At 47.1% G+C, this 119493-nt stretch overlaps 3 protein-coding genes across 3 annotated transcripts; 2 read left to right on the top strand and 1 right to left on the bottom strand.

Moving 5' to 3' along the window:
- Positions 1 to 729: 729 nt before the first annotated feature.
- Positions 730 to 29219, top strand: RAVER2 (ribonucleoprotein, PTB binding 2; the record flags this gene model as incomplete). Its single annotated transcript, XM_079535569.1, is given in 14 exon segments — positions 730 to 835; positions 838 to 960; positions 963 to 1195; positions 7690 to 7756; positions 10647 to 11116; positions 14254 to 14445; positions 15819 to 15945; positions 16817 to 16902; positions 20392 to 20496; positions 20685 to 20796; positions 21926 to 22164; positions 24293 to 24404; positions 24768 to 24913; positions 29073 to 29219. Coding segments are annotated over 14 exon segments (2265 nt in total).
- A 3764-nt stretch (positions 29220 to 32983) lies between these two features.
- Positions 32984 to 99835, bottom strand: JAK1 (Janus kinase 1; the record flags this gene model as incomplete). Its single annotated transcript, XM_079535460.1, has 27 exons — positions 32984 to 33085; positions 33330 to 33440; positions 34792 to 34909; positions 35368 to 35540; positions 36219 to 36343; positions 36953 to 37145; positions 37845 to 37939; positions 38799 to 38949; positions 40025 to 40176; positions 40627 to 40762; positions 41247 to 41374; positions 41919 to 42006; positions 42678 to 42824; positions 43857 to 43963; positions 45850 to 46036; positions 46846 to 46969; positions 47683 to 47840; positions 48571 to 48744; positions 48859 to 49201; positions 49439 to 49602; positions 51113 to 51266; positions 55942 to 56065; positions 58264 to 58462; positions 94222 to 94310; positions 98240 to 98278; positions 98955 to 99063; positions 99509 to 99835. The coding sequence occupies 27 exons, from the start codon at positions 99833 to 99835 to the stop codon at positions 32984 to 32986; spliced, it is 4017 nt and encodes a 1338-aa protein (XP_079391586.1).
- A 625-nt stretch (positions 99836 to 100460) lies between these two features.
- On the top strand, positions 100461 to 109207 carry AK4 (adenylate kinase 4; the record flags this gene model as incomplete). Its single annotated transcript, XM_079535570.1, has 5 exons — positions 100461 to 100605; positions 105666 to 105785; positions 107364 to 107536; positions 108363 to 108481; positions 109093 to 109207. The coding sequence occupies 5 exons, from the start codon at positions 100461 to 100463 to the stop codon at positions 109205 to 109207; spliced, it is 672 nt and encodes a 223-aa protein (XP_079391696.1).
- Positions 109208 to 119493: the final 10286 nt, after the last annotated feature.

Raw genomic sequence — 119493 nt, 5'->3', positions numbered from 1 at the left:
TACTTTGTAACTACTCACTGCCTCTTCAGTCATTAGTTTCTATGTATTTTCCAGGGGTAATGTCATAGGTTGTGTTATTAATGGTTTATACATCCTTAGGCACGAGTTATCTGTACCTCAGCCAACACTCATCAGCCTCACCGGGTTCTTTAGACCAGCTCTCACCCAAATCATTTGTCAGGATGGATTTCCCTGCTTCTGCTTCGAGTAGGAAGGCGATGCTCACAGCACTTAGAGGGCTGACCCTGGCTCTAAATACGTGAATGCTTTGCCACAAACAGTATGTGCACAATTAGGCCCTCTTGATAAGGACATGCTCACATACACCCGTTCTGACTCAAACTGTGTTTCCAGTTTCCTTTTGAAGACTGTTTTTCAGGCTTGGCTTTTCTTTCGCCCTCTCGTTGCGGTCAGACCCATTTCTAAAATCGGACACATCAATCTGTTCTTCATTCCTTTATCAAACTGATGACAACGTTAAAAAAAAAAAAAAGCCTAAATTGACTCGCAAGTGTAACTCGTCTAAGAAGAGATGAATTTAAGAGAACTACGTCTGTATTTTAGCAAGCGTGGCCTCAACAGCGTGCACCGTTCGTACAGATGCACGCTTTATGGAAGCGGAGCTCACCTCGCGGAGAGCAGACCGCTGCTGGCACCCGGCTGCCACGTGCCCCGAGGGAGGGATTACTGCCGCCAGGGCAGCTCCCGGGCGTTGCTTTCCTCCTGGGGATGCTCCGCCGTTTGCTCGGGGCGCTTCTGCTGCGAGGAACGCGAACCCTCCGCCTTCCGTCCGCAGAAGCGAACCGCTGGCGGGGCGCGCTGCTCCACTCTGCATCAGCGCCATTTCTGCAGCAGCGGGGCTCGGGGGGCGGCTCGGCTTCTTCCCTCCCCCCGCCTTGGGGCAGGCCGAGGGCGGCGGGGCGGGGCCGGGCCCGGCCGTTCGTCGCGCCCCGCGGTTCCCCTCCGCCCACCGCCGCGCTCCCCCCGCTCGGCCGGGCGGCTCTGCAAGATGGCGGCGGCAGCCGAGCGCGGAGCGGGGCTGCCCGCCGAGCCGCCGCCTCCACCACCGCGCGGGGTTCGGCCGCCGCCGCCGGGCCCCGAGGAGGCGGCGAGGCGGCTGGCGGTCACCCGGCGGGAGCTGAGCAACCGGCGCAAGATCCTGCTAAGGAACCTGCCGGCCGAGAGCAGCAGCCAGGTACGGCCGCCTCCAGCAGCCGGGCGGGAAGCCGAAGGGCTGCTGCCGCGCTCCGCCGCCGCAACAAAGAGCAGCCCCGAGGCTCCGCTCGGGTTCTCCCGCCGCTTTGTCGCCGTCCGGGGCGGCGGCTCGGGGCGGCTCCGGGAGCCGCATCGCTGCGAGCGGGCGGGATGGGCGCGGGGCTGCGCCGGGCGGCAGCGTCGGAGCGCATCGCGCGTGTGGCGGTGCGGGGGGGGCGGCCGGCGGGGGCGGCTTCCCGGAGCCGGAAAGTTCCGCTCCGATTATTTGCGCTTTGTGGAACGACGGCGAGCTCTTAAACCGCTGCTGCGAGCGGGGCTGCGCCTCAGCACCTGCAGCGGCCGGGCGGCACCGCTCGGAACCGCGCTGCGGCACGGGCTGCCCTCCTCCCGGCATGGGCTGCCCTCCCTTCGGCTGAGGGCGGCAGTGGCTCGCGGGTTTCTCGGTCCCTTCGTTTTGGTGACCATCTGCCGAAGATGGGCGCACCGCAGCCCGGAGCGCTCCCTGGGGCTCCGCTTCTGGTGCCTTTGGGTTGGAGGCAATGGCAGGTGTGGAAATAAGAATTTCGCATGGTGCTGTGTGATGATTTACACGTAGAGCATCGCCTCTATTTATAGCAGCCCGAGGGGCTCGCCTGTAGAAAAGGCTCGGGAGCTCGCAGCTCGAGAAACCCTGCTAATCCCTATCGTCTCCTCGAGAAGCTGTCGGAGCCGGCAGGGAGCTTACTGCTGTGACCGGGCTGGGCACACTGCTGTGTTGCACATCCCCACATAGCATCACCAGGTTGGGTTGGGATGGAGCCCCCAGTCCATCTAACCCCACTGCTGCCACAGGTGTGTGCCCGACTGGGTGAGGCTGCTCAGGGCATCACACATCTCCAGGGATGGGGCACCCACAGCTCACCTGTGCTCCGGTGAAGAAATGCAGCTCGTGTGCATGGAAGCCATCATGGTGCACATTGCTGGTCACACTCTCCCAAGGGAACGATGGTGTGAAGGTCCAGTTTGGCAACCAGGCAACATTTGGGAAGCTTGGAGTTTTGTTTTGGTTACTTGAAATTAGTGCTGAGAAAGGAAGCTTCTGTCCTAGGGCATCTTAAGTACATCCCTGTCCTTGGCTGTTTGTGTTTCCAAAGCCTAATATTGCTTGAGCCAAACTTGAATCATGGCATTAGGTGCCATGTGGAGGGCTCTACTGGGCTCTTTGCTTTTTGCATAGCCAAGAAGAATGAGATAAAATACTGCTGCCCTGGCTGGTTGGTTCTGCAACGTGGATGGGGTGAATGTCATGAAAATGCAGTCCGGTGTTCCAGAATGGGATTTCATAACTGTAATTATTCATCTCCAGTCAGTAGGATGTGGGGTTTGCTGTCACCGTGTGAATGGTAAGGCTGAGATTTACCAAAATAATTTCCAAGTGTGAAAAAACTCTTTTGCTGATGTGGATACGATTGGTGGAGATGCTGAGTTTTGTTGAAAGGCTCGTTATCTTCAGAACTACAACAGTGCTCTGATTTTTTTTTTCAGGGCAAGTTAGATGAGCGCGATCTTGTGCCAACTGTAGCTACATATTAACTTCCTTATTCGTTTATTATTGTACTTTCAATTTTATGTTACCTCTGGAGTTCCGTGGGAGTGAAACAGTTAAAAGTAACAAAATTACTCTTTAAGCTGCTGAACAACGTGCCTTCGCTGTCGGGTTTCTGACTGGGAAGCAGATTTCCATGGATGTGATGGCTGGGAGATCAGACAGATAGATCTGGAGGCTCAGGGTGGCTGTCCTGAGGGATAAAGGCTGTGTGCCAGTCAGTGGGATTTTCCCCAGCAGCACAGCTTGGGATGTGCAGGACCTGCGCTCAGGAGGAGGGCAGCCTGATGAAGGCATTGCAGCCTGCTGTGCTGGAGAAGTCAGTGCTCCTAAGGAGCTGCCTTCATGAATTAGATCTGGGGGGGATCAGATAAGGAGAAATTACGCTGAGGAGCTTCTTTCTGCTTTGGGTTTTATGGTCCAGTCTGCAAATACGTACTTGGCCGGATTAATGTTGTTACAGGCAATTCTCTTGCAGAAGAAGGTATTTCTGCAACAGAGCTGTGGCAAGAAAAGCTGCGCTACAACTCTGTGTAGTTTTTGTTGTGTTTACCAGTTATTCTGTCTTCTCTCAGTCTGGTTTTCCTGCTTGGGAGAGGTGCAAGCCGTGCCATGGGGTCCCCAGGGATTGTTCTGAATGCAGTTCAAATCTCAAGGTGTTGGGGCAACAGAGGCTGCCAGTCCAGAGCACAGCTCTCCCTCCTCCCACAGCCTTCTAGACCATGCTCCACTGGCTCCTATTTCTTCCTGCAGTAGTGGGGAAGCACTCTCGCCCCTTCACCTCCCTTTTAGGATGGCAGGCAGTAGGGAGGACCCAAGGAGTCATGGCAGGGTGCTGGTGTGTGATGCTCTGTGTCAGGATGGGCAAGGTTATCCCACTGGTGTCAGGCTTTTTGAAATGCCAATGGAGGGTCTGCCCTGGTGAGCATTGGTGTTAGTATTAGATGCAGCGTTGTGGTAGGACAGATGTTCCTATCAAGAATCTTTGTGAAGAAACTCCAAGGTAGGCTTTGCTATAGGTGCTTGTTCCCTGCTGCTCAGTGTTCGGTGCTCAGCTGGCGCCTCGGGTCGGGTGTTTCTCAGAACTGTGGTGTGTGCTTCTCCCTGAGCCATCAGCTGTGATGAATGGGCTAACACACTTCAATAGCAAAAGCTGCAGTTGCAAAGGGAAGGTCCTTGGAGCTGAGTTCTGCTGCTCTGAGTGTCCTGGGTCACAGGAGGACCTCTGGGGCAGCAGGAGGGAGGGAAGTGATCAGTGCTTCACTGTGGAAGAGATCCTGGTAGCTTCAGGGCATGCAAGTGAAGGTGGGACATTACTAAATATGGGCAGTTTTGTTCTGTTGCAGTATCATAAGGTAAATCAGCTTTTGTGTATTTGGTTGTTTGTGATTATTCTGGTGGATTAGAAGAACTGTTTTGGATTTCCCCAAGCCATTCATTTTTCAGAGTCGCTGGTTTGCCATCTATGTCTGATTAATTTCCACAGAAGTAGTAGCTTATAAATGAGATAGAAGCCTGTTAGGATCCCTTGAAACTGCTTCTAGAAGTAGCAGAATGGTTCTCTGTCTTCTCTGCTGGGGGTTGATGGCCGAAAGGACCCTTTGCTCTTTGATTCCCTTTTTGCAGCTCAGGAACAATTGGTGTGGAATGAGGTTTCACCTGTTTTGAATCAGCTCTTAGCTGCACCTGGTTGTCTTTGAATGCAGCTGTGTTTTAGTGGTGTTTCTGCTTTTCTCCTTTAGTATCTGAGGACACAAAATGAAAGAGACGTTCTGCTTTAGTGCAGGATGTGATGTAAAGTGGGGCTGGTTAATTACTTTCATTCAAATACTTTCAGTCCTGTAGTTCTACTATGGTATGATAGAATCTAAGGAGAGATGAAACATGTAGGTATCGATAGGAAACTGACCTAGTCCACCCCAGACAGAGATTTGTGTTTTGGAGTGTGATGTTTTTCATTTAGCATCCATACACGGTGCTGTGCCCAGGATGATGGCATTCATTTCCAGTCCCATAGCATTCCTCTTATCAACACACCAGCACAAGTCCAGAAGATCAGAAAAATATTTTTTTCATTCCCTGCCCATCTCAAGTCTATGAAGAAGTTGCTCTTCTCTTGTCTGAATGACAATATTTATGCATATTAGAGCGTTAATGACCTTTGCATGGTCTGGTCTTACAGATGTGGAAGTCAGTCCTCAAACAAAAAGGCCGTTACTCCTTGTCCTATCACTACACCCCACTGAGAAGAGCCTGGCTGTATCCATGTGCATCCCACCTTCCTTTAGATATTTATAAGCGTTAATCAGATTCCCCCTCAGTCTTTTCCCCAGGTGAGCAGATCCAGGTTACTCAGCCTTTCCTCCTTTGTGGCCTTGCACTGGATCCCTTCCAAGAGATCCCTGTCTGATTTGACACAGGGAGCCCAGAACTGGGCACAGTATTCTAAAGGTGGCCTTTCCAGGGCAGAGTAGATGGGAGGATCACCTTCCTCACCCTGCTGGCCACACTCTTTTTGGTGCACCTCAGGGTAATACTGGCCTTCCAACATAACATGCTTTAACATAGTTTGTATGAGTTTAAATAACATACTTCAAAGTGTGTCCGGCCCATATTTACAAATACTTTCTCTTAAACCCCCTTGGATATACTTGGTTTTGCTTTTCCTGCCAATTCTGATTATTTTCTTATTAAGATTGTAGTTTTTCCCAATGCTTAGATTAACTAGCTTTAGAAAGTCCACCTGTAGGGAAATTGAAGGCTTAATGACAGCTGGGTGCCATGGGGCTGCCTCGCAGCTGGTGGTGCAGAGCTCCTGTGCCTGGGGACTGGCTGCCCCCTGCCCTGCTCACTGCTGGGATGTGGGACTGGGGCAAGATGCTTCCTTTGGGAACCCTGGGGCCTTTGGTGTGTATCATTAAGGGAAATTAAGGTGGAAATAGCCTCCATTCCGTTCTAGTTGAAAGACAGGGTAAGATTTAGCGAAGTGCCTGAGACTCTGTTACGTTGGCCACAAGCTCTAAAGCTGGCTTAGTGCTTCTGAAAATATTATGAAGAATCTTAGGCTGTGTACACTGATATCTAAATATCTGTTGAATTGGAAGGAGCACTTATTGGCATAAGAGTCAGCGTGGTGTGTTTTGTTTGTGGCTTGTCTCACGTGGTCCTGATGTGCAAAATGCCTTTGCTGGAGTACTGCACAGAGCTCCGTCCTGGGAGGGAGAGCTGCTGTACCACCGCGTGTGCACATCACCCCAAAATGCTGGCAGTGCTCTTTTAACATTCTTCAGCTTACTTTGGGTTTTCATTTTAAGACTGCATAATGTTCTTGTTGTTTTTAACATGAGAGCTCACAGTTATCCTGTGAAGATAAGTTTGCTGCAGGCTATTCTCCCTCGCAATTGTAATTTCAGACAGTTTTTGGGAAATCATCTAGCTCATGAAAGACTCACAGCGGTGTTGAGAGCTGTTTGAAATACTATTTCCTGGTGTTCATCCTCCATATAAAACTTTCCATGTTACTCCCTGTAATAGAACTAAGAAGAGAGAAATACATCACCCTTTGTCTGAGCAGAACAGAAATACTTGCCGTGCTGCCTTCAGTGCCCTGGTGGAGCTCAGATGCACAAAACTTTGCACGTAATGCCATCTCTGCTCATGGCTGAGTTGGGCTGCCCTCCAGTTGTCAGTGGGACAGCCAAGCCTCCCACCCACCATCATCAGTGCCTGCAGTCTGCCCAGCTCGTTTTGCTGATCAGAAACCATATCCTCACCACGTCTGATCAGGACGGCTGGTGGCACGAGAAGCGCTCTCCTGTTTTATTAATGCAGAGCTTGACAGCTGTTAGCTGGTGAAACTGGAGACTGGCGTTCCCTGGACTAAAAGGTGTGCACCTGATAGCAGTCAGGAGAACCCAATTAACCTCCAGGGTGTGGGTATTGAATTAGCGTGCTGGAAGGCAAGGTGCTGTCCTGCCAGTGGGCTGCAGTGAAGCTTTCAGACAATGTTTCTTGATTGTTTTGGTACTCAGCTGGCCTCCCTGCAATGTAGGAGACCCAATTGAAACAATAAACATGTCAAGATGCTGCTCGTTTGGGATGATTCATGTCCATCTCTGCATTCTTGCTGCTGAGCATGGTGTTTGTGGGGCATGTGAACTTCTTGCTCATGCTGGGGAGCAGTGAGATCAACCTAACGCAGCTCTTAGGTCACTCTTACTCCCTTCTCCCTCTCCCCTGATCTATCCCTGTTAATTTATGGGGGCAAACAGAACCCTGGGGATTGGTTCCCCATTGGATGCTTGTGCAGTAATTGCCAGAGGATCCTTTACACACAGTGCTCTGGTCAGGATTCACTGCTGCTTGAAAGAATATTCATTATTAAGTGAGCAAAAAAACCTCCTGAAGTGAACTTGAGCAGTCAGAGGAAACTAAAGCAGCTGCTGCATTTTGTGACAGTGTTGTCTGCCCTTGGTAAACTGCACGATGTGATGTTGCTGATATCTCATGTCTGCCTGGAATTTCAACTGTAATAGCTGTACTTTTGAGAAAGTTGTTTGGGTTGTTGGTTTTTTTTTTGCTATTTAATGAACTGTGATTTTATCTGTCTTTATCAGAAGGCAGCCAGCAGCGTGTCATCTTCTGCTTATGTGACTGTGCGAGGAAAAGAAAGTAAATCACATTCAGTAAGACAGTTCTTTGCAGGAGATGAAAACATTGCTGCATAGCGTGACCAGCTCTTTAGAAAACAAATATTTGATAGTGTTTCTATGGTGAGATTTTCTGTTTATTGGGAAAGTTTTGTTTAAAAAGAGAAGCTGAATTCGTACAGTTACGCATTTAATCTGGTGAATTATTGAACTGATGTTACTTGTGCTTTTCTCTTTCAGGAAATCCATGACTTATTTAAAGATTATGAAATAAAGTATTGTTATGTGGACAGAAATAAAAGAACAGGTAAGAACTTGAAATCTTCCAGTATAACGCATTGGAGGGTGCACTCAGTTCCACTGTCTGTGTCACCAGCAGAGACATTAAGTGGTGCCAGTCCCAGTACTGACCCCTGAGGGACACCGCTTGTCACCAGTCTCAATCTGGACATCAAACTGTTGACCACAGCCCTTAGAGCATGGCAGTCCAGCCTTAGCCACGAGTGGTCCATCCACCCAATCCATCTCTCCCTGGTATGGAGACAAAGATGCTGTGTGGGACAGTGTCAGATGCTGTGCACTGGTCCATATAGATGATACCAGTTGCTCTTCCCTTATCCACCAACGCTGTAATCCTGTTGTAGAAAGCTGCTATGCACAGTTTGCCTGTATGCCCATCACTCTCTGTGGTGATGGACGTACTTGTTTAGTGTGAACTGCTTGCGTGAGGAGCTCCATTTGTATGTATGTGTTTATTTTTGTTAGATGCGTGTTATGTCCTGTGGGCCCAACTGGAACCTTGTAGAGCTCTGTAGACTTTCCCCACGAAATCTTCTGAGATCTCGCTGAGTGAAAACAGGACTTTCACAAGATTCCAAAAGCTCATTTAAAATAACAGTAAACTCAGGGAAGCAGCCTTTAATGATCTCAGAACATTTGGAGGAAAAAAAACCTAACGTTTTTAGCTCAAAAAGGCTAAGAGCAATTTAAAATTTGTTGTCTTTTATCCATATCTTCTATGTAACTATTCCTAGAATACCAGATACTGTGCTGTTACAGAAATATGTGATGCTGTGTCAGAACACTGGCTTGCAGAGCAATGTAGATTGCCCAGGAATGTTTTAATCTCTTGGAGAGCCAAACTGCTGATTTCTACACCATCTCCTCTTTATCTGATTACCAGTAGTGCAAATCGTAAAACCCACTGCAAATGCACTGTTTGTCTGTTTGTTCAAGCTAACAGCTTCAGGAGGTGTAACCACGTTCCCTTTGACTGACATCTCAAGTGTTGCATTTGGCACCAACGCTTCACTTGTGTCTTTAATCCGGAGCTACAGTCCAGATTAGAGCTTGCTTTAGAACACCCTATGAATGTTTACATTCTACTTAGAAATCTTCCTTCAAACCGTTGTAACTCCTGATTATTTAGACAGGGAAGCAAATATTAGCATTTCTGCCTCTGAACAGTGCCATCTTACAATTCATTTGGGGTTTTTTTTTATTCACAAGTGCGGCGATGATGGTAGGTGAAACAGATGATTAATAGGCGATCTGGAATGAAAGATGTTTTCTGTTTAAAGAATAATCTTGCAACCAGAGCTTCCTGGAGTTGAATTTCAGGAAGCGGTTGTGTTTCAGTGCGGTGTGTTTTGCTGTGACTGGCAGAAATCTGCCTGTAGTCACAGTGTGGTCACGGATAGGAAAGGAGGCAGAAAATTTTACTTCAAATGCCGTCTTAAAGAGGAGGAAAAAAATAATTGTCTAAATAACTGTGCTGGGAGATCTGATTTATGGCGGTGAATTCTGTGCTGCCCTGAGGCTTGGGATAGCTTTGTGTTTTTTTGGCTTGTGTTATTCTTACAAAAGTGATAATTGTGTAGTGAGGAGGAAAACGTTGTTTATACTTGTTTCTGGACAACAGACTCCAAATTTGGATATAGAATAAGAAAACATGGTTAGCACAGTTTTTTGGGCTGTGGTTCCAGACAAGTTTCTTGGATTGAGTATTGTTGCTGCAATTTCATCTCTTTCCTTTGGACCTTTCTGACTGGGCTCCTTGTTTTTTCCATGCTCATTGTGAGTACCCGCAGCAAACTGCAAATGGAAAAAGCTTCCTGCTCTGTCTCCAGGAGATGCAGGGAGGGTTGTGTTTGCTGAATGCGTTCCAGTGGCCCATGTCCCACCAGTGCAACATGGGTGCTAAGCAGGCTGCAGGGCTCCCCAGGCCACAGAACAGCCTGCAGCAAGCAGAGCTGTCCCGTGGTGTTTCTGCCCCCAGTGAAGCTACATCCAGGACTGTGGTGTTTCTTCGGTGTGGCACAGACACTTAAGGGTGGCATTTGAAGGGTTGAGAATGAAACCTGAGAGGAAAATGTGAATGGATAACCATTAATGCTGTCTGTGGGTTAACTTTCCCATTTCAATTCGTTTGCAGGCTAGAATGTTTTAAAACTGTGGAGCTCTTCACAAAGAAATTCATTCTAGACACATGTGCAGGATCAGCTTTTCATTTTATGCATCCAAAGGATGGGAAGTTTAAAATGTCCTCAGTCTCCAGCTGAGTGGTGAGGAGTGGGGGGATGGGAGCGTTCTGCTGTGTGGACCAGTCCACATCTGAGGCTGTGGCTATCAAAGGAAGGAGAAACGGCAGCCTGATTTTGGGGGCAGCCCCTGCTACCCTCCCAAGGGCTGTCCCAGCCTCATGCCCCAGCTCCCCATCCTCTGTTTCCTTCGCAGCCAGTAGTTGGTTAACATGGACCATGTCATCATCCATCTTGGAACATCCATGCCGGTTGTCAAGCAGGCAGAGCAGCCACCCTCCATTGCCACAGGCAGCCCTGCTTCTCTGCCCAGTGCTCCCCAGCCCCATGGTGAGGGGGCAGCCATCTTGGGCCAGCACCCAGCCCACTGCAATGTGGCCACAACATCACCAGGCCTTATGCCCAGGGCCTGTATGTGGCTCATCCCATGGCTGCCCAGCAGAGAAGGGTGCTGACCCACAGGACAGGAGACAGGCAGGGACATCTCATCAGATCTGTCCTGTAGAGTGCTGGCACCTCTCCAGTAGAGTGATGAAGGAGAGGACAGAGTTATGGCTTGCACTGGTTGCGTTTTGTGTGGGCTTTCCTTAGAGGAGGTGGGCTGCAGTGGTTACTTTCAAAGTAAGAAATAATGTAACGTTCCTTGGTCTCTTTCAGCATTTGTTACTCTGTTAAATGGAGAGCAGGCTCAAAATGCAATTCAGAAGTTTCACCAGTACTCTCTTCGAGGAAAAGAAATATCCGTGCAACTCCAGCCAACAGATGCTTTGCTGTGCATTACCAATTTGCCTATTTCATTTACATTGGAAGAGTTTGAAGAACTGGTGCGTGCTTATGGCAATGTGGAGAGGTGTTTTTTGGTCTATAATGAAGTTACTGGTCATTCCAAGGGCTATGGCTTTGTGGAATATATGAAGAAGGACTCTGCTGCAAAGGCGAGACTGGAACTTCTGGGGAAGCAGTTAGACGAGAGCACTCTCTTTGCACAGTGGATGGATGTGAACCAGCTGACTACAAATCTAATTCACTCCAAGTGCCTTTGTGTAGATAAATTGCAAAAGGACTTTGCTGATTCGAAAGAACTGTTGCAGGCTTTCTCGCTACAGTATAAACCTGTATTCTGCCAGGTATGTTGCATTTATACTTTTTGGAAGATGAAGGTTGTGATTTAAATAGCTCTGTGTTTGCATCCTGCACTGCTTGCTTGTCTTACATTTTTTTTCATTTAAGCTGTGAATGAGTATGCATTGCAATATGTTGTGTGGTACAGATGTGTTACTGGTGTGAGCTTGCATTGACTGGATGTGCCATCTGGGAGTTCTGCAGGAGACCACTCCTGCTAAGCACCGCTAAAACGTTTATAGCCCATCCCTTTCCCGTATATTTTATTGAATATCGTTCTAGAAATTTTTTAGAGGGCTTTTAAAGTGAATATTGCTGATGGTTTTACTGCTCAGTAAAGCAAGCCTTGAGTATGAACACCATAAGTGCAACATTTCATGTAGGATATGCGTGTGTGTGTGTATGTATGTATGTATACATAATGTGTTTTTCCCTAGCTGGGAAACTTGTAGGCGTGGGATCTTGGAGCCACTGGACTTGCCAGTGATGGAAGTGCTACTTGCAGGCACAGAAGAGAGAGATCCTTTCTAGCCTTTGCAAATGCAAAGGTTTTCTTCCGAGATACTAGACCACAACATGTTGCTTGTAGAAGTGTTGCAGGCCAGAGTAGCATAGACAGGCCAGTAGAAAGAAAGCTTTGTTTGTAGTCATGCAGTTGGGTATGATTTCACTTGTTTTTTGTTTCCTTGAGTGTCTTGGAAGGTTGCTCAGGGATTAGCTTCAAGGATCAGTAACCAGAGGCTTTCAGTGTCTAAGAGCAGAAGGCCCATTAGGCTGTCTAGCCTGACCACCTGTTGGCCATTGCATTTCCCTAGAGCCCCAGTCATATGCAATTGCTTAAAGCATATCCTTATATTTGCTTGATCCAGATATAGCAGGAGATGAATACATAGCAAGTAACTGCCCATCCCTCGTTCTTTTGTACTTCTGCATGTTTCCATGGTTGAACGTCTCTCTCCTCTGCTCAATTCAGCGATTACAAGGTTGAGGAGCCTTTGCTCCCCACTATTTTCTTCCTGAGAGAATGCATTACGTGCTGTAATCCAGTCACTTGCTCAGTCTTCTTTTAATTAGCTGAACATATTGATGCTGTGAAGTCTTTTAGCTTGGGGCATTTTTCTAGCCCTCAGATAATCCTGAGGCTGTGATGAGGTCCCCCAGCAGTTTCTCAGTGTTCTTTTTAAATTAGGAAGTTCACAGACAAATATTGTTTCTTTGATAAAGATTGTTTTCAGCAACACCATTCTACCTTGCAGTTAAAGGCAATTGAAAATTTTACCTTCCCTCTTTAATTATAACAATACATGAGCTTCACTTCATGTAGATGAGGAGCATGTGCTTGCATTTATACTATGTCAGTAAATGGCACTAAATGTGTGTTTCCATAAATGATAGGAATTAAGAGGTGTCTATTTCTTAAAACAGGCATCCAGACAAAAATATAGCCAAGAAGATATGTTGTCATACTACCTAGAACTTGTATAAATTCACTGTGTAATAGATCTGTCAATAGTAGAAGCATGTTAGCAGCAGAAAAGCAGATTTACTTATGATGGTTTAAGATTTATTGCCAGTAACTCTCTCAGAACAGATGTGTGGTGTGTTCCAAGCTGTCCCTCGTGTCTCCTGGCAGTACTGATAGGTAAGGGAGGCTCTGCCCTGAGCAGTGGCAAGGACTGGCAGGGAAACCAGCCCTGTGGAGCGGACAGAGAGGAGGGTGAAGGTAGAGCAAATAGAACTGATGAATTGAGGTGAAAAACTATGCACTAGGACAGAAAAGGAACATAATAATAGTGATGATAGTAGTATGTATTTACAAAACAAGAGACCTACAGCATGTAAGCTCACTGCCCACTGACTGATGCCCAGCCAGTCCCCAAGCAGCAGCTGCCCTTGGCCAACTCCCCACAGCCACGTATGCCATGTGGGGTGGAATATCCCTTTGGCCAGTGTGGGTCAGCTGCCCTGGTTGGGATCTCCCAGCTCCTTGTGTCTCAGCATCCTCACTGGTAGGGCAGCACGAGGAGCTGAAAAATGGAAATGTCCTTGGCTCTGTGCTGCCCTGCTCAGCGACAGCTAAAACGTCACTGTGTTATCAGCGTTGTTTTTCTCCTAAAGCCAAAGCTGAGCATCCTACCAGATGCTATGAAGAAAATGAGCTCTGCCCCAGCTGAAACCAGGACAGCAATTTTTCTGATTTATTTCATTTTTCGTAAGCTGTCATTTTTGAAACCAATTTGATTACTTCTCTGTTGCAAAAAGAAATGTTCTATGAGGAGCAGCTGAATCCAGGTCTTGATATGTGGTTCTCAGACAACATTTCTTAGGACTTAGGGGAACGTGTGTTATTTTCTACTGCTGTGCTTCAAGAGAGTGCACAAGGAAAACTCATTCCTTTCTCTACAACTGCAGTAAGTTCCATAGTGGCAAACCAGTGTTTTTTCGTAGGTACTTTGTGTCTTCCCCAGTGAAGCTAAGCTGGGACTGGATATTTTTGCCAAAGCTTTATAGCCTCCCTTTTCACACTCTTGTTTTGTTCTGCTGGATTTAAATCTGCTCATTCTGCTATAAAAACTCTGCAAACAAAGAGCAAAGCATTGTTTGACAAGTAAGCCTCTTTGCAGTCTGCTTGACTGCTCAGTCTGGCATCTTCTGTGTTGGCACTGCGTTCAACCACAGACTTCAGCCCTTCTACAAGGCAGAATACAGCAGTGGAGTGCGCAGTTACGTGGTTCAGCAGCTGTCTTGTAGTCTGATGAATGACGTTTCTGTTAGTGTAGTAAAGACTCTTCATTCTTCTCCTGCAAACTGATAATAATAAAAACAAACGCTGTAGCACGTGGCTGTATTGAAATTCTCCTTCTCCTCTTTTTCATTATGTAAATTAACCGCTTCATAATTCAGGTTCACCATGAAATGAAAGTTGTGGTGGTTGTTCAAGGAGACACAACAAACATACCAAGTCTAATGAGAAGCTATGATGCTTATCTTATGCTTAGAATGCTTCCAAAAGAAACAGGCTAATTTGGGTAGATGTTATCATCCCTCAGCTGTTAGCAGAGTAGTTTACAGGTGAAAACATTTCAAGACAGCTCCTGAAATCCTCCGTTTTGTTGAATCGTGTTGTGAAATGTTGTTGCAGTTTGCTCAGGATGAAGATAGTTGCATTGGTGACTTTGCAGTGATCGAGTATGAAACTGCAGAGCAGGCTGAGAAAGTGCAGGAGGCGATGGACGGCACGGTGATCAAAGGGAGGAGAGTGCAGGTGTCGTACTGTGCTCCAGGAGCGCCCGGCAGAAGCACGCTGGCAGCGCTTATCGCAGCGCAGAGGATGGTAAGGTTTTGCACATCTGTTTTCAGAATGAGTTTGTTACACCCCGAGCGAGCTGAGTCTCTAAGGCATTCAGCTGCTTTGTTTAGGAAAGGTAGCCAGGCCTTTGGATGTGTTAGCTGCTTGGGTTTTGTTGTGTGTTGGCTTTTTTTTTTTTTTGACCGGTCGGCCCGGTTCGGTCTCCTTCCTAAGCAAAACGTGGCCATCTGTTGCAAGGAGGTAAAGCAGAGAGCTGGAAGATATATAAGGTAAGGCTGGTAGAGCTCTGGGATGTCATCAAGTTTAATCTCTGCTAGAGAAATTGTTCCTATTTGGAACAGAAGTAAATGGAGGTGGAGGCATTTGATGAGCTAAAACGGAGTTTCGGTTTTGGTTTAAAGCAGAAATTTGTCAGTTTTAAGGTAAATTTCAAGGTAGGAGAAATAGTTTAATTTCCTGCTCAGTACAGGAGAAAGCTTTCTATACCTACCCATCACATCAAATTATTTCCTAGAAAACTGGATGCGGTAAGTATTACAAGGAGCTGTCATAAGAGTAGAAGCAAAAGTAGAAGCATTACTTTGGGTAGCTCTAGCTCTTTATAAAAGAGACGAGCAGGGCTATCATAATCATAGAATGGCTTGGGCTGGAAGGGACCTCCAGGATCATGAGGCTCCAACCCCCTGCTGCATGCAGAGCCACCAACCTCCATATCTGATATTAGACCAGGCTGCCCAGGGCCCCATCCAACCTGGCCTTGAACACCTCCAGGGGTGGACGGGGCATCACAGCCTCTCTGGGCAGCTGTTCCAGCACCTCACCACTCTCTGTGAAGAACTTCCCCCTGACATCCAACCTAAAGGCTATGACATAAACCTAAGACTGACATAAAACCTAGAGGCTATGACAAGACCACCTTTTGTGTTCTCCTTTTTTGATAACGCTGTTGTAGTTTGAAGGAGAAAACAAACGCTTCTAAAGAAAAGATTAATGTCAGCTCTTTGTGGTCTGGGAAATTGTCATTACTGAGGTTGAACTGCCATGCAGAGCAGTGGTTTAGACCTCCAGCTACTCCAAAAGTCTTGAGATAGAGTGAAAGCATCCAGGTGCTGTTAGGTCTGTTAGAGAGTGATGGAGGAAGTGTGTGAATAGAAACCCAGAGAAGTGAAGGGCAGGTTGGGAGAACAGCACTCAGTGCCTGAGTGAAGGCAGTGCTGATGCAGCATCAGTTAGCTGTGTGGGACAAAAGGGAAAAGTGAATTGTTCAGGTGTGGGATGTGCATGTCCAAACTTCCCTCTTTAGGATACCTTGTTCAAGGAAACAGCATTTATCCAGAGATGTCAATGGATGCGTTGCTATCTCCTGTTTTTAACATCTTTCTCTCTCTCCATTTGAGATGAGGAACAATAGGAAAGGATTGCTTCCAGAACCGAATCCGGTGCAGATCATGAAGAGTTTTAACAATCCAGCAATGCTGCAAATCCTCCTGCAGCCCCAGCTGCGTGGACACGCTGTCAAACCTGGTAAGCCATTTTACAACTGGTTTAAAACAAAACCCTGTTCTTAATGAGGAATTCCAGCAAAGGAGCGAAACACCAGCACTCTTAAGATCTGTGCAGACAGCTTCAAGATGTCTGTGTAGATTCCTTTTTCACAAGCCAGAGGTGGTTTGGTACACTATGCTGATGGGTAGAGCTAGTGTTACCTAGAAGGGTCCTCACTGTCACTCTGAGGTCTCCCAGCATCAGTTAAAGTAAAGGTTAAAACAAGCATCCTTCACAGACATCGTTACAGTTGTAAGTTTAAATCTGATTGGAGTTGAATGTTGCAGCCTGAGTGTGTCTCCTCTTGATTCAGGTCTAGAAGTCATTTCTCACCGGTGTGCTGCCATAGTTGTGCCCAGCAGTAAGAGCAGCAACAGCCAGAATCATTTCCCTGCCTTCCATTAAGGTGGCTGTGAGCAAATGTAGTAAAAGCAGTCACCATATTCCAGACAGTGAAAGTAGTAGGACAGCATTAGGAACAGGAGCAGATAATTTGAAGTCTCAGGTGGCAGATGGCTGAATTTGCTCCAAAAATGCTGTACTGCTTCTTGCTTTTTGGTTTCAGCAATAACATCAGAAGATATAAAATGTGTATAGTGTGGGAAGCCCCTGTCTGGCAACCAACTGCAGCATTTCTGCCTCCCTGAGCAAAACATCAGCTCCAGAGGAGCTTCATGCCAAGTATGTTTGATCTCTGATTGCAGATCAAAGATGACTGTATGGAAAGGCTCCCCTTACTGTGCCAGAAAGTTTTGTAGGAACCAAATGTAAAAATTACAGAATAACTGTTATGAAAGTGATCACTTGCCTGACTTATAAAGATGCTGCAACTCTTGTCTTGTTTCTGAAGGAGTTCTGGGAGCAGCAGCAGGTTTGCCTCACCTTATGAACACAGCAGTCAGCCCTCCTTTCCTGCAGCTGAATAAAGTCCACCAGGTAGGTGTCAAAACTCCACATCGCCAGAGATCTCAGCATGGAAAAGAATATTTGAGAATCTGATTTCAAAACCTTCCAGCTAAAATCAAGTGGTGTTACTAAAGCAATCTTTCAAAACAAATAAGAATGAATGAAGCAACCACTTGCTGTGTGGTGGGTGATGTAAGAGCAGGCTGTGCTTGCTGTTCACAAGTAACTTGGTTTATCTTACCTGATGCTTTTATCTGCTAACACCTGCTGGCATAGAGACCAATGACAAAAAAACCTCTTTATTTAGAGGTCTGGGGTCTCACATCCATTTTTCTCTCAGCTGTCTATATGTGCTTCATACAGAGACTGTTTTGTCTTCGAGCCAAGAAGCTTTGCATCACTGGATGTGTTTTTATTTTAAAGCTTGAAAGAACTGAAGTGTGCTATGTAGGCCATAAAAATAGGAATTGCAGATGTTACTCCTCAGTCTAAAAAAAAGAAAACAAGGCTGCAGGCTGCTTCAGGTTTTTTCAGACTATCTGGAAATAATGTAAATTGGATCCAACTTCCATACAGACTCCAGAATCTCTGTAGATCCTTTAAGGGACATTGGGGATGAACTTGTGATTGGAGCAGTGCCCACAGGCACAGCCCAGCCCTGCAGCAGTTCTCCTGGCCAGCAGCTTGCTTCGGGTTCTATCATTTCTCCAGCTCTGCCAGGAGCCAGCATTTACCTTCAGTACCAAGAGGGGATTGTTCTTAAGTACCTTTGAGTACTGCTTTCACTTGCTGTTTCTGATGTTTCAGATATTCCCATTTGGAAGTAGAGTCCAGTGCTTTACTAGTTCTTTTGGCAAACAGCACAGATCTTAAAGAAAGACTTTTGTCCCATTGGATGAATTGTGCAATCAAAAAAACAACCATGATTTGCTTGTACTTTTTGTATGTAAACAGCATTTTCCATTGGTATATTTAGTTACTAGAGCCCTTCTTGGAGAATCTCTGCTTCCTTGGAAGGCAGTGTGAATGTTTTCTAATCACAGCTGGAGAGAGGCATGTTTTACACAGCTCACAGAATGATTGATGACAATCCAATGGTTTTGGCTTAGAGTTCTGCAGCCAAACGACTTAGTGCTTTCTTTTTGGATAGACTTCCATGTCTAATTCTCTTCCAGGAGGCTTCCTGTCAATTAATTATCTCCAAACCTGATCTAGTAATTGGAATTTTATTGGCAGTGATTTGATTATCCCAGTCCTTTCTATTAGACACATTTTTCTGTTATTCAGTGACTTATTTCAGAGTATTCTCAGAAGGCAAAGAACCGGGTCACTGCTGTTACTGTGTTGAAATGGAGTGTGCAGCATGCAGGAGCAGACGCTGTCCTGACTTGACTCTCCCTCCACCCCCCAAGTCACATGCTGATTGAGTTTCCTCTGTATCTTGTTCTTGTTTTATTTTCAGAGTTCTGTAAAGTAATTTAATGGGTAGGAACAAATATTCTTAGCATAACTCCAGGACAGCATTTTAGAATAACTGATAAAAAAGAGATTGAACGGAGAGAAACGTGAACAAGTGGGTTATTCATGCAGTACTCTTTCAAGCCTGGAGGTAGCGTGACTTCTAACTTTTTTGTTGCAAATTCTCTTAGTTATGGTTATCATGTGCCAAAACAACACATTTTGAAGTTTCGCAGTGACGTGTTCTCCTAATTCATCCAGCTGTTCACTAATTCCTTGTTAGCTGAGAGGAATCTGAGGGATCTAACCGATCCGATCTTTATTTCTGAATGTTTTCCAGTTGAACTAATACATCTTCATTGGACGAAGGAACATGCATTGGCACTGGGAACAGTGATCTGCCATGGGTGATTCCTGCTGGAAATCACTGGCACCCTTTAAATAGCAGATGCAGAACTAATGTATACATGGGCCTTTGTTTTAACCTTCATGTTTCTTACTCCAGTATCCAGCACTGTAGCTCATAAGATACACTATTTGGTGTACTGTTACAGTTTTTAAAGAGCTGGAAAAATTGAAGGATTTTTGTTTTTCTTTAAGAGAAGACCATATTGGAAAGATTTTTACCTCGTGGTTTGACCTCATTACACAGAGGTACAACCAGAGCTTGACAATACCTGCAAGGAGTGTTGCAGGAGACCATAAGATATGCAAAGCCACACAACCTGAGAGCTTCTTTTCGAGCTTCATTACCTGGTGTTGCTGAGCATGCTGTTTAGGAAATTTTGGGCACAAGGAAGGCTGTGCTGGTTGTGATTTGACACAGTTAGTCTGGTGTGTATCTATTGTTGCACTGTGATACAGAAAGGTCTGTGTGGCAACTCGTGTTTTGCCTGGCAGATCACTCTCAGGAGTGGCTGTCAGGAAGTTTCAAGGCTGCATTCACAACGTGCTTTTGGGATCCAGAATGAGTGTAAGTTTTCCTTGGAGCCTAAGCACAAAGCACGGGGTGTAGCAGTGGCAGAGTCTGACAGTGGTGCCCCCAAGGCTCTTGGTGAGGTGCCTCAGCTGTGGTAACAACCAGCAATTCCAGGGATTTTGACTGGAAAATATTAGTATTTTGTTAACTGGGTAAAGCACTGCTAACAAGTTGTCATCTTCTGAACGAATGTTTGTTGGAAAGCATTCTTTTTAATGTTTGGTGGAGGAAAGGTTCACATAGGTAGCTCCCAACAGAAGGGGAATAGAAGCTTGTGGCTGTTGCTCTTTGAAAGTAATGATACTGTTTGGCAGCAGCAAAGCGAGGACTGAGAGTCCCTGCCAATTGTAATGGAGTCCTGGAAGCTGTGCAGATGTTTGGTGGAGATTATGTATTAGAAACGCAATGCACGGCACGATGCAAACATTAACAAACAATGAAGTCCTTATTCACACAGCTCGTAATCTGCTGAAGTCCTTGTGTCTCATCTTTCATGTTGGCATGCTGTAGGTAGCTCTCCATCTCTGCTTCGTCTCTCTGCAGAGGCTTCAGGCCACGAGTAGGTTTCCTTGCTGGCTTAGACCAAAGGGTGCCAGTGGAGTCTGGATTCTATTTGGAGTATACTTTTGCTTTGTTAGAAGCCATCAGAAAATGTGTTTGTGGTTATGAGGTGAAAAAAGAGCTAGGAGGAAGAGGCTGAAAGAACTTGAAGTGTGAACGAACCAGGAGGGGCAGGTTGGGTGTCAGGAAAAATTTCTTCTCCGAAAGAGTGGTCGGATGCTGCGATGGGCTGCCCAGGGATCAGGGAATCACCATCCTGGGGATGCTGAAGGAAGGTGTGGATGTGGCACTGAGGTTCAGTGGGATAGACTGGTGATAGCTGGGCAGTTGGACTGGGTGATGCTGGGGGCCTTTTCCATCCTTGGTGGTTCTAATTTAGTTCTCTGGAGGAAATAGCTGCTCTCCTTTGTCGTATTAATTCAGGAACTAATTTGAATTTCTGTAAGCAGGATCATCTGAGAATGTTTTGGAAGCGTGCTGTTTTCCATGACTGCTAACTGACAACTGTACTGATTTCACAGAACTCAATTCTGGGCAACACAAGTAACTTGCTGCTGCAGAGCCCTGCTCACCTCCCACTGCCGCAACAGCAGCTGATGAAGATGGAGAACATCCAGGCCAATAGTGTAAGGTCATCACTTTAATTCCAGCTGTCTTTGGACATTCTTAGAAATGATAAATCATTGTATTTTGGTATTTTTCTCATCTAGCATAATTTGACTGTCTAGAGTATGTGAAAAGATTAACTGAATATGAAAGAAATAGCTGCAGACAGGTTTTGATCATTTACATGGCTTTCTGTTCTTCCTTATAGAAACCAGGTTTGCTGGGAGAGCCTCCAACAATGCTGCTGCAGACTGTGCTGGGAATAGGGGTAATGCCATCAGTGAGCTCAGGCATGGGAACCCGTGGAGAAGCTCTCAAGTGTAAATGACCTTTTATTTCATACCAAGTCAGTACAAATGCTCAGCTTGAAATGGAGCACCTTCCTTTCTCCCGCACTGCCAAAAGCAAACTATGTTTGAACCTTGTTACTTGACAGGAAGGTAGACATAGAGCTGGACAATAATGCAAGTCATCTAGCCAAAGAATTACACAGGTTAACAAGGTATATTGCTATATAGCTGTCTTCAGCCTGTTGATTCAGCAGGTTGTGGCCATTTGAACTTGAAATGCCTCGCTTTGTTGCCTGGATTTTCTCATCTGTTTATTCAGGGAAGAAGGAGTACTCTGTTGCATTTGTTGAATATTTGCAGAGACGGTTGAAAATTCTGCTTGTTCAGTTACTAGAGGTTTAGCACAGCTGGAATGTGCTTTTATTCAAAATCCTGGGGTTTGTTGTTTCAAAGAAGATAAACCTGAGTAGCTGAAGGAGCACTGCAGATAGTTGGTCTGCATTCAGTTCATTAAGCAGGGCAGCTTTAATGTCCCATCTGTGGCAGATAGCAGCTCTGAATGCCAATTCCTGCACTAGTGATGCCCTCAGTTTCTATGAGGAGAGATGAGTTGTGATTAGAACATCTTCCTTTTTCCTCACTGAGGGCCGTGTACTCTGCAGTTTTACAGGCAGCTTGAATGATGGCAGTAGCCAGGAGCAGGGAAGAGCTGCCTTCTTTGGGAAACAGAAAGAAACCCATTCTGAATGCCTAGATTTTAATTTTGGAGAATGTGTTCTAGCTGTTCCACTTGTGAAGGATTTTACTAATGCAAGTCAAAGTTGGAGGCTTTTCCCTGCATAGGATCCTCTATGATGTTGTTGCTAAGTGTTTTAGGGTGAGTAACTAATTCTGATAGGCGTTAATGAGAGAACTCAGGGTTTTCTTTTATAGAATTAGCTTTCAATAGAGTTTGCTTCCGATATGGCAGAAAAATAAAGTCTATAACCAGAAGTCAGTGTTCTGTGATAGCTGTGAAGTAGATCTCTACGTGTGTTTTTTTGGATCGTTTAATAAGAGCCACCAGCAGAAAGTACTGATGAATCCTGTCTAACAGAAAAGTTTCTCCATTTATGGTTGACTGCAGCATCTAATCTGCCTCCAATTCAAACAGCAGCAGCAGCAGCAGCAGCGGGGATGGGCTTGTTGCCATTCTTTCCAAATCAGCACATTGTCGGGCAAGCCATACCAGGGCAAAATAATGCTCCGGATAAAGCACTGACTGCTGAAGGAGTCGTCTCGGGATCACAGCCGTATCATCAGGGTGTAACCAACATCGCTGCAGGAGCCTTGCGGGCCGGCCACGCCAAGCAGCAGAATCAACTGAACCAGCTGAAAAGCGCTGACACGAGTTTGGGGGTAAGGAGGGCTGCGCAGACGGTGCTGGTGCTCTTCTCCTGCTGCTTCTCATCGCTTAACCTCAAGCGTTCTCCTTAAGCTCCAGTGTGAACTGCAGCTCCTCTTTGCGTTTCCTCGCTGTAGAATCTGTCAGATCACAGGATCGTTCATGAGACGTTTTGAGGTCATTTCAGTTATGAATTATAGAGAGAGAACAATAATGCTCTTTGGTGGTCCAAATGAATTAACAAAGGAATCTTTTTACAGCGCTGAAGGGTTTTTTTTCCCCGTGTGTGTGCTTCATAGTATTTGATGATGAAATTATCTCAAGGGCAGCGTCCCTTTTAAACGCTGAAAATTGGACTTGTGGTTGAATTTCATGACTAATCAGGAGCAATTGTGCTGGCACATTGTAGGACCTTTCAATTTCCAGACGGTGTATGTATACAAATGAATGTGTGTGTGTTAATTTTCCATGTGAGCTCTGTATCCCCTTAGCCACAGCTGACATCTCCTTAATCTAAAATTAGTTTTAATATTCATTCCCATGAAGGCAGGGGGGGGATGACATAGATTTAACCTGAGCTAAAATGGTCTACTGACATTTTTTCAGCATATCCTGTCATTAACAGAATCTGGTCTGTGCAGTGACATTTTTTTTTAATAATATACGTATGTATTTTGATGTTTTCTTGCTTAATTCGCATCCCATCTCACTTTTGCTTTGGTGTTTTTGAAGCACTTGACATGATCAGATTGTAGGCAGTACTGGTGCCTACTTTGATCCTACTTCAGAAAGCAGCCTGTAAAATCCCATTTTGCTGTGACAAAGTGGAGTTTTACCTATGGGTGGATACACAGAGATAGAATATGCAGCACATATAAAATCAGTACTTTAGTTCAGTGCTTCCTTTAGTGAAAAGGGAATGTGATGAAATGATGAGCAGTCTAGATATCCCTGCCTATAGCAGGGGGTTTGGAACTAGATGATCTTAAAGGTCCCTTCCAGTCCAAACCATTCTGTGATTCTATGGCTCTATATTCCATTTGTTTCAATGAGTAAATACAGTGTTTATCAGGAAAATCCCTGTAGATGTAGTAGTTCATTTTCTGCATCATAGACAGCCCAATAAGCGAGCATCTCTTCCGTGGCAAGTCACCCCAGTCCTGATCCTTGATACTGAGCTGCCATCCCACCCCAAGCGCCTCTCTTGTGTTTGGTTTTTGAGCAGTTTGGTGATTTAATACCAGTTTACTGCGAAGTGATGGATTTTTTTTTCTTTAAAGAGCTTTGAAAAAAAAGAGCAAGCTTAAGTGTAGGTTAGGATGCTGTGTAAACATCTCGGAGCCGTGTTATTCCAGGCAGGCTATGCAGCTTGCCATCACTGCTTGTCTCATCCTTAGTTCTGTTTTTCTGAACGCTGTGCAACTAATGTCATGTTTTGTCCCACCCAGCCATTCAGTTATTGAAAACAGCAGCTGCTGGCAGTGGTTTTTCCCTCGGAATGAGCTTTGCTTTTCTCCCGTATCGCACTGTTTGTCTGTAGCTGCAGATGATCTCTCTTCAGAGAGCCCTTCCCTGGCAGGGAGATGCAGTGCTGGTGGGTTCCCTTCGCGGCTCCTCGGAGGGAAGAAAGCACTGCTGGCGGCATGGAGAAGTGACTCAGTTCTGATGCTTCATTTCCACTCATTAACATTTCCCTCTTTGAAAGTAAGGGTTTATAAATAGGTGATGGGTAAGATGTGTTATAATGGCAGATCGAGGACGGTGTCATCTCTCCAGTCCAGGGTTCGTTTGTCCTTCACTTGCTTTTGACTCCCGGTGACCAGAGCTGACTTTGTCTTGGCCAACAAACAGAATGTTGCCTCCCTAATCTGGAGTGATTAGTGTTCATTTACTTGAATGCAAAAGCTGGTGATGGCCGTTTAATATCCTTTAGTAACTTAGAGTCTGAAGGGAAGCATTCCTACACGATCATTTGTCAAGAAAAACATGTGGGCAGTGCATCCAGATTGTTGTCCCCGGTATTTATTTTAAAAGTTTGTCCAAAACAAGCTAAGCTTTGTTCAAAATCATGCTGGGATGCTTATCCTGTTTCTGACAGATGTGTGACTACAATGTGTACTGATCTATTCCATTATTTCACAGCCTCCTTCGAAAAAACAGACTTCTCTGCTAGGAGAACCGCCAAAAGAAATCCGCCTTAGTACCAACCCCTACTTGAATTTGGCAAGCGTGTTGCCTGGTATCTGTCTTCCAGGTAAGCAGACATTCAGCAGTTGTATTGGAAAGTTTCCTCAACCAGAATGTGGCAAATCACTGTTGTGTTTAGCAGGTCATTCCAGTGGCCACAACACAATAAAATCTTGAATTCTGTTTTAAAATTACAACGTAATCTGTCCTGACCCTACATGAGGAGGGTGCACTTTCAGAGTTGATAGGTGAGCTGATGCAGATAACCTTCTAGAAATCCTGTCAATTATTCATAGCACTGATTAGTTTTAAGCACAGTCTGATAGGAAGTAGCAGATTCCTGTTGTAATCCCAGAGCATTGCTGAACAAGACTGCAATCCTATTTGTGCAGTTTGCATGAGCTGTGCCTGTTCATTGTGTTACAAACAGCAATTGCCAGCAAAGCCTCGAGTCCACCACAGCAGAGCGGACTGCCCAACAACATCGTGGATGCTGCTGTGTCTCAGGGAACCGCATCACAACATGCAATGGAAAATTACTTTAATTACGCTCAGCAGCACGGGGAGTACACACAGGTACGTTGTGTTGCAGCGCTTTCTGCTGATGAGGGGTTTGTCACCTGGAGCTGTGGCAGCAGGATTTGTGGCAGGCTGCTCAGAGATCCCTGCCTGAGCTGCTCTCAGTGCACTCCTTGGTCTCACGGCCCTGCACGCAGTTGAACAGATTGCCCAACACCATGAGCCCTACTCGAGCTGTCCCTAGGCTCCCCTGCAGCCACAGCCCACCCTTTTCTTCTGGGTGAATGCTCTAAGTCCTCACTGCTGATAGTTTCTCCCTTTCAATGGTGCAGTCAGAAAAAGCTTCAGTGCGTTCTGCTGCAGGGTCTTAACTGTGGGAAGTTTGCTTCTTGAGAACCTGAGTTCAGTACAGTCAACTAAACAGCTGTTCTCATACAACTCCTGGCTTGTCTTTGGTCTCTCTTCAAAAGTTTTTCCCTTCCTGAGACAGTTTTAAAGTTTTCTTGAACTTTGGTTAGACCCCAGAGATGAGCATGTTCTGTGTCCCAGAGAAGAGTATGTTCTGTGTGGCAGAAGTCGTTGCATAGCTTTGGGAATGTCTGTAGCCTTTGCCTGCTGGATTCACAGCTTGAGTGTTGCTTCACCATTTTTACCATTTAGTGATCAGAGCCGTTGTGCTGGAGGGCTGCCTCTGCTCTGGAGATCAGTTTGTCCTATTTCTGAGAACAATGCAGAATCACAGCATGGTTGAGGTGGGGGCACCTCTGGGTTCAGCTGCCCAGCACCACATCCAGGTTTGGAAATGTCCAAGGAGGAGACCACAGCACCCTTCTGGTCCCAGCACTGCCCAGCTCAGCAGTGCTGCTTGGTGAGCAGGGGTTGCTCTGGGGTCCAGATTTTGCCAGGTGCCTCTGGGCTTGCACTGGGCACCGCTGGCAAAAGCCTGGCTCCAATCCTCATTGTACCCTCCCTTCAAGTACTTACAGATATGGGTGTGATCTCTGAGCATCCCCAAGATCCTCCAGTAGGATTTTGCAGACATTGATACACTGTGAAACAACACTTCCACATTTTCACTGGCTGTCACTAATTAGTGTAGAAACACGCTTTTATGCTGAACAAGTATAGATGCTCTGTGTAGAAGTCCTGGGTGTGCTGTGAGACCCCCGTCCTGGCTGTGCTTCACACTCCTCCTGCCCTGTCTCAGCACCTCCTCCTTTGAGCTTCCTGACCCCTCGTTAGGCAGGCAGAAATGAGCTCTGCTCCTAGGCTGGCAGCAAGACAGTCTCTCACCCCAAACATTTTTGGGCTAGTGAGCAAGTGGGCTTGAGTGTTCTGTGTAGTAGGGAGTCCCCTGAGCAGGGAGGTTGGTGGGGATGGGGTCAGTGCTCAGTGCTTGCTGCAGCAGGGAGTTTGCAGGGGCTGGGCCTGGCTCCCAGTTACACTGACCTGGTGACAGTGAGGGTTAGAGGGGCAGGAGGGATGTCCATGGGCAGTTATGTATCGTGCGAGCTCTGGCATCATCTTGAATGGTTTTGTTTGAATCCAATCGTTGGCTTTATTTTGGTACTTCATGTAGGTAGTTTCTATCTAAAAATCCTTGTATTCCTGTCAAAAAAATTAGTAATGTAGTATTAGTATTAGTATTACTGTTGGTATCAGATGTACAAAGGACTCCAGTGATGTGACTTAGGTCCAGAGATGCCACTTGTCATCGTTCATCTCTCTGCATACTGCCTGTCCCTTCCCTATTACAGCAGTGATGTTGCACTTACACGCCTGTCTAGGCAGCAGTGCCTTGTGTATCTCCAAAGCACTTAACTTAGCTTTAAATGTTTGACTTGAGGTTTATCACTGGTGTTAAACATGTTTTGATGCTTCTTGGAGAGCTTTGCCTCTGATTTATCCTCGCGTCCCATGAGGCCACAGGAATTGTTTTCATTTGAAGTGATCTCAGTAGACAGCTAATGGGAAGAGGTTTTCTCCTCCTTCATAGGAGGCTGTTCAGCAGTGGTATCAGCATTATGCTCAGGCATGTAACTCTACCCAGGCAAGAGTCGATGAATTTGAAAATGAAGCCTCTGAGGTGAGAATTGCTTTTCTTCTCTCAGCGTCTGTGTTGGCTGTTCCTCTCTCGGCTGTGCGGTGCTTCAGGACCCTGCGCTGGTAGGGCATGAAATGCTGCTGCCAAGAAACAGCCAGCCTGCGCTGCTGGAAGCTCTCCCTGTTTGTCTTATGCTGCCACCGAGCGGCTGCATGGGAATCTGAGAGGCTCTGGAGGCCCAAGTGCTGCCAGGGAAGGGCAATAGGGTGAGAAGTGATGGCCCCACGCTCTGCCAGGGCAGATTCCTTCCCCAAAGAGCGCTCAGCACCGCACAGCTGCACAAGGGTGGGGGTCAGCATCCCTGGGGCTGTTCAGAGCCGTGGGGATGTGGCTCTGAGGGACGTGGGCAGTGGGGATGGGGAGGTGTGAGATTGTTGTGCTTGGAGGAGATACAGAGCAGCTGTGGTAATCTGTGGCTTGTGGGCAGCCAGCAAGGTCTGGTGGGCTGCCTGGGGCATATCTCAGCGTAGAGGGGGGCAGGGCTTGAGTGTGTAAAACTCCCCATAGGCAGGTTGTGCTTTCTGGTTCCCAGCAGCTCTGATGTGATGGAAACTGGGGAAATTGTAACGGCATCACAGAGAAAGCCTGGGGTGAGAGCAAGCTGCTGCCTTCCTATTTGCTTCCAGCCAGTGAGGAAGGCTTGCACTGAGGTGATGCTAAGCAGCTTGTTGTGCAGTGCTGGCTGCCATACAAGGCAGAGCGAGAGCAGCCCTTGGCACAGGCGGAGCAGAAGTATAACTTACAGCAAGTGCTTCTCTCATTCCTAGAACTAAAACATAATTCTCAGTGAGGAGGGCATGCAGGCTGCTCCCAGAGAGGCTCGGTGCTGTTAGGACGGTGTGCTTTTGTGTGTGCACTCACTTTCTCCTGCTTCTTTGAGCTGTGTGCCCAGGGCTCTAGAATTCATGTTCTGGAAGCTGCAAAGCACACAGTGATGTCCTCAGTGCTGCAGGAAGTGTTGGGGAAAAGCAAAATCCTTCTGAAAGTAAATTCTTGTTTGTGATAATGACAGGTGCCATCTAAAGTGGCATTGGACTCTTGCAAGGAGTAACTTGAGCTGTGAATGTGAACTAGCAAGGGAAGCTCCAGAGGTTTGCTAGGGAACGTTTAGCTCAGAGATGCTTGGTCAGCAGAGCTGTGCTTTTGATAAAGGAATTAGTTTCCTGGGTTGTGAGATGTGTTAGGGTTTCTAAAACACCCATTCCAGCATGAAGCAGAACCCCACTTGGCCTGATCCAGGAGCCAGGCGTTACCCAGATTGCCTGCTGTGCTCACGTTGGGTTGAGGTGATGGTTGCAGAGCACACATCAGTCTGTCAGAGTGAGGCAAATGGTGCAGCCCTTGGTAGTGAAACCAGTGTCACACTGGGGGCGGAGAGATGTATGAAGACTTGGTGATGAGGGTGGTGTGCTCTTTGTGTAGCTCCTGTGGCTCTAAGTGCCATGGATGTCGTACTGCCCGCTGTGAGGCATCCCAAAGAGCTGAGTGTGAGCCTGGTGTAACCTGGTGCCCTTGTGGGGCACTGGACCCTGACCCCCCCCAGAACCCTGCTGTGGGACATGGGTGTGAGGCACCTCAGTCCAAGTTGATTAAAAGCAGTATTACTGCTCTTTCCCTCGCTTGACTACCGTATGTAAATTCCTGCCTGCAACTGGCCAGCAACACAAACACACTTTGGCATGGCTGGACAGCAAGTCCTTAAACACCTTGCTTGCAGTACTGGGGCACTTAAACCTGTTCAGCTCTTCAAGAAAAGCAAGAGAGCTCCAGCTGTCCCACTGGCTCTGTGCTTTAAAGGGTGAAGATGGCCAGAGCATGGCCAGGAAGCCGCTACCTCTCAGTATGCATCCCGCAGCCTGGGCTCCAGCCCTGCCAGCCCTTTGCCCTCCCAGACATGCATGTGCAGCCGGGCACCTGTGCATTTACGATCGGTTTGTAGGGAAAGGGCACAACCACTGACTCATGAGCTGTGTATAGCGAGCCTAAAGCAGCAGGAGCGGGCGTTTGGAGCCGGTTGCTGGCTCCTGGTCTTTGCTCGTTCCCAGACCGGAGCTTTATTTATTGATGCTGTTGCTCTGGATCATGTGTCGCTTGTTTTCTTCTTGCCCTCAGGTGGCTCCGGCGAGAAGCGAGAAGCGAGGCTCCTCGTACCTCATTGCCTCCCCAGAACCTGGCCCAGTGGAGTACCTCGGCCAGCACGCTCAGGGCTCCGCAGTGCGTTACGCAGAATCCTCGCTGAAAAAGAAGCGCGTTTACTGAGACCCGACGAGTCAGCCCTGCCTTGACAGGCGAAGGCAAGCCTTGCGTACCTCTGCTATTTATTGCTGCCTTAACTTCAGACAAATAACTTTTCTTTCTCCGTGGGTTACGAATATCCCAAGAGGAGCAACCCTGTGTAACAGGCAGGTTTGCCAAGTGAGCTGTAGGCGCCGATACGCCGTTAGCCATTTCTCAGTAGTCTGACTTGCCTTCTGGAAGGGTGGATGGGTGTCCTTCATCTGCCACCAAAGCGAACGGGGAGCTGGAGCCGACCCAGAGAGGTAACCAGCTCACTCTGTAGTTCCTGGCAGCGTACAGCCGAAAGCAATAAAAACACTGAGGGGGGAACACGGATTCTTTCTCTAGTCCTCAGGCTGAGGAAGTTAAAGACAAAGTCTTAATAGCAATTCTCTTTCTTATTTTTTTAACTCAAGAATGTGGGTGGTTGTTTTTTTTTTCGATCTTGCTTATCCCAGGATTAAGATTTCTGCATTTACAACCCTTATATTTTTAAAATTCCCTCTTAATCCTGGAGTGCAGATATACCAAATGTATTCCTAGAGTCGCTGTGATGTTTTCAATAAATGTTTGTTAAAAGCGCGATCCTACGCAGCGTGCTGCCTTGCAGTATGAGATTTTATTTGGACAGCTGCCATTTGGCCAATGAAGTAACCTTTATCTGCGTTGGGCAAAGAATCCACAGCTTTTCCTTGGAGTAGTTCAGTTTGTGAATGGAGCTGTGTTACACAGCAAAGCACCAGCTCAAAAGAGCAAAAAGCAGCAGGCTCCTGAATGCTCTGGAAGTGCACTTGGTGGTGTTCTGGCAGCCTGGTGTCCTCCTTCCTGCAGGAACGTGGTAGGTGATGGGTGGAGGTGACAGAAGGGGGAATATACACCACCTCTTAGGCTTTGCCTGAATGCGGATGAGCCACACGTAGAGCAGAAGTGCCCCTACAGCTCTCCTCAGCTGCCTTCTTCAGTTCTGCCTGCCTGCTCTCCTCTCTATTTATTTATTTTTTCCAGCCATCCTTTAGACGTTTGCTGCAATCCAAGCCCTGCTGGAGTGGAGCATCCTGGCTCCAGTTCACTTTGCTTCTTCCATCTCGCCTGTCTTGTGAAGTTCTTATCCAAAGGAGAAGCCATTCACGTTCAGGCAGCATGGTGGTAGGTGCTCAGCCCTGCACTGCTTTGCAGCCAGGTGGCTCTCACTGTCTTTCTGTATTTAAGAAGGACTCGGTATTTTTGGCTCACGAACGAAGCACCTTCGGCTAGCCTTTCTTTTCTGCTGTTTCTCCTCTTGGCTGAAGAGCTAGCAAGCATTATTTGAAATCCATGTTTGTGATGGCTAGACGTGGTGGGCAGGGGACCCTTGGAATCCCATTGCAGATTGATTTGGACCCGATTCACTCACTTCTGCCATTAAGACTGTAAAAGCAGGCCTGAATCTCTAGTTTGGTAGACAGTACTGAAGACATATTTTTTAATACTGATTTGTGTTTATTTTTTATGAACAATTTAAACTGTATTTCAAGCTTTAGTGTGTGACCAGAAGAGAGATTTTTCCTGGTTTTCTTTTTTTTTAAACATCAAAATCTCTCCTCCCTCACTGGTGTTGTATGGATAGACAGCATGCACTGCATACAGGTAGCAATGCCTAAGACAGCCAAATAGCAGCACAGTTAATGGGAGACACGACGTTTTGGGGGGGGTGGGATTCTGTATGTATTGATAAGTTCACTTGTAATATTTTGTTCAAACTGTTTGTATACGCAACTTTCTTAATTTGTTACCCTTTTCAGTGAAAATAAAGTGTTTGGTACACGTTTACAGTGGAGTTCTGTGGAGGAGAACCACCTCTGCCCTACCTTTCAGTAAGTGACCATTTAATGTAGGGGAAGGTTGTTCTGAAGGCAGTGTGGGCACGTGGGAGACATGCAGAGGTTGCACTTGGGCACAGGGTGAGTGGGCACAGCAGTGAGGGGCTGGGGTTGGACTGGAGGGGCTCAGAGGTCTTTCCCAACTTCGAGGATCCTCTGTTCTGCTCTCCCTTCCTATGCAGGTCACGTTATAGAGCCTCATTGAACGTAGAGTGCAAAAATGTATTCACATGGAGAAAAAAAATCTTTATTAGATTTGTTTGTATAAAGAGTAACAAAGTGCTTACAGATTTAAATCGGGTTCATGCACGACGTTACGTACAGGAAAAAAACAACAAGTAATACTGTAAAAATAAATCTGACCTGGTTGCCGCTCTTACTTACAACTTCTTTTTAATATATATATAGCTATAGATATTTAAAGATGTCTTTCTATTATTGCCAGAACTATTTCCACTTTCAGAATCCAGGTTTGGTGGAAAAACAATGTTGCCCAAAGGGTAGGATATGGGTCAGCCAAAGGTTTCCAGTTAAACCAGTGCTCCTGGAAGAGCCCAGCCTTACAGAACGGGGCCGCAGTGCGGCTCAGTGGCATTTGCAATGCCAGCTCTGGTCCTGACAACACAACGTGCGTGGTCCCAGGGAGCCTCACAGGGCTGTGCTCTCCTGCTGATCAGCGGAATACGTCACAAGCACGGGGCTGGAGACTGTAAGTCAGATTAGACGACGGCCAATGCTATTATTTAAAGCAGTCACCTTACGCCAAGGGAGCAGCTTCACAGGAACAAACTGCTAAAATGCACGAGCATGCTGGCCAAGGAAGTTCACTGACAAAAAATAAGTGTTGTGTGCACCCCTCTGCTGGCACTACTGATAACAAGATGACGTTTGTAGGGTCAAAGTGTTCTTTCCTTCTCCTAGGTAAGCTTTCCTGGTGCTCAAAACTCTACTGAGTTACTCTTTGCTGGGGGAGTATTCCCCCTAAATCTGTGCATGGTTTAATTGTCTTTTCTCTCCCCCTAGGTTAATTACTGTCCCGTGCACATCTCATGGCACTGTAGCTCACTTAGTTGCAGTACAAGCTGGAGATCAATGTGTTTGCACACTTAATAGCTACATCACGGGGGGAGAGCTCTGGGGGGAAGAAGAGAGGGGTAAGGAGGGCATGGAAGGCTGGCTGGGAAAAGCAAATACATTTATCCAGAAACTGGGCTTCTCGATGAAATGCATAAATATACATGCTCATTCATGCCTTTTTTTAAAAACTTTTTGAAATAGGATGATCAAATAACACTTTAAAAGTATCTTTAAGAGCTTGGAGCTGCAGCTGGCTTCTTATTATTTTCTTTTTCTCAAGATTTTTTTTTATGCCAAATTGTTTTGGGTTTTTTTTTGTTTCTGAAATGTAAGTGCGCAGGGAGGGGATTCGTCAGCCAGAATTTTCTCCAAACTTCCTCAGAACTTCATAAGAAATGAGGATGACTACTGTTACATCCACTGGTTCACAGAATAAGCGTGAACAGCAAACGTGTTTTAAATGCTACAGGTTGCACTGAGACGTGCTGAGAACTGTAGCAATTTTTGACACTGCTTTCAGCTCACATTCATCAGGATAGTTCAGAGTGGAGCGAGACCATAACAAAGAGAAAACTGTCTTGCAGTAACTGGTGCAAGAGGAGTTGAAGCTATTGTTTCTGCCATACCTCATAATTAATTTGATCCAACTGTTGACTGAATTTAAAAAAAGAAAAAGGAAAACTGTTGGAAAAACGATCCTTTGAACACACTAGCACAGTCAGAATACAAATTACAGTAGTTAAAAAGTGAAAGGCCTTGGGCATTTATATTTTGACACACCATTAAAGCACTGACAGTATAAAAACCGAATTACATCTTGCTCATAATTGTTTCAAACCCTTGAATCAGGTTGTGAAAGGTTGTCCGCTTATCGTGCTTGAATATCCAGCATTTCCTCATCAGCTGGTCGATCTGGAAGAGGAAAAAGAGAAATTTCTAAAGGTTGAATGAAACAGCTTGTTTCACTGCTAAGTGCAGAGGGAAATTCAGTGCTGAAAAACGTTTACAGATAATGCTTAAAAAAGGTGGAAATGCCTTTCTGCCAGCAGCCATGGACGATTTTCTACAGGGAGTGTATTCACTTGTGTGTGCCTGGTGCTTTTGCTGCTTATTTGCTGTAAAAGAAAGAGGACTGATAGCAGTGGAGCTGTGTTACCTCCTCGGGGCAGTTGGGTGGACGTGGCAGACGCTTCTCCTCTTGCAGGACACGCACGAGCCGTGCTACCGTCATCTGGCCCTGTGTGGGGCCAATCATCTTCAGGAACTCCTGGGGAAAGAGCAGGAGTCAGTTGTGCTACCTCAGCACTGAGCCACATTGCTGCAGTTTGAGATGCCACTGCAATCTCAGTGTGAAAGTGAACAGCAGATGTTTGTCACCATATATGCACACTACAAAGGGAGAGAAACATCCTTCTGTTTAGTTTCCTCCCTGGGATGTGTAGTCACCACAGCCTGCCTCTGTGCAGGGTCTGCAGTGAAAGGCAACCACGAAGGTTGTTTTGAGAAGACAATATTCTGTGCATTTCTTGTTTCATTCATAGAATCATAGAATCACCAAGGTTGGAAAAGACCTAAAAGATCATCCAGTCCAACCGTTCACCTATTCCCAATAGCTCCCACTAAACCATGTCCCTCAACACAACATCCAGCCTTTCTTTGAACACCCCCAGGCTCAGTGACTCCACCACCTCCCTGGGCATCCATTCCAGTGCCTGACCACCCTTTCTGAAAAGTAATACTTCCTCATGTCCAGCCTGAACCTCCCCTGCCGTAGCTTGAAGCCATTCCCTCTGCTCCTATCACTGATGACACGAGAGAAGAGGCCAACCCCCAGCTCACTACAACCTCCCTTCAGAAGTTATAGAGAGCAATGAGGTCTCCCCTGAGCCTCCTCTTCTCCAGGCTGAACATTCCCAGCTCCTTCAGCCTCTCCTCATATGGCCTGTGTTCCAGACCCCTCACCAGCTTTGTTGCCTTCCTTTGAACACGTTCCAGGGCCTCAATATCTTTCTTGCAGTGAGGGGCCCAAAACTGGACAAAGTACTCGAGGTGCGGCCTCACGAGTGCTGAATATAGGGGAACAATCACCTCTCTGCTCCTGCTTGCAACACTGATGCAGGCCAGGATGCCATTGGCCTTCTTGGCCACCTGGGCACACTGTCAGCTCATGTTCAGCCGAGCATCCATCAATACCCCCAGGTCCATTTCCTCTACGCCGTCCTCCAGCCACACCGCCCCAAGCCTGTAGCGTCGCCTGGGGTTGTTGTAGCCGAAGTGCAGGACCCGGCATTTGGCCTTGTTGAAACTCATCCCATTGGCTTCAGCCCAGCTCTCCAGCCTGTCCAGATCCCTCTGTAGGGCCTCGCTACCCCCAGGCAGATCCACACTTCCAGCCAATTTGGTGTCATCTGCGAGTTTACTGAGGGTGCACTCGATGCCCTCATCAAGGTCATCAATAAAGATATTGAAGAGGACAGGCCCCAGCACCGACCCCTGCGGAACACCACTCACGACCGGTCGCCAGCTGGATTTGACTCCATTCACCACCACAAACAAAACCACACAAACAAAATCTGATGCAAGCATCTTTAACAGCGCTTTCCTCCACGACCACTTACTGTCATCGGGCTGGACTCCGAATCGCAGTAGGTGAGCAGTTCGTACAGCGTCACCCCGAACGACCACACATCTGAGGCGATGTAAAACTTACTCTGAATCAAGCATTCTGGAGCATACCTGTGGCCACAACACGACACTGTTAAGCTGCATTCAGAGCTGCAAAGATTTACCCATAGGTGCACAACCAGTGTGAATCGAACCTAAGTGAGCTGAGGAGGCACGCGCTGCATTCATCCTCCTTACACATAATTGTGCCCCATAAATGTGCCCATAAGGCTTGGGATGGCACAGCAATAGTAAACAAGGAACATCTTACACAGCAAAACACTCCGAGACTAAGGGAGACCAAAAGCAAAATCATGGGGAAGTGGATTATTGACTGCAGGAGGACACTAATGCAAAAGCAGATTAGTCAGCTATGTTCTCTTTCTTGCTAGGATACTGTACCAGTACTGAGGCCTCTCAGTTAAATGGGAGAAATCCTCAGGACACCTAAAAGAGGCTTCTAAGCCTCTGAGGTGAGCTATTCTGTCGCACAGTCTGGTTAATGAAAATGGGTTATAACTTCTTATTACCAAAATACAGGGCTGTCGAGGTCATCTTTGACAGTGTAATACTCCTTATCAGTCTCGATGGCTTTGGTGAGACCAAAATCCCCAATTTTCACTCTGTTCTCACTTTCAACAAGGACATTTCTTGCTGCTAAGTCACGGTGCACATACTGACAGGAGCCCAAGTAGTCCATCCCCTGTAAGAGAAGAAAGCCTTGTAGGTTAGTTTCTCTAATACTTAACATCACTGTTTTTCTCCCAACCTCCCTTCCAAGCATTCTCTTTTTCCTGCAGTAGTTTTCCATCCAGATTTTCCATGGCAAGTTCTGCTGGTACTTTCCAGGGTCCTTTTCTGGTCCACATCCTTCTTCTAGACTCTGCCTTTGGGTTCCCCATCTGCTAAGGCAGGTTGTTGTTCCTACTCTATGCCTTTTAACTTTCAGCTAAGCAACCAGTCTCTCAGAGCCTTCTCTCCATGGCAACTGTTCCTCTCTGCATGCTGCTAGGACTGACTGATGTCTGTGCCTGTGCTGCTTTTAGCTGCCTTGTCCACCGCAATCACAAAGTCACAGCCTCTGAAAAAAGGCACACAGCTTCACGTGGTCATGCAGTGTGCACTTGCATCTCATGCTGTCCTCCCTCTGTAATGCATCCAATTCTGTAATTCTTTCTTCTCATGGTCATTGTTTATGCGAGGGAATCTAATAATTGCTCCTTTTGTAGCATCTGCAGCACCTGAGAGACTGCTTTTTGAGAACAAAGCCATGGTTTTGACCATAAAGCAAGCCTCCTTTCTTCTCATCCCTTACCCTGTTAAGTGAATACTAAACTAATCAAACAGGAGAGTTACAAGAAAGCTCTGGTGCCAGGCTCACCTTGCAGATCTGAACTGCGTATCTGAGAAGTTGTTTGAGATTGATTTTGTTCTTGTTTCGTGGCAGATATTCCTTTAAGCTCCCAGAAGGAAGAAATTCCATGATGAGTTTAATCCCATTTCCTCCTAAAAATGAGTGCATGGTTAATTTACAAACGTGACCCTTCTCACATCATTAGCATCAGAACCTTTTGTACAACACCCACAGCAGTGGCAGTATTTGTTCTTTAACAATACTGTATGACCACAGCCAGGCAAACCCATTATCAGTCACTGTAGCAATCCAGTAGAGAACCTGTTCCAGGCAGCACAGTTACTGAACATAAAGGTCTTTACATTTTCTTCAGTTTTTAAATGCTAAGTGTAAGGCAATGGAGCTCTATTCTGTGACTCCTGACATCTGCTTCTACCAATGACCTCTAGGCTTTACGGCCTGTGAACTGGCTCATACTGTCAGCTCACTCCTGGCTCACACCAACCACCACCCAGCCCAGGTGATTAAAATCCTTTCCATGGATTTGGTGAACTCCAACAACTTCGGTCACATCAAAGTTAGCTAGGTGTGAAAATGGGCAGGAGGACTTCAGGCAGAAGTTGCTGCTTATTCCATGAAGAAAGACACCTCAACCCACAAAATAGAACTAAGACTGTTAAGCTTTTTAAAATGCTTAATTTTTAAAGGAACATTTTTTATGCTGTTAGTGCGTATTTTTAGTATTCTTCATGAAGACTTACCATCTTCTGTGCAAATTCCCTTATACTTGACAATGTTCTCATGATACAGATTCCTCAAGATTTCTATTTCCTTCTTGAGGTCGGCAATGTGATTCCCTCCAGTCTCTGGTTTCAGAGATTTAACTGCCACTTGTTCTCCTGTATTGTCACCTTCTGGATCGTATCTGCAGAGTTCAACCTTCCCAAAGTGACCCTAATTGTCAAAGAAAAGAGCATAACTTAACACTCCCTAACCAGAGTGTCCCTGATGCTCCACTTGAGGCATTTACAACTCCCATCTTCCTGCTGTGATTCGGAAAGCACACACAGATCTGTGCACACACACACACATACACACACCCCTCTATAAAAATGCCAAGAGACCTGAAATTCTGCTAACAATTTACAAACCAGATCACTGTTTACTCGATATCCACAAAAGCTTTCCTTATCTTCCATACAGAACACACAGAGTGTGCCTTTTAGAGAGTGGTGAGGTGCTGGAACAGCTGCCCAGAGAGGCTGTGGATGCCCCCTCCATCCCTGGAGGTGTTCAAGGCCAGGTTGGATGGGGCCCTGGGCAGCCTGGGCTGGTATAAGATATGGAGGTTGGTAGCCCTGCATGTGATCCCTTCCAAGCCCTTCTACAATTCTATATACATCTTTTTTTTTTCAGCAGGATTAACCAAGAATTCCCTGGCACCTTTGTCCAACCCTGAGTGCAAACACACCTCCTCCTCCTTCTCCTCCTCATGACACCTCCACTCCTCCCTTTACTGTGTTAAACGTTCAAAAGTTACCACAGTTCTCTTCACGCTCAGTCCTGACAGCACTTAAGGGCTGTCTGATCTGGGAAAAGTCACAGTTCCCACTTCCAATGCAGGGACCTAAATCTGATATTACTCTTACTTACCTCTCCCAAATCACGGATTCTCTTCAAGAATCGTTTTTCAAAGAGTGTGGGATCGACCTCTGTAACAGGCTTCTTCTCCGAGACAATATCAGGGTCTGAGAGTGGAAAAGCACCAAATTAGACAGATCCCTGGAAGGCCACCTTGGTCTTGAAGGACACTTAGGGCATCCTGGTTCATCTGCTGCTATTAGTGCCTCTGTCCCTACTCTCTCAGCTTCTTTTATTTAAACCTCGCCCATTTCTTGATAGGGAATTTCTTCCACTGCTCTGTGCCAGTCTACCACTTCCCCAGACTGATTCAGTCTCATCTCAGCACACTTCCCCCCCTGCAGTAGTTATTCAGCTTCTGTGGCTACGTATTGCTAGATGGTATGGTTTTGCCCTTATTATGTGCTGATTTTCTGTTAGCTTCTCTTTGTAACTACAACATCAGATGAACCAGGAACACTGTTAATGCCCTGATTCTGTCAAGAATCCCATGGAAATTTCATGGAGCTCAAAGACTGGCTTGAAGCTGACTTGAGCTATTAGACAGCCTTGTTTCTTAGAAAACAGGCAATGCATGTTCCTTCTAGCTTCTTTGTTTGCAGACATTAAGGGCAAGAATCTTATTCCGCAGAGGAGCAACAAGTACCTGAAAAAATATCTGCAAGATCACTGTGGAAATGAGGCTATTTTGTACTTGACACTACATATTACAGTAAATGTTTCTAAGAGCAGTGGGCACAGCCCTGAGCTGCTGGAGTTCAGAGAGCACACAGAGCATTTGAAGTTGGGTGGTGCTGTGTGGAGTCAGGGCTTGGGCTCAATGGTCCCTGTAGGTCCCTTCCAATTCAAGATACTCTTTTGACACTGTCACCATGCTAAAATGCTCCTGCAAGCCGTCCAGTTTTAGCCAAACAACCCACACTTCCCTATCCAACTCTCCAGCCAATCAGCAAAATCAAGCCTTACTTTGCTCCTCCAGTTTGTTGATGTCTCTCATGATGGCTCTGAAGAAGGGTCTCTGGTGGGGGTCGTAGTTCATGCACTGTTTCATCAGGTCAGCTAGTTCCTTGCACGATGGTGTCATCAACATGAAATGCCCTTCGTAGAACCTTTCCTTCTGTAAAGCACGAATGAAAACTCCAGCATGAATTTTAGCTTGTCATTTAATCGACCTGTGTTCTACGTTAGAAGATAAGACTACTTTCTCTTAATTTCATCAAGTAAATTTCAGCATTAACTCTAAATCGTCACCTGCCAGTAGAGAACTATTATTAATGATGAGCCTGGTGCAGTTTGGAGCAATCACAACACACAGTTTCTAGCAGCTGCTGAACATTTTATCTTTCAGAGGTTATTTTTCTGCCAGGTGCCAGGCTCACCATTTACTTATGCACTGGGACACATGGCCACATGGGAATGCTTAGCACAGAAAACGACCATAAGACAGGCAAACAATGAGAAGTTAAGAGCGATGGGGCATAGGTGGGATGAGGGTGGCTTTGTACATTTTCTAAGCTCAGCAAAACCACCCCGGTTGCCTGCCTTGTGCATGAAGCAACCTGCAGCTGGGGCAGCAGGTTCCCTTCAGTTACCTCCTGTTAAAACTACTCAGGCAGTGACTCAAGTACTCAGTCATTTCCTTCAGACAAGCAGCAGCTGCCTTGCTCCATCGCCTTCCCAACACAGCAAAACTTCAAGAGAGAAAAAGCACATGTGGAACATAGGCTGAAGGGCTCTGGCAGTGTTGAACAAAAACTGCCAGAGCAAAGCAGAACAACTTTTTTTTTTTCCTTTCAAGCTTTCAGAGCAAGCAATATGTTGCCCCACTGGAGACTAGTTTGGAACCAACGTCCAAAAGAACTGAAAAACCTTCAGTTTTTAAGCTGAACCTCAGACAGTTTATAATTGGAGATGTGGATTAGGAAAAGAGAGGTGTGACAGCCTCAGAATTGTAATTGTTTCTATGCTGCATTTTGAAAAGCACTACCAAGGTGAAGTAATAATTAGCATCTTTGTAGCGAGGACAAGAATTCCTGCTGCAATCTGTGGCAATTCAGATGGAATCTGCCCCTTACCAAGCACAGCTGACCTGGGTTTGGTATAAGACAAAAGCAGCTTAAATTATGGAAACCAAAGTGCTGAAGAAGATAAATCTGAGCTGTCAAGGTCAAGTTTAAGCAATGGAGTTTTACCTCTGCCAACGTCTTGTCTTTCAGTGGCGTTTCTCCATTATAGCAGATTTCCCACAGTGTTGTACCAAAACTCCACTTATCTGCTGCAATGCTTAAATTTTTTGAGTCTTCAACACATTCGGGTGCAATCCAAGGGATTCGCTCCACACATTCTTAGATAAAACACAGAATCAAAACAGTTTGGAATTAATATGAAGGTACTTTAAGGAAAAAAAAAAGTTTTCCAATTTATTCTTGTCTAACTGCTGCTTAACTACAACAAACTGAAGCTGAAGTATTTGTCCAGTTTCAGGAAATCTTGATTGTGAAATCCCTGTTCTCATAAAGACATTTCCATGGCTTTTATAAGCTCATGGTTTGGGTCATTCAAAAGCTGAGATTCTTTCTATACTCTCTTGCTGGGTCTTGAGATGAAATTAAGTAAAACAAATACAAAAAGCTCCAACCATCAGTGACACTCCTTCGCTTCAGTGTTGTGGTTTTCAGCTTCATAAAAACAGACTGCTTTTATTGTACAGCCAGTTCTAGTTGGTATAGATGGTACTTTTCCCTTTCTCCTTCTCAATCACAGTGAAGAGAGAAATCCAATTCTTGTACCATACCTTGCCTGGACAGCACAGTTATTGGTATTCCTGGGTCACTCAGCTTTATGAAAGGTCCATATTCGGTGTCAATTCCCTCTCTTGCCAGTAGGATGTTTTTAGTACACACATTTCCATGTACCAAATCCTTATCCTCCTGTAGTAGGGTAAGAAAAGAGTACAGTGAGCGAGCAGAGCTCTGCAAGTGCCCTTGATGTACCTGTAGCATCAGGGAGCAGAAGACTCCAAACTGAAACCCAAAAATACAGCTTGGAAGAAATTATCCTAGAGAAAAGCAGGGCAAGGTTTTGTATTTGTAAATTCGATTAGTTTTGGAAAAAATTCCTTTTTCATGACAAGCAAAACTGCAGAAGTAGAACACTGCAGTTTCCAAGTACCTACAAGTAACCAATGGCAAACATAAGCACAAAGAGTATTTGGCTTGCTGATAAAAAAAGGTGCTCATTTCCCTCTCTAAGAGTCTTTCCTTATTTAAAGCAACACAGTAAATGTTAAAAAAATATCCTGATATCACATTGCACAGTCCCACTACCCAAGGAAAGAACTTCAGTAGTAATAATGCACATGAAATCTAGGTAACATTAGCTTGCAGCAAGCTACAGGCAATGCTTGTATCTTACCAGGTAGCTTAGCGCACTTGCAAGTTGCTTGGCTACATTGAATTTCCAGGGAGTTGTCAGGAGTTCACTTTTCCGATGCATAAACAAATCCAGAGGCCCAAATTCAACAAATTCTTCAACCATGATATCTACAAAACCAGGTGCATAAAGTCAGTCTGGCAATCACCAGGGTCTGGATAAACCGAGTCAGCTTGTTGCCACCTTCTTCCACCCCCACCCCAAGGCAAGCTGCTTAGAATTTCTTTATTTCACCTTCTTGGAAGTTTATTTCAGTGCTCAAAGAGTCCCAAACTGCAAAGAGAGACTTTATGTAGTAAAATAACAGTCAACCAGAAGCAAAGCATTTCCAGAGCCTTGCCAGGGAGATGACTGCTGTTGGAAGGCTGGTTTGTATTGACACTACTGCCATCCCTTTGGCTTTCTGACCTCGAGGATCATCCTGTAAGACATGTATTCAAAGAAAGCACTGCAAAGGAAATCTGATTAATGGAAAGGACTTTGCAGCTGCCTGGCTGTTCCAATTCCGCTTCTGTCTGCTCTGAAAAGTCAAGCAAGAGATGGCAGCAGCCAACCACATCTCCCTGGAGGCCAGCTCTGATCTGAATGGCTGCCTTGTCCTTACTGAAGCCTGCTGCTTAAAAATCCCATCAAAGAGATGTTAACTGAACTCACTTTCTAAGTCACGGACGCAGACTCCATGGAGGAAGACGATGTGCTTGTGAGAAACCTGCCTCATCATGCTTGCTGCTTCAAAGAAGGCCTGTTAGAAAGGGAAGCAGATAAGCCATTAAACTGCTGATCACTGCAGCAGCCATCCATGCAGTGAACAAAATGGAACAGCAACAACATACACTTTTGCAAAAGATAACTGTTTTCCACAACAGGGTTTGCCATCCCACCACAGTACCGGGGCTGTGGTGAGCTGTCGTGGATGCACTCACTGTTCCCTGGGTTACATAAGCTCTTCCCTGCCCTTTTGCAGGCACAAGGTCTGCATCCCTGTGTGCCTCTCTTTCCAGATGATTAAGCAAAATGCAAATCAAATAACTTGCTTGAGGACACGTCAGTGACTGAATTGGTGAAAGACTCCCAAGCCCACTGCACAACACAGAGGTAACTTCAGGTGGGTGGCAGCACCCTCACTGAAACCCATCACTCAGCTGACACAGTTCAGACCTCAGGCACGGGTATGCCTGTGCATTTCAGAACACAGCAAGGTCTGGCTCCATTTTGCTTGTGCTTACAGCCTGCGCACAATATCAGCTTTCTAGGCTGATCCATGAGATTGGACTGCATAAATTGCTGAGAGAGACCCCAGCATCTTCCCATTCTCCTATTGCATTCACCAACCCTATGTTTCTTAGACACTCCGCAGTTAAATGTGGCGAGGCCCAGTGTTTACAGTTCAAGAGAAAAAAAAAAAGCACTTGCCAAAGAAATGTCCCTGTGACTGGGGTCCAAAACTTTCAGGAGCACTTTAATCTCTTTTTCGTTCTGATATGCTTCATTCTCATCATCTTTGTAGTTGAGAATCCCTGAGTAAATCTGCGTTCTTGTCCCTCTTCCAAGGTGTTCACCCTAAGGCATAACACAGCACGTATTTTCAAACCAGGACATGAAACAAACAAACGTAGATTTACACATACAGTTGAACCTGCATTCTATTCTGCCTCTCAGAATTAGCCCTACATACAGGCTTAAAATTATTACAGAGTGAAAAACCAAATGACAACGTGTTATTCTTCATTTTAGTAGTCTCTGAGAACGTTTACCACTGTAAACTCTTTTGATATGAAAGGGCTATTGCATCTTCACTAACATCAAGCAGCTTCAGTGTAATTTAACATCATTAGACTAAACATCAAGTGAATAAATAGTAACTGGCCTCTGATTTACAATAAGCTGCTACTGAGCCAATCTTTCATGTGTTTCCAAAAGTTAAAGGAAGTAATATTTCAATAGAACACTTTGTTTTGGAATGTAATTTCCTTCTAAATAAGAGAGGATTCTGTCTTGGGATATTTTTGCAGGAAGTCTGAGTGTTGATTGTTAATATACCAAACTAAAAACAATTAATATAATCCATACCTGTTTTCCTCAGTCAGTAATGCTTTCTGCCTTAAAGAAATCTGACTGATTTAAGAGGCAGACATTTTTAGAAACAAGTCACTGTGATTTAAGCATTCAAACCACTGAGTGTTTTTTCAAGCTTATTCAGGTGAACTGTCTCACTAACTGCAAATGACTCATCAGAAAATTTGGCAATGTGCACAATCAGTTTGGAAAACAAGATTTTGAATGCCAAGAATCTTCAAATCCTTTGAATACTTTGCCTTTATTTCCCTGTAGGAAAAGCTGCTTGTTTCTCCAGTAGGTCAGGCTTCAAGAGAGACAGGTATATTCTATGGTACAACCCAGATAGCAAGAACAGCTCCTAAGACTTCCATGATTCTTTAAGAATAACTTTACAAGCAGCTCATTCCAAATGCATTAGAAAATTGCTCCAATATCCATTTGTGCAATATCCAACCAGCCAGGATGAGGTGATTTTATCTACTCTGAGCATGGAGGGCTGCCACGATGGGTGGATTTCAAGACACAAACACCTACCTGCATTATTTCTTCTTTGCGGATTCGATGGAAGCTCAGCTGCCCTAGATGATAAGCAGGCTGACATTCCTGAGCCTTCTTGGTTGCAACCAGCAGGTTGGAGATTTCTGGAAGGTGAGGACAGAAAATATTCTTGAAGACTTCACAAAGACAACTCCATACGTTCACCTTTCTCAATCAGTTACATTTCTGTATATGCATACTGCAAAGTAAATTCCCAAATGAGAAAGGAAGAAACTGACTTAACTCCTGGACAGGTAACTTCTGCTCATCGTTCCACAGAGAATTCACCAAAGTAGAGCTATATATTTTATAGTATATGTATACAACCTTACATACATTATCCAGAGCACTGGATATTGTATATAAGGCCCTGTTATTGCCACAGTTTGGGTAAAATAACACTCATCCCCCACTTTGCCTACAAGTATGGCCCTTTTCGGTGTGCAGATGGGATGAGGTCGCTGGAGCCTCATTTCTTCACCTCCTTGAAAGTTTCTTTAAAGCGCTTAGGGAGACACTAACATCTATGTTCAAACATAACACTTACATTAGGGAATGGGAAATGAACAGAAGGAAAAGACTCAAAAGCCTGCCGCTGCCTCCCTGCACAGCTTCTGCTGAGGGAGAAGCATGGATAGATCTAGACAATTCATTGATTAATAATTTTGTCTTCCTGTTTTGGTAGCTGACATTATTTATTACAATCTAATGACTTTAAATGTCTGTGTGCATCTGGCTCTCCTGTTAGTGGAGAACATGTGCATCAGGACTCAGAAAGCAAACAGTAACAGACCATATTTTCAAAGCACTGTTTTTATACTTGGGAGAAATATATCTTCATATCTGTGAGACTCTAAAAGAAAAGAAAAAACCATCAGAGAAGAGACAGAATATGGAACAGTAAAGATAATACCCTGAAGCCCCACTGAAGTTCAGAGGTGCCACTATCCTGACTAAAGGAAACACAGTGTGCTACCAAAACAGTGAGGTAGGCAGAAAACTCCCTGAACTGTTCTAATTATTCCAAATACAGCTGTCACAGTTTAATCAGCAGGTCAAAATGTTTAATCTCTCCATGCCTCATACAATTACCAGTGTTCTTCACAAGTGTGGAAAACACACGTGTAGCTACAGAGTACTCTGCTCTAAGACCTAAACAAGCAGGTAATTAATGCAACTCAATTATTCCCCTCATTCTAACAGGAAACCATTATCTGATCAACCCAACCATGCCCACTGCGTTTCCTCTTTCATACAACATACAGCTGCAAGACAATTGTACCTTATAGCAAACAGATCTAGTAAGTGTTGGCAGTAGTAGTTGAATGAACGCACATTCATCATCTAAAATCTGATCTCACAAATAAATCCACTGATGTGGGGGTGCTCTGCTCAATAACAGCTCCAGTCTAAGTCTTCCTCACTGCTTTGTGAACGTTAATAAAGTAAATAGCACATCACTGTTACAACAAGCAAGCCCAAACCCAAGGCTGCCACACAACACACTGCAGGCCACAAGCCTCCTTTGCTGGAACTCAGGCCGCATGGCCAGGCATACGTGACTTAGTGGAGAAAAGGAAGAACCTTATATGGGCCTCACTTTGACACAGCACTGCAGCCCGTGACGCAGAGTCAGCTGTGACATTTTGGTTTTAAACAAATCTAGAGCTCAGCCTCTGCCATCGATACTGCAGGGGCCAGTTGTGGAGGTGCAAAAGGGGAAACCGCTGTCATTAGGAAGTTCAGACAAACAAGGCTCTCGAGAAGCACCAGCCCATGAACATCCTGTGCTGACCTTGCAGCATTAAAGGGAAACCCCTAAAGCCTTGTTCACGGTGCTTATTTTTTGCTTTTTGACAAGGCCCCCCCTCTCTACAGAGAAGCAATAAGTAATATGAAAGAGCTTCACACAGGAATGCATGCAAGAGAAGACACTAAGAATGCTTCCTATTGCTGAAGCTTCTTATTTCTCTTAAAGGACAGAGGCTACCTCTTGGCTTTGGTTGGCAGCACCTCTTCAGTGTAAAGCTGATGTTGTCTGTGCGAAGGATTTGTCCTTTCAGGTGATCCATCAACTCTTTTAAGGATGCAAAAGATCTGTTTGAGCCATGTAGGAAGTACCCGCCTTTCTTCACCTCGATCTGGAAGTTCTTGTACTGGACTGAATTATTTATCATCTGTGATTAGAGAAGGGAGGGTGGAAAACAAGCAAAATACTGATCATTGAAGTGAAAGAACACCTGTAGGAGTGAATAAATTTATAAAGCCTTTGAGTTCACATCCAGGACCAGTTAATCATTTGCTCCTATGCTGGATTCCTCTAAAATTCCAACAGTGCAGGAGAAGGCTCCACAATTCCTGTACCCTTCAATCCCAAGAAGGCTCACAGAAAGAGTGGAAGATCAACATGAAGATGCAAACCTCTAACAAGTTCAAATTTTACTCAGTTAAGAATTGCCAAATCTGGAGCATGGTTTCAAAATCTCGACTTAAAAATAGCAAGAATGCTTTTTGCAGCCTTGGCTGTCTAACAAAGAAACAAGATTTCAGGCTGTGCTTCAGATCCTCCAGTTCACACAAAGGTACTGGGGAAGGATGACTTTTGTATTGGTTATTTGGTGTCATTATAAGTACATTCACAGAACTAAATCCACGCTCAAGGAGCGTTAGATAAGGTGCAGCAGCAAATTCTGTCTGCTGTTTTCCCAGCAGATGAGTTTACAATTTGCTTGCAAGTTCACATAGTCTTATTGCTATGAAAGGAAGTGTTCTGGATGTAATAAATGATACGTTCAGAGAGAGCACAAAAGTCTCTCTGACTTTTGTCAGAGGGAAAACAAAGCTATGAGTACAAATGTCCTCCACTTGCTGCATCTGCTGTCAGGAAAAGCTAAGAGAGATTCCCTACAGAATGCAAACATAGCAATATGGATGATGGGGAACCACCAGTCTTCAGCTCACTACTAGAATGCTGCTCCTGACGTACCTCTGGGCCTTGAAGACAAGTCACTGTCATGAGGATGTGGTTAAAGTTTGTGCAGCTCCACCTCAGCACATACATCCCTGCTTCATTCCCTTCCTGGCGCAGTTTGTTGATGGCATATTCAGTGCTGAAAGAGTCAATGTGAAATGCATGAAAACCATTAAAAGAGGAGAGCAGTTGCATCCATAACCTATTAGTAAATACACAGGAGAGTAATCCTGTATTTGGAATGAAATCATACACTCACAACTCAAAAATATTTACACTATTATTAAAACATAATTTGAGTGCATTACACACTCCCACATTTTTATTTATTTTTTACACAAGAGCGAAGAAGGAAAGATATATTGCATGCTTAGTAGGGAAATTCTGCTTTCACCACAGTGCATATGCAAAATTCTCTTCTAGTTTTCTATATGCTGCATCTAAAAATGTAAAGGCCAAAAAGGTGGACAGAAAGGAGAATAATTCCTTCAGTAAATAAAAATAAACATAAGCATTGTACATCCATCCACTTACTCCTAGGGCCAGTATAAAGAAAGATTGTATTTCATTGCCTGAAATATTCCTGTCTGCTCAAGTGACGATTAGTGAAATAAGTCTCAAAATACTCCTGCGTGAGGAAGCATTGGCTTTATAGATAAGTAAACTGATGAGGAGAGAACTGGTGATTTTTTTCATGGATCAGGAGTAACAGAAGTTGTCTGACAGCCTTTTGGTAACTAATTCTGGTCATTACAGAAACCTATCAAACGTCAGACTTCCTCAGTGTATTCAATATGCAGCAGAATTAGAAGACTAATTATCCAAGTGGGTCAAATAAACAAGTTCACTAACCAGATGGGTCCATGGCAACCATTTTTAATGTTGTGTTCAATCAGTGGAGGAGCCACATCTGTGCAGAGATAATGGTGGGCATCTGCTGTAAGTCTGAAGTATCCATCTATTAATGATGCAAACGACAGAGCTTCATCATGTGAGGACAGTTTTAATTCCTAAAAGAGAAAGATATTTTAGTCAAGAATACTTACAGCTCTGTTAAAGCATGAAGGTTTCAATGTCCAGCAGTTTTTTTCACAGTGGGTACAAAATTGCTCAGAAACATATGACAGAAAATCACTCAGGAGGCCAACAGTGACCATTCTCTACCCTCCTCACTTATTACTGGCTAGAAACTTTCACTCTCCTATGAGAACATGAGTCCTATGTGAGATCTGTAACACAAGCTCCTGTGCTAATCTTTGTGAAGCCGCACTAATTCAAGAGTAGGGCAGTCATGTAGGATGGGATGTGAAGCCCAGGGACAGCCCAAAAAGTCAGGACACTAAAATTGGGTACCTATGAACTCACTTTCCTTCCTCTCTCTCCCAGGGTCCCTCTGCCATCCTTCCTGAGCTCATCTTCAATCTGCTTCTGGTAATCCAAGCTGTGTGTGGGAAGGCCACAGGTTGAGAAATGTAGCTAAAGAAGTCACCAAAAGCTTGGGGAACTGATAAATACTGGTGGCATGCAGTAACAAATGGAGAGAAATAACCATCCTCATCAAGTTGCTACTCTTCTAATTAGCACTTCTGCATTTGTACAGCGATGAAGACAGCATATTTAATTGTTATTCAAGAGTCTCAATAGAAAATGTTCCCCAGAGAGGTTGTCACCTCTTGCCCAACAATACCAGGTCACTACAGCCGCCCACAGGAGGGAAAACTATCCAGATTTGGTTCTTACCATTTTTTTGTTATCCTGCTTGTTAATGCTAACCGTAGACTCCTTGATGACAATGTGAGTGATTTCAGGAAAATAGGAAAAATTGTTCCACAGATCTCGGGTTTTGTATCTGTCTTCATCCTTTTTGATTTTGCCATCAGATTTTTTCTTCTTCTCTTTCTCTGTCTGTACAGACTGCAATTGGGATAAAAGTATATTAATAAAAGCAGTCTGACAGTGCCAGAAAATCATTTTTTAAACAGCTGTTATGCCCCCCCAAAGTAACCCTCAAATTCCAGGGATACTCACATTTGGCTTGAGCCTCCACTGAATTCCATTGTTTCCTGTCACGATGACTTCGTATAGTGGAATGATCTCACCGTCTCCACAATTAAATCTATTTATTTCACTCTCAGATGAAATAAGCAGAGATGAAGTCTCAAAAATTTCTGCTCCATAATATTTGGTCAAAGTCTCCATTGTTGATAAGTATTTAACTTTCAGATCGCGTGGAGACACGCTACTGTCACAAATGGTTTTATTGTTGAACTCTTTAAGGAAATGCTTGAAAACGTTATTTATCCGAATCCTGGTTAAGAAATTCCTCTGCCTGATAGTCTTGTTCAAAGTTTCAGGAATATAATGCTTATAACTAGAAGGAAAAACAATGCTAGGCGTTAATATGTTGTTCCCTAAGTTTGTAATTCTAACATGTGCTAATTGCTTACATTTTGAAAGTAATTCACAGAGTGCAGGATGCAGCAAAGCACTGTGCACTTGGTGTGTTGGAGCTTCTAACCCCAGCACAGTCAGACACTGGAAAGTAAAACGCTTAAGATCCCTTTTGGAAGCCAAGTGCAGCATATCCAACAGTGTTGTCCCAACTTACCTGATATCTTTGGGCAGCTCTGGCAGCTTCACATTTTTCTTAATAGCATAGTGAGAGATTGCAAGCACAGCCATTCCCAGACACTCGTTTTCAATTTCATGAACTTCTTGATCATTTTTAGGGTCACGGATTGGTGCCAGTCCCTTCACTAAATCATACTGACCCTTAATAGGAAGCAAAAAGAAGAAAAAAACGTTACTTCATCTGGCATTTGTCATACTAACAGCCAATGGCACAACGAAAGAGTCACTCAAAAACTGAAAGTCGAGACAAGAAAGGGCAGGGGAAGAGGGTTGTGCAAGAAATGCCATCTTCTCTCAGACCAGTCAATGTAGGCAAGAATAGTCACTCCACAGACCTGCCAGTTTGAGAAAGATCAACCTTTATGCCTTACAGAAGTGCTTTACAGTTATGGTTTGTGGAGCAGGTGGAATCACCACGTGTGTCATCTCCTCTCATCCACAGCACTGAGGCTTTCCACCAAGAAAGCGTGTAGACTCCCAGGCAGAACACCTGCACTGCTCAGAGACCCTTCCAAGCCCCCTTTCCTTTACACAGAAATTCACTTTTCCTTTTTAAATTAACTAAAGCACACCCTTCTAGCACCATCATTATATTTTTTCTGTATGCAGTGAATACTTTCCCTCTCTATTTTACCTTTCCTTCATCACCTGATTCTCCCTGTGAACTCCATGCACTCATTCTTTAAGCCACAGCTCAAAGCCTTCAGACAGTCAGAAACATACATGGTCATCAAAGCACGCAGACATTTCTGTGCCTTTGACTAGCATGAGCACTTTTCTATTTGTCCTTTTTAGAAAATGTGGTGACCAATGGTAACACTCAGCCTGACACAATCTTGTCTGGAAATATTCATCACCTCACTCATGTTGTGGATTCACAACAGAAAAACGAGTGTTTGCTGGAGCAGCTCCATGCCTTCTCACTTCTGAAGGACACAACAGTATTTCAGTCTGAAAACTCCGTAGCTGCTGTACTCAGAACTAACTGCAATCATGTTTTTCTCCAGTGCGTTTAATTTGCTCATTTCACAAGCCTTCATCAACTTCAATCTTCCACTTCCCTTCCCATTGCCGAAACCACAGTGCCTGATTTGCAAAACCACTGGTGTGTACATAACCTTTCTTTTGATGGGGAGCACAGCTTTCTGATATAGGAGCCCCACGTGTTTGGAATGAGCAGCATGCTGCCAGCAACTGGGATGCACAGCAGGAGAGAAGAACTGCACGTAGGCAGGCTGTGTGGCAGTGGCATCATGAGTCAATTTTTTAACATCACACAGTAAAATAGACTCATTAAACAGACACGACATCATAGATTTAGTAATGCTACTGTTCATCTGTCGGACTGTAGATGCCACAGTAAATAACTATTAAAAAAATAGTTAATATTAAAGGAAGTGTGCTGTAAAAACCTAGCTCTTCCTGGACTGTAAGGCAGTTACTTCACTTGTTCCACATAGGGTTGGATTGTTCTTCACATAGCAAATTTCTCCACAATGTGAAAGTAAACCCCCACCATCACCAACAGGCAAGCTTAAACATATACTACAGTTGGAAAATAGTTGTGTTTTTTTTAAGCAGAGAATTCCTACTGGATCCAATAGTTTTCAGGTGGGTGGAACTGCACAACCCCCTGCATGCAACTCTCTACCTGTGCAAAGATGTATTCCAATGAGTTTGCATCCAGGATTGGGGTTCCTTCCGGCGCCAGCTTCTTGTCGTAAGAGTTCTTTGACTTCTTTGGGGTATGCCTCCACACTGAGGGTTCGTTTTCACTAGTCCCATGCCAGTTTGTGAAGTAGTATCTTGCAAGAAAAAGAAGGATGAACTTTAAAAAAAAAAAAATGGGGGAAAATCCTCTATTTACATTGGATACCGATTTTAAACCTTCAGAAGGAAATCAGGAACACATCAAAACCCTTCTGCCTCAGTGTAAGTCAATACGCCTCTATTGAGCACTGTTTGGTGTTTGCATTCCAAGATAAATGGCTCAGCTGAAGGATTAGCAGGGCTCCAAACCTTCTCCTCTATGGACACTGAGCACTTCCCTTTGGGCTGCAGCTGGAAGCAGCCATGCACTGGGATTTCTGCTTCCCTTTGGCTGGGATGGAGATGGTGAAAAAGAAACTAACTCCAATCATCCAGCTTTTAGGTTACACGGTCAATCTTCTATATGTACTGCAAATAAGCTTTTTACTCATATCCGCACACAAAGCTATTTAATTAAAAAGCCGCTAAAAGAGTTGGCATCTGCTGCAAATGAATGAAATTGTTGAGATCAAGCCTCTGTTAGAGGCTGTTAAAAAATCTTTGCCTGAATTACCCCAGAAATCTGTTTTTCTCTGGGTTCTATTGAGATCTTAAATCAAGTGAACTTTAGTTAAATCTGGTTTGAATCAATGTGCTTTCAGGAGAGTTCATGCCCTGCGCACGATGGTGACGTACTTACAATTAGAAGGGCAGAACAGAGCAGATTACTCAGCTCTAAGTAGGAAGGATTTCAGTAAGAATAAGCCACTCTCACTCCAGAGAAGTACTCAGCAGTAATCAGAACAAGCAGTGCAGAAGGACTTACTAATACAGCGGGAGGTGAAAAGGAGACATTCATAGAATCCTGGAATGGCCTGGGTTGCAAAGGAGCTGTTGCATTTGCATCTGGCTTTTGGTGGTTTACATGTATATGTATGTGAATTATATAAGCAAGCATACTTGTAAGCATGCAAACAAGCATCTGTGCATGAACAGGTGCTCCTTAACTCTGGTGGTGTGGCTGCAGTGTGCCAGCACCTAACTCATGGAATCACAGCATGGCCTGGGTTGCAAAGGAGCACAACGCTCATCAGTTCCAACCCCTGCTGTGTGCAGGTCACCAACCAGCAGCCCAGGCTGCCCAGAGCCACATCCAGCCTGGCCTTGAAGGCCTGCAGGGATGGGGCATCCACAGCCTCCTTGGGCAGCCTGTGAACAGTGCCTCACCACCCTCTGGCTGAAAAACTTCCTCCTCATATCCAACCTAATCCTCCCCGTCTCAGTTTAAAGCCATTCCCCTTGTCCTGTCACCATCCACCCTTGTAAACAGCTGTTCCCCTCCTGTTCATATGCTCCCTTTGAATACTGGAAGGCCACAATGAGGTCCCCCTGGAGCCTTTACTTCTCCAAGCTAAACAAGCCCAGTTCCCTCAACCTTTCTTCATAGCAGAGGTGCTCCTGCCCTCTGATCATCTTAGTGACCCTCCTCTGATTCCTGATGCAGTGACCACAGCCAGCTTCATATAATTTCACCACCACCTCCTGACAACTGAGCTTCTAAAGCTTTCAAAGTCTGCCTAAATATGTGATTAACAAAATCATAGGGAACTTGAGTGACCAATCAAAGGAAGCATTATGGATTAAAGGCACTGTATTGTGTTTTTGTCCTTTCTTTCTTTTTTATAAATCTTTTTAAGCCCTGTTAAAAAAAGCATACATATATAGCACTGGCAGGAACACCAATACACAACTATGCCAAAAACTCCCAACAAGGACAGCAAGGCACTGCAGAAATCCTTCGGTTCAAGCACAAAAAGCAAAGGAAAGAAAATCTCTGCCTCCAGGAAGTTTGTTTTCACATGCTCCTTTATAAGATGAAAGATCACTAATAATTCAAATTCTTTTGGTATTTCCTGAAAATAATTAAGGGCAAAGTTACGTGTACTGTTTATAACTGAGTGGAGAACTTGTTTCTTTACTATTAAATGTCTTAATCGATTAAGACAACACTTACAAGCTGCAATAAAAATTTCCCCATTGTTTGTGGAACCAGATAAACAAAGCAGGAGAGTCTATGCCTTGAACAAACTGATGGTCTTGTGATAAAGAGGACTTTATTCCACTTTCACAACCAGAAATGGGAGCACAAGCTTCCAAATTCAGTTCTGCAGAAGACCTGGAAAGGAGATCTAAGATCCATTCAGTCTGACCAAGGAATGCTCTTCTCTTTCTTCTCTAGTGACTCTGAGGACTCTTCTTTCCCACATTTCCAACAACAAATGCCAGAGGTCCCTTTGGCATGCCAAGCAACGCTGCTACCACTGGCTTAAACAGTGTCCAGCTATGAGATAGTTAAACTCCTCCATCAGCCTGTGTGCTAATGAGGCAGGATGTTACAAAATACTGTGGTTTCTTTTGTTGTAGATTCCTTTTTCACTTGATGCAAGTGAAAGAAATATAGGGCTTGTAGCAAAGACTGCAGTGAAAAAGCACAGTCCTTTAAAACAAAATGAAAAGTGTATCAGTGGGCATGGATTTAATGGGGAGAGGAGGGTGGGAAGTCCACGCAATCAGAAACCAAACATCACGCTTTCAGCAGTGGAAGAGAAATCTAACACCTAAAAGCATTTCAAAACGCTGAGTCACATACCTTCATTTTAGAGATATATAATATTAATAGAACTTGGCTAAATCAGATCTATCAGTGTGATGGCAGTTCAGAAATGAGGCTGTCCCCATAAAACTGATTTGTCTCTGAATGACAATCTGATACGTTATTAAAAAATCCCAATCTGCATCCCTTTCTCAAAAGGAATTTTGCCTCTCGCAGAGCTCTGAATAAACAATATTCACACAGAGAAGTTTCACAATCCTGTGCTGTTCCTCAGGTCTCAGTGCTCAGCCCTACCCTGCTCAGGTGCCAAAGCACACAATGATCATAAACGAAAGAAAGGAAAACCCCATTTCACCAATGCACTGCAGCACTGCTGGGCAGACTGGAATATTGAGATTTTAGCACCTTCATTTACATAAGCTCTTTCTAAAAGCATATGAAATTACTTTTAATACAAATTATTGGCCCAAAGTTTGCCTATTTTCATGCATGAAGTACATCAGAAGATGAGAATCCCCTGCCAAACTTCAAATCCCAACTCCAGAGCTTAAAAAAACAATAACTACATATACTACATACCACCATAACTACAAATGCATTTTCCATGGCTTCGTTCTGTGTTAATTTAGAATTAAAAACTAAAAAGATCCAGAAAGTGAAGTTCAGTGTCAAGTAATTCTGCCCAGGTCATTAACATCTGATAAGGCTGTAACATCTGCAGTGCCAATGCAAGGACCTGGAGCGAGTACTGCTTGCCCACCCGAAGCAGAAGCATGCCAACACCAGACACAGCAGAAACCATTTAAGAATTAAGGTAATCAAAGCATCGAGTTCCTAATCACAGGATTAAAATATATACTTTTTTCTTCTGCAGAGCAAAGCAGACCGCATCAAAAATTTCCACATCAGGGAAAACATCCCAGGTCCAGATTGTACCGAGAATCGTTTTTATCATCAGTATACTGTTAATCTGACTGCTCCTAAAGCAAGAAAGGGCACTTAATGCTCTGTATGAGGGCATCAGAGTCCTCCCAGCTTTCTTTAGAGTCACTCAACCCCATTATTGTGTGCTGTTTATCTGCCAAACTTAATCACAGCTGTTTAAATCCAAGATAAACTGAGATTAAGTCATTAATGCTGCTAATAGACAGTGGTACAGAAAAGGAAAAGATAAGAGCGTCCTTTTCCTCTTTTAACGTAGGTATCAGTACCATCATTATTTGAAAAGCAAAGATCTTTTTGTTAACTGTGGGTAATTTTTCCCTGTAACAATTCATCCAACAATAACAACAATTCTGGCCTAGCACAGATTGCAATCAGCAGTGGAATACCTCACAGTTAAAAAATCATGATGACAAAGCCCTCTGCATAAGGGAAGGGCTGTTATGCTCCAACAAGCCTAGAGAACAGTTTAGATGTACAGCCTTCAATGGCTTCATGCAACAGCTGTCATAGTGCTGCTTCCACTTTCCAGTGATGAGGACTAGAATGCCCATTCTGCCCCACACATCTCAGCAAAGTATGTGCTATATTTCAAGATTAACTCCTGAAGTTCGACCTGATGGTACGCATAAAGGACAAAGATCCCACCAAAAAGGGTTTGGATTTTCTGGTGCTTTCTGCAGTCTAATAACTGCCACCCCAGTTAGGACACATGGATTCCCCTACAGCCCTACAGGAGAACATCAAAAGTGACAGCACGTTGCTTTCTCCTTTCAAGTTAATAGCAAAATTCCCATTGACTTCAGCAGGAGTACGGTTCGTTATGAGTCCTTCAAATGGAAACAGAAACATACAAAATACTAACATGATAAAACAACATTTCTGACCCATTATTTTTTTTTTTTTCACTTCAGTCACCTACAGGTTCATGAATATGAGTTCTTGTGGTTTGCAACTTCTGCTGTATTTTCAAGGTTATATCACAAAGATGAAAAAAAAATAATCAGGAGACGTTTTAAGCTTTTCCTGTTAATTTTTTATCTGTGGTGTGAAGGACAAGCTGTCGCTTTTGGTTATGCTTTTCAGCTTCTTCAGTGAGCTCAGCAGTATGAGTAAGAGCAACTACGTATTGTTAAGAAAAACCCACGGTCATTTTTCAGACATTCTGCACTTACCTCATTCGATAATAGAGCCGATGCGATGTCTTTTCGTCTATCTTAAAGACCTGGTTTGGTGCATACCAGAGCTTTCTGTTCTCATCAAACAGTGCAAAGAGATTATGGCACAGAGGAGATATAGCTGTCAGAGGACAGTAAGGAAGCATGTCAGTTCACAAGGCTACAAACTACATGCACACTCCAAAAATACAAATGCATCTGATCGTGCAACCTATAGGACACAAAGAAACTGACACTGGGATGAGCTTAAAGCAAGCATGAGAAAGACATGACTAAAGGGAAGATGCAAACTGTATGCTGGCTGACTCCACTGGTTCTCAGGTATTAAACAGTCTGACATTTCAGCTATTCCTAGCATGAAACTTATGCTGAAGTTGTGATTTTGCTGAGGCCCAGTGAAAAGAGAATGAAGAGAAGTTTTTAAAATTTTCATCTTTTCCAGATCACAGAAACGGGTGTTTTAAGAAAACTACAACTCTGTTCTCAGTTTCACTTGATAAATAAATTCTGCTCCCATCAATTGATAGAGAAGATTTTGGGGAAATATTCAAAATCGCTTCTCACCAGCAAAGAGGCACAAAGTGTAACGTGTCATTTTTCCATTCACTGCTAATTCAACAGAGGGATTTCCAACAAGGAACAGACTCTAACTGGTAGGTCTAGGCTGACCTGCGTTAACCTTTGCATTTACACCACCTCAGAGAGAAGCAGGTTATGGTTTCCTCACAGAGGTACAGCTGTTTCAATTCCTTGCTCCTGTTTCCTGTTCAGTAAGAGGCAGTGCCTTTGTGCAAAAGCCCTGTCTGGGCAAGCACCTCTGCTCCACGCATGTGCCTACGTGCCTTTGTGAATCGGTGCCAACGGCAGAGTCCTACAGAGCTCAGTGAAACCATTTCTGTTTCAAATCGAGGAGAGAGAGATCAAAAGCGAAGAAGACGAGGAAATCAAATCTGAATAACCTAATGGTGAAGCTGACAGCAGGTGGGGCTGGCCAGCCACAGCTTTCTGCAGGCCAACCAGCAGCACGCAGATGCCAGCAGAGGTGTAACTACCCAAGCTGCAACTTACAGCAGAGACCAACATCTCCAGCTTGCTGCAATGGGTAAAACTTTTGTATCGTACAGCATCTGCCGTGGATTTAGCAAAGGCCAAGAAGAGGCAGACTGAAGTTCCCTTAAGGAAAGCTCACCTAACGTCACTTCTTTAAAGGTTTTAAATTTCTGACAGAAATTACTGGCAGCAATTGCACAGCCTATGGGTTCACAGCTCTATAAACAGCAGCAGCTCATAGCTCCCACGTGCTGACACAAACAGGTGTGCCTGTTCATTTCATTTTCATTAAAACTACTCAAAAGCAACATGAGGACATATTTGATGAGATCTGTCCTTCAGACTCCCATCATTCCTCTCGTTGGAACGGAAGAGAAGTAACTAGGGAAATAAACTGGAGGATACTCAGCATCAGAAGAACCAAGGTGACATGGGAAAGGAAAACATTGGAAGCCGCATCCGCCCAGAAGCAGGCAGGTAGCCTGTTTGTATGGCCAGCTTCACCACTCCCAGATCACTGAATAGTAATTGGTGTTCCAGGAAGCCTAGGGAATACGACATTTGGACTTGGGGGAAGGAGGAATGACACAAAGGACCTCAGGATTGCAAATATAGAAGCACACTAGAACCTAGATTCATAAGGTTTAAACATAGATTAAATCTGCTGATTCCAATTGAATAATGAAACACTATTTTGCTGGGTCAAGGAACACAGTGACAAAGCAAGACGTTTTCATTATACATTTCTGTATGAACACAATTGTACAGAGTTCAGAAAACTTTACTGGTGAATTATTAATTCTATGGATATTGTAACTCTACAAAGGAGTGTTAGGCAATAAAAGAGAAAATTAAAACTGGGAAAGCAGCAAATTGATGTCTTTTCTCTCATTAGCCCTCTCCAAAATAACATGGAACACTTACTAGCTAGTGTCATAAGTAAAAACATCTTTATGTAACTTATTTGCATACTGTGTCCTCCTAAAGGAAGCCTGATTCCATCCCACTAAAAGAAAAAAATGCCAGTATCTGCCAGAAGCCAGGCTGGGAGATAATCATGTTACATGAATCTCAGGAGAGTCTCTGCCATCTCTTCTACTCTGCACAGTTTAAGAACTGCCAGAGCAGCCCTTGGCAAAGATTTCCATCCTGAACAATACACCACGCATGTTTGTCCTATGATCACTGACTTATGCTCAGAGAAGGATGCATCACTTGTAATACTGTCAGCCTTGTCATTGACAACTCATACAAAACCCATATACTCACAGCACTTCTGGGCAGCTTCAATGCACAGCTCCTCCGAGGTAAACTCGCCACTGGTGTAACAAATGGGGCTTTTATCTTGCAGGTAGAAAAGTATTTCTAAGCCCTGATGCTGAGCTTCCAGGTTTACTTCGCTCTTCTTTGTGCTCCTCATTTTTGCACAGAAAGCCATGGCTTTGCAGTCTTCTTTTACGTTTAGATACTGAAAGTAGAGGAAAACCAGTTAAAGAAAACACTATGAAGGAGAGTGTGATTGATTTGGCTCCATGCTTCTAGTTGTTAGCTCAGTATGCAAGTACTCCATATTAAACAAAAAAAAAAAAAGAAAAAATGTGACTGAAAATAGACTATTTAGGTCACAGAATGAATAAAATGCAATTCATAGATAAGAGATCGCTGAAAGGCAAAAAATTCAGAGCTAAGTTTGGCTCTAAGTTTTGGTTCATCCTTATTTCTTGTGAAAATCCTTGTCAGTACACAAATCTGGTGCTAGTGAACACTGTGACAGGGTAGGCAAAGCATTTCTCGAGCTTCTCATATCAGTAACCCAATTATTCAAAACCAGCACTTTTCATAAATGAGGGGAAAGGTGAAGCAAGAAATCTCAGTGGTTATTCTGTTTCTGGTAACAGCTTAAGTTCTGGTGGTTCCACAGCTATTCTGGAAGGTTTATTTTCTTACCATAAAGCAGGAATAACTTTCACATCCTTAAGCACCTAAATGACTGGAAAACAATTACTGACTACTCCAGGCTGGCTGATACAAACAGTACCATGAACATTTCCCTTAAAAAAAGTTACCTTCTGTTTTTACAATCTGCTCCTAACATGCAAATACTTCTGAAAGCTTTCTCCCCTCTCACCTTTTGTTTTTTATTTTAATACACTTGAGATATCACACTGAAACAGGCTTTTACCGGAGAGCTGTTTTTATAGTTACTTCTCCCCCCCAAGTGGGTAAAAGTAGCACTAAGGAGGTTTAATGACATCCCTCACACGCTGCCAAGAAGGATCCAAGGGAGCTGTGACTCGAAAGGAAAGGCGCGTGGCATTTTGTGCCTGGTACTTAAATAGAAAGAGCAGAACGGAGCTGGGTGACCACAGACTTCAGCTATTATGGGGTCCGTGCTCCACTTTTTACTCAACTTTAGCTCAATCAGTAACAAAAGCCCAAACCACCAATTCTGCAATTTACAAACATAATCCTCCCACCGAAAACCAAGCAAAGCCAAACCTCAGAAGCCAACACACCTGCATTTATGTGTCTGTCTGATCCTCAATGTGGCTGAAACAGATTATCTTCACGCTCTCCAAGAGTAACTCGTGTCTGGCTGGGAAAAAAACAAAGTCAGGAATTAGTTTGTACAGTATTTGAGGCACCAAATACACGGTCAGGCTGACAAAAAGCCACTTGCAATCAATTCAATGGGATCTTTCCATTAATAGACTCAAGTCTGGTTGAGCACCTAGGGGTGCACTCTGCAGCCCATGTAAATCTGCTCACTTCTTCTGCCTCTTCGGATGCACAGATTGAGAGGCAAACCAACCCAGGGGGAAAGCCTCAACCACTTTAATATCTTTTCATATTTTCAGAGCATCAGCAATCTGTTTGGTGCCATACCCATGGCAGCCCTCAGCCGTGACTCAAAGGAGCATTCTTCCCTTAGCTTCATGGCTTGACAAGTCACTTCCTTCTTCCTATTTGTAACTGAATACTGGTAAATCTAATTAACTTCCAGCCCCTCCTTCCAAAGTATTGGGTTTTGTCCTTTATTGCTTTACTCTCCTTTGCCCTGTGGAAGATGCAGAGCTCTGGTCAAGTGATGGAGGATGAGGAAGTATGAGAGCAAGGCTGGCATCTCTCCTTGCTCACATGGGACACCGCAGTAACTCCCGTGCCTCTGGCAGCAGAAACACCTTCCTATAGTTTTTAAGCCTTTTCTGAGACTACAAACAACCTCAGTACTCTGGAGCTGGCTTGCAAAACTACTCCCACCCAAAGTTACAGCTCACTGCTACCGCCTGAAGCAAACCAGGGAAATATCAACCCATCCGTGCCATTTTAATGCTAAATTTAAGGTTCCATGCACATTTTCTCAGCAATGATACAGAGAAGAAGTAATTGAGAGTGTGATCACTGGAACATGCAAACAAGCTGGTAATTATTTCTGCACAGCACCAGAAAATTTCAATGCAAAAGCTCGAGAACGGAGCTGCAATCTAACTGAAAATACTCCCTTTTAAACAACGTATCTGACAATTGAAACTCACTGTATTTTAATGTCTGTGTGGGCATAACATTACAAAGATTGCCTAGAGGCTTTAAAATGTGAAGGGAAATGTAAAACCGCTGCCTTCTTGCAGATCCATAAATCTAAACTGCTTTTCAACACAGCGTTCTTTGGGTTTGCTTAATAGCTGGTGCTGCTTCCCAATCACGACAGCGATTCCCAGAACACAAAAGAACCATAAGCACTGCTTCATCCCAATACTCTTCAGAGGACAAAGAGAACAAACCAATGTCCAATTTCCAGCTTGCTGTTTACCAACAAGTCTTCTAGATAGTCTTGCATTCAGTGCCAGGAATGCATCTTTTAACAAATGTATCCTAGAGTGTCCCACAAGTCTCCATTGGGATGCTGTGTTCCTCCTCTGAGCAGCAGCACATCCCCAGCCCCAGGCATTAACCCCCACCAAACTCTCCCCCTCGTGCTCTGCTGGTGAGCTTAGGGCAGCAGCCCTCCCAGCGCTCCTTTTGGTTCACCCCATGCCCTGTGGGTCTCATCCTGCACTGCAGCTCCATCTCCCAGCAATCCCCACAGCAAAAGGCTTCTCTGGCCATTGGAAATGCTGCTCGGTGCATACGTACACACTCGCCACCCTTGTGAAATGCCCTATTTTGGGGGCAGCACAGCAGGGAGAGCCAATTCCCAGCTCGGTGCACCCACCAGCACAGGGGGACAACAGTTTGTCCTTCTCATGGGGTGATCAGCCATATATGTGTGCACAAACCTACAGAAAACACCACAGCCGCCCAGTGCCAGCACTGACATCTCATTTCTTTGGACTGGGTCATCAAGCAGCCTGGACCCCACACAAATCTTTTTTTCCTCGTATACAAATGAGACCCTCATAAAATTTTGCTATCACATTGCTCACAATTGGTTTGCTTCTGGTCTTAAACATTAAGACAAAGAAAAACTGACAGCTATCCGTTGAGAAATTCTGGTTCTTCTCTACAGCTTGCTGCAGCCAATTCTCCTCAGTGCACCAGAACAGTTCAAGCCCAATATTCCTGGCATTTCTAAGGAAAAAAAGACAAACACACAACACTTGAATAACTACTTCCAACTTCTGTATGCCTCAAAGGTCAAGGAAAGAAAAGGGAAATAAATACTTTGAGTTTGACCCTGGGCAGAAGATGTCCATATGCTGGCATAGAAAAGCCACAACATCTCCTGCCAAGCTGACATGTTCCGTACCCGGCGAGAGCCCACACCCTACGAAAATACCAAGATGCACAAGAAACCTTTCCCTTGAATAAGGAAACTGAAGATTAAATTGTCAGCTAGGAAGCACTTCAAGATGTCAGACACCACAACCAGCTCTAAGCTCCAACGGGCATTAATAAATCTCACCCCACAGCAGTTCAAAGAGAACTGTAGATTCCCATAGCTCCGGCTTCCTACGTTAGCAATAGACGTGTAAATCTAAGACTGGCCCAGGCAAAGGAAGCAAATGAAACCCCCACAGGCTTTGAGAAGTTACCCACCCAGCTCACATCCACATCCAAGCGGAGGCGAATCTGTGTCTGAGACGCGCTGGGCTCAGAAACTCAGGTTTGCTTCCTACACATTTCGGGGTGCAAACAGGACATGGAGTGCCTGTTTCAAGGCAAAAGTCTCTAAAATGCAAGGAATGGAAAATCCCAGATAGCATCTGCCTAAACCAGAACCAGTTTTGTGCACCATTTTTACGTTCTTCCTCTTTTTCTCTCTCGCAGCCCGTTTAGTTTCTTGTTTCATGAAAAGGACACTGCAGGGGATGTTTATGGTTGCTTATGCTCGGAAACCAACACGTAGGCTTTCCTCAAGTGAACAGAGTGTGCCATTTTGTAGTAATAATAGTTTATGTCAGCTGGAAAGTTCTCAAATTCTTCTTTTCAATGCAGCAATAAAGAACCAGAGCACAGGCTGTACAGCACAGAGCATCCTCCTCATGCAGCACAAGCTATTAGATTGCTCTACATGACACATCTAAAACAATCCCGGGCGCTCTGCTTAACCACAAGGATAAAGGACACAGGACAAGAAGCAGTGATCATGCAGCACATTAAAATCCCAAATCTGGGTGTCACGCCATGCTCCCTGAGCAGCCTTTGTCCTGCAAACACTCCCAACTCCCCTCGGGTTTTTCTGTACCATTCATTCTGCGATATGACTGATGTATGTTGGACATTTTGTTTTAAACATCGGGTTGACGGAGCACAGGGCGGAAATTTTCAGCAAAAAGTTAACATTAACGTGCAGCAAAGTTCTTAGATCTGAAAAACAAGGTGCCCACCATCGGGTACATCGGCCAGCCTTTGCTATGCACACGCTGACATTACCAGATGTTCTATATTTCCATTTTCGGCCATCTGAACAGCAGAGGCTGCTGACTCCTATCGTGTTCACATCATAACTCCTTCAGACCAGACCGAGCGCTTTAAGAACCCACTCAGTTCACCGTCACACTGAGAACCAGCCGTGCTCATTTCCTGTGCTCTTCCAACTCAATTTCAACAACTTCTCTGAATTCTGTGACCTCATGTACGTGGGAAGAACTTTTTCAGCTCACCCATAAAGCTTTGTGCAAGTTTACCACTGCTATCATCCTGTAAGTGCTGCTGTAGATGTGCTTGCATGCACACAAACCAAGTCACATTTTCTCCCCTTCCAGCCTAACAATCCTTTGGACAGCCAGTGGGCTTCTCCTAGCTGGGCTGGTATGGAAGGAATAGTGAATATAGTGTTTATAGCTTGCTTCTTCTAAAACATAGACGTGTATTAAATCCTTTCTCATCCACTGTTTCTGGTGAAGTAACAACTTTAAATTAGACAATTTGTTATTATATCCTTTTATTGTGTTTTATTAAACACCTCTCACCTAAACCAGTATCGCTTTCATGGAATCACAGAACGGCTCAGGTTGGAAGGAACCTTACAGATCATCCAGTTCCAGCCCCCTGCTGCAGACAGCACTGCCTAGCAGCAGATCAGGCTGCCCAGGATCCCATCCCACCCGGCTTCAGGCAGCTCCAGGGATGGAGCATCCACAGCTTCTCAGGCCAACGTCACTATCCTCTGGGTAAAGAATTTCCTCCTAACATCTAACCTAAATCCCCTAAATTTTAAAGCTATGCCCCTTGCCCTATCATTATTAGACCATATTTAAAAAAAAAAAAAATCAGTCTCCCTCCTGCTGATGAGCTCCTTTCAAGTACTGGAAGGAATTCACATCAAATTTTGACCCATCTTGGAAAGGTACCACACAACTACATAAGTTTTATGTCACTACTGTGTAGCTAATACTTCCAAACTTTATACACACAAACTAGATAAAATTCTCTATTTTCTTCCCATAAACCAATCACTTTTTTTTTTAAAAAAAGAGCTTTATTACTAAGATTGATGCAAATGGAACTGGAGGGGGATTCCAGGCTGAAAGAGGATGGACAGCTTGTTTTTATTTCTGCCTGGGGAATGACATTAACAATCCCTTTCCTACTCTGTGCTTCTTCCCTGCTGCTCACTGCTGTCCCTCTGTCTGCACCTCTCAGAGGTGATGGAAGCACTCTGGCAAGGAGCCACACCATCTTCCTAGCAATGAAGCACATCTTCAGGAAACTCGGCCTCTTCCTGGTGGCACAGCACTGATTGAAGAGGTTTCCTGAAGTTCAGTTCTGATGCGTGGAAAAGCTTGCATGAAAATCAGTTGGCGTGGTAAAGATCTCCTAATCTATGTTTTCTTGGGTGAGCATGTGGTAAGGGTGTGCTGCAGAGGAGAACAAGCTGTAGGTGTTGCACAGATCTGCCAGAAAGACAGGAGTGGAAATGAAGAGAGAAAGAATGGAAGAAAAGCCACAAAAGCCCATTACAGCATTCCCTCCGTGCCAGCGGAAAGACTACAGGGGCCAAGGTCATCGTGCAGCTCTCTGCTGTGGGTGTCAGGGCACCTCAAATGTAACGGGGGGGCGAGGGGGAGACTCAGTGTCCAACAATGTGCTGGGACTTTTAAAGACCTTCAGCACTTCCCTGCTTCCTGCAGAAAGCACCCTGGCAATCCAGGGCCCTTTTGCTCCGGAATGTTGATGTGAGAGCAACCAGCAGCATTCCCACAGAGCCACCAGGATGGAGGTGAAGCACTTGGATTATCCATCGCCTTCCGGAGGAAGCTCTGTAAATGAAACAGCTCCTCTCTTTATCCAGACAGGATCAGGAGGTCATCATCACTTCGTGCTGCTCCTGAGAGTTAAAGTCCAACAGATTGCACCATGCTGAAACGTGCCAGGAGGAAAGCTGGCACCGGAGGACTCACCAGGCGCCTACGTGCCACAGTCTACCCATCTCCAGCCTATTTATTTATTTGCAAACTTCAGTTGTTCAGCAGTATGCAGGCAAAGAGGGGATGAACCACAGAACCTGGACCTACCACACTGGCACTGAGCCATTCCACACTGGCACTTTTCCACTGGTTGATTATTTAGACTTTGCATGTACCTGAGAAGTGACTGCTTGTGTCCCACTTCTGCAAAACTACTATACCTCCATTTGCATAATAAAGAGATGATACATCCCTTCATGGCCATCTTTATGATCCACTGGTGATCCTCAACAAGGGGATATGACATTTTATTTGCTTTTAAAGAAAGAAACCTGAGGTTTACAATGGCGGAAGCTGGACTTCCGATCCTGCCTTAGATCTCTAGTAAGAAGCAAACCAGAACAAGCGAACAGCTGATGCCTAGCAAAGGTAAGGCTGGTTGAACAGCACCTGAAAACTATCATCATGCTTCTCCTGCAAGCCAAAAGAGGAGAAATTAAATGACTTACCAAAGCAATCAGCACCTACGCTAGCAACCAGTGTGGGTCTGCAACTTGGCTGCCTCTAACACAAGGCAGAATTAGCAGCAGTTTCTCCAAACACCAAGGGGATGAGTAAGCAGGCTTCACACACGCTGCAGCTTTCTGGTTCGTGAATATGTAAAGCATGCAAAGAGGCTGGGACGTTATGGTGACCACAGAGCTACTGCAGAACTGCCCTTGGCTGACTGCCCCCGGCTGCTCGCAGCCCGCTCGAGCAAAGCTCCCAGCGCAGGAACCATGCTGGGTCACTTCTCTTGTGGTCAGCCCCATAGCCACTTCCTTGCGGCAGCTACAGACGTTCTTAACCTTTTTCATTTTCAAGTCACAAAATGGAGCCCCTCGTCCCAGTTCTCTCTGCCCCTTCCTTCCTTCTGCCCTGAGCTTGGAGTGCACATGGGGGGGCACCAAGGAGCACCAGCCCCCCTATGCACCCTGCGTCTGAGCACCACGTGCATGAGGGCATCCTAGATAAAGGGGAATTAACACAGCAAAAGTTCCTTACTCAGAGGAGGGATTTGCCCAGTGCCATCCTTCAATAGGGCTGAGGTGCCCAAAAGCACCTCGAGAGCAGCAGGAATGAGCAGCAGGAATTCCTGGCAGTAAGGAGCATCCTCAAGTCAACCACGGCAGCCCCCAGAACAATCTAACCCAATCAGCATCCCTTTGCACTGTCACTGGGTCAAAAAGAAGTACCACTAACCTACTGCAATTAAATCACTAACAAAAGCTTCAACAGTTTTAAATATCTGGTCAACATCTACTCCACACACGGCAAGAACTCCTCAGTTTTAGCTGCAAAGATTTCTGGTACTCACAGGCTTCCTGCGGTGGCTTTGCACTTTAGTAAGTGTTTTTTGATGGTTTGCCTTTTTTTTTTTTTTTTTTTTTTTTTTTAACTTTTTTTTCTTTTCTCTTTTGTTTTAATGTGGTGAGAAGATCATTTTAAAGCTCACTCTTAAGGGCCCACAATTCAAAACAGGCTATAAACAAAAGCAAACAAAACATGACCAGTTATCTTTGTCCTTCTGCACAGAGCAAAACCACCAACAAAGACATCTACAAACCAATAAACATTCTTTCTATAATACACTTGCAAAACCATCCAATTTCACAGCGAATCTTGCATTTGCTACCAGCAGCAAGAGCAACTTGGCCTTAAAAGTCTCTCAGCATTCTTTGATCTCCTGTTTTTAAGCTAAAATAATCTTGCTGTAATGGTAACCCCAAAGATAGAACACAATGTGCCACCATTCTGGATGGAGAAGACAGAACCATAGACTCATTCAGGCTGGAAAAGTCCTCTGAGATCCCAATCCACCCCCATCCCACCTCCACATGCCCACGTCCTTCAGTGCCACATCCCAACAACTCTGGAACACCCCCAGGGAGGGTGACCCTAACCCCCAGGGCAGCCTATGCCAGAGCTGACTGCTCTTTGGAGAAGAGATTGCTCCTAACACCCAGCCTTTCTTTGATATAATGCACAATAACAGCTAACAAGGCAGCTCTGGGATGCCAGGGGCGAAGCCAGCTTTTCCTCCCCTTATGGTTGGGTGGTACAAAAACAACCCCAGGGTTATGGATGGTGCCTCAGCTGAAGCCCTTGTGAACACAAAGCTCCAGCACAACACCTTAAAAAGCTTAAAATGATTTAAAGCACAGCCATCTCCGTGGAGGCGCAGGTGCTCCTGGAGCAGAGATATTGCCAATTGCAGCTGCACGGTCCCACATGTCACAGTGCAAAAACATCCCTATCATTCACCACACGTGGTAAAGCAGAACAGGAATGGAGTGATGAGAAAGAAATCAGTAGGCTTTAGCTCTGAGCACAGACCACGTCTGGTCTTACCAATGAGGCTCCAGATTAATCGCTTTGGCAAAACCTTTAAGGAACCTTTCTACTCTGTGAGCACCAAACGTGTCCCCAACCTCCTCCCCTGCTGCCCTCCCCATGCCCCCAGCAATAGGGCGTCTTTCTGCCCACTGCTCAGCCCAGCTGGGCCAGGGAACACCTGGCTGCAATCAGCAAACTGCAGAAACCCAGAACGAAACACCAACAAGGAAGAACACCCAGATGGCATTGCTGAGCCCCTCAGGCAGAACTTGACTCCAGGAGAACCTCCCCCAGCACAGCAAAAGTCACCAGTGGGAAGAAATATTTACCTTCAGGTTTCCTCTCCACCTCCTTCCTCCCAGCACACACATGAGGTGGCAATGCTACTTACTAACATTGACATGGCTCTCCTTCGCTGAAGACTACAGCTGGTCTTTCTGCACAGTGTGAAGTCCAACTACCAGAAAAAAAGGTGCTTCTGGGTCTAGAAAGTCAGTGCTGCTCCCAAAGACAGCACTACAACTCTCTCCGCCCAATGTAAGCTGCATTATAAGTTCTTTTATCTCATGCAAACTACCACCTACATTTGAAAACACATCTGCTCCACAATAGATTATTTCTGCTGCTGATGAGATAATTTATACACAGATGTTTGCTTGCAAAGGAGATCCCAAGACATGCTATGGGAAGCCATGGACATGAGGCTGATTTACAGAAAGGCAAGTGTCACAGTACTGAAGCAGCCAGAAATAGAGGGCAAATGTTTTAACAGAGGTAGACACAGCAAGGAGGAACTACGACTTAATTGCTGAAAGTCTTCAGGCTAACATTGCAATAAACAATAAGCAAAAAAAAAAAGCTTGGTTTTCCACATGTGTGCGCAAGAGAGATGGTAAAAAGAAAATGAACAATAAAGAGCTTCCCAACGCAGAGAAATTCCCACAGAAAGTTACTGGACTAGCCTGGTTCAAACTATGTTAACCGTCATCACTATTTGGACGGCAAATAGAAAAGATGTTCTAAGTTTAGACAAGCTGGAGGAGAGGGGCTGGCTTAGCACTTGGTGTTATAAAACACCAAAGCTGGGAACAGGGCCCAGATGCAGGGACAAGAAAGTGCTGTGCTGTCACAGAGCACCCACTTGCCAAGGGGACACAGTGGCACACTCATACCTGCATATATTTTTCAGAAGACACGCGTGACTGGAAATGACAGACCGAAGGCTGTTAAGACACCATTTTAATGAGTGGAAAATGCAGTTTGTTATTGCTCTGTTGTGATAAAGACACGTAGCAATTACTGTTTTATTATTGACTGATCAGCAGAGAGCATCTGTGAAATAGCAGTAAACAGTTTTATTATTGTTAGTCAGAGGAAGGAGCCCCAGCTAGCTGATGGGCTTGTCAGAGCAAAGTGAAGGACGACTCTGAGGTCTCCCTTCTCCTCCGTCCACTGCTTTGTTTCTGCTCTCAGAGGCCTTGTTGGGGAGTGCAGGGAGCAGCTCAGCCTCAGATCCCTGCCAGGGCTGCGGTGCTACACCTTGCAACCCTGCACTACGGACCTCTCCTTTGGATAAGGCATACCAAGGGCTGCAAGCACGAGAGAAATAGAAAACAGTGCAGAAAATGGCCATTACAAAGAAACAATCACAGTGACAGATCTTGAAACTGCTTTATTTTCAGTCTCTGCCTGAAAAGTCTCCTGAAAGAGCTGAGATGGCTACGTCGCTCCTCTCCCGCAGATGAGCAGCACAGCTAACAGCTGCTTAAGGAGCCTGCTCTGCCCTTTGCTCATCTAGGGGAGTCTCAGGTGAACTGTTTGTTAAAGGCAGCTCAGGTCAGAATGCACTTCCCAGCAGGAGCTGAGAGTCCTTGCACATTGCCCATTTTCCCCACACACAGACTAAAGGCCTTTGAGCTGGATGCCATTTGCTCCTTTTATTGCCAATCTAGACAATTAAGCCCAAGACACTTCTTGCCTTACCCCGAATCAGAAACCTGAAGCAGGCCAAGCGAGGCTGCTGAGCCTTTCCTTAGACTGAAGAGGGACCTCACATCTGTAGCCACACTCACTTCTTTGGACTGGAGATTCAAAAGCTGGATAAGCAGATTCTTCCCCAGAACTTACTTCAGTTTACTTGTAATTATTTTATATTCTCAGGCTTTAATGAAACCATACATAGCCCTTCTCCCTTTATGGAGAGAAGTTTATGGCATATCTCCCATGGGGAGATAAGCCCCATGCATCACCTGTAAGAGTGATAAACAGATCTCATTTTCAGTCCTTATTCTCAGATCTGTAATAAGAGTTAAAAGTGGAAGGAAAAAAAAAACACATTTTACACAGCTGCAGGATTGTTTCGTCCTAAAAATCAAATACAAGTAAATGAGCAGAAGTCAGTTAAAATAGAGGAAGACAATCAGTAAAAGCCAGATGAAGCTACTTTGGAGGCTTGGGTAGACAACTCGAGCTTTGCCAAATAACAAGGTGAACAAAATCAAATCAACAAATCAAATCAAAAAATGAACTCGACCCGAAATGGCTCTCCAACGTTGATATCTCCATATCTCCAAATCTCCAATATGGAATAGCCGTGGTGTTATGAAAGCCAGGCTGCCAACTGCTGCAACTAAAGGCTCATCTAACAGTTGCTATCAGTTTGAAATAGTCAAACACCCTGCTGCTCACCTAGGGTTGTTTGAATCTCTCAAGATAGCAAAAGTAACCAACAAATTAGTGTTTAAGCAGAGGCAGACCTTGCCACAAGCAGCTTGTTAGACAGGAACATGGGCTGGGAAGGAACCTGTAAATCAAGTCTACTCCTCCACCATCACCAGAGCAGCTGACATCAGCAGCCAGCCCGCCTGCACACACCTGGGCTGATCAGTTGACAAACCAGCACAGTGCCTCAAGATACAATCAGAGGCTATGGACTCATTACAGTAACAAGTTTTTTCAGCAGAGGACTTGATGAATATCCATCATCCAACTTAATTGCGAGCGCTATGGCTTGGCAGGGTGTGCTAGTCACAATCAAGAGAACTGATGGAGCGCATCTTTTCACAGAATGGCCTGGGTCGGAAGGGGCCTCAAGGATGATGAATCTTCAAACCCCCCCCCTCCACACAGGGCCACCAACCTCCACATTTCATAGCAGCCCAGGCTGCCCAGGGCCCCATCCAACCTGGCCTTGAACACCTCCAGGGATGGACGGGGCATCACAGCCTCTCTGGGCAGCTGTTCCAGCACCTCTCCACTCATAGTAAAGAACTTCCCCCTGACATCCAACCTCAATCTTCCATCCCTCAACTTCAAACCATTTCCCCTTGTCCTGCTGTTATCTACCCTTTCAAAGAGTTGATTTCCCTCCTGTTTACAGGCTCCCTTCAGGTACTGAAAGGCTGCAGTTAAGTCACCCCACAGCCTTCTTTTCTCCAGGCTGAACAAGCCCAGCTCCCTCAGCCTCTCATCTTGTCAACTACCAGCCGTATCCTAGTATTGTCATGTCAAGCAAGTGAAGTATTTGCATTCCAATCATTCAATCTCTTGAACAAATACACAGACTATTTTTAACTAACCAGATAAACTAAGTTTTACTTGTTGACCTCGGAGTTGTGTCAACAGCAGTTCAAAGGTAGTAAAACACGTCACTGGCTCTGGAGTACAGCACTGAGCAGTGGGTTGTTTTTCTTTTCAGGAGTCCTGTCTGTGTAATGGACGTTAGAGTTTATGCTGCAGATTTCAGAACCATCCCACTGATGGTTTGGTCACAGAATGACCGAGGTTTGCCATTATGCTTCTCTGTACTCAGATGGACTCTACTGCGGCTAGCACCTGATACAGAGTTAGGGCAGGATCCCATCCCATACAACAATTTGAATCTGGCAGTCTAATTCTTTTTCTGCCTAGAAAGTCTTACACATCTTCTGGTTTACAAATCCAATCTAACACTTCTGAATTTTGGTAAGGCTGAATCATCTCATGCTTATTTATGATTCACTGATTTATCTCTTTAGGGAGCATTTGCTTGTCCTATTTGCATTGCTTGTGCATGGTAACTTGGTGGTCTCCCCTTTAACAATGAAATCATCCCCCTGTGAGTATCATAAAACTTACAAAAGCTGTAAAAAAATTGAGTCACATATACTTCATACTTCAGAATAACAAGTGGAACTCTTCAAAATCTAATGAGATAAGAAGGTCTGTGGAATAATCTTATATTATTCATACGTACTATCACATTTTCAGGAGTCTACTAGCATTCCTAAGAGCACCTTTATAATATGGAAGTTTACAGCAGCTTACAGCAATTTCATAACAGTTTATGTCCAGTCTTCACCATTCACTTTCCAACCACAGCTTTGTTTCAGTCCTTTAGAAACCCACTGGAGCAGACGTTGCTCAGCTGCAGCCCTGCAGCCCTCCTTCCCCCTTGGTATGCTTTGGATTCAGGAGCATTACATTGCCGCAATGGTATGACACCAACAAACCAGCAGGCACTGCTTTGCCTCTTCCTGCTGGGGAGTCCCAAGGCAGAGCACACACAGCAGGTCAGCCTTGCTTCCCTACGGGCCAACAACCAAAAGTTATCTCAATTTTCACAGCCCAAACAGGCCCAGCTTAATCCAGTTCTGCCAAAAAGCCTCCAGCCTCAAGAAATGCGACCAAACTTCACTCCTTAGCTCTGGTGCCAACACGCAGCTCAGCTATCCTGGCTGTGCGTTGGAAACTATTGTCAGCAGCATGAAAAGAAAGTGATTGCCAGCCAGCACAGGGGTTGCAGTGCTGCAAACAGCACTCACGCTGCAGCCATTTCTGCAGCCATGCCAGGAGCTGAGGATGGCAGGGAACGGCACCTGCAGAGCTGTACAGCAGCAAATCCACGGGCCATGCGCGTGCCCCTTCGTTGGCTGAAGCCCCAGTCTTCACTCAGCAGCAGTAAACAGGAAGCCAGCACTGAACTCCACGACATATACGTGCACCCTGAGCAACCTCCCTTACTTCTTCCTCCTGCAAATGCAGCTGTCAACATCTGTACAGAGAATATTTCTGTCTGACAAGAAGTGAGTCAGGGCTGCACCTTACTGGAAATAGAAGCTGCCGAGGTGAACTTGCTGCTTTCCCAGGAAAGGCAGCACTCAAAGGACAACGTCAACTGCAATCAGAGTTCTCCTACAGAAGAGCTCTGAATTGGACATTCACTGCAGCTAAAAGCTAGAAATGCTTTTAAAATAGGTCACGTCCCTTACAACTGAGCTCCGCCTGGTGAGGTGGAGAAGCATCCCTAGGTAGCACCACACAACTCACCACCACCTGCCTTGTGCTGCAGCTGTGCCTCTGCACACTGGCTGTAAGGACAGGTCTCAGCACCAATTTACACCTGTAGGGCCAGGCTGATGCTGCGAGTGCTGGGCTGCAGGACTTCTGAAAGCACAAAGCACAATGAGCACAAAGATGATGCCAAGATCTAAACATCTCAGAAGAGGCAGGACTGAAGACGTCACTCCAAATCAATAAAGTAAGCCGCTGCCATGAAAAGCAGCTTGAAGATCTAACAGCTTTTAACTACTTTCCTGTAAAGAGCTTCGTACAGTAAATATGAGTAAGCAAATATTAAAAATAGCTAAGCAGGGGCAGCCTTGTCAATCGCTGTTAGCAGTGACTCAAACGCAATGACTCACCCTGAGCACCTCCTTCATACCTACTTTCCCAGAGCTGGCTGGAGCTGCTCTCCATGTACAGACTGGACATGGTCACTGCCAGCCCTGGGACCTCTGAGATGTGCTCCCACACCCAACACTCCCCCCACTGAAGTTTCATCAGAGTTTTGTACAAATTCATTCCACCTTTAACAATTATCGATAAATAAATGACTCGTGGGATTACACTACAGGGCACTGAAAGCCAACACTAACAAGAATGAAAAATCATGAAGTTCTCATCATTAAATCACTCCCAAAAAGTTCTACAGGCAATTACCAAGCACCTCATTTTAGCGAATACCTTTTAATCCCTCCATCCTTTCCTGCTGCAGCCATGCTGAGTTAGTGAGCTGCTCTAACACAACCTTCAGAGAAGTCCACACATTGGCTATGCAGGCTGTGTGAATGCAGCACGAGCCGTTCTTTGTTCAAATCACAAAAAAAAAGAAACAAACTCAAGCAGATAAAACCCTTTTGAAGCACACTGTAGTCTTACTTACAGGAGTTTACAGGAAGTACCGGTCAGAGACGGGGGAATTTCCATCTAGTTAAGTTTGTAACTTCTATACTTTGACTGTACATTTACGATCAAAACATCAGAAGAGAATGGAAAAGCCAACACAAGAGCTTAGCAGCACCTGTGCAATCAAGACTAATCAAGCTGCTCACAACTATAATCCACTGCATGTACGCTGTAGGTGGCAATATGTGATTTGGACACTTACATACATCAGCACTCCTCCAGAACTACTGATATGCTAAAAAAACATATATACCAAAGTCTTTGTCTGACTTACAGTAACACACTGATGCATTATATATATATTTTTTATTCCCATGTATTAAGAGACCATTAATAAGACAACCAGGGGAAGAAGAAAGAGAGGTCAATGGCAGCAACCAATGCACAGTAAGTTCATTGGTACACAGCCTCCAGAAATGATGTTGGATTTTTTATGACATCCTTTCTTCTCACGGACAAAACAACCAGAAGCATTTTGTGGGGGCACAACACCAGGGGAGAAGCAAATGCATGAGGAGAATCACAGCCCTAAAGCATGCAGGAGAAGCTCTAGCTATTTTCGGGAAGACGCAGGCTGCAGAGTGCTGTATCTGCACTACTTTGCTAGCTACTGCATGCATGAACTCTCCTAGTAACTTCTCTATCATACCGTGCCCATCTTAAAAATGACTCCTTCCTGCTCTTCTCCACCAGGACAAGCCTAAACAACTTGGTTTGGGGGCATTTTTGTTCAGAAGAAAGTGAAGGCAGACGAGCGTTATGCCGACACTGACCCATTAGCTTGGCTATCAAATGGCATTTGTCTGCTTCCAAACCCAACCGAGGCTCACAGCGATAAACTCCAAGCTCAAGCTGTCAAGTCAGAAAAACAGGAACTGTGCTCAAGAGCTGGGGTTTCGTATTTCCCCTTTTCTACTTGATACCAGAACTAACAATATATTTGGCATCTAAGACACCACGAGACAAAAAGTGTTCTGAATTTAGGGAGGAGAGGAAGAGGCGCACTTGAAATCAGCTCTCTGCCGTGAAGCCAGGGCTCTAACTTTCAATAGAGAGAGTGGATTCGTACAGTGCTTACTCCTTTTTGTAGTTCTATGAGTGGCAACACACAGAAGAGTGAACACAGTCCCAAAGCAGGAGGGATCACGGGGAGTCTTCCCATCAGAAGGCTGGGAAAGGGAGTTGAGAGAAGAGAAGTTTGAGGAGATTTCCAGCACACCTCCCCCCTGTTTTTGTATGCTATGGTGCAATTCTAAGCTTTACAATTACAAAGCCTGAATTTCAGAACTGAGGACTATTGAGAAAAAGGGCTGTTAGCAGCCAACTGGGCATTGCCTGCTTCCCTCCAGGCCTGCAGGCAGACAGCATGCAAACTCTGCCAGGCTGCTGTTCTGGGGAAACATTTCACTTAATGCTTCCTACAAAGTAATGCTCAGGGAAAAAGCTTAGGGGTGCAAAACTGGCTGTTCAAGTGCACTTCTGTAGAAGCCAATAACCAAAGCAGGAGGTGCACAGTACACCAAACCCAAACTCAGCACTCTAAGATGGCCACCTGAGTCGCAGCTCTAACCATAAAAGTGCTTCCTTTTTTTCTGGCTTTAGAATTGTAGAGGGAAGGGACTTTGAAGATCATCTCATAGCAACCCTCCTACTTTGTGCTGGTTGCCAACCACTTGGCCAGGCACCAGCTCAGTGCCTTGGGCACCTCCAAGGATGGAGCACACACGAAAGGAGCTTAGAAATTCAACTGTAATTAACATGCAGGAATTTTAACAGAACTGTCACATTCTATTATGCTGTTGGTTTCTTCTAATGCGTAAATATCCCCAGCCTTACTCTGCTCAGACCCTACAAGAACCTGCCATCCCATCTCAGGTGTTCTGCATCGTTCACAGCAGCAAGTGGAATGTTAGGCAGAAGCTTCAGTCCAAACCACCGTGCCACTGGGCTGCCACCTCCTGTAAAAACAGCTCAAAATGCATAAAACCTTTGAAAGAACCATAATGCTGGGCTAAATTCAGAATGTAGTTAAGAGTCGACCAGCCAGAAGGGCTGTCCATCTGTAAGCTCATTGAGTGTTCTATGCTTTGGAAGGTCTTCTCTGAAAAGGAAAATATTTCAGCAAACACTAAGCAGACAGTACTTACATTAAGCAGGTCGTATGGAAGAGGCTTCAGATGGAGCAAATGCACAGCAAGTAGATACAGCTAGCTGTAATTCCTGCAGTAACTGGGGGGTATCACTCCGCCAGCAGCCTTCTTACACAATCTGAATATGATCTTTCAAACTTCATAGAGGAGAAATGCACTATTCCTCAAACAACCCACCAAAATCCTTCCTGCGTCTCACAAACTAGAAACTTGGCCAGAACCAAGCTACAGCTCTACCCCAGCGTTCACTTTTACAGTGCTAAATTAAATGTGTTCCATGCTAATCACATTTTTCAGGTATGCAACTCCTGTGGATACGCAGAGGTTATCTTCAATCTGCAAGATTACTCGCAGTTAAAAACAACATGCTGCATTTCTCCATACCATTTAAGATGCAATCTTTCTTTGCAAATAGAAAATAAAAGATTTCTTCATTATTAAGGGGAAATAAATCCAAACCCCAGCTTGCTGTAGGTCTGTAGATACTTGATGAGTCACTTGCGCAGAACCTGTCACCCCCATGTCAGCACACAAACACCACCTGCCTTTGAAAACTGCATGTTGTCAGGATGCTCCTGACAGCACTGGTTGAGTGTCCTGGAGACTGCAGGAGTCGCATTGAAACCCAGCCTTATAAACCTACAGAATAACCTACACATCCTTGCAGGACTCCAAAGCAGAAAGTACCGAGGGAAGAGGGGATTTCAGTACTCCCACAGTTTCTCCTTTCCACTCCAAAAGCCATCTTACAGCAAGGGGGGAGCATCTTACATGCTGGGGGGAGTCATGGGAAGTTGTTTCTGGGGATGAACTGACGGGTTTGGCTCCAGCAGGACCATCACCCATGCGGGATGAGGACGCCCATGCAGTGCCCACCCCACCTTCACATTGCTCTGCTCCTTACAAAGCAAAGCCCTCAGCAGAAAGGAGGGTTTCAATAATGCTGGTCAAAAGAGCTCATTAATAATGTCGCTTCTTTTTTAAAGCATATGATACCCATAGCCGTGAGATCATCAGATTTTCCATTTTGTCACTGAGACAACAGAGAGCTGCCCCTCAGCATCCGTTCACTTCCAACCAGTCCTTCTGTCCTTCTCAGCACTTAGTGCAAAATTAGTCTCTCAGCATTAATCTCTTCTGAAAACATGAAAGTCTGGTGGAACAAAATCATAATCATATCATGGAATCATAGAACAACTTGGGTTGCAAAGGAGCACAACGCTCATCAGTTCCAACCCCTGCTGTGTGCAGGTCACCAACCAGCAGCCCAGGCTGCCCAGAGCCACATCCAGCCTGGCCTTGAATGCCTGCAGGGATGGGGCATCCACAGCCTCCTTGGGCAGCCTGTGAACAGTGCTTCATCCTTGGGCAGAAGACATTCAAGAACAAGTTCACCTGACTGTAAGGGAATCATAAAATAGGCTGAGTTGAAAAGGATCACAATGATCACTGAGTTTCAACCCCCTGCTATGTGCAGGGTTGCCAACACTAGACCAGGCTGCCCAAAGACCAAAAAAAAAAGACCAAAAGCTCTGTCCACAAAAGTACCGTGAGAAGAACTCAGTTCCTAACATCTGCAAAGAGAGAAATCTGCCTGCTCCTATTTCACTGCCAACCATAACAAGGAAGGCCAAAGCACACCCAGAAGGAACAGCTCCACACTTCTTTATTTCCTTTGATGAGAACAGAAAACCTGATTTGTTAAGTGTACATCAAATACCAGATCAATTCCTTTTTTTTTTTTTTTTTTTTTTTTTTTGCAAGAAATTTTGAAAGCTAATGGGCTGTGATCAGAAGTCACTGAAATCAGGGCACAGGACTTCATTTAGGCTGCTTTCTCTGCTAGCTGTTATCACATTCTTAACCGGACACAAGAAAAATGCTCCAAGAAAGCCTATGGAACAGCCCCCCTGCCGTTTCAGCTGAGAAAGAACTTTGAGAACTATAGAAGCCACAAAAATGTTTTAGCTCCTGTTGATTCTTTTCTATTTATTTATAATAAGAGAGCACACAGGTGTAGCATGGGGAAGTGAACAAGCACATCACAGACCAGGCCGTGAGCACCTGATGGAGCTGTAGGCATTCTTGATCATTGCAGGGAAGTGGGACCAGATGGCCTCTAAAGGTCCCTTCCAAACAATTCTATAATTGCTTTTTTATAGGTATTCAGTACAAAATCATCCCTTACTCATTATTGGTACTTATTCCTTTGAGGACTGCAACAAAAGAAATGACTCAAGCAACAAAACCAACTGCAGTAACATTAGGCTTTGTTCTGGAAGAAATTCAGTTTTGTTCATACATCAAAATAAAAATAGAGCTATTTGGTGCACAAAGGAAGCAGTACCCATTTTCTGAAGCATAAAAGTGGCATTTGGCATTATCAAAAATGTACCAGAATCAAATTATGGTTTTCTTCGCCCACATCTAGTGCCTCTGCCTTATAACTAAACCATAGCTACAAAATCATTATTTGAAAAGGTAAAGAGCACAGAACTATTGCAAAATTGATTGGAGTGAGCTCTTTCCTACCACACATTACTCATGCTCACACATGAAAAAAAATACACGAGTTCATTTTCTCAGGTCACAGCTTCTGGAAACGAACAGGAACCAATTCAAACTGAACCACAAAGATACACCTCAAACAGGAGGTAAAACAAGAAAACTTGACGTGGGACTCGGGATGAAAAAAATATCAAGATACAGCCCTAAAAGAGCATTTCAAAGTCAGAAACAGGTTGCAAAATACTGTCATAGAATCATGCCTGGGTTGACAAGGACCACAATGCCTGCAGGGATGGGGCATCCACAGCCTCCTTGGGCAGCCTGTTCCAGTGCCTCACCACCCTCTGATGAAAAACTTCCACCTCATATCCAACCCAAACCTCCCCTGTCTCAGTTTAAAGCCATTCCCCTTGTCCTATCACTAACCACCCTCATAAACAGCCATTCCCCCTGCTGTTTATGGCTCCCTTCAAGTATTGGAAGGCCACAATGATGTCTCCCACGAGCCTTTTCTTCTCCAAGCTAAACAAGCCCAGTTCCCCCAAGCTTTCTTTACAGGAGAGGTGCTCCAGCCCTCTGCTCATCTTAATGGTCCTCCTCTGGACTCATTCCTTACTGAAGGGACCCCACCACACCAAGCTTCTTTACATGACGTGCCTTCTCAGGCCAAATTCCCAATGCAGTCCCTTTGCCACCTACTGACGATCTCTGCTATCATGGCTTTTTTCCTAAGACTCAGGTTAAAGTTGAGCAGAGCTGTCAGTGCCTGCCAGCTGTGCCTGTCTGCGAGCACCTGCTCCATGCACTGCCCCACTAGAACCTGCAGGGCCACAGGTGTGTATTCGTTAACAAGATTAGAATCAGAAGGCCCAACAGTGCTTATTAAGCTCCCTTCAGCTGTAAGTCACTCTGAAAAAGGATTTTCTTTTAAAGCGTAATGCAGTTAAGGCAGCAAAAAAAAAAAAAAAAAAGAAAAAAAAAAAAAAAATCACACAAACTTGTATGAAAACCTTTATCTTAAGGAGAAATTTGTCCTACCTCTGGCAATGCTCTAGTTCCCTGGAGCTCCATTTTCCTACCTTGATCACTGCATGAGCCTCAACTGCTACAGCAGTGCAGCTGCCCATGCTGCAGCTCCCTTGACCTTCAGTGCAGAACCAGCACTGCTGAAAGTGCTTTAAAACTGTGAGCGATGGAAAAAGATGCTGCAGCCCTAGAAAAAGGCTTTGCCAGCTTCAGCAGAATTCTCAGGAAGAGCTGCAGTTTGCATCCCAGCTATGTTTTAAAGGCTGAGCCCACTTCAAGAATTCACCCCAAGCTCTGGTGTGTAATTACTCTGTTCTAGAGATATACACTGGTCTGCCTGTGCTGCATTTGCTTGGAATTCCAAGACAAACATTGAAGTTTGTTGGATTTAAGAGTTAACCTTGGAGTTAGAGGGGTGTATGTACAAGCAAGTACAGCCATTCATTGCTAATTAAACTTCACCATGCAGCTAAGTAACACACAATGGGTTGAAAAAGTCCTAAGGCATTTGTTCAAAGAAAGCAGGAAACAATCTCCAGGCATGCAACCATGCAGGCACGGCCTCCAGAGGGGAAGCTAATGCATGCCCCAGAGTTCTTTCCCTATAAAGGCAGTCCTATCAACAGATTTACAGGTTGGAAGGTCCTGACCTCGCCTCATAAAATTAATTTAGTACACAAAGCAAGAGGGTGGTTCTGTGTGCTTCCCTGCATGCTAAATGACGTGCTGTGTATATGCAGGGGTGCAAGCTAGCTCCAGAAGAAACCTACCTACTTCACGCACACAGGGCTACATGAAGTTGAGCTGCTTCCACTTCAAGGCATGCTAGTGTCCCAAAAGCAGGATTTTCATGACACAAAGCTTTCAAGTTCAAACATCCCTGCAGAAAGCAGGGGAGGGAGCTGATGGGAAGCCATCTGCACTGCAGCAGGCATCCATGCAGAGCACCTTGCTTAGCTGGAGGGGCGACGAGTCACAACAGGAGAGCATTAGGATAGGACTGTGTGACCTGCAGTGTGAAACCAAGGTCTTACTAACAGCCCTACAGCACTGCTTCCCTCCTCCTTCCACACACACAAAGCAAGCCAAGAAAAACGTTGCCTCATTTTTCTCTTAATTCAACAGCAAACTTCCAAGAACGCAGCGCAATGAGACCTGCAGAGGCCTTTACTGCAGGGAAAGCTTTCAGTCAATACCAACAAAGGCAGAACAGTGAATGTGTACAGCAAAGCAACAGAACGGATGGTGGGTCTCAGACTGTGCTCACATATACTCCATATTCAGGGATTTAAAAGTTGCTTTTTTTTTTTTTTTTTTTTTTAATTATTATTATTAAAGTGAAGCAAACCCCCTGCCTGCCAGCGTCTTACTTATACAGATTTAACTTGTCTGTTTTGCAGTCACACATACAGGAAGTTGAAGGAACTGAAAAACCACCAAGATTTTTTTTCTTGTAACTTGGCAGAAGATCGCTGTTCTTATTTTGTTAAAATGAGTTGTGTTTTTTTGTTGTTTTTTTGTTGTTTCTTTTTTTTTTTGTCAGCTATCCCTAAGTGCCCTTTCACTTGCTAAGCGTGCTTTTGACAGTGAAGTCAAACCTATTCTGTCCTGTATTAACTGAAATATACTTACAAAAAGGCACTGCTGGCCATCATTGACCATCAAAGCCAGAATTACTACTGAAAACCACGCAAACTGATTTTTTCCAGATAATGCTGGTGGTAAAACTGAGGCTTCCAGGCAAGAATTCAGGCAGGCAATGCCTGTGCCAGTAACGTGCATTCACATACAACACAACCATAAGGCTACATAGGGATGCTCTGAACCATCAACAAACCAACCTGTATCTTCCACGAGGGCAATGATACGCAGCACCAACAGAAGTTTTCTCAGCAAAGAGCAGCCACAACCCTACAAACCAACAGGGATCAGAAAGGCTCGTTTGCTCTGACCCACCATCACTTCACAGCTGGATCAACTCTTCATTATTGCCTGCCTCTTAAAAGATAGAGCTAAGAGACTTTGTAAAACGCAGTCAGCTGAAACACATTTAAGCCACTATCCAGCAAACAAGGCACAGATGTTTCTAATAGAAAACCAGTTACAAGTCATGAGGGCATTTGACTACTTCAGGTGGTGGCTGCTAGCACCTGTAGTCAGCCCTAAGAGCAAAGCAGCTCCAACTACTCCAGCTTTAGACATGGTGGAAGGCAGCAAGCGTTGAGTTCTGGAACTACAGCCATTACTGCAACGAAACTGTCAGCTGCACCTTTCTCTTCCTTCAGCTTAAGGCCCTGATGTACAGAATGCCATAGACTCTGAGGAGAAAAGACTGGATTAAAGGGGAAAGAACAACTACTTGAAGTTTCCACTAGGGGAGTAAGGGGGGGACGAGGTGTTGAGGGGTGTTCACTCTCAGGCTGCTATTAGCACCCATTGCTTAGCTAGAGCCACCAAAACACCAGCTGGGGCAATTCAAACCAAAAGACAGCACCACCATCAGCCAACACAGCCAAATGTAGATCTCTAAATCCAGCATAAAACACAGCAGGAGCAAAGCAGCACATTAGCAGAGTTGGAATGCCCAGTGAGATGGCCATGGCACTTGATGCTCTTTGTGCACGTACTGAAAGGCATCCAAACGAGCAGAAAACAAGATTTCCCACAGCAAGATGCAAGCAGTAAACCTGCTTGGTAACTTAGGACTGCCCTACTGCAAGCACTATCAGTGGGGAGAAAGCCATCGATCCCAAATGGCTCACAAGTGCAAAAATGAGAATAAGAAGTAAGGGCAGGAGATTCAAATAAGGAAAAAAATAATAATAATTTGATAGAAATGCAATGAATCAGTGGGGGAAAAAAAAGAAAGAAAAAAAAAAAGGTGAATGGGCCATGTTTTTTTGGAGGAACAGATTCCTCATGGAGCAGAGAGCTCCAGCACACGTCAGGGACATGGAAGGGGGACAGGAGAAGCAGGTGCACACAGGTCAGACTTGCCAACTTACCCATCTGGTTTCTTTTGAACTTTTAAACTCTCTAAATACATGGGCTCAGACAATTTCAAAATTATTATTAGCTGTTTTTGCCGTGCTCCGAGGAAAAGTAAAATGCAGAAACACTCAGGAAGTGAAAGGTTATGCCTTGTGCATCTTCAGTAAACATGAAAGAGTGTACAAGAAAACCGTGGTGTGAGCTGTAAACTGCAAATGCCAACTTTTAAGTGTTCTTGATCAAGTCTCAGAACTGAGACTTCCTTTCTACACAGGAGACCATCGACTTCTGATGTGACAGACGCTGACATTCATGGGTCAATAACAACAAAATTAAACCCAACAGCAAAAGGCCCACCATGCAAACCAGCAGGTTTCAATATAACAGCATGAGTCTCATGCAACACTTGAACTTGTTGGTACCTTCTGCATTTTTTTTTCTCCTTTCTCTTAAATAATTAATGCCCCACAAAGCAATACAGCACTATCAAAAGCCAAAAACTTGGTTTGAAAGTATTAAACAGCGGTAAAATGAACAGACAGATATGTGTGGATGGCAAGCAACAGGAAGCTGTTTAGACTGCACGAGTGCCAAGGCCTGTAAGGTTTGTTTTGTTTAATATATTGCTTTGTGCTCCTACTGTCACAAAACGGGTATAAAAGTTGGGCCTGCCAAATTCATTTCCTGAAGAACTGAACCAACACACAAACACATTTCTCACAGTGCTCCCCCCCCCTCCGTCCCTCCCCTGCCCAAGCTGCAGATCCAATATCTTGGTCTGCTCCATCCTCCTTCATTAAGGCAGTAAAAGGCTCACTTAGGGGGACAGGAGCATTTTTTGATATTTCAAAGTGAGTTGCTGTATCCCAGACCAAGTGTTGCACTAACAGTGATCCAACCCTGTACAGAAATCATGATGCAGGAGGTCTGGAACTCCAAAGGCCAGCAGGTTTCAAGTTCTTTGTCTCAGCCTGCAAGCACCTGTGTACGCACAGCAGTGCTGGAGCTGGGCAGAGCTGCCCTCTCCATCTCAGGTACAGCAGAAGAGCAGTGCTGAGCAGAGGCCTCTGCTGGAGCAGCAGCCTCCAGAATCATGGCTTATAAGAAACCAGCAGGTCTTTTCACAGGAGGAAATGACAAACCTCTGTACCAGTCCTCCTTTATTTACAGCTGGAAGACATTCAATACTTTGATCTGCAAGGAGCTGTGCTTGCCATACCACCTGGGAGATAATTCAGTGGCAGCAATTACTTGGACAGGAATTTTGACAAGAGTCAATATTACCTCAATACATGAAGAAGGAATTCAGCATATTCATGCTAGTCTGGGGCAGAAATGTACTGTGGGAACAAACAGGCTGCTTAGCCAAAGATAGAATTATCACAGATAATTCTATGGGTTGCAAAGGAGCACAACGCTCATCAGTTCCAACCCCTGCTGTGTGCAGGTCGCCAACCTGCAGCCCAGGCTGCCCAGAGCCACATCCAGCCTGGCCTTGAATGCCTGCAGGGATGGGGCATCCACAGCCTCCTTGGGCAGCCTGTGCCAGTGCATCACCACCCTCTGGGTGATTTTCTCCTGGTTCACATTGGAGGGGGGGAAATGGAAAATGGAGTGTAATGGTTGTATCAGCTTGGCTGGCTTAGAACAGGTGAACTTTTAAGGAGCAGGTCCTGAGATTTTAATTGCTCATGAGGAGGGAAGCTGAAGGCCTTGTAAACCTTCAAACAGGTTTTCCTTTTCCCCCCTGAATCATGTAAGTAATAGAAAGAGCAGCTTTGTACATGAAAAGCATAGTCTGCCTCTCTCACATGGGTATAATTCCTTAATTACCATTTGCCATCCTTCTGATATCAATAGCAAAACAAAGATCTCTGTGAGTGTTACGTGATGATGGTTATTAATACTCACTGTTCTGAAATAACCATCGCACGTGCTTTTTGGTTAGCTTTTTTTTTTTTTTTTCTCCTCCCTTGTGTGATGTGAGAGAGAAAAATAAGAAATAAAGGAAGGGCTGAAAATAGAGAGTTAATAGAAAAGTTCAGGATGTGCATTGAACTAAGGAGAGGGAAACATCAATTTGCTGAGCTCCTGGAAGAGCAGAGCAGGCTCACTGGCAGAGAACAAGCTGTTTGCAGTGGCTGGCTGCAGGAAACCCATCCAGCATGGGTGCACCTCCAGTGGCTGTGTTCTGTGAGGTCCTCTAGGCTGCTCTGTTGCCTAGAAGAAGGAGCATCTGCTGTTAAACTGAATCAATTCAGTGTTTAGTACTATTATCTCTGGGTTTTGCAGCATGTAAGATTTACCATGTGTCAAGACTTGCACTGTATGTATACACACAAGGAGGAGATGGGAAGGCTCAGGGAGATGAGAATGGGGTGGATAAGCGTATAGTGCAGCATTGGTGAGGTTTTAGAGCCTTGGGTGGGTTCCCAGTGCCTTGTTTTAATTTCAACTGTGCCTAAGGATGCAGGTTACAGGTTGCCCAAGGAGGCTGTGGATGCCCCATCCCTGCAGGCATTCAAGGCCAGGCTGGATGTGGCTCTGGGCAGCCTGGGCTGCTGGTTGGCGACCTGCACACAGCAGGGGGTTGGAACCAGATGATCACTGTGGTCCTTTGCAACCCAGGCCATTCTATAACTGTACGAAAATGCAACCAGCTTGCCCAGGAAAAACAATATTACCTCCCCAGGCCACCCTGAGTAACCAGCATTTCTCAAGGCTGTCTCGGTACTTCCGAAGGATCAGGTGAATGACAAAAACAAAATGCTGCACGCCGTACATGGAGCTCTTTGCTGACACCATAGCAATAGCTTAATGCAACAATTTAGCTGCCAGACATTCCAAAATGATACACTTTCCTCCTTGATGAGGTGCCAGCATTTTTTGTTTCCCCCCAACCTGCACAGTGAGCATTACCAGCCCTTGAAAAAGCTCTCCTTGCAGAAGGCAGGCTGACAGAATGGCATGCTGAACAGTAAAAGCCATTTTCTGTCAGTTTGGCAAGTGTCGGCCATTATCAATACCTGAAATCCAATTGCATCTTAAGTGTTTCAGAGACTGTGAGTGCATTTACAGGAACAATGCTGATCGGTAAGAAACTACAAACTGTCAGACTACAAAAGAGCAAAATGCATATTGCCAGCTTACAACAAAATGTTCAGTTCTGGATCATTTTTAGCTCCTGCTGTACACGAGATGAGTCAGGAACCAAGACCTGACAGCCTTCTGTCCACACCCCCATTTCTTATCACTTTCTCTGATTTATAGGTTCCTTTAATGACCCTTTTCACATCTAAATACAATCCATTTACATCCATGGAAGTTTTAACTTCTCAAAACAACTTCAACACCTTCCTCTTCACGTAAACACACAGCTCTTCCTTGGGCAATGACACCCAACACATCACCCAGTTGAGGGCTCTCCATTTGGCTTCGTGCTGTATTTTGAAGCTCTTCCTCCTACCGCAACGAGCAGCAGCCAGGTGCCAGGAAACCCAAGGCTGGGTCTGCAGGGGAAAACCGTGCTGCACTGCGAGCCAAGGGAGGATGGGGAGGAACAGGGTAGGAAGAGTTTGTGAAAACCTCCTGTCTGCAGCAGCGCACGGCAGGATGCTGCCAGAGAACGCTCAAAGGATTTGCCCCTCTGCACGAAAAGGGAAGCTGGCTTCTGTGGATTTGGGTGTTTATCTGCAAGACTGAACCACTACAGAAGAGTTAGTCTAAACTTACCCTACTCATAGAGCTTACTCCTCCAGCCAAGAGGCCTGGATTACCTCCAGTCCCTCCAGACATGAGGTAGAGTTGAATTAATTTTCAACTGTGGACTCTTAAGAAAAAAAAAAAAAATGAGGTGAAAAGGAATGCTGGTTTTACCACTGAGCACTCAGGTACAGCTCACCTTTTGCTCTGCAACTGGTGCAGGTTGCTTTCCAAAGATTTGTATCAGCTGTTCTCTCTAGGTTTTGCTTCTCATTTTTCCTAAATTCACATAGCAGATCAGTCAATGTGGACATGCAGAAAGAGCACATGCAGAAAGAGCACGTCCCCAAACAGTTCTAGATTTACACAATCTGCTTCCCAAAAAGGCCAGTTCAAAAGATTTTCACAGAGCAGAGACTCCCAGAAGTTAACAAGCTCAGATTAATTCCAGCTCCATGTTTATATTCTAGAGCAAATCCAGACCCAATCACTCTGATTTTTTACAAGCTTTTCACCTAACCATTCCCAAAGGTCAAACTCTTGCAGCTTTGCTCTGCACAAGCACAGTATGTGCTCTGTTCCACTGGGCTATGAGGCAAACAGCCTGCAGACACGTAGACAAGCAAGATATTCAAACACAACCAAATCGTTGCAAATATATTTAGAAAAGCATAAAATCTGCCTGTGTTTGCCCGCTTTTAGCACCAGACACTCCAGCATGGGCCTGCTCCAACCTGCTGGTTGCTCAGAGCATTATGCCCTCACAGAATCACACAAAACGGCCAGGGTTGGAAGAGGCCTCAAGGATCATGGATCCCCAACCCCCCGCCACATGCAGGGCCACCAACCTCCCCATTTCACACCAGCCCAGGCTGCCCAAGGCTCCTTCCAACCTGGCCTTGAACACCTCCAGGGATGGACAGGGCATCACAGCCTCTCTGGGCAGCTGTTCCAGCACCTCACCGCTCTCTCTATAAAGAACTTGCCCTTAGCCCACTCTGTTTTAAAGCACCTGTGCTTTGACACCCACAGTGTCACCTAGCACAGACTCAGATCAAGGTGCAACTTCCTGCACGTTTTAAAAACAAGTGGCAGAAGGAAACGCCTATCGCTGCTCATATAAGGGCAAAACAGAGCCCAGCAGCTCTCTCCTGCTCTGCTGATCAAAGCAGCACCAGCATGCATGCATTTTGCTCCAGGACACCTCTGAGCATCGCCTCCCAGCAAGAGTTAAACGGGCCGATTGGAGTTAAATATAAGCACTGATGCAACTTAGGAGGACTCCCAGCCTCCCGCACACAACGGGCTCCAGCCCCCAAGCACAGCCCTGCTCCCCACATCACCCAGAGCCTTATTTGCAGCAGGGACACGAGGTTTATTTCAGCAAAGCTGGGCCCGGCCTCTCCTGCCACCACCATGCAGTCCTGATACCAACACGAACGGCCCAGTGGTGGGGTTGGCATTCGGATCCTTGTTTCCCGGTTCTCCCTGTATAAGAGCTCCCCACACGTCTTTTTCCGATCCCCAACTCGACGGGACGGCCCGAACCGCACAGACACACAGCGGGACGGCGGGGAAGCAGCACCGCGGGGAGGGGTTTGACAGACGTCCAAGAAGCGCCTCTATCTCCGGCACGGGAGCCAGACCGATAGCCGGGCCGGATCTGCCGGCCCAAGCCCTGAGCTCGCACAGAAGATAACGCAGGGATATCTGCGGGGAACTCCGCTCTGAGTCCCGCCGTGAGCTCGGGGGGATCCGAGCAGGAGAAGCGCCCGGCTTTTTCAGCTTGACTCAGCGCTCAGCCCCGGCGCCGAGTTCACCCCATCCGCTCCTCTCCCAACACCGCCCCACTTCCTCCACCGCTCCAACGCAGCTCGTGCAGCGGGGCCGAACCCAGCGGGGCCCACCGCCGCTTCCCTCCCCCTCCCCGGCCGCCCCCTTCTGCCCGGTGGCCCTGAAGGTGCTCCAGGGGATCCCCGCGCCGCCCCGCCGCCGGCCGCCATCTCCCGGCACCCCACGGGGGAAAAGCCGCCGCCGCGCCGCCGCGCCGCCCCTCCACCACCAGCACCACCAGCACCACCAGCACCCCCTCCTCCACGCGAGGCCCGCGGATCCCCCTCCGGCTCGACTCACCGCTTGCCGTCACACCTCGGGCGGCCGTACCCCTCAGCCGCTCGCCCCAAAGGGCCGAGGGACGGCGCGGCCCGGGGTCAGCGAGAGCGGAGCCCGCACAGCTCGGCAGCGGCAGGGCGGCGGTCCGGCACGGTGGCGGAGGACCGCCCGCGGAGCATGCGCCGGGCTGAGCCCGCCCGGGGGCGGTGCGTGGCTGCGCCCGCCTCCCACAGCAGGGCCGGAGGGGGGGGGATGCGGCCGCGCGCCGCCATTTGCTGCCCGCGGGGGCCGGGATGGGGCTGCCGTGCGGCACGGGGCAGCCGGTGGGGCTGCGTGTTGGCTTGAGTTTAGTGACAGAACCTCGGAGTCGTTGAGATTGGAGAAGCCCTCCGAGCGGCCCGAGCCCAACCCCAGCCTACATCCCAGCGCCCGCTGCCCGCGCCTCTCAGCGCCACATCCGCACAGCTCTGGAACACCCCCAGGAATGGTGATCCAACCCCCCAACGCTCTGGTCGTGCTGTGCCGGTGCCTCACCGTGCTCTGGAGAAGACATTTCTCCTAATAGGCAACCCGTTTGTCACTGCTCGGCCTCAGGGTGTGCTGGCTTCCATCTCAGCTTTGCGTGTTTCTTCCCTAATCCCAACCAAAAAGCCCAAAGCGGAGCCTGCCTGCGCTCTTGGAGCTCCATATCTTCCAGTTATGGCGCAGGATCTGCGTGTATGTGAGCTCTAAAACCCATCCTATCTCTGCACAGACATGCAGACGCGGTGCTTCGGTGTTTCGGTGTTTGCACACAGAATCACAGAATTGTAGGGGTTGGAAGAGAGCTCCAGAGCTCATCGAGTCCAACCCCCTGCCAAAGCAGTTCCCTACAGCAGGTCGCACAGGTCGGCATCCAGGCAGGTCTTGAACATCTCCAGAGAAGGAGACTCCACCACCTCCCTGGGCAGCCTGTTCCAGTGCTCCGTCACCTCACTGTAAAGAAGTTCTTGTGCACATTGGTGTGGAACTTCCTATGCTGCAATTTCCGGCCGTTTCCCCTTGTCCTGTCTCCACCTTTCTCCCCCGTGCACAGAAAATAAATGGGTTTCTTCATTGTGGTTTCAGACACTCAAACTCACAGCAAATGGTACGCATGGAAGTCGTGTCAGTAAGAGAACCATTCCCCCTTGCCATGTGCACGCACATATTTGGCATTCCCTTCTGGGAAAAGAACCAATCCACTGCTGCACTTTGGGAGAACGGTCCTAATAGACAAATCATTCATTAAAATAATAAAAGAAGCTAGCCTCGGTAAATGTGGCATCTTCTGACACAACGGCAGTTCCATGTAATTCACGTCAGTTTAATCAGAGCAAGCTGATAGCATCTTTTTGTCAAAGTCTTCTCATGCACCCACAGCACGTGGGTGTGCAATGCCCGGCTGTTGTGGGCTGTTCAGACACAGACACGCATTGCTCCCCACCTGCCTGCCTCACACTTGGGCTGTCCTCATCCTCCAGCCTTATCTCCTTGCTAATCTCCCACCCCGGAGCCAGGTGGAGGGGCTGATTGCACGTGACGACACAACCGTGCATCCGTGTGGTTGTAGTTTACAAACTATAGATAGATAATCGTTCATTGTTTTCCCCTTTCACAGAGGAATCAAGCTGGTCATTCCGCAGCCCTGCTTTCAGAGCTGCCAGGGAAGCAGTTTGGATCATATCGCAGGGCGTTCACCTTCCCCTGCCATGGCGCATCACTGGTTCTGCGTTAGCAGCGCTCTGCACAAAGTGTCAGTCTCACCCATTTTGCTGAGGTTGGAGGGAGAGAGAGCAAATCTGTGACTGCGATTGGCAGCTTCTGCAGCTGTGCCGCGGCTCTCAGAAAGCCCCACCTTCCCTTGCTCTCCTGTTCTGCTCCCTGGGGCTGCACTCCCACTGCTTTGCCTTGCATGACCAGTTTCTCATGGTGGGTTTCCATACCAGATCAGTATTAGTTATGCTCCACATTCAGGACTCGTTTTCTAGCACAGTTGTTGATGCTGCAAATGTCCTTAAATGCAGCTCAGAGCTACAAACCAAACCCAAGCTGAGGAGGTGGCTGTGACGGAAGGATTGCATAAGGGGCTTAGTCTGGGGCTGCTTTTAGTGGCCACAGCTCAGGCAGCAGCTTTACCTCTGCCACTGTCTGAACGAGCACCCAAAGCCTGAGCCCGTGCCCAGGGATGAATCCTTCAGTGAGAATTTAATTCTTGTGTGCTCACACAGCTGCAATTAACACATGGAGCTGGCGTCCTTTGGCACTTGGAGCCTCGGAGAAATCGTGTCTAATCTCTGCCTGCAACGTGAGCTTTTCACTTTTTCTCCTTAGTTTCAAGACAGTGTTGACTTCTGATTTCTATTGACTGTTCTGTGATGCCCTAATTGGGGTGAAATCAACGTGCTTCTAGAAATTAATCCAAAATTATGTTAATAACAGCAGGATTTCCAGCCACTTCCAAACGCAACAACAGTGCTGCCCATCTTCCACATGGAGCAGCACCGATTTCCATCCCTCTGCTCTTTTCCAGCTATCAACTTCACAAAAATCTTCAGGAATTATTTCAACACGTCTGTCTCACTGCTAAGCTGACTGGAAGTGACTGTCAAGTTCAAAAGTCATCAGTGAGGACAGACAGACAGACCGACTGACTGACAGCAGTTTCAGAAACCTATTTCCTTGGGAAAGCAGGCTAAATGCTCCAACCCTCCAGCCTGCGTTCACCACAGCACCCCATCCTATGAGAATGATGTAATTTTGTATTAAAACATTTCAAGTCGTTTTCTTTGTGGAAGCAATCAGATACATTTGTAGCTTTCGCGTCTATAAGGAGAACAGGCTTGCAGAGAGCTGCAGAAAAGGCCTTTGAAGCACAGCAATTTTTCCTCACCCTGTAAGGACTGCGCTGGGTTGGAGTGACAGGTCAGAAGAATCACTAATTATCTCCCTTATTGCTTTATTTTGCAGTTTCCAGGAAGCACTGACGTCCTCCAAGAAAAAAAAAATACAGTAATATACTGACAACAGGGCTGCTCTTTCTTGGTATTTGTGAATTAAAAATGAAATGGAATTCAAACAAATTATTTCTAACAGAAGAGGGCAGGCAGCTACATACAAATTTTCCCTTCGCTTGCTTGTTATGCAGTTCAATTTCCAAGTTTTCAGGAGTCAAACTTCACCTTGCCATCATTTTTCTTTAGAAAAGGTGATGTTTTCACATGATCTCAAACAGTGTAAACGTTTTAAAAGCTTTTCTTTCTTTTGCTTTCATGACATTTCAGACTACAGCAAGTGGCCCTGCGTACGGTAAAGTGCTTTAAATCATGGACGCCATCAGCTTGGAATGGCCTGGACCTTTACATAAACGTGATTTAGCACCATCTCAGTGGTCTCAGTCTGTCAGCAGCCTGTTTCTCGGCAGTATATCCAGGGCTGTTTCTTCTCCTGTGTGCTGGTGAACATCAGGAGGAGGCCGTGAAGTCACAGGAGCTGCGCAAGGTGGAAAACGGGCTGCTTACATTGCATCTGTACTGCAAAGTATTCCAGCACTAATCACCCGTGCTCCTGCAGAGCATCAGGCTATGTTCAGTGCTGCTCAAATGACAATTTACTTTAAAAATAATTTATTTTTTATTATTTTTTTTCCCCAAAAGAAATACATCCTGCCTGCAAAGCTTCCCATAAAGTGCCACCCAGCATGGCTGTGCAATACCTTGAAGATCATGAGGCCCCCCAGCACTGCAGCAATGGGCTGCGACTTGCCATGGGGGCTGTGTAAATAGATATGTGAGTGCACGAGTCCTTTCATCTGATCTGCTGCTGAATTTATCTGAAACTTCCTGTGCTCACATAACACGAGCAAAAAAGTGACTGCGACGCTGCTTACAGCACTTGTCTCTGCTTGGAAAACAAGAGAGAATTTATTTTGAGACAAATGGAACGTGTGAATTGTTTCTTCATCATTAACAACTTCCAAGTGTTGTCCTCAGACTCCTTCTTTTTTGTTATTTATCAAGCTAACTAGGGTTTCTAAGTGTCTCAGTTTGGGGAGGAGAGATTCCTTCACATCCTATGTCCCAGCATGGCCATCTCCAAAGGGATGATTTTCATGCAAAGGGTGGTGAGGCACTGGCACAGGCTGCCCAAGGAGGCTGTGGATGCCCCATCCCTGCAGGCATTCAAGGCCAGGCTGGATGTGGCTCTGGGCAGCCTGGGCTGCTGGTTGGCGACCTGCACACAGCAGGGGGTTGGAACTGATGAGCGTTGTGCTCCTTTGCAACCCAGGCCATGCTGTGATTCCATGAGTTAGGTGCTGGCACACTGCAGCCACACCACCAGAGTTCAGAAGCACCTGTTTATGCGCAGATGCTTGTTTGCATGCTTACAAGTATGCTTGCTTATATAATTCACATACATATACACGTAAACCACCAAAAGCCAGATGCAAATGCAACAGCACGCTACATTTACATCCAAATTTAATTAGGTTTTATTAACAATAACCTCTGGGGGCTTTAATTTCTAGAGTCCCCCGGAGCACTGCATTTAACCCCAGAATGCAGCGAGGCTTTGGCTGCTGGTGGGGCAGCATCACAGGCTGCCCTGAGAAGCTGTTGTTGTGCATACAATGGAAGTTTTTCCAAAAAAGAACTCAGTACATTTTTTGTCACCCTGGGGACACGAAGCCAATATATTTTATACATGAAGTGCACCAAACTGGCAAGCAATCTCAGGCACTCAGTAGAACATCAGAACGGAGCCTGGCACACTGGCTCTGCCCAGTGGTGCTCAGCTACGGTGGGAAAGGCACAGATCTCTCCCTGTGGAAGAACCACTTCTGCTCGGGTGCTCCAAAATGCTGACCTCAAAGGGCATCTGTGAGTTCGTATCTTTGCTTTGCACCACCTTCAGGCTGGCCCCAGCAGTGGGGATAAGCCCTATGGCCAATGTTCCCCTGGGAGCAGCGACATGATGGTGTTGGGATGGGGTCTGTGCCTCTGCTGCCCATCTGCTGGCACCTCGAATGAGAATCGTTTTCTTTCTCACAGGCTTATTTTTAGCCAGGAGGAATCTGAGGCTTGTGCAAATGTTTAAACATGTCTCTCTTGAATTATTCAGTGTACTCTGCCAGCTTCTGGAGTTAATGAAAATGGAGGTTGGTCAATAGTGAGCTCTGCCTCACCATGGGGAGAAATCTAACATCAGCTGTGGGGCCACTGATAACCAGCTGCCTTCTCCATCCCTCCCAAGCCACACACAAGCACTCAACAGCCAGGTGTTTTTGCCTGGAGTCAGGAGCAACATACCCACCAGCCACTGCCAGAGGTACCACGGAGGGGCTGTTTTAGCTCAGAAGTTGAAACTTACAGTGCCAACACATACATCTCTACGTTTGGAGGTTGCTCGATGGATTTAGGCAGAAAGAGGCCCCCTACCATGCTCACCTCCAGGTCACACCCAGAAGTCACAGCTCTTGTTTACCTAATTTGTGCTGCAGTTGAATGAGGCTTTTCCCACTGTCAGATGAACATCCCCACGTAGCTTAAAAAAGACTAAGTGCAGCCCTCATCCTCTTGAAGTCAATGGGGAAATGGAGATCAGAACCAGAATTTTACTCATTATCTGAAGAAAAGCGTGTCTGAGCCAAAGCTGGAGTCAAAGAAGGTCTCACCTGTGGCTCCAGCAGGGTTTGGTCCCAGAAAATGTAACATTAGCACAATACAGTTGTATGACCTTGCATCAGAGTATATTCATTCACATTCCTCCATGGCCCTCTCCTATTCTTGAGAAACGTAATGAAGAGCAAGTTAGATACCAAGTCACCCAGTGTGGACTTTATCATCTGCCTGCACACAACCGATAGCAGTAACTTTGACATTACACCACACTGAAACACTCAGTTCCTGTTGCGGAGTTCTGTCCCCAGTCTGACATCTATCAAAGTCACTGTTTCCCTTTGTGAATCACGATACTGTCAAAAACCCAGGGTTTGTTTCAGCTCAAAAACGTTCAGCGGCACCTGAATTCCTCCCCACTGCACACACACGGTTTTAGCATGAGGAAGGTAACATCCAGAGGCAGAAATATTGTGTGCAGAAGGGAAAAAATCACAGAAGTAGGAAGGGACCTCCAGAGATCATTGAGTCCAACCCCCAAAAATGGTCACACAGTGCACTTGGGGACTTGTTTTCCCACTCAGAGGCACACGTCATTGCTGTCACTGTTACTGCGTGTGTTTGCTCCAAGTGGAAAAGGCCCCCCCTCACCTGGCAACAGACGCAAGAAGGTAATGACAGCGCTCTGTTGGCAACAGCTGCAGTGGAATACAGCTCGAACACACTGATCCCATTCTGTGCTAGAAAGTGAAAATATTGTCACTGTTGAGCTGGGCAGAGAATGAGATGGAGGTGCTACGCTGAGATGATACTGTAGATCTGAAGAAAAATAGCGCAGCAGGGCTGAGCTAGTCACATTTCCCCACCAAGCCAGTAGACTTCACCAGAATCTTCACCAGCTTGTTTTATTTATTCTGCTTTGCCCAACAGCTCACATTCAGAAACTGCTTGACCTGACCTAAAACCAAGTTTGTCATCGTTACACTCTGGTACATCTGAGACTTGCAGTTACCAGGACATTATCATTAGGCTACTTGATTTAGAAAATGTTTCATCAAGAAGGCCTGGGCTAAAGTTCAAGTGGAGTTGGTCTGCACTACTCAGAGGCAGTCTGAATGAACAGTGACTAGAACAGTGTCTGATTTGTATGTGACACTGCTGGACTTTGGAACAACAACAGCGTGCTTGAAACTTTGTTGGGAAGGATTCTTTTCTTAGTATAAACAAATGAAATCTTTTGGTACTGATGCTTCCCCCTGGATGGTAAGAGAAATCACATTGACAAATACAGATCTGTAAAAAAAAATGGGAAAAGCAAAGCTCCACCTGGTTCCAAGGTTCAGTGCTAGCAGACAATGGATGCCTTTCATCCCACTGCTGTGAGAAGCAGGTAGCAGCTTGCTTCTCCCCTTAAAAGGATGGCTGATGGATGAGAGCCAGGGGCAGCGGCGCTGTTCTGGTCTGCAGAATCACAGCCTGGAGGAGATATCACAGGAGCAGAACTGCTGCTCTTCTCAGGCAGAACGTGGGTGGGAGAGCGACAGCCTCCAGATGGGAACAGGGACTTTCCTGCTAAAACAGCCTGAGAACCACTGGGGTGGAACAAATCCATTCAGAACGACAGCTGACATGTCACAAGAAAATGGGCTTTCCTTGGGATCAGAACTGTACATTATGAAACATTTTATCAGAAAATGGACTGTCTTCAGAGGGCTTATTTTGAGCAGAAAGTGGTGTGATACGTCACTATATGCACGTTGTTTACATCTTGCTTTAACAGTTAGTGGGAGGAAGCGTTTCAGTGCCAAAAAGGACTTGAGAGCTGCACTGTTTGCATGTAGCAATATTTAGACATGGCAAACCCACGGGTATTTATGTCTGTGCGATTATGATATCAGTAGGAAGCTACAGGAAAGAAGGACCGTGTCTGCTAAGCTAGAGAGAGATAAAGGCTCCCATTAAATCTGATCACAGAGGTGTTGTTTTGAGGCACAGACAGCATTTTCAGTTCCTGTCCCATGTCAGAACTCAAAGCCGTAGTTATTTTGACAGGAAATGAGAATCACAATCCGAAGCCCAGAGGCATGTCATTTCAACTGGCAGCTTTGCTCTCTTTCACCAACACTGGGTGCATGCTGCAGCTACAACGTCTCACTAAACGGCCCAGGTAACTTATCACCCCAGAATCCTATCCCAAGGCAGGTAGGGAACCTGATTCCTCAGACCAGGTAGGCAGCAAAACTTGTGTCTGCCTCTAGGCACTCATCTTGCTTCTCACAGGGAAGAGGACCAGCCCCAGCCAGCTGCTCCACGCTGCAGTGAGCGCAGCATGACATAAAAGGGCAACGAGGGCATCGTGCCGCTGGGGAGGTGACCAGCTCTGCATTTTGGGGCCAGGGGTTCCTCCTCTCGGGCTCTGGGAGGAGGCAGAAAGGAAGCCGAGGGTTGGCTCTGCTTAGATGTTAATCTATCTAGAACTTTTAACTCTTGGTAGCAGGATGTCTTTTTATCATTTGCACAGCATTGGTACAACACAGCCCTCCTCCACAAGCAGACTCCAGCAGCTATCGGCACCAATAATTTTCCCTGCTCAGACGATGCAGGCTGGCATGATGCTCCATGGCAGTGGCACAGCATTGACTCTGCTGGCTCGCAGACAGCCAGCAGCGCGGCCTGGCAGAGCTACCTTCCAGTAGGGATCAGAGAAAACATGAACTACGTAATTGCTGCTTGAGTGGCCGTGGGCTGAGGCAATCCTCATCCTCCCCAGCAGAGAAGTACAGGGCAAGGCCCGGGCAGCTATGAATCACCCAGCCCTGAAGGAAGAGCTCTCTAAATCCTGCGGGGTTAAAGAACTTGGTTCTAACTCCAGTTCAAGACTAAACAGCAAGCTCTGCAGAGTGCTGCAGCTCCTCCACACTTGCTGCTGCCCCGAGGGTGAGGAGGGGGGGCTGCAGCACTGCCAAGGACCCCAGAGCTTTTCCTAGAGGTGGAACTATGACAGAAGTTACCTGAGGGATTTGTAGTCCCAGTCACCGAGGCAGGGAAACCCCAGCCTGTAACAACCCAACTGCTAGCTGCTTGCAGCTGTGCGGTCCCAGACTGACAGATTGTGACGTGAGCCCTGTCCCAGAGCATACAACCATGTAACAGAGGGCACAGACAGCAAGTTAGGGCACTAGTCAGCCAAAACCATGCTATCTATAACAAGCAGCATTAAAATGCATCTAAAAAGGAGTTTGTGTACATCTACAGAGTAGTTCCCCGGTCCTCCACTACCAAGTATACAACCCACGTTTTCTCACCTCCCCACTCCAGCACTCCCCACTCTGCACAGGACCCTTCCAGAATCATTTCTCACCCTTTCAGAACCATTTTTGAAGTTTCTCAAGCGTAGCATTTCTGGAAGATCTCACACCAAAACAGTTGATTAAGAAGCAAGCTGTCAATAAAGTGTAATCTTTATTCAAGTAAACCTTGACTTTTACATCAGAATGAAGACACCCACCTCAGCGGAATGCTGTACTGAATGTCCATCCATCAGCTGCAGACAAGGGCCTCTGAAGCTCAGATGGCTGCCATCCTTCAGTTATCACAGTACTGTACCTTTACAAGAGACAGCATCAGCACTGTGATAACTGAGCCAGGGCAGCCTGTCAGTCATCGTGGCCCCTCCACAATGCTGCCAGGCTCAGCAGGTGCTTCCTCCATTCCCCATCCCTTGCAAGTCTCAGAACCTTGGATCACCCTGATGGGTTTCCTAGTTTCCAGGTGAGAGGCTCAGGAACATCTAAGAGAAGTGCTTTGCATGTGGGGCTTCAGCGCAGGAAATCATCGTGATCATAGTGCTACCATAACAGCCCTGGTAACTTCTGGCTGAATCACTCTTAAAAATCCAACTCGCCAATGCTAGACTGAAGGGAGAAATGTTAACTTATCTCTTTATAAATAAAGCTGGAGAGAGTGAAGGCATTCCCCTCTCCTCCTTAAATTCATTGCAGCTTGAAGGCAGCATTTGTTTTCTGTTACTCAAGTGCTGAATGCCATGAACTAGACAGCATGTACACCTGGCCAAGGGCCAGGTGAGTTCATGGTGCCACACAGCGTGCAACAGCTAAGGGCTGGGACTGCTCACGAGTACGAGGGTAGCACCACACTGTGACCACGCTGCATACTGCACCGAGCGGGCCGGGCTCTCACCCAGGCAGCAGAGCAGGCTGGCGGGCGGTGGAATTTTACAGCACTGCGAACACATTCAGCTGGGCTTAATCAGAGCTGGTCACATGTGCTCAGAGAGCTGGGATGGCAGATATCTGCTCCTATGCCTGCTGATGGGTCTGATGGAGCAGCACCGAAAGGCAAGCAGCCAGCTGTGCTGAGACTGCAGCTGGAATAGGCAGAAGAGGTGCCCACAGTCTCCAGAGGCTTCACTATGCAGCTGGCGTTTTTAGGTGGTATGATCCAAACATAAAATGGTGAAATAAACAGGTATACTGCAGGCAAGTTAAACTTTTGTCTGCCTGTATTAATAATTAATTTACTTCTAGTATATTACAAAAGCTACCTTTATGATGCTGACGGACTTAATCAGAACAAGATGCCCCTCTGTTTCAAACAGGAGGGGGCAGAAACTCCAGATGTGGGTCAGCGCTGTGACCAGCCCACTTACCTGGAAAGGGCTCATCCAGAGATGTCACGGAGATTGTTTCTAAAAGAGAAAGACGGAGCTCTCGGATGGGCCCAGCTATCAAAATGGTGCCTTACAAGTTTCTAACTGAAGAGGGCAACGGAGAGACAAATATGAAATAGCTGAGCAGAAGCACGCAGTGGAAAAAAATATTTGTACATTTTAAAACAAACTACAAACATACATTACATAAAAAGGGGACAGTCAACAAATTATGCAATGCTGATGTCAGATGATGAAATGGATGACTTAAACATATAGTCTAAAACGTGCAGCTTTACCATCCACTGTAATTCATTACATCATCTGCTGCTGCAGGAAAAGCAAACAAAACTTTGTTCAAAAACCAACCTTATGAAATCCTGTACCTACAGCCACGGCTTCTGAAAGGGAAGCAAGAAACGAACAATTTTTCTCACTCTGAAATGTTTTCACGTTACCATTATTATTCCAGCAGTAAAAGTCTACCGATTTCAGCTGAACAGAAAGTAGAAAGAGGGATCCTACATTTCAGAAGCCAAAGCGATCGGAGAAGAACTGCTGTTGTACAATCGATCAGCTCCAAGATTTCATCCCATGCTCCAGCAGCTGCTGTTACGCTTTGCGAAGGGAGGAGAAGCACGGCAGCAAAGGTGAGCTGCCCCTCCCCAGCACCCCGGCACAAAGACCAGCCCACTCCAATTGCACCAACACTCACTGCCGATGCCATTTGCTCCAGAGAGGAGCTCACCCTTATTCCAACAGAAACCCGGCCGGCAGCACGCACCGATCTCCACATTGCCTCCGTCAGGCTGCACGTACACAGGCTGGAAGCAAACAGGTGTGCACAAACACACTGCTAAGCTCCCTGTCATTATCTAGAGGGCCCTCCCTTCTTTCGAAATAACAACCTGACCAGCTCAGAGCCCAGCACACGTCTTCATCCACGGATTTTCTTCAAGCGCTTCACGTTTCCATACGCTTTTAAAGGCTCTCGTTCCCAGCGCCGTTTCACCTTTCCCTGCCGACAGCCCCGCAGCCCGGCCCCACTCGCAGCTCTGGGGGTCCTGCGGCGCTCCACCGAAGCTCGGTGTGCTCACACCGCCCTCCCCACACGCGGGTCTCTACCTGAGCTGCGGTGCGCTGAGACGGAACCAAAGCGTCCCACATCCCGACTTCAGCCAAACCGCGAGGAAACCTGAGGGCGGAAAACGGCAGTTAGAAGGCAGCGAGCACACAGCCCCGACCCTGCGAGGAGCCGAGGCAACTCACAACTTTCCCTCGAAGCCGCTCTCCACAGCGCGTTTCCCGAGCCCCGGGGCGGGCGGCGGGACGCCCGAATCCCCCCGGAGCCCCCAGCCCCTCGCCGGGCCGCACCCCGCGGCAGGCCCCGCCCGCGTAAACACCGCCGCTCGGAAAACAACAGTGCGCAACGCGGGAGCGCCGCGCCCGGCCCCGCCGCACGGGCGGCTCCCCCTCCCCCGCGTTGTCCCCTCGGGGCCGGGCGGCGGGGCCGGGCCGGACCCACCTGCGGGCGCGCGGCGGGGCCGGGGGCGGCGTGACGCAGCACGGGCGGGCGGGCGGCGTGAGGGCCGCCATCTTGGCGTGTTGATGGCAGCGCCGCGCGGCCATGTGACGGCCGCTTCCGGAGCGGCGCGGGGGCGGGCGGCGGGGCGGGGACGCGCGGGGACGCACAGACACACGGGCGTACGGACACACGGACGCGCACGTACACAGACGTACGCGCGCGCGGGTGCCCCGTGCCGCCGTGTATGTGCGGGTGGGGGGGGCCGTACCGTCGGCTCGGGGTCCCGCTCGTTCCGAGCCTCGCTCCGCCCCCCCGCGCCGCCCATCGGTGCAGGACCCGTCGGGCGGCGGGACTACGAGTCCCAGCGTGCCGCGGCCCGAGGGGGCGGGCAGGCGGGCGGACAGCCTCCTTCCCCCCCCCCCCCCCCCCGCTCCTTTCATCCCTCCCGCCCTCCCCCCGTGCTGATGTGTACCGTGTGCGGGGAGGGGGGAGCGGCACGGTGCGGCCGGCAGCCCCTCCGCGCTCCGCTGTGAGGGGGATGCGGGTGCCGTCGGGGCCCTGCCCCCCGTTGCGGCGGCTTCTCCTCCTCCTCCTCCCGCAGCTGCGGGCTCCCCCCGCTCCGGAGCTCCGCGCTGCCGCCGCGTAACGCGCCGTGCCGCCCCGCGGGGACCCCCCGCCCGGCTCCGGTAGGCGGCCATGGCCTCCAAAGTGCTGCGGGCGGTTGTGTTGGGTCCCCCCGGCTCGGGGAAGGGGACGGTATGCGAGAGGATCGCCCGCAGCTTCGGGCTCCAGCACCTCTCCAGCGGCCAATTCCTGCGGGAGAGCCTCCGCGGCGGCGGCGGTGAGTGGCCGGGGGTCGGTGCGCACCGACGGGGCGGGAGGGGGCCGGGGGAACCGTCCGAGTTTTGTCCGTCCCGCTGAGCAGCGGTGTCTCCGCGCTCCGCCGCCGAGCCGGGGCCGCTTCTGGATTGCGGGTGGTGGCGTCGCTGGGTTTCGTTTATCGTCTCCCCTCTGCATCTTGAGTTGACGGGGTAACTGATACGATGGGGTGACTGTCCCAGCTCTGGGTGCAGCTGGGGAGGCAGCGGAGCAAATAGAATCCTAAGGTATCCCGAGTTGGAAGGGACCCGTGAGGATCATCGAGTCCAACCCCTGGAATAACCCACACAAAAGTATTGAGTTTGTTGGATTTGGCAAGAGCAAAATTTGGTATTGGAACTGTATGATCATAGAATTCTAGAATGGCCTGGGTTGCAAAGGAGCACAACGCTCATCAGTTCCAACCCCCTGCTGTGTGCAGGTCGCCAACCAGCAGCCCAGGCTGCCCAGAGCCACATCCAGCCTGGCCTTGGATGCCTCCAGGATTGGGGCATCCACAGCCTCCTTGGGCAACCTGTTCCAGTGCCTCACCACCCTCTGGCTGAAAACACAGCCTGTGTGATCTTTAAGGTGCCTTCCAACCAAGCCATGGTAAGGGAGCATTGCAATATGACTGAAGGCAGACGCTTGAAGTTGTGCAAGGGATGAGGATCCCGTTGGGAAGCGGGGTGCTGCAGCTGTGCCATCCACTGCAGGAGGGCTGGGGAAATGCTGCAAGGTGCCCATGTATGCTCCCTCTCATTAAACTACTTCCACAGTCAGAGAGTGTGGGGGGACAGCAAGCCTCAGCCCATCCTGTGTTTTGCATCCTAAGCCTTTTGGAGAGCTGATAGCATTTGCTGTGCCCGCGCTCTCAGATCCCACGAACTTCAGGGGCCAGCAGCCAGTGGGGTGGCTGTAGTTGGGCAATAACAGCTTGCAGCAGCTCCTGTGCCCTGCTGCTGTGCGTGGGACCTGCCCAGGAGGAAGCTGACTCAGAAGAGCCGCGGAGTGGCATCCATGCAAAACAGGAGGGGGGGAAATAAGCGCACTTTCCCTTTTTAGAGGTGTGACAAGAAGGGAGGGGAAGGGAGGGTGAATGAATGCTGAGAGCTGTGTGCGCCGCGGGGCGTTGCTCACCACCCTGCCTCTGGTCATGCAGTTAAAAAGACCCAGATTTCCTTCTATAAATAAAAAGCACAAAAATATTTCCTTTGGAAAAGAGACTGAAAATTCAGACAGTCCGGCTAACTTTTGGCTGGGCTGCAAAACACCTGAGGGCAAACCAGGTGGATTTGCAAAGTGTGGAAGTAAGGCCGTGGGTGGGGAATGCTCCTGTGGGCATCAGGTGTGCAGTGCTGAGCTGTGTGCACCCACAGGCTTCCCTGGGTTTTGTTTGCAGCTCTTTGTGTAGGAGAGCTCTGGGGATGCTGCAGGAGGAGGGAGCTGTGAGCTGAGTTAGCCAAAGTCTTCCAAAGTAAACTTGGGTTCCCAAAGGAGACAGCACTGAGAAACGTGGATAAAACTGCTCAGAACTAAACCAGCCTCGACTTGGCACAGCTGATTGTCCTTTCAGGGCCACCTCTGACATAACCTCTGGTCACAGCTCTCAGTAAGGTGCAGCTATTTGCTTTTTTTCTGCTGTTTGCTTTGGACAAGCTGTTACATGAGCATGCTGCCATGTGCCAGCTCTGGAGGAAGCTAAATAGAAGTAAATTCTCTCCTTGGGTTTATCATCTGTGTCACTGACATTGCACTTCAGGGCAGAGGAGCCACATTACAGCACCTAAAGGACTGTTGGGGGGGTCCAGAGCAAGGATCATAGGTGGTTTTTGTGCTTGCTGCTGCAGGACATGGTTCATAGGAAGCCAGTTAATCAGTGTCTTGCTTAGTGGCTGCCCAGTTGTACAGAAGTGCTTTTTGTGGTTGTTGGTGAAGAAACAGTGCTTTTGGTGCTAGGCAAGGTGTGACGGGGGATGGTGACTGTTTTATTCATCCGGTTCAAGCCTCAGTGCCCAGGGCTTTATTTCTGGTCTGTGCAGCATCCTGGAGTCCCAGCAGGACCCTGTTAATTTGCCCTAAAACTGTGTGCTCCAGGCAATGCCTGGCTCTGTCCCCTCGCCTGCTCACTGTGCTGCTCTGGTGCAGCCATCGTTTTAGGGGCCATCTGCTTTTGGATGTCCCCAGATGTGTGGCTGTGCCAGGCTCCAGCTCCCCAAAGCTGCCTTCAGGGATGGGGTGAGAGCCCTGGGCTGGGGAGAAGCACTGGGGCTCTGAAAATTAGAGGAAATATCTGGCCTTGGCCAGCCAGGGTTGTTATAGCTTAGTGCACAGATAACTGCGGTCAGTGCTGCATTAACCACTTGGAGCTTCTCCTTCTGTTAACTCCAGATTGCTCTGCTGGAGCCTCTGTAAGAAATCATGCAAAAGGTGGCTCCGAGGGACCAAAAGTCCAAGGTTATTTTGTAGTGTCTGGCTAAGGGTTGCTGGCCAGCAAAGCTTTTGTGCTCCATGCCAAATTCCTGCACCTTGTGCTTGCGAACAGCCTCTTCTTGAGCTGCTGCCTTTGCAGGAGGTGTCACAAGGCTGGGATCTGCCATGTCACTCTGATAAGAGTTGGAAGGCACGGATGGACTAGGGTTACAGCAGGGGCTGAAGTCCTGCATTAAACCTGTGGTCATTAGCTTAACAGGATTAAGTGATAGCAGTGTGGATTTTGGCCCTTGTTTGGGAAGGATGAACCCCAGATCATCACGCAGCGGGATCGGGATCTGCAGGGATATCCATGCGTGGGCATGCCCAAACCCTGCTGCCTCTTGGCTCAGGGCTGGGGCAGTTGCACCACAGAAATGCATAGGATAGATTGAGAAAATTGGAGATGAAAGCAACCCAGCAAGGTTGCGCTGCAGGGGTGATGTGATGCAGCACATCCCAGGTGCTGGGGGCCAAACACTGAGTAGCTCCATGCATCCTTTGCAGGAACTATCTGCCCACTCTGCAGTATGAGCAATGCCTTCAGAGCTTGGGAGGAGGCTGAGCAGGGATGGAGGGGCTCCAGTAGCAGTCTGAAAGCATTGCCACCCTATGCTGGTGTGTTGACCCCGTGTCAGTGCATGCACTCTCATGGTGGTGCATTGCCCCCTTGCTGATGTGTCCCCTGAGCATACTGGAGCATTGCCTGCACCAGGAGCAGCAGAGAGCTGTCTGGTTGTATTGCAGTCATGGAAAAACTACAGCATTTTGGTGCAGAGCTGCCTTGGGTGGACGTGTGAGATGCATTTCCAGACTTCCCAGCTCGTGTGTCGTCAGCAGCTGGTCCTGTGGGTCCTTGGGACAGGAGTAGGACCTGCAGCTACGGCCTGAGCTCTGCTCCCTCAACCAGCCACAGCTCTGCAAGTCTTCTGGCAATGTGCAGGCCACATGAATAAATATTAAACAATGTAGGTGGATGCAATAATATTTATGCCCTAGCAGGTCTCTGTGCTGCTTGCGTAAGACATAATGTATTCTTTTCATCCTCATGTGCTTTCCCGAGCAGGAGGGTGACATATGGGCAGCGACAAAGAGCTTGTCGTTGAACAAGGTATTTTCTGCAGCCCTGGGGATGCACTGAGGCTACGAGCTGCTCAGCAGCATTGGTTGCAGAACGTTTGTGGAGCGGAGGGAGGGGACCACCATCGTGCCCATGCTGACTCATTCCTGCAGCCGGGTGACTCAGCGTTTTGTGGGCAGGTTGCCAAAAGGGCAGCCTCTGCGTGCCCTGCTTCATCCACACGTGTTGTTTTGGGGAGGTTCCCTGCAGCCTCACACACCCGGAGCTGTGCTGCACGGGCTGCTCCAGGCTCCGTCCTCCAGATGAGATGGGCTGTCTCTGGGAGCTGTGCTTCTTGCATCAAACCCTTCTGCGTGACAGAAATTCAGCCTGTGCTCTGGTGCCCGACCAGCTTCTACATCTTGCTGTAGTCTGGCAAACCAGAGCCTAGAGAGTCCTTTCTCCTTCAGCCAGCTTGCATCTTTCAGCTGCTTCATTCTAAAAGCCACCAGTGAGCCACTATTGAGCCACTATTGAGACTGTATGTTGCCAGACTGAGACAGAAGGGGGTGGTGGGCCCTTCCTGGAGGGGGAGATCAGCTAAGGACAGTCCCAGTGACAGAAGGATTCTGCAGGGAACTTTGTCCTGCCGCACCTCCCTCCATGCTCAGCCACCTGTGCAAAGCCCCGGAATCCTTCTCTGATGGTGCAGCATGGCAATTAGGACTTCAGATAGAGGACTGTGCTCTGAGAGGGCTAAAATGTGCTGTCCAAGTAGAAAACTTGCAAAAAATGGGCTGCAAATCCTATTTTGGTGACAGATGCTGTTAGGTGCTCTGGGAGGAGGATACACTCAGGTTTTCTTACCTGAATGTATCCTGAGTTGAGGCTCAGAAGTCTTAAAAGCCTGTGGATGGAAAGCTATGTTCTCCTTTCAGCAGTGATAACAGATGCTCAGAGGCGTGGGTTGTCAGACGAGCTTTCTGATGATGCCTGTTTACTGTCACATTTTATATGTGACACTGGGAATGTGCATCCCTTCAGATAGTTTATAAAAGATGGTGCAGTGTCTCACGGCGTACATGAAAGCAGGAGGAGGCAAACTTGGTTTGTCTCAGTCACGTTACAAGCATTACCCAAAAGCATCATTTGTCCCCATAACTTTATGGGAAGCTCCTCTGAGGCACAGTGATTGCAGCTGTAACATTGGGCATGTAGCAAGGTGTGTTATTATATGCAGTGTGCAGAGCAGGAGGTGGGCCTGGCAGCTGGCTGCTGAGCAGAGCTGCAGCCATGCAGTGTCTCGGTGACATCTGGTGCAGATAGCCCTGCTCATGTTACCCCTCACCACGCATTCCCCACCTCCAGAGGAGCTCTGTGTTCCCCAGTGTGCTGCCGAAAGGGTGAGCGATCTCTGAGGGCAAGCAGAATTTGAGGGGGAGCAATATTGTTTCATGCAGAAATGTCATGCAGCTCTAATTTCTTTCTTTTTTTTTTTTAAACTTGAACAGAAGTTGGCAGCTTGGCAAAGCAGTACCTTGAGAGAGGCCTTCTGGTGCCTGACCACGTCATCACACGTGTGATGATGACGGAGCTGGAGAAGCGGCGAGCAGAGCATTGGCTGCTTGATGGTGAGTGCATCTGTGTGGGCAAAAGCCGGCCACCTTAAAGCTTCGCTTTGCTCCTGATGGGTTTGAGAAGACCAAAGGTGCCTGTCCTGGTGCTGCTGGCAGTAGATGGGGAGGCAGATGGCACCAAGCTGCCTGCAGAAGCAATGCTCTCAGGGATAGCATGAGGTTCGCCTAATTTTTGTAGTAAATCAAGAGCTTGAGGAGGGACTCCATCAGTTTGAAGCTGCAGAGCTAAAAATAAGAGCTGGCCCTCACTATGTGTGGGTGCTGTCAGTTGGGGTCAATGGTCCTCACTGGTTCTGGCAGCAGAGCAAGGAGAGAAATTGGTTTGTGGCTGTTGCTTCCCTGAGCCCTAAGAAGCAGAACATGTGTGTGCAGTTGAGATCATTGTGTGGGGAAGGGAAAGGAGAGAGGTGTTTCATAAAGCAGCCCCTGGGGCCAGCGTGCAGAGCGGGGCTGGCCAAGAAAAACTTCTTCCCAGCTCCATCTGCAACTGAACGAGCTGTGATCCCAAGCCATACAGCCACCTGGGATAGAGAAATGCTCCAAGCAAAGTGTGTGGGAGGTGTGCAGCAGGCAGCTCTGATGGCAGTGCTGAGAAGAGCTCTGGGGTTTGGGCAGGGGAAAGGATGGTGGGACTTGGTGGGGTGCAGCTACCTGGGTTTTTGGGCAGAGGCCTGTGTGACACAGGGAGGGGCAGCCAATCTGGTGAAGCACTTTCATAAGCTTGTTACTAATACTCTCCTTTCCTTACTTTGAGATGTTCCTTTGGTTGTTTCCTAGTTAGTAAGTTGCAAAATGAGGAAAGTGGGTGGGCAAAACACCCCAAACTCAATCTCCACTGTAACATTTCATTACTTTTAAGTAACACTACTCAGTTCACTGGAAATACAGTGATTGGCAAATATTACAGCAAGCAGCACTGCACAAGCAAGTATTTTGTATTACAAGTCTACTGTTTCTGCATTCACGAGCGTTTGCATCCCAGTATTCACTCAGACCCAGGTTTGCCTGCAGGGCAAAGCATGGCCATGGGTGGTGGGCATGGATCTGGGGAGCCTCCTGCTTTGCACAGTGACCTCTGACAAGGAGCATGCTTATTTCAAGCGGTCCATTCAGTAACACGAAGAACAGTCCAGCTTGACTTGGTAAAGCAGATCATTAGCTTTACAATTAATGAATTAGATCATTAGCTTTATAATTAATGAATTATAATTCATTAGCTCTGATGACGTGCAGGCGAGCTCAGAGCTAATAATGCTCAACTGAGGAAAGGTCTAGGATGTCTTCTGAGGCTCTGCAGGTGTTTGCTGAGCTTAGTGGTGGCCTGGAGAGGTGGGGAAAGTCCTCACGCTGGGCACCGCTTCCCAGGAGAACACGAGCCTGCAGAGATCTGTGTGTTGTATTTTGGGAGCTGGTGCTGGAGGAGCTATTTTCTGCAGCAGCCATCTGGTGGATGGCTCTTTCGCACCATGTGCACTGCAGCGAGGAGCTGTGCTATCTTTGCAGCACCTTTGCAGCAAGCGGCCGTGTGCTTTTCTTCCAATCACCCTGCTGTGCTGTGGTACGTGCCCGCAGGTTTCCCACGGACGCTGGGACAAGCTGAGGCACTGGACAAGATCTGTGAGCTGGACCTGGTGATCAGCCTGCACATCCCCTTCGAGACGCTGAAGGACCGCCTGAGCGCCCGATGGATCCACCCAGCGAGCGGACGGGTCTACAACATGGAGTTCAACCCTCCTCACGTGCATGTAAGAGCTCGGAGCAGCCTTCTGCTGCGTGAGTGGGCTGGCACAAGCTTCAAATACCACTGGGGAAAAATCCTATGTAGTAAGACCACATCAAAGGCAGCGTAGCCTGCAGATCGGGGCAGCTGATCCTGTTTCTCTGTGCTGGTGAGACCTCACCTGGAGCACCGTGTCCAGATGTGAAGTTCTCACCACAGACACTGACCCCTGAAATGCCTCCAGAGAAGGGCCACAAAAGTACATCCAGGGATGGAACACCTTCCTATGAGGACAGGCTGACTGCTGGGGCTGTGCAGCTGGGGAAGAGAAGGCTCTGGAGGAGAGCTGAGAGCTGCCTTTCACTATCTAAACAAGGGATGTAAGAAGGAAGGGGACAGACTCTTGAGTGGGATCTGTGGTGATAGGACAAGGGGAAATGGTTTCATACTGAAGAGGGGAAGTATAGATTGGATAGAAGGAAATAGGCTGTGTTATTTTGCTTTTTCTTGTTCTTTTTTAAGATAAGAGCAGTAGAGCACTGGCACAGGATGCCTATAGACAGTAGTGTCCCATCCCTGCAGACACCCAAGGTCAGAGGACAGGGCTCTGAGCACCTGGTGGAGCTGTGGGTGTCCCTATTCATTGCAGGGGAGTGGGACCAGGTGGCCTTCAAAGGTCTCTTCCAACTCAAACAATTCTACGATGCTATGAAGACCCAGGGATATTGGGGCACCGGATGGCTTTGGCCTTGAAAGCTGTCCTGCAGAGTTCTGCGCAGTGCCTTTTGATAAATGAGCTTTGTGCTAAGTGCTCAATGAAAATGCTCTTGACAGCATTTGCCTTTCTGCAGGGCATTGATGACGTGACGGGCGAGCCACTGGTCCAGCGTGAGGATGATAAACCTGAGGCCGTCACTTCCCGGCTCAGAAAGTACAAAGATGCTGCAAAGCCAGTGATAGAGTTATACAAGTGAGTTCAACCATGTGAATAAGGCACAGCCCTGCTGCGTTCTGGGGGCAGATGGCTGTGCAGCACACCCAGGACCATGGAGGTGGTGCCCTTCAGGGTGGTTCACTCACCAAACCAGTAGCAGCTTTTTGTGCTGCTTCAAATAGCATCAATGAATGCGTTTGTTAAATAATCCACTGCGCTGTGCAGGTCTGGAGTGGTACGTTTGCCTTGCAAAAAAACAGTCCAAGGCTCCTGGGCTTGGCTTTTTAATGAAGTACTGGGCAATTGGCAACAAGGCAGAGGAAACAAGGGCAAAGGGTGGTAGAGAGCACATAGGTCATGAGTGCATACACCTGAGGGGAGATGAGAGGTGTCTTCTAGCCCCCTGCATACGGACACATGGATGCTTTGTTGTAAGCATCTCAGTAGCTGCATGTCTCTAAAGCTCAGAGCTGTTGCCATTTTGAGCTGTGCGTTGCTGCGCTGATGCTCCAGGGCAGGCTGGGGTGGGTGTGCTGTAAGTAGATGATCACACTGCAGGATCTGACCCTGCAGTCCACACCGTTATTTTGGAGCTGAGAAATGTTTTGTCCTCACCCTCTTGGCACTAACTGCTTGACTCTCTTCAGGAGCAGGGGTATCCTGCACTCATTTTCGGGGACAGAGACCAACAAGATCTGGCCATACGTGTACGCTCTGCTGTCCAACAAGATCCCACCCCTGCGCTCAGAAGAGGAGCACTAAGCAGCTTGGGCCGGGGACCAGGAGCTGGTGTGATGACTGCTTGGTTTCTCTGCACGGTGCTGGAGCTGTGCTCAGATTAGGCAATCATGCAGTACCATCGCCAGGTGTACTGGATAACAGCTGTGGAAACACGGTTATAACCAGTATCCAGGTGAAAAGATCTATGCTTACAAGGTCAAGTCTGCTAGAATAAGTGTTATTTCTTCCGAGGCTAGAAAATATTCCTGCCTGTGATCCAACCACACAGATCAATGGTGCAAACCTAAGTCATGATTCTTTCAGGTTTACACAACTTGCTGTGATCTCCCTGCCACCCCCGTATGAAACACCAGCCTCTAAGCCTATAATGTGCCGTTCCATTGCCCTGTAGTACTGTTTAACACAGGTCTCTCTCTTGTTGTCTTTAAAAAAAAAAAAAAATTATTTTCTATTAAATTTATTTCTTAGAGAAGTAAAGCTCTAAAGTGCAAGACTTCAGCCCGGTGGGAATTGGTGAAGAACACAGAAAACATTCACGCTAGAGCTCAGAAACGTCAAGATCACATTTCTGGTAACAGTAGACGTAGAAGAGGGGGAAACACAGGAGGTAGAATTACATACTTGTAAGATGAAGAAAACAGTAGAAAAAGCTGCTACATGTTTTACTTGTCATGAGCCGGTGTGATGTGGAGCAGGAAGGTGAGCAGGCTCTGGTTTGTGTTTACCTTGTCCGTAGCTTTCCATGCCACGAGATACAGCCCCGTTTCAGTAGCTTCTCCCAAAGATTTTAAATGTGTTTTGGTGAGAAACAGAGTCATTCCTTGTTCTCTGCTGCCTTTGTCCCACGGGAAAGGGGCTGTCCCAAGGATGTGCCTCCTGTGAGGGGTTCACCTGCGGTGGTTGCAGGCTCTGGCAGTGCCACAGTCCTGCTGTCTGTCCCTTATGTCCATGAGGGCTGTCAAAGTGACCACACTCCTTTCAGCAGTGTTGTGTGTGAGCGTGCATCTGTCTGAAGCAGCATTAGCATGCTCCTGCTGCCCAGCAATTGGTTTGCAAACAAGATAAGGGCCGTGCTGGTGCTGTTCCCAACCCCTGCATGCAGGAGCTCTGGGCACAGCCACCGGGTCTATGGGGACGATCCCCTGGTCTCCTCCAGTTGCCTTATTTTATAGACTCTATATTTAAGAAAAAAAAAAAAAGAAAGCAAGGTGTGTATTTTTTAAAGTTTAAAAAATAAAGCTGAAATTTTAGCATCTGCTTTGGAGAACGCTTTGCCGAGCTGCTTGCTGCAGTCTGCCAGCCCACAGGCAGGGATGCAGGGAAGCTGTCACTGCCCTCCACCCGTGCAATCAATTAGAGCAGCCTGGGCAAGTTCCTGTTGCTGAAATGTCACTGTGTTTTTGCTTGGGGAGCAGCTCCGCAGCAGGGCAGGACGGACCAACTTTTTAGGGAAATATTCTTTTAGGACTATTTTCTTTCTTTGGCCCTGGGGGTGCTTCTCTGAGCCACCTCCACCTCAGTGCCACCAGCAGCTCTGCTTGTCTCTGGCTCGGTTGGGGATAGCTTTGCCCTCGCTTTCTCCTGATAACAGCCAGAATCCATCACGATCCCCTGCAGTAGCATCTCTGGCACGAGAGCGCTTGTTTCAGAGGCTCTGAGCTCTCCCGTAGATGCAGAACCTCGTGGCCACGCATCCCTGCAGCCCTCAGGACAGGTTTTTCTGTAAGAGTTGTACTTTGCACTTTGGTGGACCAAACCCCGGGTTGTCCCACCAGGCAGTGCAGCCCTCGCTCTCCTCTGCCCCTGTGCTGTGAATCTCGCGCTTCCCACAGCCGCACTGTAGGGACCAAAGGGCGGCTGGTGCCCACATCCCAGTATGTGACACTGAGTTTTGCTCCTTGAGTTTTCTCCCGGGGAATCTCCATTGCTGTTCTGCCGCTTGGAAGATGTAAATAAATTTTTTCTCCTGCTTATCTCCAGCTTGCTGGTGTCTGTTTGTGAGTTTTGCCCTGTGGCCGCCTAACCTTCCCCCACACCGAGGCAGTAATGGGTCCTGTGTGACCCAGGGTTTGTCCGTGGGTTTGTCTGTGGGAGACTGGCAGCAGTGGGCACAAGGAGGATGGGAGGGAAGGAGAGGATCTACAGTACCCACACTCAAACTGGAGAAAATCTCCCCCATGTGGCTTCTGGTTTGTACATGCTGCTGCTGTTTGAGTCCCGTCCTGCAGCCAGCTCCCTTCATAGAACCATTCAGGCTGGAAAAGCCTTCTGTGCTCCCCCATGCCCACTGCCCACGTCCCTCAGTGCCACATCCCCATGGCTCTGAACACCCGTGGGCAGCTGTGCAGTGCTGAGCGGCTCTTTGGAGAGGAGATATCCCCTAATATCCAACCTTCATTTGATAAAATCCAAAATTAACAGAGCTAACCCAGGCAGCTGTGAGATGCTGTGGGTGAAGCTGGATGTTCCTCTCCTGTCCTCATTGTGCATGGAGAGGTTCTGGCTTTCCTGTTTAACTTCCCCCAGCAGAAGCAAGGCAGATCATGAGGCACTGCAACACACACAGCTTGCTCTGGTGCCCCCAGTAATCCATCACGTGGGTTTGGGCAGAAGGAATTAAAAGCTGAAGGTGCCCAGAGAAATCGCTGCAGATCTGATGGTTGGTTCTTTTTAATTACCAGCCAGCAGCCCTGGTCTCTCCCAGACTCCAGGGTTCAGTTGGTGACACTGCCCCATAAAGCGACGCCACCCCATGATGTGACACTGCCCCATAATGTATTGCTCTGTTTTCTCGTGGGTCCATGGAGGGCAAAGCAGCCTGGGCATCCCCGAAGATCTGCAAGCAGTTTGCTGCTAGGTGTTTCTTTGAGCTTCAAAACACTAAAGTCATTAAAATTCCCACCTTTCTGTACTGTGGCGTGTGTCGGCACCCCAGGCTGGGGGCAGGCAGCAGCTGTGTGTGCGGCATCACCTGCTGCCCACCTCCCCGGCGGCCCCAATCCCTGCGCATTGCTCCTACAGCCTCACTGGGATCGCGCCGGTGACCGACGCAGCCGCTCCGCAACCGCTCCGCAGGGTTTGGCGTGCGGCTCGGTGCCGAGCCAGGAACATAACAAAGTCAGGGGGAAAAAAACAACCAAGCAAAAAAAAAAAAAAAAAAGGAAAACGCACGAAGTTCCCACTCGCTCCCGCCCGCCACTGACTCCGGATCCCGCTCCGTGCCGCATTTTGGGAGCCGAGTTCCGCCCGCCCGCACCCTCTGTCTGCACCCTCCCAGATCGCTGCCGCCGCCCCGTCTGTCCGTCCGCGGGGCCCCACCGGGCGGGGGGATGATGGAGCCGGCCGGGGGCCCAGGTGAGCAGAGCGTGGGGGGCAGGGGCGGCGCCTGGGGGGGTCTGCGGGAATCCCCCCCACCCGGAGCGGGGCTGAGCGGGACTCGGGGCTGTGCGGAGCCGCGGGGTCGGCAGCGTCTCGCATCCCGCATCCCGCATCCCGCGTTGGCATCTCCTCGGGCACCCCGACCCCAGCTCGGCGCTGCGGGAGCCATCGGAGCGCGGTGTCGTCCCCCCATAGGAAAGGGATCGATTTGTAGGGTTACAGATCAGAGCTGGGAGCGCGGTTCCGCTGCCCGTTCCCCGCAGCGAGGTGCGCGGGGTGCGTGGGGCCCGGCTCCGCCGCCGGGCTGACCTTCAGCACCGAGCCTCGCTGCGCTGCATTCCCTTTAGTAAAAAAGCCCGGGGAGAAAACAAAAGGGTGATTTGAGTAGGGTTCCACTTGCTTCAGCGCTCCGGGGGCAGGCAGCCTGCTGCGGGAACAGAACCCCGCTTTCCTGGAGCTCTGGTGGCCGGCATTGCTGCAGCCTTCGTTTGGGTATCGGTGAGGGGAGAACAGCAGGAGGAGGAGGAGGAGGAGGAGGAGGAGGAGGAGGGTTGTTTTGGTCAGGTCTCCGGGTCTGCGAGCTCCAGGCTCCTATCAGCTCCTGCTCTCTGCCGAGGCCCTCCATCTTCCGCCAACCCTTCCCCAGCAGATTCCTTAGTCATAGCCTTTCCAGAGCGAGAGCGAACCAACCCCGGATCCCTGCGCCCGGCGATCCCATGGCACAGGCAGCGCGGAGACAACCCGGCTGCTCTATATTTAGACAGCAGTGACACAGCTGACGGCCCCGGGAGCGCTGGCAGCCCATGGATGCAGCATTTCGGGGCATTACGCAGACCCACGCGTCGCCCTTGTCGCTCACAGCTCCAGCCCGGGCGTTTTGCTGCTGACCCCACTAATCTGCCCCGCCGGGCTTAACCTGACTCCATGCTGTGCCCGGAGCGCGGCACGCGGTGGGGTGGCCAGCAGGCTGGGTTTGGGGCTGCGGGGGGGGGATTTGCTGCAATCCGGCCCCGCGCTGCCGCCCCGCGCAGCAGATTGGGAGAATAAAGCCCCGGGGCTGCGATCCCAGCTGGCACCGTGACGCTGCGGCTCCCGAACGCCGCAAATGGGATTATGGGCGCTTCCCAACGGCGGGTGGAGCGGCCCTGGGGAGAGCTATAAATATCTCTGTGGATTTCTTATAATAAAACACGAATACTGAGTTAGGAACCCTTACGGCAGTTCACCTTCCGATAGCGGCTGGAACCCTGTGTTGGTAGGTAGGCAATGTACAGATTTCTGCCTAAATAAGTTCTTTTCAGGAAACTAAAATAGGAAGGACGGGAAGCAGTGCCCGTTTGGGTCTGCATCCCAGCTGGGAAACTGATCTGACAAGGCAATAGGATGTGCTAAAAGACCCTCAGAGGGACACGGGGAGGCAGGGCCTGCGGTGGGGATGTGCATCCCCTGCCCACCCCAGCAGCTTTGGGAGAAGCAGCCGGGCGCTGCCAGCCCGCTCTCTTCCAGCAGGGCTGAAGCTTTTCATCTTAATCTCTATTTCTGCAGCGTTTTTATTTCCTGATGAAAGCAAAACCCGTCCTGAGCCGTGGTGGGGGCAGACGCAGCAGCTCCCGCAGCACGGCTGTCTCTGAGGAGCCCTCATTTCCCATTTGGAGATGTCTTTTCCAACCTTAACGATTTTGCGCTTCTACCAATTTCTCCCCTTGATTTACCACTGGCCTTTTTCAAATGCAAACAGTTCCCTCCTGAACAGAAATGCAGAATGATGCCATTGCAAGCACTGGGCCTTGCACAGAGCAGGATTTTTCTAGGGCTGCTGGGCGATAGATGCAATACCCCTGCCATGGAGGTGTCAGCATGCTTCTGAACTCATCCCTCTCCTTCACCTTGAGATCACACACAACACGTTCTGAAGGCTTGCAGACAAGCTCCTGAGGCCCAGGTTTTCGTGGCATTGAGCTATTTGCAAAATGCGTGAGGATGGGAATAAGCAGTGAAAGGGGAGCAATGAATGCACAGCAGTTAGGCACGAAAATACCTGATTTTTATCCCTATCCCTGCTTGATGCCTCCATGCATAGAGTCCCTGAGCGTGGGATGAGTGGGCTGTGCACTGTATCAGGACGGAGGGGCACAATACAAAGCCCCACAGGCAGCAATCCCTGCTGAGCACCATCACAGAGGGCAGAAGTGGACGGGGCGATAACGACAGACCCACTGCAAGGCACTAGAACACAAAGTAATGATAAGCTGTGTAGATGAAGGGGAGGAAGGCAGGGAGGGAACAGGAAGGGCTCATATGTGTGCACTGAATGTAGCCCATGGCCAAGTGTCTGCCCCGGAGCAACGACCAGCAGGAGAATGCAAAAACCACAGGCTGCTGTCTTCCCATCTTCTACATTTTGAACCTCCTGGTGAGGTTCATCTTTTCCTCAGTAACAACTCCCAAGCTGCTCTTTTTTCTTCCTCTCTGTGCTCCAATTGCTTTGGTTGGTCCAGCTGCCATGGAAGCTGCTTGCTGAGGTTCTGGAGATGCTCCCAGTGAGGCCATCCAACCCAAACTCCCCACATACTTGGGATGATTGTACCTCACTTCTGCTCATGTCTTTGTGTGAGCACTTCTATTGCCATCAGCATTCAGGGCAACCGGTGTTTTCTCTCTAGGTGCTCCAACAGGGACCACAAACACCTCTGAAATGAGCTTATGGCCATTGATTGACAAATGCTTTTGTATTCCATACGGAATCTGAGCATTCTGGCCAAGCCTGACTGCTGCAGGGGCTCACGGTGCCCTCGGCTGCGGGAAAGCAAAGGTCCCGGTGATAAAGCCATGTCTAACACAAACAAGTCTGAGGCTTTCTCAGGGCCACGTGTGCTTTTCATCGGAGACAAACAAGGCAGGAATCACCAGGTCAGAAGTTCCAAAATAGCAGACGGGGCTCACAAAGGGTTGAATCCTCTCACCACCCTCTCTATCCAGCTCCCTAAAGATCCCAGTCCTGTGGCAAGGCACATAGCACAGCGGTGACCTGCTGCACTACTGAGCAGTCCGTATTTCTCCAGCACATCTAGGCATGGACAGGAGATGAAACCACATGGCTGTCCTTGACTCCAGTCCAAACGTTGCTTATTTATCCTCAGCACAATCCTGACACTGCTCTGAAGTCCTCTTTCTGGCTCTGGATCAAACGCCTTTACCCATTTTACTGTCACACGCCTATTCCTGGAGCAGTGCAGGGGAAGCAGTGCTCCTGGCCACCCCATGGCACTGCCCCAGTGATGAAGGAAGGTCCAGAGCTGAGGGCGAGGGGTGTCCTTCTCTGTGCGCCGGTCATTTACTCCCTGATGTCAGTTGGGCTGGAACCCAAAGACTGAGCCTGGTGCTGCAGATGAGGCATGTGGTCACGGGAGGGCTCAGCTGACCCAGGCAGGTCAGCCCTGCTGGGGACAGGATGCTTTCAGGGAAATGGGTGCTTAGAAGAACTGTTGCTTCTGTTGGCCTCAGGGAAGATAAGCAGCAAGGTAAACCCTTTGGCTGTATGCAAGAACATTCACTTGCTGCCTCTTGCAGAAGTTAAAAATGATCTGATAATTGCCACATCAGTGGAGAGGTAGGATGAGGCATTGTGGTTCTTAGGCCAAGAAGCAACAAAGCCTCAATCACACAGCCTCATAATGACCTACAACTCTTCTCTGAGGTGTAATTATTTCTCCTAGTTCATCAGTGCTGCTTGCTTATGTGAAGGGAGGCAGAGCTAACCCAGACAGTGGCTTGCTGGCTTTAATCAGTTCAATCAGATGTGCTTAACTAGAGTTCAGCGAGATGCTCTTATTTAAGATGCTGGCAGCTGGAGAGGCAGCTCTTCCTCTAAGGACAATGACTTAGAGTAAATTTCTTATGGGCTGTGTCCAGAAGGAAAGGTTGGACAGAAAGAAGCAGTGATGCTCTTCTGCTGAAGGAGTGCTGTAAGAGCTCAGGTCGAAGCTAATGCCCGTGGATCAGGTTCTTAGCTGCCTGCTGGGGCTGAGCTGGTGTGAGCAGGCAGCACAGAGGCTGTGCGAGGGTTGTTTTGGGGTTGTTTTGGGGTTTGGTTCAGGATGTGGGGCTTCTGTGGGTCAGTGTGATGCTGCCATAGGTAGTTCTGGCAGATCTGTAGCAAACCAATTGTTTTTGCTCCAGCTCTCCATAGGGCTCAGGATTTGGTGCTGAAGGGCTCTCCAGAGCATGGCTGCAAGTGCTTCTTAAGAAGGTGAAGGGAAGGTAAAGAAAATTAAAGGAGTGCTGTTGTGTTTTCTTTCCTTTTTTTCTTTTGTTCCCCTCTCTCATCCTCCAGAAAGCCCGTTTTGTGGAATACTCATCAAAGAGCTGTTGAAGGGAACCCAAATCAGGGGCTCTGTGAATTGAGGTGGTTTGACTGGGATTTGAGTGCTTTGAAGATGTGGAAAGACAAAATGTTAATTGTCTGGAGCATGTAGTGATGGGCCAGAGTCCCATTGCAAGGAGTGGGGTGAGAATGAATGGGAAGAGGGAAGTCCTGTCCCTGGGGCTGAGGGGCTTTTTGGAAGTAGAAGTACAAAATCTGAGCTCTGTATGTTTATTTACAGTCAGTGATAGTGTGGTCTTTCTTGGGGGTGAGATTAAAGGAAACTTCCAGACTTGAATTTAAGAATCAAGCAATGAAGTTCTGCTTGATTTTTCTTCCTGGAGTAGAGTGACTGTTGCTCCCAGGTCCGACCACGTGAGGAATGAGGAGCTAAGCTGCTTGAGCAAGCCATGCTTTCCCTAACAATAAGTGCATTTTTCAGCCCACAAGAGCAACCCCAGCAGAGCCCTGCTGGTACTGCATGCCCTCATCTGTGCGGTCACACCTGGTTCTGGGCCTCCTGCAGAAACACTCTGTGCTGAGAGGGTTCATGGTTCACAGCGGAATGAATGCCTCCGAACAAATGTTCAGCTCATTGAGTTCTAGAGGTATCGCCCTGGATGGTAAATTAATTTTCAAGCTCTAGTTGTAGTTCTTACAACACTGCGATGTGTTCACGGGGAATTAAGAGTTTAATATTTCACCTTAACTGCTCATCTCGTTAGAGGAGAGCTGGAAGAAAACGAAGTCGCAACCTCCAGATATTTGGTGCTGGATTACAGCTGCCAACACTGACTTTTGCCCAGGAGAGCTGCAGCCCAGCTGGTAGCACAGGGTTGGAGGCTGGGCTACCAAGTGACCTTGGGAGGTCAGCAGTGGGGAGGCAGCTCTTCTCTCCCCAGCCTTTAGCCGGGTGCAGCCCTCCCTCGCGCTGCACGTTCCTACAGCACCTGCCAGCCTCACGGTGCACACATGATAAAAACAGCTGGATTAGCTGGTGGCATCAATAAACCTTGGGGATGTTGATGAATTATTCTAAGCAATTGTTTCCCCGTGTCTTTTTGGTTTTGCTTTTCTTTCTTTGCTCACGCTTTTGGAAGTCACTTTATTTTTTCTTGACTAAGGTGCTGCAAACGGGCAATGTGAGGGAAGGGAGCACATTCCTATGGGCAAGCATGGCTACCAACTCATAGACAGCAATGCATTAACAGCCCAGTAAGGAGAGTGCAGCAAACTGAAACGCAATCTGCTACCGTGAGCCATTTATGTCAGGTTAACTCATTTTAGTTTGTTTGCTTGTAAATCTGCTTGTTTTTTTATTTTTTTTTTTCCTGAGGAAAATTCTGGGTCACAGATGTATCTCGTTTGCAGTGCAATGTAAAATTGCTGGAGTTACATAAACAAAAACATGCGATGAGGTACGGCTGTGCCAGGTACCCACTGCCCTGCAGTGGGAGAGAGGAGAGTTTAAGCCAAGTGTCAGCAATATTTCAAGTTCTGGTTATTGCTTTCAAAGCAAGCCTGTGTTTATTTATTTATTTTTAAGCAGAGCACTTTGTGCCTTCTTTGTAAGAGATTGGAGGCACAGCTGTTGTGTCTGAATGCATCAACTTCTTTTCCCTCTTCATTTTCTTTTAATTAAAAAATCAATTTGGAAGAGCTGATAATGGTTGCTTCTATGGAGCATCTCTTAGTTCCTCTGTCTCATGTGGAAGGGAAGGATGCTACCAGGTGCACAGAGCTAGGTGTGGCTCATCACATGCTGGGGGATGTGCTTTGTGTTGGTCTGAAGTCTGTGCCCATGTGAACAGCTACAAGGAAACTGGAAAGCTAACAAGATAACTGGTACAGCACCCAGCTGCACTGGCAGGGTTTTGGGGTGTCTGAGAGTGGTAGGATGAAGAGGAATGTTACAGATTAGGGGCTAGTCTGCTGGGAAGGAATTACGTGGAGAAGGATCTGGTTGACTTCCCATACCAGTGGTTGGCTGTGAGGCAATGGTGTGCCCTGGTGGCCAAGAAGGCCAATGGGATCCAGAGTGTACTGCCCACAGCGTGGCCAGGATCAAGGGAGGTGATTCTCTCCCTCTGCTCTGTCCAGGAAGGACACAGCTGGAGAACTGAGCTCAGAGCAGGGCTGCCCAGTTCAGAGCAGCCATGGAACTGCTGGGAGAGCCCAGTGGAGAGTGCAGAGATGGTGGGGGCATGGAGCATCTCCTGACGGGGACAGGCTGAGAGGCTTGGGGCTGTGCACATGGGGAGGAGAAGCTGAGGGGGCTCTGATCAGTGCTGATCAATATCTAATGGTGGGAGTTGAGTGGGTGGGGCCAGGCTCTGTTCAGTGGTGCCCAGCAACAGGATGAGGGGCACAAACTAAAATGTAGGAGTTTCCATCTGAGCACTGGGAAAAACTTTTTACTCCAAGGTGGCAGAGCCTGGTACAGCTGCCCAGGGAGAATTGGACTGGGAAATCTCCAGAAGTGCCTTCCAACCCTTGTGTTTCTCTGAATGGCTTTGAACTGGATGAGGGGAGATTTAGGCTGCCTGTTAGGAAGAAATGTTTTGCC

This window comes from Tetrao urogallus (assembly GCF_951394365.1).
Source record: "Tetrao urogallus genome assembly, chromosome: 5".
In the NCBI taxonomy this organism is placed as follows: Eukaryota; Metazoa; Chordata; class Aves; order Galliformes; family Phasianidae; genus Tetrao; species Tetrao urogallus.
Note: the sequence above shows the minus strand (reverse complement) of the source record. Positions and strands in the feature narration are given on the sequence as shown.